At 38.4% G+C, this 108,515-nt stretch overlaps 6 protein-coding genes and 1 long non-coding RNA gene across 29 annotated transcripts; 4 read left to right on the top strand and 3 right to left on the bottom strand.

The window, feature by feature from the left end:
• Positions 1 to 5,050: 5,050 nt before the first annotated feature.
• Positions 5,051 to 33,643, bottom strand: LOC147871928 (brefeldin A-inhibited guanine nucleotide-exchange protein 1-like). 8 transcript variants are annotated; one of them, XM_087359855.1, is made up of 7 exons: positions 33,301 to 33,639; positions 32,945 to 33,092; positions 31,478 to 32,851; positions 28,630 to 28,789; positions 28,035 to 28,311; positions 6,398 to 6,531; positions 5,051 to 5,547 (listed from the first exon to the last, which is right to left on the bottom strand). In XM_087359855.1, the coding sequence occupies exons 3-4, from the start codon at positions 31,731 to 31,733 to the stop codon at positions 28,749 to 28,751; spliced, it is 297 nt and encodes a 98-aa protein (XP_087215981.1). In that variant the 5' UTR covers positions 31,734 to 32,851; positions 32,945 to 33,092; positions 33,301 to 33,639; the 3' UTR covers positions 5,051 to 5,547; positions 6,398 to 6,531; positions 28,035 to 28,311; positions 28,630 to 28,748. The 8 variants fall into 8 exon arrangements, with proteins under 8 accessions (XP_087215981.1, XP_087215983.1, XP_087215984.1 ...); XM_087359857.1 differs by lacking the exons at positions 5,051 to 5,547; positions 6,398 to 6,531 and adding an exon at positions 14,624 to 14,734; XM_087359858.1 differs by lacking the exons at positions 5,051 to 5,547; positions 6,398 to 6,531 and having other exon boundaries at positions 25,174 to 28,311; positions 31,478 to 31,668; positions 32,729 to 32,851; positions 33,301 to 33,643.
• A 3,308-nt stretch (positions 33,644 to 36,951) lies between these two features.
• Positions 36,952 to 38,837, bottom strand: LOC147871927 (uncharacterized). Its single transcript, XR_015538149.1, has 2 exons — positions 38,529 to 38,837; positions 36,952 to 38,014 (listed from the first exon to the last, which is right to left on the bottom strand). It is a non-coding gene; the product is annotated as an uncharacterized LOC147871927 (long non-coding RNA).
• Positions 37,937 to 45,922, top strand: LOC147871926 (uncharacterized). Of its 2 annotated transcripts, none has more exons than XM_087359835.1 (5): positions 37,937 to 38,072; positions 38,836 to 39,113; positions 41,803 to 41,921; positions 43,434 to 43,627; positions 44,236 to 45,922. In XM_087359835.1, exons 1-4 carry the CDS (start codon positions 37,967 to 37,969, stop codon positions 43,462 to 43,464), a joined length of 534 nt encoding a protein of 177 aa, XP_087215961.1. In that variant the 5' UTR covers positions 37,937 to 37,966; the 3' UTR covers positions 43,465 to 43,627; positions 44,236 to 45,922. The 2 variants fall into 2 exon arrangements, with proteins under 2 accessions (XP_087215961.1, XP_087215960.1); XM_087359834.1 differs by having other exon boundaries at positions 37,938 to 38,072; positions 38,833 to 39,113.
• A 2,593-nt stretch (positions 45,923 to 48,515) lies between these two features.
• Positions 48,516 to 67,939, top strand: LOC147871925 (transformation/transcription domain-associated protein-like). Of its 7 annotated transcripts, XM_087359850.1 has the most exons (8): positions 48,516 to 48,533; positions 48,672 to 48,796; positions 49,226 to 49,370; positions 52,236 to 52,360; positions 52,978 to 53,129; positions 53,621 to 53,696; positions 55,432 to 55,653; positions 55,996 to 56,134. In XM_087359850.1, exons 6-8 carry the CDS (start codon positions 53,634 to 53,636, stop codon positions 55,999 to 56,001), a joined length of 291 nt encoding a protein of 96 aa, XP_087215976.1. In that variant the 5' UTR covers positions 48,516 to 48,533; positions 48,672 to 48,796; positions 49,226 to 49,370; positions 52,236 to 52,360; positions 52,978 to 53,129; positions 53,621 to 53,633; the 3' UTR covers positions 56,002 to 56,134. The 7 variants fall into 7 exon arrangements, with proteins under 7 accessions (XP_087215976.1, XP_087215977.1, XP_087215978.1 ...); XM_087359851.1 differs by lacking the exons at positions 48,516 to 48,533; positions 48,672 to 48,796; positions 49,226 to 49,370 and adding an exon at positions 50,414 to 50,430; XM_087359852.1 differs by lacking the exons at positions 48,516 to 48,533; positions 48,672 to 48,796; positions 49,226 to 49,370; positions 52,236 to 52,360; positions 52,978 to 53,129 and having other exon boundaries at positions 53,136 to 53,696; positions 55,432 to 55,581.
• A 552-nt stretch (positions 67,940 to 68,491) lies between these two features.
• Positions 68,492 to 79,665, top strand: LOC147871924 (peroxisomal multifunctional enzyme type 2-like). Its single transcript, XM_087359832.1, has 15 exons — positions 68,492 to 68,642; positions 68,821 to 68,904; positions 69,427 to 69,564; positions 70,415 to 70,559; positions 71,011 to 71,138; positions 71,367 to 71,483; positions 71,878 to 72,077; positions 72,511 to 72,571; positions 72,645 to 72,808; positions 74,122 to 74,245; positions 74,424 to 74,596; positions 74,999 to 75,175; positions 75,923 to 76,084; positions 78,535 to 78,676; positions 79,030 to 79,665. The coding sequence occupies exons 2-15, from the start codon at positions 68,850 to 68,852 to the stop codon at positions 79,089 to 79,091; spliced, it is 1,848 nt and encodes a 615-aa protein (XP_087215958.1). The 5' UTR covers positions 68,492 to 68,642; positions 68,821 to 68,849; the 3' UTR covers positions 79,092 to 79,665.
• On the bottom strand, positions 77,934 to 85,495 carry LOC147871923 (translocon-associated protein subunit beta-like). 2 transcript variants are annotated; one of them, XM_087359833.1, is made up of 2 exons: positions 80,697 to 82,214; positions 77,934 to 78,908 (listed from the first exon to the last, which is right to left on the bottom strand). In XM_087359833.1, exons 1-2 carry the CDS (start codon positions 81,267 to 81,269, stop codon positions 78,822 to 78,824), a joined length of 660 nt encoding a protein of 219 aa, XP_087215959.1. In that variant the 5' UTR covers positions 81,270 to 82,214; the 3' UTR covers positions 77,934 to 78,821. The 2 variants fall into 2 exon arrangements, 1 of the variants encoding a protein (XP_087215959.1); XR_015538148.1 differs by lacking the exon at positions 80,697 to 82,214 and adding an exon at positions 84,013 to 85,495 and having other exon boundaries at positions 78,832 to 78,908.
• Positions 85,496 to 86,864: 1,369 nt separating this feature from the next.
• LOC147871922 (transcription-associated protein 1-like) lies at positions 86,865 to 106,577 on the top strand. 8 transcript variants are annotated; one of them, XM_087359844.1, is made up of 10 exons: positions 86,865 to 86,920; positions 87,758 to 88,187; positions 88,784 to 88,935; positions 89,420 to 89,517; positions 90,017 to 90,104; positions 90,349 to 90,569; positions 90,931 to 91,139; positions 91,674 to 91,887; positions 92,608 to 92,744; positions 106,459 to 106,577. In XM_087359844.1, the coding sequence occupies exons 4-6, from the start codon at positions 89,505 to 89,507 to the stop codon at positions 90,515 to 90,517; spliced, it is 270 nt and encodes an 89-aa protein (XP_087215970.1). In that variant the 5' UTR covers positions 86,865 to 86,920; positions 87,758 to 88,187; positions 88,784 to 88,935; positions 89,420 to 89,504; the 3' UTR covers positions 90,518 to 90,569; positions 90,931 to 91,139; positions 91,674 to 91,887; positions 92,608 to 92,744; positions 106,459 to 106,577. The 8 variants fall into 8 exon arrangements, with proteins under 8 accessions (XP_087215970.1, XP_087215964.1, XP_087215969.1 ...); XM_087359843.1 differs by having other exon boundaries at positions 86,873 to 86,920; positions 90,928 to 91,139; XM_087359838.1 differs by lacking the exon at positions 90,017 to 90,104 and having other exon boundaries at positions 86,867 to 86,920; positions 90,928 to 91,139.
• Positions 106,578 to 108,515: the final 1,938 nt, after the last annotated feature.

Below are 108,515 nucleotides of genomic sequence, written 5' to 3'. Positions count from 1 at the left end.
GTAACGAAGAACATATACAGTTTAAACCATCATTTGTCCTTGCTCAATTGCGAAAACTGTGAGCGTCTCTTTTCTTGTTGTGTAGAATTACATGGAAGTGTTAACAGTTTCTTTCCTTGAACACAGAATTTAACATGGCTTAATTTTGCAGTCTCGACCAAAATCATACGTCGAGGTATAAAGTAACTGCGCAAAGAACGCCGTGTACAGAGTAGGCCACGGTTAAAATGATCACCACGCAACGATTGAATGTCGTGTAGATCGGTGCCATGCCTTCTTGATCGTGGAGATCTTTCAGTAAGGATAGCCGATGTGGCGACCGAGGTCGCAGGGTCCGTCCAAATACGCAAACACAAAGTAAGGTTTAGATCTGGCCCACACGTTTTTCATTTCCCAAACCACATAACTGATATAGACTAAATTTGGTATTGGAGCCTACATTAAGAGTGGTCAGGTGAAATACATTTTGGCTTGTAGTTTCGGCTTCAAAGTTTTTACGTTGACATAAAATTGGTCTTCACGAACTTCGCGCTGTCTGGACTTTCATCGCTTGGCGTGGCGACGCGTCTGAGTGACTCCAGGCATCGTACTTGAGTCTTGAAACGAGCCCTTGGGAAACCTAACTGGAGCTTCTAAAGTCGGCCTTTCTGGAAGTAAAACAGGTTTGCTGCAGTCAGATTGGCGATTAACAATGTTTTACGGAATGCGACAAAAATCCTGTTGTCTCCCCCCTCGCCCCTTCCGGCATCGCCACTAGTGCGGTGATGATGTTCGCTAACAGAAAGTGCTTTGGATGCAAACGGGAATCCAGATAAATTCTTTGGATTATGACAAAGTGCGTTTCGCGGTGTCTGTACGAGTTTCAAACGGACTTGGGAAAAGTCACGTTTCTCTTCAAATTAGGCGGACGTACACGTAGCCCTCGATTTGCACCGATTCAAAATAACGCCGATTTTAAAACCAGAAAGTTAAAAAGTGAAAAGAATATATTTTACTATTATTTATAACGTTTTACAATATATCTCGTAATTCTTATATCGCTGATTTTGAATAAAAAAATGCATTTACGTAAGTTTCGTTAACGCGAATTTGCTCCAATGAGATCGATGAATCGGTAAAAGTTGTTTGTGAAATGCAAACTTTTTCTCTTGTGCTAGGGCGAAGAGGAGTGTTGTGGCATCCATGAAATTTTGAAAGAAAGAAAGAAAGAAAGAAAGAAAGAATGAAAGAAGAAATCACGACAGTCCACACTACACGCCTTTTTTAAAAAAACATGACGATCCTGAACCAGGGACTTCGTCAGAGAACTCACGCCCCTTCATCACGCCATATTTTTTAAATTACCTTTATTTTATTTACGTTATTTCAGAGCTTTAAATGCAATGCCATTATTTTACTCGTCAATGTTTTGGTGCTGGGAACGCGTGTCATTGACTTCCCATTGATTTACATTATAAAATCGTTCCAATTTACACCGATTCGTCCAGGAACGCATCCCCGACGTAAACCTGTACTTGTGTTTTATGCACGTGGGATAAATAATTTCAATTAACGGACGGAAGAGGAAAGCCAAATGCGGACAAATGAAGATCAGATTACGAATTCATTGTAGCGAATTATTTAGCGCTCAGTTTGCCCCCCCCCCCCCCGCATGTCCGCTTTGGCCATGAGCGCTGGGCAGTTACGAGATCGTTGCGTAACTTCGTCATTCCTTTCTTGTGACACAATCCTCGGGGTCACGTCGTTGACCTAACAAGTGTCTCGAGCTCTTGTTTTCCGACGCTAGTCGCTTTCTGCATTCAATTCCATGATCCAGCAAATGTGAAAAGACGGACACAATCTTATGCATTGTAATTAATTATTTCCAATTAATCAATGATAATAACTGTATTTTCCTCGTAACTTAATACATTCTCTTCATACGAATATAAACCCATAATTTCAAATGTTACTTACGAATTCTGAAGGCCCTCAGTGCTTGTTTGCTGTTTTAAAACGCGCTGATGCGACCATCGGCCTTTCTCTCACGCATATCGATGCGAAATTTTCTTTTGGTTTTTGTTAAATCTGCCGGCTCACCACAGAACAAATCTTTTTGTGTGGAATTTGCAGACTTTGATATGAAACTTTTTTAAGGGTTTATAAGTTACCAATCGACGACCGGTTTAGGAGAAAATTGATTAAGTTCGATTTAAGCTTCATGCAGAGTTGTCGTATTTGACCAATACGAAAGTAGGAAAGCCAAAATAAAACTCGCTTAGCCCCCCCTCCCCCCTCACACACACTCACACATTTTTATGAAAATCTTTTGCGTATTTTTTTAGTAGGACGAACAAGCTGCGAGCGTAGCATCCCGCAGATACAATGCGCTAACTCAGGCGAACCCTTCGCCATTAGTACTAAAATAATTAGAAAAAGGCTAGCAGGGATGGGAAAAAGCAAATCAATAGGGCCTGACAGCATTTCTGGGGAAATTCTAAAACTGGGTGGGGCAGCCATGATTCCATACCTGGCGCGATTATTGGACGTAACAATTAATAATGCCACTATACCAAGGGACTGGAAAAAAGCCATAGTGGTTCCTATTTACAAAGGAGGTGATCGATCATTGGTCACAAATTACAGACCGGTCAGTTTAACATCGTTGGTCTGCAAACAAATGGAACACGTTATAGCATCTTGTAAATACTTGGGAATTATCTTAAGCAGCGATTTAAGCTGGGCTGATCAAGTAAATTATACGGTGAAAAAAGCCTGGAAGGCACTTCATTTTACAATGCGTGTTCTCAAAAAGGGGAACAGTAACACTAAAAGTCTAGCCTACACATCACTAGTGCGTCCGATTCTGGAATATGGGGCGGCGTGCTGGGATCCTTACAGGGAGGGGCAGATAAATGCGTTAGAACGGGTGCAAAGGAAAGCATGTAAATTTGCATATCACAGGAGCGATTCGAACTGGGAAACCCTGGCACAGCGTAGAAAGATAGCACGAATATGTGCTCTCTTTAAGGCGTACACGGGAGATCGGGCATGGAAAGCTATAGGTGACAGATTGCAAAGGCCATACTACCTGAGCAGAGTCGATCATATTCGGAAAGTTAGGAGCAGAAAACAAAGAACAGATATCGGAAAATATTCCTTTGTAAATAGGACCATCCAACTCTGGAACCAGCTACCTGCTGAGGTTTTAGGGACTCTCTCCTGTAAACCAAGTACGTTTAGGAAGAAGGTTAGGAAAGTGATAAATGAGGTGAAGTAAAGGGAATAGATGGGTGGGTGCAGTGAAGAGGGGTAAATTGGGGTGAGGATGGGAAGGCTTCATAAGTGTAGTGAAGTGAAGAGAAGGTCCTGATGAAACGTGTGATTCATTACTGTTACTGACTTATGTCTAGTTGGTATTAATTTTTAAGTTATGTACTTTAGGTTATACGGTTTTGTAATATTATGAGTTGTTTTATTTTGAGTGTGGTGTGTTGTTTTGTTGTGTCTTATGTTTTTTGTGCCTCATTGTTTTGTTGTCTTATTGTTTTTGTTGTGTCTTATGTCTTTTTGTCTTACTGTTTTGTTGTGTCTCATTGTTCTGTTGTTTCTTATTGTTATTGTTTGTGTTGTCTTATGTTTTTTGTGTTATTGTTTTGTTCTGTCTCATTGTTCTGTTGTTTCTTATTGTTTTTGTTGTCTTATGTTTTGTTGTGTCTTATTGTAGGACCACTGCCACCGGGTAAAAACCCATTTGCAGTCAAATAAATAATAATAAAAATAATAATAATAATAAAAAAATAAAAATGTACGCTAGCATAATGTATGAAAATTGTATTTGAATTATTTATCGTTTTGAAGCTTTATATAATTATATACACCTGAGGATGGTTCTTTTAGGAACTTAAACATGTCGTGAAACATGAAAAATGATGGTCTAATGTAAATCGAATATTTCGATAAAGAACATCATTTAATATTTTAAATATTTTAAATGTTAATTATCGTAATATTTTAATATTTAATAAGAATTTATTGTGATTAGACGGACAAGATTTAATATATACAATATAATATAGTTCACAGCTAATTTTTATGATAATTTTAGTTCTGTCCTCCCATCCATATCTAGGTTTTACTGCAGATAAATTTCCTTCAGTTTTGGTTTGGTCTCCTTCGACTTCAGTTCTACGTGCTACGTTCTCCGCTCATTTTTAATGAATTGTGGACAGTGCAAATTATTTTGAAACTCTTCGCTTATGTTTCTTCTAGCCTGTTGCATTATTCCATTCACGCTCAAAAAAACCATCAGAAGTCATGGGAGCCACATTATATCTTCGAAAGACTCTTATCGAGTCTGTGCTATGATGACAAACCAAGTTTCACATCCTTACAAAAGTACACGAATTAACTCTAATTTATTACATCATCCCGGAATTCAATTCGTTTTAATTCTCCTTTGAAAACTGTTGTTATTTATTTTACTGATACTGCAATTAATAATAGTTGTCTTTAAACGAAAATTTAGTCAAGCGTCCTGGTTACAAAAGAACAGAACACATTCCAATAATTTATTTTTTATAAAGACCAGAAAAACATCTTGTTGCTGGAAAGTTCCTCCTCCTTCTGATGAGACTAAAGTAAGAGTGAAGATTTTAAGGTGGTAAGTGGTAAACCTTTAGACACACCGGTCGCAGTCTATTAGCCAGCAGTCTAACAAGCAATGAAGTATGGTTGAGGATTTGCAGTTTTCACTGCGGTAAGTCCGAAGAATGCTGTGTCCTGGGTTGTTACGCCTTGTAGACTGACCTGATGACGAAGGCAGCAGGGACCTCTAGAACGTCTGTAAACCTCTACCACACTACACGACGCTACAACCCAGAAGATTCAATTCAATTCAATTCATTTATTAAAGTCACCATCAAAGTAATATAACAGCGCCTGAAGTCCCTAGCATCAACTTTGTTTGCCCGTCCGTGTGGAACATATCCAAAAAAGGTTTAACAGAGCTTCTTGTTATTATATATTTGATAATTTTACTAAAGCTTGCTGAAACATTTAGGTTTATTTTAAAATAAAAAAACATTAACTGACACGTTACGCAGAATCCTACATACAATTATGTTGCGTGTGAGTGACTGGGCGGGGAATCCTCAGCCAGTCACACAACCATGACAGGGAATCCTCCACATTGTCTACATCGTCCAGCCAGATTGACGCAAGACAGCCAACACACGCAGGTCACTGAGTCTGATAAATCCTGACATAACTCGCGCCATTTGCAATAATAAAATTCAAACGTAGGCGACAGAATTACCGTATACGCGTACATTTCGCAACTTGCTTCTCTTATTTGCACTTAAGTTAAATTTGGCGAATTTACATTTACATTTATCCGTGTTCCAGCGACTCACCTCTACAGAACCCATTATTTCAGCTGTGATGAATTTTCTCCTTCCGTCTCTAAGTCACCAATCATTAAAACTTTCTCTGACACCATCTTCCTGCTGCCTTTATAAATTCTTCAATGTCGATCTCGTCTTGAGACACTCTGCTCGTTCCGAAACACTGAAAATATGGAAGTGAATGTTAATTAGTGACTCAGGTTTCCTAATGTAACCGGAAGTACATAATTTAAACCTCAGTAGGGTTACAGAGGATCTTAGTTTAAAGTTTATTGGTTTTTATCATTATCTTGAGGCGAATTCCAGAAGAGGACCCCAACATATGTCAGAAAATCTCTGTTAAAATCTGTAACTAACCTTCTTTTCATTCACAATCTTCATACCTCATTCGACTTTTACATTTTATATTCGGTTGAAAGGTCGTCATTATGCCAGCAAAGATCAGTAGATGCCCTGGACCTCACAGTAGAATTTACGTTCATACCTCCTACCGATAAATTTCTATTTTTTTAATTTTATTTAGTGTTCTGTCTGACGACAGGTCCATATGAACAGGACACTTCCATCCTTTTCTCGGACTGGGACCTGTTCATATACGTTCTTGGCAGATGATCCAGAAGTGGTTTGCCATTGCCTTCTTCTGTGTGTGAATGGAGTAATTGTTGGGATGCCACGGAGGAAAACTCCGTGATGCCTAGACCACGGCCTTGCCCAACACAAGTTATAAATTCAGGCACCGCCGGGAATCGAACCCGAGACCCCAGGATTACAAGGCCAGCGTTCTAAGTTCTATTAGTGAGAATTAATTCGATTTTCCCCAACATATGACAATAAAACAGTAGTTTCAATTCGGGAAAAGGTTTCCAAGTGATTTTATTAATGCTTGAGAAATAACTAAAAGAATTACTGATAATTATGATAATAAAATAATAATAACAATCCGCATAACGTAATATTTCTGGTGCTTTTGGCAGAGTATTAGCTTTGACCTTTGCGAACAGCGTCGGGGTTACCTTCGGGTCAGCGACGTTTGCTTGAGTGAGTTGTCTGGTGCCCGTCGGGGTGGATGGAATAATCAGTGAATAATCCTCCGGGGTGTCCCTCAAGTAATTTCTAAGCTGACTGGGGATCCTCGATGCAGTAATTCCTTGTTCAAAAACAAATGAAATTGTTTTTATAAATACGTTATCTATTTTCATTTAAACTACAAATGGATATGTCGACAAATTTTTATGAAAACCGCAATGTAGAATTTCATGAAAATCTGTTCAGATGTTCTCACGTTTATACCTGCGAACAAACAGAAATACAGACAGACAGACACGGCGAAGGTAACAGGCGCATTTAAAATTAATTCTAAATAATCATGGCGTAAACATTTTATCTCCCTTCTATGAATTGATTATTTCTTTAAGAGTTTTGCAAACTAATAAAAATTATAGGTCTCTGGACTAGGTACTTTTAAATTAATACGTAAAAAAAATTATCGACAAGAACATTTGTTAGTATATCTTCACTGAATTATTCATAGAAGAATCGCCCTAACTTCGCAAAATACACCCTTCTACGTAAATATATAAACTAACATGTAGAAAATTAAAGTTATTTTCTTTAAACATGTATTAAATCATTTCGTGTTCTGTCTGTTTTTATTAGCGTGCTTCTTACGACTGTTTTGGACGAATCAAATGTGGGCGGTTGGCCGCTGTATTTAGAACAGCACGCAAGACCAAATAAAGTGATTTTATCTACCTAGGGGAATAAAGAATATGCACGGGGAATTGAGGGGGATTATAAGAACAGCGTACAACTCATAATCTGTCTGTAAAGAATACGTTGACAATGATATTTGATCGAGTGGTTACATTAATAAAAACATTACCCATATATAGGAAACGAGATCATGAAATGACAAAAGGAATTAGTAAAGAATGAATTAAATTAAAATACGCTTTACAGAAGAGTAATACAGAGTGTCTGAAAAAGATGTATACGTATGAATGAAAGAAAAACATTTTAATAAACTAAATTATTACATGCGTTAGCATTGGCAATTAGTTTATCCACGAATATAATATAGGTGTTACAAATAACCACCGTCAGCTTCGTGGCACATTTTACAAAAGTAAACAACTGACTGACAAGAGGTCACTAAAGTTTCTGCTTTGAATAATTTGTTTTGGGACAGCCTGTATTTAAAATACTTTAAATGTACGTAAACAAAATGATCCTATTCGGTGAGAAACGAAAGATATTTTAAAGTTGAGACAGCCAAAGGAATACAAACTGAGGAATTAAGAAGACAAGGAAACATAGCAAACGACTAATACAAAGAGAAAATTATTGAGTGCACGTTAAAGTGACAGTAGAGAGAAGAACAGAGAACGGAAGAAATGTAAATCGTTAATGAAAATAACCAGAGAAAGCACCGAGGATTGAAGTTTAAAATAGATTACAGGAAGAGTAAGGAATGCAATGCATATAGAACACGCGAAGGAAAATCTCACTTCGAGCTTTCCTGTGGGTTGGGTAATGTTCGGCAACTGGTCTTCTGCGGAACACTGGTGTGCCGCCACAATTTGTCAGGTATTCTGCGATTTTTTATACAAAAATACAATAAATAACTTATTTCACAATGAGAAGTCATAATACACAAACACATTGGTTCATCATGGATGCCTCTGTTCAACAGGTTTCATGATTTGTTGTCATTTGTCTGCATTCTTTCAGGGCAAGAATTTGTATCTACATAAATATTTATCGCATAATCCTCTTCGTGGTGCGTCATTCTGTGGTGTGCCGTGATGTGTCCATGACACATTATGGTGTGCCGCGGGTGAAAAATTATTGAGGAACATTGTGGCACTTCCATGGTTACATCACGTCTGTGGAAACTGTCGTGATAGTACAGCGTTCTATTGTCTAATCATTCATTCTGGACATAAATCACGTTAGATTAATAAGAAATAGAGCAGACTTGTCAAATTCAGTCTCTACTAAGGGCAGTTTAATAATAAATTGTGTTCTGGGGCTATCATATGGGTGAGAAAATCATAATAGCCTACTTTAAATAATTCCAAACTTAAGCTACTTTCTCGTTCTTTTTAAATTCCCACAGGCACACACAAATGTGAATTTAGCTGAAACTCAATTCCACTTGATTTAATTTAAATATAGTACATATAGCCTATTTAATGACTATGAAAAAGGCTATGTTAGTGAACTTTTGTTGACTGAATAATAGTCCAAATATGTTGCTCAAAAATAACACTGAAGCAAAGTATTGAATAAACAACTTTCCTCGATATGTTGTCTAAAAGTAACTTTATTAAAATTATAATTTTTCGATGAACACAGACTAAGATTCTACAGTACACGTTTACATTTAATGTGAGGAAAACATCGCAACATATCTTAAACTGAATCAATCATTTGCAAGATTAATGACTTCACTTTTAAATTGTGCTGTGTTTCTTTTCAATAAATATGGGAACTTTTAGAAACAATGCAAGTCAATAAATATCTTCAGCTTATAAATAGATGCAAAGGATGTTGCCGTAATAAAACTTTATAAAAATTAGATATTTTTTCTTTATTCTTGGGGTAAATAAGTCAAGTCAAAATAAAGTGTTTTTGCAGTAATTCTTTTTGTTTTCTCGAAATTGTTTTTGTTGTCACATGTGTTTTAAAATGACGAATTCAGTTAAATTTACATGGTCGTTAGATTCGTACATAGAATGAGCTCTGTATTTTACGAAATGTCTTTATCTGAAGTTTTTTTTTGTATTCGTCCAAAATGCAGTGGCTGGACATGCGTTTGTGAACGTAGGGTTATTGTATTAATATCATTTTCACTGAGACTTCAACCCCAAGATACATAAAAATTGTTATTAGTGTGCCTACAGGTTATATGAGCACGAAACTATTGGCTCATGATGCGTGTATATGATATTGTGTTTTACTTTTCTTTGTGAGAGATTTCTGTGGACTCATGATAATTTGTAAATGACTGATTACATTTAATTTAATTATTTTGTGAATTTGGAAGGAAAGAGATACCTGCTGTCCGATTTAATTTCTTTAACTTAATCTGATATTTCTGTGGAGGCTCTGGATAAATTTAAGAAAAGCTCGTAAAAATATTTATTCGATCTGAAGACTTTCTTAATACGTGTCAGACTTTTACTGAGAAGAGAAATTAGATTGCCCTGCAATAAATTTAAACTCATAAAAGAACCTAAAATATTTCCAAACTTTTATAGAAAAGCTGAGCCAATTCGTTACTAATAAAATCGCGTAGGGAAACCAGTGAAACTTTGCGCTTAGATCAAAGTCTCGTTTGGATCACGGAAGATTCCGTGGGATTGATAGCTAAAGTTAAGATCCGCGCGTTACCGGACGGTTCGTGACGTAGATGAGAGCGCACCTGAGGTTTTCGCTCTAATCCCGCTTCAGCGTTAGAGTTCACCCACATTCCTAAAACTTTGACCTTATCATAAAATTAGAGCTCAGACTGTCTGGAGTAAGAAATGGGCCTCAGTGATTTCAAGAAGTTGGTCACGTCACCCGAGACGAGGCCCTATATATCAAGTAGGCGTTTGCAGGATTCGCTGCACTGCCCGGAGAGTTCGGATCCTAGAACCGGTACTCCGTGCCGATCCGACCGAAACGTGCGACAAAGTTTGAAGTATATTTACGTTTTCACATCAAATACGACTTTACTCTTTAATTATTGTGTTTTGGTGTAGTTAGTAGACGAAAATATTGCGGAATAGATAAAGGTCTATGAAGCGTTGAAATATACTGATATCACAAAGGCAGTGACCGACTCATTGAGGCGGGAGACAGTAAAAGTTATGATTTTACAAACTATTTTAGTCCACAGGATATAATAACGTGTCGAAAGCAACACTAGACGCGACTTTCGGGATGTAGAGGATCAGGAATATCCCGCAGAGACAGGAGTGGCGCTGTTTAATAAGTGAAGGAACTACGGCGGTGGAAAATCGTACAGTTTTCGGGGCGAATCCGTGCGTTCCATGTTTATTACAAGTAAAAGTCATAGAAATTAGAGTGAAGGAAGGGTTAGCAGATGAGAAGGATTGTGCCGTCCATTCTAAACGATGTTTCACAGTGGTGGTACTATTTCGCTCGCTGTATCTCGGCAATGTCTTTGGAATACGTAGTTATTTCCCTCTTGTCTGCAAGAGTGTGACGTGATCTCGTGTATTTACACGTCCAGAGCGCGCTGGGAAGAATCTTAAGTTACAACATTTAGTAACGTAAAATACATTTTTATCGTTATTATTACTGCTATTGGCTTTTAAGAACTATGCTCATACACGTATTTGACAGATCAGGAGTCTATTAACCAAATGTTTTGTTTCTTAATGCTTCCAGTGGAATTTTCGTTGGTTACTCCTGGGTAATGCCTGGAGTGTATTTTTAAATCGGGCGTAATGGGCTCCTTCCAAATCCTTACCTCCTCAGCATTAATAATCAGCTCGTATCCTAACTTATTCGGAGCCACGTATTACATTTGGAATTAGACCCCTGAAACCAAAACTGGTGAATTAAAAATTGCGCTATGGATTAGATTTAGAGCCATTTACATGTGATTCACACATGTACTTATCTTTCTTGAAGATTCTTGTGTTTAAAAGTTTTTTCGGAAGAAAATTATGCTTTTATTATTACCAACACTTTTTTTCAAATTATATTATTCCTTTCCTTTCGGATCAAAGCACCATGCATCACAACTTAAGACGCAGCGCAATACGAAAACTGTCTGTAATATGTATGCATTTTCCATTAGATGTGAGTAAAACAGAGTTTTCTGTTAACACTATTATTTTCATTAATTCATTTTTAAACTCTCATTACTTTTATGTTTTCTGCTTGTATAATTGTTATTTACTGTTATTTTAAGGGAGTTTATTGCTTTCGATTAATGTTTAAACTACAGAGGCAAGACCTACCATGACTGTATGTGAGTATTAACATTAGGGTAAGCTAGAATAATAAAAAATAATTATGACGAAAGGACTAGCTAAAGTAGTATATATTGTAACGACTAATTTTGGAAACCACAACAGGAACGAGTATTTTAAACACTTGCTTTCTGAAATAACAAAGACACGAAGCTCGAAGTCTCATTCTCTCTTTTGTCTGCCGCTCATGGAGCAAACGGCAGGTTCATGCTAAGTGCATTTAAAATTAATATTTACGTAGAAGTTAACTGAAGTTAAATTGCTCGTAAAATTGTTGATTTGTTTATACTGCATAATTAATTTTAGACTGAAGACCTGTTTTGAGAAGGAATCATAGCTCGAATACGTTGAAATCAAGTTAACTAAATCCGATTACGTTAGCAAAAACATTTTGGGTTAGAATAAAAGTTTTCTCTTCTGTTCAAATTCTATTTGAATCTAAATGTGTATGTGTGTGTGTATGTGAAAGAGGCTTATTCTAACCGGAAAAACTTATATCCACTATTTTATCCCAACGTTCTACCTGCCTTTTTAAAAAGTTTTGTGACCTTTCCTTACTTATTTCCTTTCGCTTTCTTTCATCTGTCTCCACGTACAGCCTCCCTTGTTGCACACTGCAACTCAGTAACTCAAAACTTCCCCATAATATTTTTTACCGTACACTGAAATGATTCTCATTCCTTCCCCTCCATGGCCTGCATCTATTAGACGGTGGGAGCCAATTGCTTATTCCTCTCTGCCACACTCCTTCTGCTATTCTTTACCAAACCACCTAAGCCCCTGCAGGAATGCCCTCTGAAGCTACTACGTTGACCTATCAGTATAAGAGATGATAATGTTGCGTCATATTGTGATGATTATAATTGTTTAATTTTAACCGTCTAATCACAATAAAATATTTTATTAAATATTAAAATATTATTACTACAATTAACATTTAATATTTAAAATATATTAAAATGATGCTCTTTCTATCGAAATATTCGATTTACAATTAGAGCATTATATCGATTATACACCTGAAGATGGTTCATTGAAAACCGAAACATGTCGTGAAAAAGATGATTCTCTAATTGTAAATCGAATATTTCGATAGAAAGAGCATCATTTTAATATATTTTAAATATTAAATGTTAATTGTAATAATAATATTTTAATATTTAATAAAATATTTTATTGTGATTAGACGGTTAAAATTAAACAACTATAAGTTTAAATAAATCAGGTACATATCACTCTTCATACTAGGATCCTTTAAAATTACAGAAAAACGTTGATCAGCTTCTCAATTTAAACACGAAACTATCTTTGTGGCTATGGAGATTGCTGTTTTCTGGGTTCTTGAGTCGTGCAGTATCTTTGAAGTTTAACGACGTCTCAGAGAAACTTGTTACCTCTGGAATGTCGATAAAGTTGTACCAGACTTCAAGCCGTAAATCTCAGAAAATAGACGTCTTCATAATCGCCACCATGAGAACCTGAAATCCCACATTTTTGAGACGAATTTAACATAATGAAAGAAGAGATGGGTGAGTCATGTACCATATGGGGAGACGATAACAGAATACAAAAATTTTGTTGGGAAACCTGACGAGAGATGTCATAGATATCTAGCCGTTGAGATAATACAGAATTGGACCCAATAAATAAGACGGCGTGTTCTGTATTCATCTGGCTTAAGGTAGGTACCAGTGTCGTCTCTTGTGAACACGGTATTGACATTTATGGTTCCACAAAGGCATGGAATTTCTTCACTTAATTATCAACTATTCCTAGGAATGATTGCTCTCAATGTATTTAACTACACAGACATTTTTACTTGTTTACTCAAAATATCGTTTCTAAGACAAAAACTTCATGGTCAGTACATCGCAAGTGGACACAGGGATGAGAAAATATCTCTTTAAGTTTGATTTTTACTTAGTTTATATATTTCTCTGAACCCTATATGTAATGTTGAGCTACGAATGGGTCATAACTTTAAAGGACAAATTAAATAGTTACGGAAAGAAGCGGGAAAATGTTGCTATAATCTGTGTTTAAAGTATTGAGCCAAAGTTTCAATTTGCCACGAATATTTCAATCAAGTTAGAAATTCACAAAAATGGCACCCGATACGTCCCGAATTCAAGTCTAGAACGTTTCTACTAAATCATATTCTCCCTTGTCGAGGATCACAAGAAGCTTATTTCACGGCGTCTACAAAAATTCTCCGCTGTAAATAAATTCGCCAAATTTGCTATCAGTTCTTTGTCGACACATTTCAATTCATTTTAAATCGGACAACAATAATATTCGCTTTCACGTGAACACAGGCTTTAATTTCTGAGCGCGAAATGACTTGTCGGAGCTCCTCCAACTGCAGAATGTGTTGGTTAGGTAGTTTTTCTCCTGCAATAAAATGGACTATGCTGGCTCTGGTGTTAATAAATCATTTGCTACCTACCCAGAAGTTGATTAAAGTTTTTTAATTTCATCAAATTATGATTATTAAATGGATCCAAAGTGTGAACTAAGAATAGACTTACAGATAACAAAATTATCGCATACCTGTACAGAATTATGATAATTTATTTAGAATGTTACGTGGACGTCTGGGAAAACATTGTCCGTGGTTTCGCTTTGTTGTGAATCTGTTTGCTAACCACAGAATCAACAGTGTGGTTAATTTATAGGTGGGCGTGATTCCTATTACAAAGGGAATAATATTCAATATTTGTTTTGTGTTGAAAAATAATATAGCCAAGTTCATTAATATACCTGCACTATGTATCCAAGTAAGAATGCAAACCATATGTTAATTGGCTTTCGGGTTTGTTGGTATTTTCATGGTCGTCTCTTTGGCTGTTTAACAGAACCGCAGACAGATGTACCGGTAACATTACTACTGAATACTGAGGCTGAAAGTCAAATTACGATATGTTAACTGCTAGGCTAGGTCAGAGCGAGTGTACAGATATCCTCGTCTGTCCTCTTCATGATCAACATCATTGGTTAGTTGGTCGGTTGGTTATATTATAAAGCTGTATCAACTGATGAAGTTATCAGACGAACAGGAACACAAGAATTATAAATACATTAAAACAAATAATGAATTAGCTAATTAAAATACGAGGCATGGAACAAATAATTAAGGATAAGAGAATCAGAAGGAAAGAAACTTATTTAAGGCAGACAGATGAAAGATTCAGCAACAGGTGGACAGCTAGTGGTTATTTTGAACATAGGTTTTAAATTACCAAATTTGCATTTATTTTCTTAATTCCTTATCATTAAAATTTTATTTCTGTATTTTTCGTTGTTGTCAATACATTGTTCTTAAGACGTGAAAGTCTCCTATTACAAACAGGAGGTAGTGATCTGAAACACGATTAAATAACGGAGTATTAATATTGTAGTAGTAATTATTTGCATTAAAAAGAGTATTTCAAATGACAGCAAACTTTACACTCACCGCTGTGAAAACCTCAAATCTTACAAGAGTAATTTCACTTAACAGTAAAATTATTATACAGCAACGTTTACTTAGGGATCATTTTCTTCTCATAGTTGAGTAACCTCTTATAAATTGCTATGATACAAATACTTACCCTCGACAACATTTGAAAGGAAGACATTTACATCAACTATGAACAATTCTACGTGTACGCGGGGTGTGCTTGTCAAAAACTTTAAAACAAATAAATTTTAAATAGCTGTAAGTCAAATTACATGACTTTCCGGACAATATACAATATATTAGCATCTTCTACTTGTTTGTTCTCATAAAACATATCGTAAAGTTAATATGGCTGCCAGCTGGGTTTGTTCACCGTGTAGTCTGATTACCGACGTCTGAGAGGTTTGTCTGTCCGGGTCGAATGTCGGCTACCTTTACCGACTATCCTGACTGAGATTGTCCTCAGAATTTTGAAGATATTTCCTCTGCAGTCCATAAAACATGAAACTTCCTCGTCATTTGAAATATTTATCTTAGCCCATATAGCAATCACGATTTAGTAGTACGTATCCACGATATGCTAAATTTGAAACAGCAAAACTGAATAACCTAACAACTAATCATATGAACAGGAAGTATATTCTCACATACCCTGTTCAACAAGTCCCGAGTCGCTGGACGACACATCTGTTTGAATTCCAGTTGGAAGTGTACAAATAACTGGCTGTACAGTGTTTGAAACTGGTTTGGTAAACGTTATTACAGAAATTGGTAATTGAGCGATAAATGATATAACATTTGCATTCGTATATGGAAACAAAACATTGGTTTTGTGCAATTATCTATGATTTCCTCTCTTGTCTCCTAGTTCATTTGTTACAACCTCTTCAGAAACAAGGTGTAAAAATATGGAATTTTATGTAAATCTTAAATTTTCTAATTCTCCCTTCGACGGGTAATTAGCATTCCTTCGACTTCGAGATATCTAGGGTTGCAATTTCTGCTCGCAGACCGACTGTATTCCGTCCCTTCATGAAATGCTGGAGCATCGCTTGAAAATCAAAAAAAAAAAAAAAAAATTCTTTTAAATTATTTTCAATCTTTTATTTTAAGACATACTACCAACAGACAGTTTTTAAATCTGGATCGTTTGGTCTTCGGACAGAGTATATGCCCTCTTCTTTACACCTGAAGACGAGGACAGATCCAGCCCAGTCCTCAAAACGTAGTGCTTTATAGCATCAGACGATGAACATGCCCCACAAACTAAACATAGAGACTATTGCGTTATCCCTAGAATCGATCATAATCGACTACAGATTAACTTTCGATTAAAACCGTCGTTAAATAATTAAATAATAATGTTAGTATAAATAAACGATTATAAATTTAAAACAATAATAAGTATACAGAATATGTGATGCGAAACTGTAGTTTAAATTTCGACATATATACATTGGATGTTCGCAAATAAACCATTGTCAAAATAAACGTATGGACAGTTTGGCAACGTTTCGACGGTAAATTTACATGTCAACTGACGGGAGAGACGGAGTTGTTATTTTGGACGCCCAGTACACAGAACCTGTAAGTTGTGACAACAAAAAGGATTCACAAGGGAACGAACTGGCGAGGTCCACGCCGGTGGTAATGTCGCTGCAGGGTAAAAGACCGCGATGTATCTCAAGGCGACAATCTTCGAGTTCAGCGGACTGGGAAATTAGAGTAGCCCGTCCAACACAGCAGCGTAGCAGAGAAGTATATCCTACAGGCGCATTGCTCTGGGCATTTCCTGCCTCGAGCGTTCGCTACGAAAAGCTGGAACATGTGCCCATTAGGTCGCCATGTTTGTCCGTCCATCTGTCTGCTTGTAACAATTAGAGAACTTGTCAGTGAAATGTAACGTATTTTGATAGATATTTGGGAGTTGAATTACAGTTTGACTCATCCAGATTTTAGTTAAAGATGAATTACATTAACAGGTACTTTATATGAAGACATATATGCATGATGTTCACAAATGAGAATGTTGATTCCTGTCGTGTTATTGGATAGTTCCGTGTGCTTTTGTAAAACATTCTTCACATTTCCTACATACACCTCTACATTCCCAGGGTGGAGTTCGACCGGACATCCTGAGTTGTCACAGACATTTTTTACGCAAATTTAATAATATTAACGCATAATATAAATATCGTGCCTGTATATCCGCGTATATTATCTCCTAAACTACTGAAAAGACTTTGTTAAAGTAGAGTATTAGAAGTTTAGTCTGGAAAGTGTCAGCCTAATTTAATTTTGGTTCGTGTTGTTCAATATTATTCCTAAATTTCATGGACTTGATTTATAGAACTTTTTCTCTTGTCTTAAGAAACGATTAATTGTACAAAACATTTATGCTTTTTAGCAACTTAAGACACAGATCTTGTAAAGATCTATCGCTTTAATCTGTAATACGTTTTCATAGAAGGTAGCTAACATTTAAGGAAAACGTAGAATATGTTTATATCTTAATTGCATCATGCTTGTGTTCCTCAATATAATAATTTTATTTTCCGTCCTTACACAAGCTTATAGATTGTTAAAATTACATAAAATTATAACATTTCAACATTTTTGATATTGTTACATTTTAAAATGTAACAATATCAAAAATGTTGAAATGTTATAATTTTATGTAATTTTAACAATCTATAAGCTTGTGTAAGGACGGAAAATAAAATTATTATATTGTAGAATATGTTATTGAGCCATACAGAGTGATGATTGAAGTGTGGTTATTTTTGTTGCAGAATGAAAAACTCGCAAAAAAATACAACAGTCCTTTAAACAGATCAAGGCCGATGCTTCACAGCCGTTGCGAACTCAAAAAACCAACCCGTTCTGGCATTTATCATTCAACAGCTTATTTTGCGTGTTCGGTAAGAAAGGCTGAAGTCAGCATGAATTCATTTTGCCTTAAGCCCTTCTTATCGAGCACCGAAGAAATAATTTCCGCAGTTGAGGAAACGTACTTAAATAAATGAAGATTAAATCTGTGCCCACCAGAATCACAAACTGCACAAAATTGAAGGCCCTTTAAAACAGGATGGTGAGAATTCTTATTTATTCATGCTTATTTAACAACGATGTTAGTAGCTCAGACTAACGTCGAACAGAACGATACATAAAGAAGATAGTAAAACGTATATGAAAGGAAATGGTCGTGGCCTGACTCGAGAAACTAGTCTGGAATTTGACTGGAGGGACAAAGGAAAATTACAAGAAACCACAATCAAGATCACTGGTGTCCGGGTTGAGGTTTGAATCCAGTACCTCCGAAATACGAAGGGGTACTAACCTCTCGATGTTCGGTACGATGCTGAGAAGAATATCTGGAACAAGGTCACTGCATAATGAGAAACTCTGTAATTTGTACTTTTCGCCAAACATTATGTTGATCAATTAAAGTGACAGAGTGGCTGTACATGTAGTATGCGCGATAAGCTAAATATGAGCGGGAGGATAATATTAAAATTATTTTTTAAAAAAAATATGTTTTGTGTAAAATGTACTGGGTTCAGTGGCGTGCTCTTGTGAACAGGGCAATACACGTTCGCATTATATAAAACAAAAACAAGTATTGAAGACGTTCGCAGCTATCAGTTTATCAAGATGAACTCATTTCCATGGAGTTGCCCGGTTAACCTCTGTGCTAGAAACCTCTACTACAGTAATAAGAGCCTTGTCTGTGGAAGTAGAATGTTTCACGAAATAAACAGTCATTTGTTATGAATAGTTTTAGTGATTATTAATTATGTAGCTAATGCCTTGACATTTTCCTATTGGGACTGAGAGAACTTTATGAAAATAATTATTCTAGAACTTTAGGTCACGTTTTTCTTAACAACATTGAATTGTAGTATAATGAGTCTTCATCTATTACATTGGTTCTCTACAAGTGCGTCGACAGCTTGGCGAAATAAGGTTTTGAATAGAATGATAATTATTTAAAATAAAATTATTATATTTAATTGAGTTCATTCATTAAGTAGTTAAAGTTTAAATATATTTATTTTGTACAGTCTATACACAAAAGTTTGAAGTTTATTGGTGTTGTAAAAATTATATAATATTAAAACATTTTGTTGTGTAAAATATTATATTAGCGCTCTTAATCGTAAATACGATTTTACATTATATTTTTTAGCGCTTTTATTAAAACGACATGTTTCGACGGGTAATACCGTCGTCTTCAGGTTTTATCAATTTAAAATATTTTAAAAACTATTAGATATTTGATGCAATATATTATAATGATCCGTAGTTCTGTTTGTACCTTTCCATTTTCATGGTAAGTTGCTTATTGTAGTCAGATGTTATATTTATCTGTGGAATTAATGTTTAATTATTTTCTTGGAATGAGTATGAATTGACATAGGAAATAAATAAATAATCGTATAAATATATATTAAAAATAGTAAACGAGGAACATACCAAGAGATGTTGTGTAGAGTAACGTGCGTCTGACGGCTGGTGATACGATTAAGAGCGCTAATATAATATTTTACACAACAAAATGTTTTAATATTATATAATTTTTACAACACCAATAAACTTCAAACGTTTTGTGTATAGACTGTACAAAATAAATATATTTAATCAAACACAAACATGACGCATATAAGATACAAATAGTTAAAGTTTGTAATACTTTTGTTTTACAATAATTATGCTTACAATTTACATCACTTACAAGTAAGTGTTTCTACTCAGATACAAATATCAATTTCTTATTTTACTTACAGTGTACCTCAAGACACTGATCTAATATATGCAGAAGAACTTATCTTATGCGTATGTAGATCATATTACTGTCGACTTTTAATTCAACGTGTGGGTGAAATGTAACACGCTAATCTTCCCCGACAATTAAATTTTCCCTTGTGATGGAGATAGACTTATACCATCGTCATGTCCGTGTGTATGTGTGTTTGTCCACAAATATGTCAGGCCCACCGTCATGTATTGTAGCCAACTGACATTGCTACATACACTGTAACAATTAGGACACCCCACGTTCGTAAAATGTTAATTCCTCGTTATCAAACATGTCGGTCGTGGGAATGTTCATGCGAGCAAAGTTACGGTCAGATAATATGGGTAATTAAATTTGTGCATTGCACGTAAACTAATACCACGTAGAAGAAGTGACATGTACTCCACTCGAAAGCCACAACGGTTAAAAAATAATGGCAGTAAAATACGTGAAATTCGAGTATGGTCACAATTATGTGGTAACATGTATCTACCTTCATATTTCGTCTGAAACTAAAAGTATTTTCCATTTGCCATTTTGTAGAGTTTCGCTCTCAGAGTAATTTCACCAATAAAAGATTTTGATGAATTATATTAGTAATCCGTTAGGTGGGTCACTCGTCACCACCGCGCGACACATACAGAGATTATGATTAGAGGAGAAGGCTTCCAGATATGGAATAGGGAACTCTCCTGTTGTTTCCCGCGTCTTTATTATATTTGGCCACGTGACACCCTATTTCTCCCTAGTTCATATTTTATTTCTGTATTGTAACCGCTCATCTGGAAGTAGTTAGGTTTTGTTAGTTTTTCTTTTGTGTGTGTTTCCAGTATTTCAAAACCTTTCTGTAAGATTCTAGCACCACCTGCAGAGAACAAGGGTGGACTTCAGCCCTAAGAGCTAGAAGTCATGTTTAGGCCATCTGTTTAACATCCAATCTCGACTCCGTCTACGACAGACAAAGAAGTGCCTTTAGGAGCAAGTGTGGAGGATCATGTTGGGCGGTCCGTGAGAGGTCTCTCTCTGACAGCGGGGGGTGCTTCGCACCAAGCCAGGGACCCAGGCGCCGAAGAAAATTAGGGTAGAGACTCACTCTTGTTTTAAGTCGCGATAGCGAAGGTTCTAGGACATACTGGAAACTGTATATTGTATAGAAATAAATAGTAGTGCCTTCCAACTTCAATCCGAATCATTATTGGCTGGTGTGATCAGGCCGTTAACACGACCTGAGACAAGAGCTACATCCCGACTAGCTAGCTAGCCCCTAAAAATCCTACACCCTGATAAGGCAGCTGTTACGAGGCCACGAGCAGTGGACGGTTACAATGTAGAATTCAGAACTGGGTTAATACTCTTAAAATTCGCGTCTCCAAAAAAGACCGTACCTGGTATCCTACAGTGGAAGAATGAATTACGTACTTTGACACTCGATAGAAATCCCTTTACGTATATCGACATGATGCTTCAGAAATCTGTTATTGGTTTTTGTTAATCTGTCTGTTGCAATGAAACAACCGTTCTCAATCGATAATTATCTGTTTGTATTTCCGGAAGTACGTCACTCGCATACATTTTTCTCCCCCTTCAAATTCCATGACACGCCTGTTATAGGTTATTGTTCTAATATTATCTGTGCTGAAACAGTAAATTGCAAATAACTTGAAAGAAACTGGCATTTATCTTTACGGATGAATACACGGGCATTAGTGATTATTTGCCAGCTTATCTTCCCGTTCCACTGCCTTATTGTGCCAGAAACTACTCTTCGTTTGCATTAATGGTACAGAGACTACAGATCTTCCGGCTTTTTGTGCAGCAAAACTCGGCTGAAAGTTTCGCACAGGCCCACATAATGACAATCGTCAACTTCAGAAACCTCCAGAACAGAGGAATTAAAATACGACTCCGAATTTGTATGTAACAAACAGAATCACGGCTTGTCCTTGTGTTAAAACAATAAAATGTATGTACAAAATTCCACTCGGAATCGATAGCACAAAAATTGTGCCTTCCATATATCGATTACCTTAGTTAAGTACAACTGACAGCGGAAGTTTAGTTAAAATACAACTTCCGTTCCCTCATGTTAAGTTTGGCGAGTACCTGCTAATATTTTGGACTGGAGAGCTAGCAATTCTGAGGATTCTGCTAAGAATCTACTCGTAAACTGAGCAATTACAACAAAATATTGTGAAACAGATAAAATCGCGGTGAGGAATATAAGTAAAATGATGCTAGCAGTCAGTTCTCCCGTTCCGAGTCAAACGATCCCAGGTCCTTGGTCTTCGGAACCACTGATAGGTGCCCCCCCCCCCACCAAATCATCCTACCGACACGGTTCCTCTGCCCCGTGTCGAAATTCGATTATTCGTCTCACGTAACCTCCCGGCAAATAACAAACTCTTTCCTCCACTATTCCCTCCTCGTCGTTTCCGCCTATTTCTTGTCATTTTACAGCCCCTAAAGCCATGTGAGAATTGTTCGGCGTAGGCTCACGCAGACCACGCTCCATCGAAATGAATCTGGAAGGATTTAATCCCACTCGAAATGTACCCCCCCCCCCCCCCCCCGCCTGCCCAGTGTTCACTTCACCCCTGTCCCTTCTATAAGGGACGGGGTATAAAAATCGTCCATAATGCAACCTGCTACAAACCAGCAGAGATTTAATTAATTTAACTAATTGAACTCGTGTCCATTTTCCCTGTCAGATACCACGTTCCACATATCTGGTACGAATATGGAAGGTAATTAAGAGAAAAGGCGAATTCATCAGCCGCATGTTGAAGATGTTTTGGGTACAGCAAGAAGTGTATCGGAGAAGCCGTGAAAATTACAACTATTAACGTTTCTACGCTTGGCAATGTTAATTTCGACATGCAAGTCTGTTTCTCAACATGTACGGCCTCCTGACGCAGCTCTGAATACATTTTCTTCATGTGTTTTAAAATATAAATTCCTTAGTAAAGAGCCCAAAAATTTTCACGTCAGTCAAGACTGACATACACTTAATATAATTTAACATGAATCTTGAATAAATTGTTAGAGGCACAATATGAATTAAGTTTCTAATGTAAGATTCTTTTCATAACAAATACCATGTTTAACTTCGGCTTTCATGGATAAGTCGAATCAAATTTAGTAGGTTTTTCAGCGTATCGACAAGCACTGTAGTTACCGTCTTCATGATAAATGTATTTTTTCGGGCTTATGAAGCCTTTATATAGGTCTGTATAAGGGAATCCTAACCTATCCCGAAGGCATACACCATAAAGACAGCACTTGAAATGTCTCTCGAAACGTTAGAAAACGTTCAACACTCGATGCAGTTTATCACCTGAAGTCGAAGATGTCGCTACACCAAGTTCGATCAGAGGTAATCTAAGGACAACAAGTAGCGCCGTGTGTGATGGCTGAGTGAAGCTCCACGCGTCCGTCATTGACGCCCCCAGTCCAGACGCCCGCGGCCGCTGAACGCAAATTCTCCACCGTATTCTTGGGGCCTGGACACTGTCAGCTCCCGAATTCTCTTAACGCGTCTGGGAATGACAATCTAATTTCATACTTGAGCGGTCTGCTGTGTGGACTTACGTGTTTAGTGGGAAGTCTAAAAACGCAGAAAACTAAGGATAGACAGCGTTGAACATAAGTAATTCCACTGTAACAAATCTCACAGCCAGGTAACTCCACGTCCAGACGCCATTCTCCATAATAACAAGTCTTACTTGAATTACAACAACACAGACTTATATTTTCATGATCTTCCGGATGTCTGTCTGTCTGTCCGCTAGTAACAGGATCCAGCCACCTGACCGATTTCGTTCAAACTCGGTAAACTAACGCTTCATGACATCTTGCTAAGACATAGGATTGTGGTTCAGTTCAAGCGCCATTTTCGTTCTTGGATATGAACTTTTCGCAGATTCTGTTAAAACTAGGCTTTTGATATTCATTGTACGAATGCTAAGATTTAAAACCCTTTTTAGTAATAATTTCGTTAAGTTAATAAATTTATGTCGGAGGCTAACCAATCAGTAAGCTGTTTGTTCAGCATATCCACAGTTATCCTCCTTGACTACTGATCGTCTTATGAGACCACAGCCTCAGGGCGAGTTAAGACGTGATGACAAGGGAACAATTAACCCGAACGCCTTAAACCTATTCTGGCTAGCAACTATCTTCTTGCACTTGACATTTATACTTAGACAATGAAGATATTCACCTATGTTTCATTTTCAGTGCTAGCCTGTGAATGGATATCTTGCTGTTTTCATACACATTAATGAATAATTTAAATTATTATTGTTCTTGATGGGGAAAACTGAGACAGGTGTAGGTTGATTGCAATCGACACGAATCGTATTATTTTTAAATGTCAGACTTAATAATTATTTTCTAAACGCACTGGAAATTCGAACAAATTTAGAAATGGCTTACATTTCATTCAAGTCGACTGGATTAGACAATTAAACAAAAAATGGAAGTATTAAAAAATATATTAAAATTAGCCGTCAATCACAAATATAAAATTAATAAAAGATTAAAATATCATATCATATTAATTTTATATTTGTGATTGACGGCTAATTTTAATATATTTTTTAATACTATATAAATCACAATATGACACATCTACAATACCTTAAAAAATGGAAGGTTTCCTCAAACGCAAATACGAACTTTGCGCATACAACTCTGTACTAGGTATTTAACTAAGAACCTGTCAACATTTTGAATAATGGGTGTCATTAGCTTTCGTTGTCTTCAGCCTCTGTCTGCCAGGTGATATATCATCACACAAATTGTTTGAAGAGACAGTGTTATGTTGTTGACAGCCCACAAATAATGAAAGCGGCATTTTCTCGCAAAAAGTTTCATATGATTAATTATGCGACGGGTGTTTTTAAATGCTACAGATGGCGGTGGGTTGCTTAACAAGTCGATGTTAAACGTTGAAGCCTCAAGGCCAATAGCCCAGGCGCAAATTTTTGTAATTACGGTGAAAACGAACCGAAATTTAAATGTAACCGCTCATACCTAATGTATTTCACAAACCAGAGAAGCAATCTATTCCTCTCGGAATATTCTTCAAGCAACACTTTAAGCGACATTGGTAACTATATGTACCAACTCTCTTGATTTTAAGCTACGTCGTATTTTGTCCACATACAGTATTTACGGCTTTCGTATGAATCTCAGTACAAACGTCGATTATCATCGTAAACAGCGTCAACCAGCTGAACTATGTAATGGTGAAGTGTGGTGTTTACTTTGCGGTACGGACTGAATTATTAAATATTATTAGTCGAGCTTTGTATCATTTACTCTTTCTCCGCTATCTTTATATTTGTCCTCTTATTGATAATGTTACAGTTTAAAAGACTGGTGATTACGAATTATTTTGGATGTGGATAATCAACCGTGGCTTATTTAAGGAAAGGTCCTGGCTGTTACACAAGAAACGCAGGAAGCGAGTGCGTGCTACATGGTCGGTCCAGTGGCCGAGACTAAAAACCGGGAATTAAAGCAGACACAGTCGGCTAGCAAGCAGATCTTAAACAAGTGCTCGGTAAATATGTATTTATTTAAACACAGATGCAAATGTAAATACATGTATACCTACATAATTCTACACAGGCAACATCCACACGCATATAAAAAAGTAAAGCTGTCCCGCTGCTCCTCATTCTTAACCTCGGCTCACATGCAAAGCATATCGTTGACTTACACTACATCAAAGCTGACCTGCTTGTTCATCTCCGCTCAGACTCTGAGGTCCTCTTTATTTCCTCGATCAAACTGCTGTACACCTCCGAGGACGCCCGGGACCGACCGCGCAATTTGTCCTGCGAGTGGGGTTACGTCCCTCTGCCGGGATCATCAGCTCCCTAATCAGCACAGGACATCCCACGCCCCCTTCACAATTACCACCGTTACGCGGCCACTTTGAGCCGATGTACTAGCAACAGTGCGTGACAGCGGAAAAATAAATGTGTAAACGTGTCCCCAGACGCAAATGTTGAACGTTGTAGTTGGAAACCAACGGCTGGAGAATGTGGAGCATTTCAAGTACTTGGGAAGCATAGTCACGACGGACGCCCTATGCACCAAGGAAGTAAAAGCAAGGATAGCCATGGCCAAGGCAGGTTTCGTCAAGAAGAGGATACTTCTCACTAGCAAGTTGGGCTTGGAGATGAAGAAGAAACTAGTGAAGTGTTACGTATGGAGCAGAGACTTGGACACTCAGGAAGAAGGAACAGAAATACCTGGAGAGTTTCGAAATGTGGTGTTGGAGAAGAATAGAGAAGATCAGGTGGACGGATCGAGTGACCAACGAAGAAGTATTGAGGAGAGTCAACGAGCAAAGAAACATTCTGCAGGCGATTACACGAAGGAAAGCTAACTGGCTGGGACATATTATGAGAAGGAATGGGTTACTGAGTGACATCATCGAAGGCCAGGTTGAAGGAAAGCGAGGGCTGGGAAGAAGACTGATACAGCCAACCGACGACCTTAAACAAGGAAAGAAGATGACGTTCCAGGAATTAAAGCGAGAAGCCGAGAATAGGGACAACTGGAGAGCTCTGTTTGGGCAGAGCAATGGACCTGTCGTAAGACAGAACACTGAATAATAATAATAATAATCACTTGAAATTGGTATTGTGACTTAAAACTTGATACTTCTTAAAAGCAACAAGTGTATATACACCTAACCTAACCTAACGTGTGGTATAACATGCCCCATGCTCGTCGCTTCCACAAAGATGTTTCAGGTTCCATCTATCAAAACAACATAGGAGAAGAGAAGTTTACACAGTACGTTCACATTTCCCACTAAACACATCAATAAATTCACAATATTTTTTTCAGAATATGAATCTAATAATAGCATAATATACGTGTAACATTCCTTCCAATTATAAGAATTCTTGTGAACAATATCTTGAGAAATGTTCTAAGTTACAAAGTACAATTTCCCGATCAATGCGTATTTTACTTCAGCGTCCTGTATGGGTTTTTAAGAGACGTACGCTGTTTTATCAAAACACATGCACAGCATAGCATAACACTGTTGGTTTTAAATTGGTCCAGTTGGAGATACACAGATTTAAACTAGCACTTAAAAGGTTAAGGGAGTTATAGTTACAAAATTTATTAAATATTTCAATTTCCCTTAAAAAAACGTAATTAATTTCTGCTGCAATCTTGGCAACCTCACCGGGACACCATTTTGTTTCTGGATGTCTCACCCCAAACCACATAATAAGGGAGAAAAATACTGTAAATGGACCAACATTTTATACTTTTTATACTACGCTAGAAAACACTACACGTCGGAACATTAAAGAAGTATCATACGCCAAACAATTTCATTACTAAGAGAAATAAAATCCTTCTTTCTCTACATAAAGCTAGATTTTGATAATTTCAGATTAGATTATGAGAATGAGCAATTTCCAATCATAATTTTAAACATACTTATACTTTGCCCAAATTTTCTTAAAATAAACTCTACTGAAATAATAAATGTCCTTATTTGTTATGGAAATGAAGGGAAATCGTAAGTGTGAAACTGTAATACATCAAACATCTACTTTTTTGTTATTAATTGTTAAAACAAACTTTCTGTTAATACTGTCACTGTACCAAAGCACATGATATTGCCACGGACTGCACGTAACAGTAATGTATCAAGCCATAATTCCTCTCTTACACATGATCCAGCTGGCTGCATGTTGCCCTAGCAACCTAACCAAGCCACTAACCCCAGAATGAAGTCAGGCCGGCAGCCTATAATATGGTAATTTAAATTCCCTGTCCCTGCTGTGTGAACAAAGCAACCAACAAACATTCCCTGTGATGCCCCTTTGCCTGATGAATCATGAGTTACTTCATTGTAGAGTTCGTCAGCTCGGACCACGTAGCAACTCTGACGATCGATGCTATCGTAACAAAACTTAATAGTTTGCTTTCAAATTTCATAATTTCAAAGATAAAAAGTATTAATACCAGTGAACAATGAGGAGGAGTCTTGTGAACGAGGAAATGAATCCCACCTCATATGTTTGTAATGCAGCCAAGATGGCATTACTGGTTGTGGGAAATTAGAGGGTATAAAGGTGGTACGGCTTTTAATTGCACGACAGACATACCAAATTTAGTGATATCACAAAATGAATCTAAAATAATTAGTGGGATGTACACATGTGAACTAAAACGGTGTAATAATAACATAAAAAAAGAAAATCAGGCTAAAAAAGGCATTCCAATGTTTATAAATTCAAAAGACCATAAACTTAATTACGTATACGTAAGAGCTCAGTTTTAATTGGAATAAACTTAAATAGTTACTTGTAACGTTACGTAAGCCATCGCTATTGCAGAACGAGGCAAGAAAATTAGAACACAGAGGATTATGTTGTCACCTTTCAATAATTCTGTCATGGTGATCCACAATCATAACAGAAGCCTTGCGGACACTACTCTGATTGAAATCCTTGCTGAAGAAGTGATACTGCGTTGTTACCCAGCCCACGTACACATGAGTTGGGTCCTGTCCAGGGAAGATCCTTACACCATAGAAGTACTCGTTGATGAGTCGAATATCTCGTTGCCAATAGATTCCACTCCTGAGACAGCTGGGACAGACATTACCTTTGGACTTCTGTCTCGGATGGTAGGTGGAATAATTTTCAAGTCCGTCTGAAAGCAATTTGTTTACTCGTTAATTAATTTATATTTATTACTGAAATAAAATTAGCAGAATATGAAGTAAGGCACAACTGAATAAGAGGGCAGCTTAGCCCCCAACTGCAGAATGCCAAAAGAATTAGAGACAGTACATGAGAAATTTCTGCACAGAGGAACAAAAGTCTTAAAGTCTGTCATATCAAAATTAAACACTGAATGTAACAAGCCCTGAAGATGGATAAGGAAGCCAAAACATAACCTTTTATTAAATAGAAGTCGAATGGATATTTCATGTACCTCTTATTACAACCTTATTGTATAGAAGCTCACCTGCGAGACCCTCGCTCGTGGTGTCCGCACATGTAGTCTACTAGTGCGGCCCATGCCAACTGGTTTTCTCTCGGGACTGACGTCTCCATCCACAGCTGGTTCGGGAGTTCCTCCCTTCTTCAGACGACCATTGCTTGAATCACGTTCACGAGAGAAGAATCTATGATAAAATTTATATTTTAAAATAATTCGACAGTTCCAATTACATGTCAATTCTACTTTCAGCTCTTATTTCCTTGACTTTGTCCTTCCTATCGAAAAGCAATGACAAGATTCAGAAATATTGGTGGACAAGAAATAGACATCCTGAACCAAATAAACTTGTCAATGTTGCTCTCGAAGTACCTGCTACATAGGTCACAGTCAAGACAGGTTATTCTACGAGATGTTCTAACTGTGAGATGTTGCAAAATGTGCGACAGAAAGCAGTAGACACGGATCGAGGACGAGTCCGGCAGAGACATAGTGAGGCATTCGCCGAGGTTGGCATGCATCCCTTGGTGAGAGTTTTGAAAAAAATTTCAAAATTTTCGAAAAATCAAGAAACGATGGTAATTGTCTGAAAAGCGCAAAAAACCCAAAATTTTTGAAAAAAATTTGAAAGTGGAATTTTTCAAAAAATTTTGGTTTTGTGCGTTTTTTGATTTTTTTAAAAAATTTAAAATTTTTAAAAATTTTCGAAAAATCAAAAAACGATGGAAATTGTCTGAAAAGCGCACAAAACCCAAAAATTTTGAAATTTTTGAAAAAAATTTGAAAGTGGAATTTTTCAAAAATTTTCGGTTTTGTGCGCTCTTTGGACAATTTCCAGCGTTTTTTGATTTTTCGAAAATTTTGAAGAAATTTCAATTTTTTTTTCAAATTTCACCCCACCTGATGCCATGCAGGACAGATCGCCGTCGGACTGTGTCTGATGTACTGTGACTCTAACAAACGCGGTCTGTGCCTCACACGGTCTCTATAAGCCGAGATGCTGGATGCAACACGTAAGGCAGATACCGAGACGGGCATGGCAGGGCACAGGTGATAATTCACTGACTTCTCACCAGTAAAGCTCACGTTCATGCCCAGGGCAGCCTATATGGGATTTGTGGGGGACAAATTTGCATTCGGACTTGTTTTTCCCTGAGTTTTCCAGTTTTTACCTGCAAATATCATTTCACTGACGCTCCATTTTCATTCATGTATCATCTGGGGTTGGCCAATGGTCCAGTTAATAGCCACAGTCCCACAGAGAGACAGTCATGTCATTGTACAATATTCCCAGCTATCATATAAACATTGTTTCATGTGAACCAAATTATTTCTCTGAGAATATTTTAAGCATTCTCTTAATGTTTAATAGCACGTTTTAGTAACAATATAACATTTAATTATTGTGGGCTTCTAACACACTTTCATGCAAATTATGACAATGACTGCCATCTTCATTGCCATGAAAAACTCAAATCTCAGGCACAAATTATTATTATTCTCTATAAAATAAGCCATGTATTGTGTTGTAGGTATAGCATACTTGAAAACATGCATAATCTATGGCAGCAAAATTCACGTGTTCCATTGACGAATTACATTGCTTTTGTGCACCCATTAGACCATACGTGTCAATGACATTCAGTACTAAAACATGTTTCAAATAAACAAAATATAATTATATAATTATTTTCTAACAATTTAGGTCCCCTTTCTGGACAATGTAACTGCATGGATGCAGGGAGCATTGATAGTATTTTGGAGATTCTTAACATCTCCAACTCCAAACTAAAGCTACTTCCTCAAGACGCTCGTTGATACAGCACAGCCTAGATTTCAGATTCTCATGGTATTAAAGATGTGGAATGCAGTCATCTGGTTATAAAATCATATAGCCTTACAGGGGTTCAGAGGAACATAGCACCTCCACCTTCTGAGCAGAAATGTGTATGAATTCCATCTTTAACAAGTGATATGCTCCCCTGGGACATTATTAATTACTTATAAGACTACACGGTGTCACAACCCAGAAGACTTACATTACAAGTACATCCAACAGTGGAAACCGGTCTGTTCAATTCAAACCGTAAGCAGTTACTTTGTCTTAAAGATGTTACATCACCACAAAAGAAGATCAGATTAAGAACGAACTGCCACGAGAGCTTGAACCGACTTCCCTACTTTCAAAACAGTCAAACCTCGTACACCGTTGTAAAACCCAGATGAAAAAGGACAAAACACATTTGTTTAACAAAGAACAGAAACCTATTATGGTAAATAAGTAACAATTTCGCATATGAAATATCACCAAAATACATTTTTTGAACAGTTCTTATTAAGAGCCAAATAACAATAAAAGATGTGAAAAACAGGAATCAACAAAAGCAATAATATCAATGGTTAAATATTTTTTAAAATGCATCAGTCAAATATTATTAATATATGTTGTGTGCAGTAACTATGTAAATAAAAACAAATTTTTAAAATAAATTCAATTAGTTACAAATAATATTTTTTATATAAAATGACCACATGAGTTCTCTTAACATCATAAAGCATATAAATTTAAATTTTCAATCTTTCGGCCTATGACCGTGCCATACTGGAAATATGTTTGATATTAAACATGCTACAAAAGGCAGTTCCACATTCTTCAAATTAAAACATGTCTTTATGTGCTCGTACTGTTCTGAGACATCACATCATCAAAGTAATATAATATAATTTCATTTTGTGTTACAACAAATACTTTTCAATCAGATAATATATGCAGTAAGTGCGAAATTCAGTCAACTGCCTTTGCAAATGCAAAAGTAATTTAACCACGTTTAATAACAAATTCTTAATTATTTTCAGAACAACCACGAATACCTACCTCGTTCTAACGTACCATTCATTTGTGCATTTTCCAGTTTGTCGTATGTGACGTTCCGTGAGAGCGAGCCTCTCCTCGGACGTCCGGACGGTTTATGCTTCAGTTTGCTTGCAGAAGGTTCTGGTGATGGTCCATTCATTATAAGTTCATCTGCTTCAACACAGCATCTTCTGAATAACCACGCTGGAGGCCTAATAGAAACAGACTTGAAGTAAGCCAAGACTCTCTTAACTACAGGGTTATTACACAAGACCATATGGATAGTTCTGAAGCCACGAGTGCGTCATTAAACTCGTTACAAAGAAACGAAGGTCTTATTAATGGACAAGGCGAGTGCTGCAACCTATATCCTGCTCTGGTAACTACTGACAAGTGTGAAGACAGTTTCTTGTTCCCAGCAAATCACTCCTTGATTTGTATTTATAAAATGATTTCATTTATGACTTCTCAGCTCTATAAAGAAACAAGTGTTGATGAAATTTCACTCCTTGGTTTTCCTTCTTTCTCACTTTTCACACACTCAGTTCAATGTAATTTCTCTAGAACAGCATTTTCAGCCCAATGTGGCCATCGTCAGGTTCAATTCCCCGCATTGGGGATCATATCCATCGATTAATGTGATTCGTAGCATATAAATCACATCCTGTGTCAGTTGTTTCAAAAGGCAGTTTGATTATTAGTCATCAAAATACAACAGAAATGGTCACAGAAGATCTACTGTAAAATGACTTACGAGACATCGCTCTGTAGCTACAGAAACCAAAATTAGGTCATCGCCAACTCTCACTTTCTCACCCAAACTTGAAATTAGCTTATTATCAGTATTCATATGCTGACATAACACAATTTGATTCATCAAATGATGTACTAAATCATTACAGCATTTCCCTAGTCTTCATCTGAAACAATTAAGAATAACTCCAGCAGCTACTGTGACATGATATATAACCAAGTTCTATTATACAATAAAATCCTATCGAACTATCCACAAGCGTGGAGATGACTTAAGGAAGAACAAGAAGATGTAACTGACTCCTAGGTTGCGTTTATGGTACAGGTATAACATCGTATAAATGTTAAAATATTGAAAAAGAACACAACTGGCAACACTGTACAATGTATATTTCTACTATGGTAAATACAACTATATTTCTCAATATTTTCCTTATGCTTCCATAATCAGGGCAATGAGTGATCATCAGTTATGGATCACAACACTTAAACATTTATTTAATTTATAAATTCTATTACCTTTATCATTTGTAACTGAACCCCTTCATCTGTTTGTGGGCCACTGAAACATACACTTAAGATATTTACTGGAGTAGCTGAGACAGGAATATTTCCAGCTAAATGTCCATAAGCTATGAGTTTCTGAAATGAATAAGTTTGATTTACAAATGTATGTAGCATGAGAATAAAATCTGTACTTTGCAAAACACACAAGTTCAGTAACAAGTTATGTACCTGAAGACAATCTGCTCTGACATGCCAACTCAAATGGAAGAAAGTATTTCTCTGCTGTAATGATATTGGCTTCATCATTCTTTGGTAATGGCAAGGCAGATGATGGATTAGGGGCATCCTGACCTGCACCTTTCAGTTCGTTTCGTATCTACAATGTAAGGTTATGACAATTAATCAGGAAAATTAACCAAGATTAAGAGCTACTACAATTAATGAAAACTTGACATAAAGATATCAACTATTCAATCACATGCAATGCAAAACTACTTACAGTATAACCGCCACTTACTGTGTTCAATCAAAGTGTTTTTAAATAAATTTTGTTAATATAATTCGAAACAGTACCAGCAACTTACCAAGCACGTTTCAACTGGTAGTGGTGCGGCAACTTTATATCTTGGTCGCTGAGAGCCCTCACAATAAACATTTCTTTGGTTTAAAAGTCCTTTGCATCGTTACCTAAAAGAATAACAATAACATTCTTCAAATGTAACGTACTAAATAATATCAATCAGTTTACGACGACATTATTCTCATCAATAAACACAGGCAGCCATTTTGAACGGAACTAAAACCGTAGTGAAATTTGAAACTATTGTTCCTTAATTCGGCAAATATTCTCAATATCACACTGATAGAATTTAAGTACTGTAACATGTATGTTTTTTATAATGTGAAAACATATGTCTTAATAACACGCTTTATTATACGGTCAGATTGTCGATTTACTTTCATTACCAACATTCAAGCATGGAAGTTCCTTTCATTTTAACTAATGTTTCAATGCAACTCTTTCACAAACTAAACATTTTCTAGCAGTTATAGGCACAGTGGAATATCTGAAATTCATATAACTCAATATCTTGACTTGCAATATTTCACTTAGTGAGACATTATCCCTAAAGTATACATGCCTTCGTTTACCACGTTGGTCACAGTGGGTGGTGGCCTTACGTACGAAATAAACATTCATATTTTGAGTGTTAATTCTAAAATGATTATACATATCATTGTATAATATATAGTTACGTATGTACAGGATGAATTAAATCTTGTGTGAGGTACACGAAATCTGTCCTGGAACTGGAATTTTTTGTAACAGAATTGGCAGTACTACATAAAGTTTGTATGTGTTGACAAAATATGTCTAGAATATTACAGTGAAATTTATTGTGTTATAGTTTGAATTTAAAACACAGAACGTATTGGTTATTGTAGGTTGTACTGGAGACATGAACATTGCATAGGTCAGGAACAGAGGTGAAGGAAAAGCTTTCACCTTTTCAACTTAAGTTATGCTAGTTGTGGTTTGTTACCTTCCCCTTAAAGTTATTATGACAATTTCCAGTGTTATGAAACCTTACTTCGAAGCTTTTATGACCAAATTCTGCCTTAAGTGAACTGTCTTTCTGTTGGGTTTTATTCTAAATAAATCAAGTTATTTATTTGCTACCTTGTGACTGAATTCCCTACTGACTCATTTAGAATTGTAAACTGTGAATACTACAAATAAATTTGTCGTCCTTAATTTTACAAGAAGCCCAGAGGAGAAAGCTGTTCCAGTTGTGAAAGTTATTGCAACTCCAGAGATAAAATCAACCGAAGAGTCTGGGATTGTCCCAGAAAATGTATCCAAATCAAAGAAGACGAATGAAGTCAAGGGGGAAGGTAAGTTCTCTTCCTTTAAATTATTTAAATTTGTTCTGTAGCATCAGAATTTAATATTTCGTTACTGCCTCAGGGTATTTATATGCTAAGTCTGTAGCAGAAGCTGTGTGACTTCAATATAGAGATAGAATTTTCATTGTGGGTTTATTTGAGTCGCTATTACAAGTACATTGTTTGGTCATGCAAGGTGGCCACTCATTTAAAGTTACAGTGCCATAATTTTATGTTGAAAGTAGAAGATTTCAAGGCTTTAATGACAATTCAGTACTAATGAATAATGAATTGGACAGATGGATGAGGTATGCAAGTCTCAGTTAGGATAACCAGTCTCAGACCAAGATCTGGACCTTGGACCTCCCAAATTTGAAGCACGATTGCTAATCACTTGGCTGCAATTTTTGTATCCATTATATATGGAATTTAAATAAGAGAGATTTGAAGGAAGTGGTTTTCAAAAGATCAGATATTGTAGTAAACAAAATGTCTTTATTTTAGAACTCTGAAACTATTTGGGGAGACAGAATAAACTGCGTTAATTGTGCCCTCATCTTCTGTTAAAAGTTATTGTAATTTAAAAGTGCGCAAGGACTTATGAAGTATTACCTGGCCTACATTTCATGTTACGAGTTGACACATTTTAGTCTAGAATTTTGTTTGACAGTAATCTTTCTTCTGGTGTCAGTTTACTTTTTTTTCAGTCTTCATAAACTCTTCATTGGCACATTTCAGAATTTAAAAAAAAATATACAGACTTTTAATTCATTAATTATAATTTCTAATGTCACTTTATAATACATAACCCTAAAATATGAGGAGAGATGGAGACTTCCAGTTTCTCCAGAACTCTGTCAACTCATCCTAGCACGCCGCAGTCCTTTCCCCAGAAATGATAAACACAAGCCTTAACAAGGTGAAAGCCTTCAAACTTCAGTTTAGTTCAGTGTTTTGTACAGGAGTTTACTGTTTTTCAGATAACAGTGCCTTTAATGAAAATATTAATCGCAGTGTGGTTTTATTTGTTTGTGACAGTACTCTCACAGGAATGCTTTTACTGTCCTTGTGATAAGGACTAGATTAACACAAAGCACTGGATACCCATAGAAATCACAATTATATTTGACTTTTGGTAATTGTGATGAGTGATTTACCGTTGGATTGTTAGTACCTAGGACTGATAAAATATATTGTTGTTGATAACCTTTGGTTTTCAAACTAAAAGATGCCATTGGCTGATGAGCTGAGTCACTTATTCTCTCTGGAAATGAAAAAAAGACAAATGGCTGTCTGGATCAAATCAGGAGCCTCAGTTTCAGTTTCCAGGCTGCCCCCCTGCGGTTAGAACATAGAAATCATTTAACTACTACAAAACTTAGCAAATTAAATTCATAATTGTGTGCAACAACCAAGACTTAGTATATTTTGAATGTAAATTTAAGTCATGTGAAGATATATATTTACAGATACATATATTTCTGTTTCTTGTGATGTATGCTTGTATTGTTCTGATGACAGTGTGTTCCTGTTATAAATGTTTTTGATTCATCATATTTTAAACTCTTATTGCCAAGCTGCATATTTTTAAAAAAAAACAACTGAGCTGCTTCTTTAAAATTTCATAACGATCACAAGAGACCTTTATGATTTATGAAACAGAACATAGCACACCGAAAAATATATTGTGTGATAGTGTAATTTATTAAACGAAACACACACACATTTTATTAAAATTAAATAATAAATAACAGAAAAGTAATTTTTAAGCATTAGTCATATAGGAGGCTTACAGAATCTGTCACACTGGTAGGAAAATGGGAGAATACATTTTATAAACTTAATTGTACGTGGTCCATCATCTTATTATTTACAAAGATTATTGATGGTATTAAACTTGTGTGTTACAAATGTGGTACCTTTGAAAGAAATTCTCGTTATTCTTACATGAAAGAATTTTATTTTCCAGTTACTCATCCATAAATCCATTGAGACGCTGTGATTACCAGGTTATAGAAATATGCATAAGAAGACTTTGGTATATGTTACGTAGTCATCGCAGATGTTTAATCGTGTCTCACCGTAACACCAAGGCAACTATCCCATTGTGAAAGAAATCACTGACCAGTCATTTGCGCTCCTTTAGTTATCCGATGAGACGGAAATAACTTTGGTGGTTCAGAAGTTTCGACTCTCGAGACACCCTCACACATTATCACTGGAAGCCTTTTGTTATATATAGTTCTTATTTCTGTCGAGTAGAATGCTGTTTTCTTACGCATATTAATGGTTATAAGAGTTAATGTAGTGTATTATGTTGTAGACGTCTAGTCGTATTACAAAAAGGATAACGTTCACAAATGGTTTATTTTTATGTTGGATACAAGATTTTTTTTTTAAAAAATATGTACCTTCAGTTACGCCATGATCGCTTCCATGGACGTCTCGTCAAATTCTTTGTTCATTAATAATTTTATCATTTGGTGTCATAGTCTGAGATTCTGACAGTATTTTAAGTAATTGACAAAATATGGAAATGCCTTCAGTTTTCTCTGTTCTCAGTGGCTTCCTTCACTAAGTTATTTAATATTTTTTTCTTCATTTTTAATGATTCTTTATCAGTTGTGAAGATTATATTGACAATGTTTAGTGAGAATTGGCAGAATGATTAAGAGGAATGAAATAAGTTTACATAATTGTATTTGTTATGTGTATTGAAACACCATTTTGCAAGGAACTTGCAGTTTTTCTGAAGAACTTACTGCCTTCCTCTCCAGACTGGAATACATTTTCACTAGTGTGCTTTAGGTGTACTCCCAATACACCAGATGAGTTTTCTAATAATACTTTAATTTTGGTGTTAACAAATTATTTCCTTAAAGTAAATTTAATCATAGTATTGAAGTGAGATATATATACTTCTTGTAGATATATTGAAGAGGAGATTTTACTTCCCAAGAATTACAGAACGTCTGCTGGAAGGCTAATAGTATGAGACGTATGAACTATGGACCAAATGTGGGTGAAGATTTGCTTTATCTGGCTTTCTCACTAATTTTTTTTCATTCTTAAGAGTTATTTTATTGTGCGAACAGATGACGGAAGTTTCACCACATATCGGAATACAAAAATAGAACAGTTTGCTAACAGAACTATTCCATTGTGTGTTACAGAATTGAAAGAAAGCAAACTTTAGCATTCTGACAGAGAGTTTTACCATGGAAAGGCACCTTAGGGCTACTGATATTGATTTTCAACTGCCATTGTTTGCCGAGTAGCTGTTGATGGTCAGGAGGTGATGTATCATGGCAGACGAGGCATTTCGGCGTATGACGTGGCGAGAGTTACCGATACGAGAAGAACATGGTGAGGCATATTCTCAGTTCCAGTGTCCGCATCGCCCACATCAAACTAAACACAAAAGCAGCATCCAAATGTCTCCGATTAAAGCCCATTAGGAGAGATACTGGTAAGTTGGTGCATACAAACACATACTCATGCATGGATGCATGAGTATGTTCTGTTACTTATTGAAGAATTGAGTTAGCTTCCTCTTGAGTATATGTCATAAGGAGACAGATAATATGAAAGGTATATAGAGAGTTACTATTGGGAACAATAATTTATGTGGGATCAGTTCATGGTACGCCTGCATCATATTTTGTCAGTCAGTTTTGGCATCGGGTTTCATTTCAGGTTCTTATGGTGATGTGTGTGAAGATGGCTGTCTTCTGGGATATTGCGCGGTAGATATTGATTTTGTAATTGTGGTTTTGTTCCGTTTCTTGTCCTACCCAAGTTTTCTATTAAAGCGTGATTTTAATTAATTTGAATAATTTGTAAATATTATAAATGTATTGTGTGTGATGTTTTATTGTAGCTGGTGGGTTGCATTGAGACTGTCATATGTCGTAAGTCTACTTACTAAATTACCAGTTGCTGATGTAAGGAGTTTGTTAGCAAGGGAAAGGTTAATTTTCTACATCAGTAAAATAACTGATGACTTTTTGAGAAGACTTCTTCTCCACAGTTACTGAGTAGAGTTTTAGTTCCATCCAGATGTGTCCAGTACGTAAAAGTGCACATAACTAAAAAAAAAACACCGTGAAACTGAACACTCATTTTGGCTTAGTGTTATATAAATACCGCATCTAATTCCAAACAATTAAATGGTAAATCCTGTAAGAACTATAATTGTCTTTTAATGTTATTTATTTGATTATTTTCAGCAGAGTCTAGAGGAGAAACCGTCACGAATAAAATATTCAGCAATCCCGTTGCTGCTGACGGCTTTACAATTTGTGGAGTGGTATTTCAGGCAGCATTTCAAACAGCAGTGCAATGGAGTGTGCTTCGACGTAGATCTACTTCAGATCCGAGATCGGTAGATGGCAGCAGAGTCTGTTACAGTACGCAAAGAATGATCATCGAATATCCCTCATTCTCCCGCGATCCCGGGATTTGTTCGCTGCTTCTCAGATGTTGCCATCCCTGCGTACGAGATAATGGCGTAAGTATTGTGTATCTCTTCTGTCCACTGCATTTCTTCTGTAATATATTGCGAGAGCGTGCAAGTTAATGTTATGTTATTTGAGTTTGTGTTGAATTTATGTGTGTCATCTTTCCCTTGTGTGGAGGACGTAAAGTAAGAACTAATTCGATTGCGTTGAAGGTCGGCTTAGTTGGCCAATTGATTATGATGTAGAGTGCCTCTATAGGAAAAATTACGTCTGTGACTGCTTGTGGAAATGCAGTAGCTGATGATTTATAGTTGTGTAAGAACTTGCTGCAATGAACAAAGTAAAAGTAAGTAGGTAGAGTGACAGGATGGAATAATGTTGATGTGGCACACTTTAAGTTCTTAGTGACGAGGTATCGGGTGTTGATAAGATGCCTCATAAGGCCATTAGGAAGACCTCAGTCCCTCGTGCGTCTAGTTGCTCTCCGAGGATGTGTACAGTTATAATTTTGGTGTGAATGCCTTGTCTGTATCAAAGAGGAGTTTGAGATCAGAGGATTAATACTGAAGAGGATGTGCTGAATGGCAACTGCCTCGTGAACTGTATCTCCCCTCTTTTATGCATATATCGTGGAGTAATATTACCAAGAGATGGCAGACCAAGTTATCTGAATATTAGTGTTTCAGAAGATCAGTTGTGTGTGTGATGGGGAACCAGCTTAGGTGGAGTTGGAGATGTGAAGAACCAGACAGAATGAAGCACCTGGAATGTTTGTGACTTGGATAAGGAAATGCAGTATTCAGGTATGTTAGGGAGTAGAGTTTATTTACATTCCATAGATCCTTATTAGGACTAAACTAAAGGATGTTGTTCATTGATGAACTTGCAGGCACTGTAAAGCAACAGACTGGAGATGCTGATGTTGCAGCTATAACTAAAGGAATTCGGACATTAAAGATCCCAAATAGGACAGGTTGTGGGACTAAAGGAATAAAAACTGTAGCAGAAACCAACTATTTATCAATTTTTCCTGTAGTGATGTTGCTTGGAACACAATTGAAGGTGTGATAGCGCACGTAATATAAACAAAAGTTTTGTTCTCACTGTAGGCAGTTTTCCACTCTAAAATGAAAAAGTTGTTTCTATCAGAAAGATTCTGATGTGTTTTTATGTTCAGTAAGACAAATATAATAGGAAGCATACTGGCAGTTTTAGTTATGTAATGTGATATCATCGAAGGCCAAGTTGAAGGAAAGCGAGGACTGGGAAGAAGACTGATACAGCTAACCGACGATCTGAAACAAGGAAAGAAGATGAAGTTCCAGGAATTACAGCGAGAAGCCGAGAATAGGGAAAACTGGAGAGCTCTTTTTGGGCAGAGCAATGGACCTGTCGTAAGACAGAACACTGAATAATAATAATAATAATAATATAGTAAAAATTTGTGTCATGGTATTAAGCTTTAGTAAGAATCCTTTACATAAGATTGAATGAAAATACACTTGTTCTAGTCACGCACAACAGACAAGTATTGCGTGCCCAGTAAGCAGTGTTATAAATTTGTGTGTAACTAATTTAAAATTGAAATTCATTAGTAAACCACTGTCAGCATAAGGAATAGCTTTCTGTTTCTGTCCACGATAATGTCACGGAGGATATTTACTGACAGACTACCGACGTCCATCTTCTGGCATTCGAAAGAACAGAGAATTTAGTAATCCAGCTTCAGAATCCTTTAAAATTTACTCGCACCATTCTGTTTTTGCTGCAAGCCTACAGAGGCGTCCCGTCATACCTGTTGTGTTACTATAATTACAATTTATATTATGTACATCCCATGTACGCTTCACAGCATAAGCCAAGCAAGGAACATATAGTGTGAATTTGAAGCCCTTTTTAAAAAATAACGCATAGTAAGCTTATTTCTGTTATATACTCAGCTGACGGGGACCATGGTTACGCATTGTATGCATGCTACGTATTACAGAAAGGTGGAAGAAAGGTAGATGATAGAGAAGACATGGAACTCGGGAAACGTCAAGAGGGAGGCTGTCGTGACTGAAGAGGAGGCAAGAAGTGATGCTCCATACCAGTGGTTCTCAAACTTTTTTAGTGCTGAAGAACCCTTTTGGTGTTTAAATAATATCACAGAGCCTTTGAAACGAAAACTTAATGTTCTTATGCGATTGATGTATCTGCTTGCTGGCCACGATGGAGTTGAAGACAGGTCCAGTGTTGGAAACCTGCATCAGTAATTCGTTATTGTTGCCGAATATCTTGAAAACAGCATTTTGCAGTTATATGGATTTTATGTTTAGTTGAAAGTAAATGTTGGTATGCAAGCTTCATTATTTCTTTTCAGGTGATGTCATAGTTATCTTTAGTAATCTTGCACCTTGTCCATAAATTTGTTGGCTCTCCGGTCTGTATTCGGTCCGTGGCCTCCTCGATTCTCCTCTTCCATTCGGTCCTCTGTTAGGTCCATCTGTCCGAGGCTTTGATTGAGGTGTAGTATCTCAATTTGTAAGTATTCCATTGAGATGGCCTCCAACATGTGTCTAGCAAATCTCGTGTGAGCTGCTTTTAGTCATAGTTCTTAATATCCACTTCAGTATTATATCTCATTCTTGTTCTAACCAGGAAGTCTAAGTAATTACCTAGTTGGTGGGCGTGTGCTAGCATTAACAGAGTGACTGTGACTGGTTGTGCTTCAACTGGATATTTCTTGTTATGTTCCAGACAGGCGTTGTTACGTCAATGGACAACATTGTTCCTTTTAAGTACCTGCAGTTGCCACAGACAGAGCATGACAATACAATGGCCTTCCAACTAAGTATTCAACTATTTTCAATTTCCAGGTAATACACAGAATCTGTTACATGCAATATTGTATTCATATTGAATCAGTATATATTCATACGAAACAATCTCTACCAAAACGTACACGGAAGAAACTACTGCTGAGCGGACGGACCGAGCTTTAACATGACTTGTGTTCATGGTTCATCAATTTGATGCGTGCTCAAGGTTCTACTAGAAGGACGGTAGATTTATCACCTCCCTAAGCACTGCAGCTTACCTTATGTGATAGAGGAGTCTCAATGAGCTGACCTCTTGCTTCTAAGCAAGCCTCGCTCTTCTTCTATGGCTCTCCGGTCCATATTCCGTCCATGGCCTCCTCAATCCTCCTCTTCCATTTGGTCCTATCCTCTGTTAGGTCCGTCTGTCCGAGGCTTTGATTGAGGTTTTAGATCATCTTCCTTTTTAAAGTGCAACCCCCAACCTGGAGGACCTGAGTACCTGTCTTAGTCTGACCTCTCCCCCCTCGACCAATCTGGCTAGGGAGGCCCTACCAGCAGCTATGCTACCGCCGACGTACCAAGCAAGCCTTGCGCCTTCTAAAATTATTTCTTCACACGTGATGGGGTTGCTATCTTGAAATATTAGCAGTCTCCCTTGGAATATTGCTAGTTTTCGCAAAGAACGCAAAGTACCATCTGCACAACAGACAGAACATCGCAGTCTCAAGATTTGGATGTAAGAATTTAATAATTTGTGTAACATAATTTTGTGAGACAACAAAAACAGTCTTATGTCTTGGTAAATAGCGATACATAAAATACCAAAGGTGTTTCACACGACGTTAAGAAGAATAATGTAGTTGAATGCGTGTGTCGAGATAAGGGACGACACTGCATTCAGCGTTAAAAATTGTATAAATATTTATAATTCAGGCTCTGAATATCCAGGTGTGCATTCTAAGCAATAAATTTGAGACAAATAATTGCAAATATAATATAAATAGATTATGGACGGATACCAGTTAATATGACACTGTTGTGAGACAGTGGTGATGATGGAAGCCTGTTTGTCCTGTATGCAAGGTGTGTACTGTCCTGAAAAATGTAATAGAAGCTAGTTGGTTAAATTTGTGGCTCAATACACAATCCTCACAGCTATGCAATTCTTAGAGCATTGTTACATAAAATAAGACAAGCCTTTGCAATTTCCAATTGCCTCTGGAATGTGAGTAAAATTAATTGTTTACCCACACTCCGAGACACTTCATATTACAAAGTCAGAAAATGTCAGTGGCCTGAAGTATATTTTACTTTGTGTCCATATGCAAATATTTATTTTCATTACAAAAATTCTGATATCGTGCTCAGGAAGGTCGTTGATCGATAACTTTGAAATTAAATTTTTGTGTTGGAAATTTAATTTTAAAATAATTTTTTAACTTAACTGTACTTTTCCAGCTCAAATGATAAGTTACGAAATGGTTTGAAATGATCTCAGTTCTTATTTTCTTGAATAAAGAATATTTATAAATTTAAAATGTATTTTGTTGTTCATTGATGAAATCGCAGGCACCGTAAGGCAACAGACTGGAGACGCTGATGTTGCAGCTGTAACTAAAGGAATTGAGACATTAAAGATCCCAAATAGGACAGGTTGTGGGACTAAAGGAAGAAAAACTGGACTTGTCAACGCTTCGGAACAAAATTGCCATTCATTATGATGTAGAATTTAAACCTTCACCATTTCCAAAGAGACTTTTGAGGTGTGTATAGCCCCATTATATTTTGCATATGATATGTACAGGTAAACTTTGTATGATTTTTTTATGGGATAAATAATAATAATTATGTTAACATTAGTTTCAAAATGGTTTTATTTGGTTTTACAATAATTCACTCTGATTTGCATTATTTTGGTAACTGGTAAGATTTTAATTGTAAATATTTCAGTGTACTGTTGTCTTTTTCAATTATTTTACCCACAAATCTAAGAACTAAATCAGTTTTGAAGATACGTTGCGTGTGAAAATGTGTGCGCTATAATACTAATACGTTTGAATCCAGCAAATACTGAACTTTTCTGCCTTCGTAGACTTTGGACGTCCATGGATATTTGTGTAGGTAGCAGCAAAAATGAATTTCTTCTTGGCTTTTACCTGTTGTCTATCTTGTTTAGGTCAGTTTGAATAATATTAAAACTTTTAATGACTTTTGTGTAAAAAGACCTTTTGCTACTCTGATAACTCAGAATAATATGATGTTAATTTTCTCACATTAATTTGTATGTCATTGTTAATAAGTAGGAGGCTAAATGTTATGTTTTGTATTTATACAATTTGGTAAAATCAATGCATTGCTTATATACTTACAGGTAGATTTTGATTAATCGGGTGTTGAGGAGGATATTTGGGCCTAAGAGGGAAGACGATGGGGCGTGGAGAAAACTGCACAGTGACGAGCTTAAAAATCTGTACTGCTCCCCCAGTATTGCCAGGGTGATTAAGTCGAGAAGATTGAGATGGGCCGGGCATGTAGCACGCATGGATGGGGCAAGATGTGTGCACCGGGTATTGGTTGGGAAACCTGAAGGGAAGAGACCGCTGGGGAGACCTAGACGTAGATGGGAGGATAATGTCAGACAGGATCTATGGGAGGAGTTGAAGGAGACTGGATTTTGTTGGCCCAGGACAGGGCTTTGGTTAATTCGGTGATGAACCTTCGGGTTCCTTAAGCCATCTAGTTAGTTAGTTAGTCAGTTAGATTTTGATTACAGTTTGTTATTGTCAGTGTTGGTAAAATTCATTACAATTTTAGGAGCTAGCCAAGACTTTAGGGACCAAACGTAATGTTGCTGCATTTAACAGTACATTGCAATCAGGTCTTTTCTCATTGTGATTTTGAATTAATGACTGCTGCCTCCATTATAGCATTATTTGTAGATGAATGTTGACATCGAGGATGTATTAGTTGGTACAGCTCTTCTCTGGTTTAAGAGTATTACTGTATGTAATTGCACATTATGTATGAAGCTTCATTCTTTAGGTTTCAAAATCCTAAATTTTTGTTTCTGTAACAATACATGCTCTGGTCCAGTGGTTTTGAAATTGCGGGTCAGAATGAATTGTGAGGTTGCCTTTAAAGGGTCGCAAGCTTAACCTTTTCCTCACTGATTGTTGCATTTGTAACCACACTTGGAGGATACAATCAGGATCTTTGGTTAGCGTATGAACTGTAGTGATCTGATAAGAACAGTTCCATTATTTAATAAAACTATTAATAAGGTAGTATATTTGCGTCATATTGTGATTTAGGTTAATATTTTAATATTTTCCGTCAAATCACAATTTTAATAAGATAATAAAATATAAAATATTTAAAATATCATTTCACGTTCCGCATCGAATGATCGATTTAAAAATTGGAACGTCTCTTACGACATGTTTCGGTTATATTTAACCGTCCGCAGGTATAAATTAGATTGGTAAATCTAAAACTCGAATTACAATCATTTACAATGTTATGCAGTTTATTGAAAATGTTATCAGATTACTCTTATATATTAGAACGAAGGTATTGTTTTTTATGTGGCGTGGTTCATCTGATGTTCAATATTAGTCGGTGATGAGTTGATAGAGATATGACGTGTCTAGCGGAAGACATCTAGAGGTATTACTGTGTCGGGTCGAGGTTTAATACTGAAATTCGATGCGGAACGTGAAACGATATTTTAAATATTTTATATTTTATTATCTTATTAAAATTGTGATTTGACGGAAAATATTAAAATATTGAAACTATTAATGATAAACTGTTTGCACAGCTTTATTCAGTCAGACATTTATGAAATTTTACTATACCAGGTGATCTTAAGGCAGTAAATACTAAATGTATAGTAATTGTTACAACAAAGATATGATTGAGCATTAATTCATTTACATGTGTGGATCCATTGCATGGGCTTTGTATGAACTATGTTTGTCATAAGAGATATTTTGATAGAGATAATTTGAGCTTATGTACAAATTATATAAGTTGAAATATAAACTTATGGTATGTAACATCTAGCTTTCTTGAATTTAATGACATTTCCAGGTACTAGCATTGTTAAGACCCCAAGTAGTTTGGTCTGTAATTTCAAAAATCTTGCTGTTTTATTATGCGTCGTTAGGATCTTTGTAGATTAAAGGTGTTATGCAGATTGTGTATGCTATTTTGAATTTTTATGCTTATAAATATGTCCTGTTTCTCTACGTTTCTAGTTTATGTTAGAATTTATTGAACATGATGCAGTAGAACAGGTATGTATGGGCTATCTGAATCCTGTATTTGAAGATTTATTAGACGAAGATGAAGTTAGAAAAATTCAGTGTGAAGGAGCAAGTAGACCTCTTGTAGGGAACACACCAGAAAAACCTGAGGAACGAATGGAATCTGAACCACCAGCAGAAGTAAGGCAGTATCCGGAAATTGTCATTTATGACGATACTCAGCACAGATATTTTGTGAGTGCAGTACAAGATGAAATAAGAACAGTGGAATTACCTGAAACAGATGGAATAATTATAAATAAAGGAGAAGAAAAAGATAAAAGTAGCATAGCAACTGAAACTCAAGTTATTGCAGATCGAAACCAAGGGGATATTGTGAAAACATTAGAATCTCCTGCACATTCTTCTCAAGATGCAGATGAAATGGATACATTTTGCTTGGCAAAGGACAGTATACTCTTCTCTCAAGTGTCAACGAACACACTTGTGACCAGTAATGCCAAGGTGGAGCACGTAGGCTCCGAACAAGAGGCAGATCCTTGCCAAGTAGTGGAGGTAAAGGGAATTTTAAAGTCAGTAGTCTCTTCTTTGGAACCCATTAAGCATGTGGTCTACCCCAGCAGAAGCATAGAAACAATGGTAAGAGTTTGGCCCCCATTCCGTTGAAATGTTGGAAATCGCTGAGGACGCTGAAACGAAACCTGAGGAGTCTGCACCAGAGACTGATTCTGAGTCACCTGTTAAATCAACTAATGTCCAAGGAGACACAAGGAAGATGTTGCATGATGTTCATGGAGGTGCTACTTTGACAATTATCTGTAACAAAAAAATTGCTAGATTATCACTGGAAAATGTTGAGCAAATGTTGAAAATAGTGGGTAGATCTTCACAGTTTGCTGTTATAGAAGTTGGACAAAGATCTGAACATAACACATCTACCGATCTAAAAGAATTAATTCTTAAAAAGGAAATTGAAGTGTCTAAAACATACGAAATAATTGGCAACTTTAGTGACCCAAATCCTTCATGTAACACTGCTGCAGTAGAGTTAAGATATGACTGCAAGAGTTTCTATGGGAATGACAAAGAGACTGATGATGGTGAACCTCCTCTTGAACTGAATGACAGTTCAAGCTCAGATGATGAAAGTCCATCTCTTGGTCACAGTGTGTCTGAAAATATTTTATCTGCTTTTGGTTTTGATGAATGAGAATTTAAATAAACATTCAGTTTATTGATTATAGTATATAAAGTTTATTCTGTAGTTATTCTTTAATATTATATAGAGGTTTTAACATGATCCACTGTGGATGAGCAGATGTTTTTTTCAGATTACCCTGAAAACAGAATGATTTGTTACATCACAGGAATATAGCTTTTTACCACTGTGCGTACGCTGACGGGTCTTCAGGTTATGCTGATCGATGAATGACTTGTCACACAAATCGCAGGAATATGGCCGCTGGCCATCATGTAATGTGTTCTCTTATTTTGCAGGACTGTAGCGAACAAATCGAAAGTCTTCAAAGCCTAGAAAATTTTATTCCATTGTGTGCTGATCATGCATTCGCGTTCACTGGGCGTTGACTGTGACGTCACAACATGGCGGATATGTTTCGTCAACTTTAAAATTTAGAATTAATATAGGTATATGTGCTTGCGTTTCAGATTTTCATTTATTTATATTTATTTATTTATTGAAAATGTACTACATACCGAAATCCTGTATCATTTCAGAGGGTGAATCTGTTAATTTTTTAAAAGATAAGGACAGAACCAAAGCATCTGATACAGAGTTGGATGCTGAGATAGATGAAGAAATCTCAACAGTAGGTGAGTGGGTTTTTGTAACACATAGAACAGAGGCGCTGGATACATTAGCAGTTGAGGTGGGGGAGTATAGTTTGGATATTGAAGGAATACGGGAGGTTAGATGGCCTGATGATGGAAGACCAACAAAGGGAACTACGTATTACACGAGGCTTGCCAAACATTCTTCAGGGTGTGGGCAACTTTGGCAAAATTTGGTCTGTATGCAGGCAACGTGAAGCTCAATACGTGTGTGTGTGTGTGTGTGTATATATATATATATATATATATATATATATATATATATATATATATACACTTTTATCTGCATAATTTTCTATACATTATATACAATAAAAATATAATGATGATAACGTGAAAAGTTAGTAAAAAATGCAATTCCCAACCTAGGCTAGGGTGTGTTTATTTTTAGCACATTTTACGTGGTCACCACACCAACAGGTACACACTTTAGATTCCTGGTGACAAAGTATCGGGTGTTTGTAGCATGGCTCACGATGCCACAAGGAAGACCTCAGGCCCTCGTGTGATCTAATTGCTTTCCGAGGAGGTGTACGGTTATAGATTCAGTGTGAGTGCCTTGTCTGTCTGAAAGAGGAGTTTGAGATCAGGGGATGTGCTTAGTGGCAAATTTCATATGAACTGTATCTGTAGTGTGTGTGGACTGGTAACAACGAAGACATGGCAGACCAATTTGTCTGAATATTAGTGTTTCAGAAGATCAGTTGTGTGCGTGATGGGGAAGCAGCTTTTTTGGAGTTGGAGATGTGAAGAACCAGACAGAATGAAGCACCTGGAGTGTTTGTTACTTGGATAAGGAAGTGCAGTATTCAGGTATGTTAGGGAGTAGAGTTTATTTACATCCCATAGATCCTTATTACGACTAAACCAAATGATGTAGAACATGTCATTTCATACAACATACATGAACCTCAGTACTTTCGACACAATTACAAGGACGTGTTTCACATGTGAATGTACATAACCTGGAAAATAAGTTTACAAATTAGTTAGTCAATGCTTTTTGGAGGAAATAATCTCTTGTTTACTGTTAAAATAATGTGAAACCTATAAATACACTCTGTGAGCAAAATGCAATTTCTTAATATTAAAGCAGATAGTACATGTAGTTACCATTGGGCTTTAGTCAGTCGTTACAGAACAAGGACTGCATTAGTACAAAGCATTTGATAAAACATTAAATGTTTCTTGTAAAAACCCCTGTATGGAACATCATTAGCGTGTACTTTTCTGCTCTGCTAGCTGGTTGGGGTGGAGACTGTAGGAAAGGAAGGTGGACCCACCAAGTCGGAGGAATTTCCCACCGGTGAACCCCGGAAGGTCGGAATCCATGATAGCGGCATTCCATGGGCAACATTACGACCGTCTGCTCCTCAAACGAGTACAGGTACGCAAAAGTAATTGTGTAAACTGTCTTTAAAAGGTCGATTTTATGGGTGCCAGACTCAGTATCTCATTTCTATTGAAAGACATAGATTATGGGGTATGTGAGATGAAATAAATAATTCTGTGACATAAGAGTGGATATAAGTGTCCTGTTATTACCTTCAGGTTTTCCAGGCAAACTTTGTGTACATTTTTCATAACTTTTCTTGTCTTATCCTTGTTTAATTGTGTCTCTTTGCCCCCTCCCTCCACCCAATAGTAATAAAAAGAGAAATCATTTGTAAATGTATGAAAGGAATGTTAAAAGATTGATTTCTGGATCAGTATAATTTCAGCAGTGGCTTATTTGACATTTCATTATAGCTGTTGAAAAAAAAATGTTACGCACTCGTCTGAATCGGAGGAATCTGGTTGGTGCCGAAATCGGTTAAACCCTCTGACACCCAGCTCTAACACTGGTGGAGTGCTGTTCAATTGTACGTGGAAGTAAATCCGCTAACTGTGAATTTTGTCTTGCGCACAAAAGTACAGAATGAAAATTACCGATTTCTTCTGATCCACTCAATTCTTTTGAACTGAAGTGAGCCATATCTTGAAGTGTCAGTATTTATTACATCCAACAACCAATCAGATTTCTATTCAGTCACTGCAACAGTACCAGTACCAGTTGAAAATAAATAATTCTGAATCTTTATTACGCAGTTTTCTGTTCTCAGTCGTCACTTTATCTCTCTTAGGTCAAGTTATTCGGGTTCTGAACTTCATTTTGAAACATTCCTAATTTGTTTTCTTTTCCAGAGTTGTATGATAAATTTTCACCAAAGTGTTCTGTAGTGCAGATTTGTATGTGCATTATTTCAGGATTAAATTTGGGAATGTGGCAATGAAATGTCAAGACTGTAGAGCGTTGTCACCCGCAATGCAAAGAACAGGTGCCTCTGCCATGTGTGTCAGTGGATAATACCCCGACTCGTCGTGGAGGTGTGACGGGCACCATCGCTGATTACACTCCTCGTACAGCTCCCATGGTGCCATCCATCATTGTGCATTGTGTCAATGAGGTTGAGCTTTGTGGTCTTAACAAAATTAGCTATTTTTAAGATACTTGACTTTGCAGTATCGTGAGCTGTGATAGCTCAGTCAGTACAGTGACTAGCTGCAGGCTGGGCGATCGGGGTTCGATCCCCGACGGGGACCGAGGATTTTTCCTCTGGTCTCTGCGTCCAGACCGGCTCTGGGGCCCACCCAACCTCCTCTGCAATGGGTACCGGATCCTTTGGGTCCTGTACTAAGCTGCTGTTTGGCATTTTTAAGTTTGTTTTATATTTGAAAGATGTGGTCATGCTTGATCTGTTATGCCAGAATCAATATTAGTGAGCGAAAATTTGACTCACATTCAAAGTGGAAAATGCTAATCAGTCACATAAAACTGACAATGGGTCATCCTCTAAATCTGTTGTAAGGTTATGAGATCTTCGCCTAAAAGAACTTGTATATTTCAAAGACTGCTCTGCAGTGGAAACTGTACACGATTTTGAATGCTGAAATAAATTAGGATGTAATTTTAATGAGGCTGCATTGAAAAGGTGCATTACAGTTATGGTTGGAACTTACTAATATGATGTAAACTAAAAGGGTAATATTTTGATATAGTATGTAATACATTACAGCAATTTTACTAATCACGACACAAGGAGCATGTGAACTGCTTTCCTCTGAGAACTGTAACATAATTGGTCATTTTTGTTTAAGCAGAAGTTAAACAAATTCTGATGCTGATTTTGCATTTGCATTGTGAGGAAGAGAAGTTTTTAGTGTGAACTGCCTGTTTGGTGTTCCATACATTATTATAGGTTTTTTATTCCAATTTTTGTTAAACTAAGTTAAAAATCCAAGGCAAAGCATGTAGGTAAATGTGTAAGCCTGACGTAGTAACTTCTGAAGAGGTTATTGTATTTGTCTTGACGGACACAGTTTCATAACCAAATATCAAAGTGAAATGTGTAAAATTGCAGCGATCCATATGTATAACAACATTTATTATTAAGTAAGTAAAGTGTAAGTCAGTTCAAGAGTTAGAATCACGTGTATATCGCAATGTTGTGACAACCTGTAGACTTGTAGGTAGATTGCAATTTTTAAGAGAAACACTGTCTCTATCATCAGGGCTGACGTGGCCATGCTGGGATGTGGAGAGATTGATACGGGATCACAGGGCCCTTATACCTGTGACCGATTAACTAATATTTTCTCGAAGACAGTGGCACATCGAGTCGGTTAATTAGTTGTAACGTCAGAAGTTATGTAGTGTCAAAAGACGTGTTACAACGATTGGGAATGATGCGTCCGGAGAGATTCTGACTCTGGCAGGCAAATATTGAACAGTAATGACTGCATATTTAATTCTAAAGACAGTTTCAAGTTTCCAAACACAATTATGTGCTCATTACTACATGTTTGGTTTATGTACTGCAATATCTTTATATATAATTCATGAGTAAGCTTAGAACAATTGTAAAGTTTGCTTTGTGTCTTGTGGTTCTTAATTATCTCCATAGCAGTAGCTGAGATAATATAGTTGATTAGTAGTGTTTTAGTTGGGATATTAAAATATTTTATTAAGCAAAACAAATTCCACAACTAAATGTTTCGTATTAAACTAGTTGATTAGTGTTGAAGTAGTACATTCTCTTCATGAGTTATTGTTCTTTTTTCTCCTTCAACTTTTACATGTGAAACTGTTTCACTTTTAATTTCGTCAAGATTCATTTCAAGTTTCGGTGGATGTGCTGAGTGGCAACTTTCATGTGAACTGGTATCAAGGTGTCACACGAAGACACGGCAGACCAATTTGTCTGAATATCAGTGTTTCAGAAGATCAGTTGTGTTCGTGCTGGGGAACCAGCTTATTTGGAGTTGGAGATGTGAAGAACGAGACAGAACGAAGCACCTGGAGCGTTTTTGACTTGGATAAGGAATTGCATTATTCAGGTATGTTAGAGAGTAGAGTTTATTTACGTTCCATAGATCCTTCTTAGGACTAAACCAAAGGATGGAGAACAAGTCATTTCATAAAATATACATAAACCTCAGAATTTTAAATAGAAATACAAAACCACTTTAAATATAGATTATAGATATACATAAAACTAAAGAAATTTCAGCAGAGGTTAAATAATCTGCAGAATGGAAAGAGGTTACCTCTCAATGCAGGCTTGAACACCTTTAAATCATTTAGAGTTTTAATTGTTGGTGGAAGATTATTAAATGACTTGATACGCGTATAGTACGTTCCTTTTTGACGTTTATTAGGGTTAGCATAGATTATACAAAAATTATATGCTTGTAGTTAATTTTTATTTCAGTGTTGTTGAGATTTGTCAAACTCATTTTTTACGTACAAAATAAAAGTCTAGGTGTCCATGAAACCCAAAGGTTCTGGAAATAAATATGACATGCGCCCTGGTGTGGAGAAAAGGTGTTTAGAGTATTACAGTAAGTGCAGTACTTGAAAGTTACTGTAACTAAAACATTTGACTTCCCTTACCAGTGAATCTGGCCTGCGTTGTCACTCGTTATAACTTGAAACTGCTGCTTGTGTTTTCCAGGTCGTGGAGACAGCATCTGGTGCTCTGAAGTCGAGCACGACGGATCCGTTCTACCGTCGTCAGTGCTGGGAAATAATTTGCTGTTTCTTGGTGGCATCCCTGAATTTTAATGATGATGAGAATAGAGTGCAGCAGCTGTTCTCCTGTCCAAGGTATATAAGAGCAGTTGGAGGCAGAAGAATATTGTCAAACTAACCTCATTCTTGATATTAAAATAGTGTACAAAATAAAAGATGTTTTTCCAGCCTGATGGTACTAACATGACATAACGGATTGTTAATCACTGGCTTTTCAACGCAGAATTGTAAGCGAGTCCCAAGGCAGTCTATGAGGCACTGTTATAGATTTTTCTCTGAGCACCCAGAACTCATTATTTACTGGTACAGTGAGCCCGTTAGAGGCTGTATCACAATTAGTTTGTGTTTAGTATCCTGCCAGTACCAGGAGGCTTCTACAAGTAATGTATTTCTTTGTCATATCATAAACCCAGATTTCCCATTGGCTCTGTGCCTCTTACATCAGTTGCTGATTTAGGAAGCAGCAACTGCATTGGCCACTGTTGTGACCAACATTTTGTACACTGAACATTAGGATGTGAGTGTGATTATCTTTACTCATTGTCATTGATGATCCACATGTGGAGATCTCCGCAGTCCATGGGATTCCGTACAGATTGCAGGACAAGCAAGCCAGAGCCACTCACCAGACGGCAGTCACAGGCAAGTTCATCCATTTGAGTAAATTGTTTAATAAACTTCTTTTCTGAATTATAATACCATTATTGAAAGAAGAAGACCTTTTTTTCCTGAAAAGTAGTAAATGGTTTTAATGAAATAAAGAACTTGTCTATTTCTTCTATTGAGACTAAAAAGAAACAATGAAGAACGTGATTTTTCTTTGCCAGTGTAAGGAACCACATTTTGAGGCTGACCTCCACATAGTTCTATACGAGGTGCGATCAGAAAGTTTCAGGCTGTGTCAATAGAGGGTGAACCGAATGTAGTACGAGCTTCTGCCGCTAAGGGGTTGGGCCTACATTCATAGTGAATCAGTGTGCCAGCCGGCATCATCGAATTAGTATTTGTTTCTTAGTTACGGGCGTTTTGGTAGTGCATTACACTGACCCTCCTGCGATTTCGGAATGGCGGATTTTCATGAACAAATCAAATTTTGCCAAAGACTCGCCAAAACAGCTACGGAAACCTATGAAATGCTAAAGCAAGCATTTGGGGAGTCCGCAATGGGTCGTGCACAAACTTTTGTGTGGCATTCACGTTTTAAAAATGGCCGAACCTCTGTCGATGATGATGAGCGTTCTGGACGACCATCTTCGAGCACAACGCCCGAAAATGTTACGAAGATTCGGCAGGCCATTCACGAAGATCGACGTCGTACCATCAATGACTTGTGCGACATTGTTGGGATAGGCTACGGGACCTGTCAGCTGATTCTAAAGGAAGAACTCCACATGCGACGCATCCTGTCTGAAGACCAGAAGCAGAATCGACTTATCGTTTGTCAGGAGCTCAAAGATCTTGCAAGAACCGACCCCAACTTCCTTTCTAAGCTCTGTGTGACTTCTTCCTCTTGCCAAAGATGAAAATTCAGCTAAAGGGAAGGAGATTTGAGACGATAGAAGAGATTCAGGCAGACTCGCAGATGGTGCTTCACAGGCTGACGAAGAAAGATTTTCAGGGATGCTTCCAGGCTTGGCAGCGGCGCTGGGATCGTTGTGTTCACTCCCAGGGGAACTACTTCGAGGGCGATGGATAAATTTAATACCTGAGATAAGTGTACGGGTGTTTATAGGCGCAGTCTAGAAACTTTCTGATCGCACATCTTAATTGAGAATGCATGGAGTTTACCTCCATGCTCCCACTGCCTCATGGCATTGCGCTTAGTCACAAGGATAACTTCAGCTGATATAGCGAACCATTAAATGTTTAAAAATCATAATCGGTGTTGGTTTTCTGTAAGTCCAAGTGGTGTTAGAACCCAAAGACCACTGTGAGAACCTGAAATCTCTCTTAAAACCACATTTAGTATGTGAACTTGTTGAAAGCGTCTGCTTCATATCTGGAAAAACCAGTAAGGCCTGTCGTGTAAGTTGGTAGGAGTGTTTGTTGCTGCAGCCATGAAAGAGTTACGACGGTGTTCCTTGTTTGTCACTACACAATGGTGGCGATATCACAGGAAGCTGGTGAGTTCAGTTTTATAAATTTAGATTGTTCAACATTGAAACAATTTATATTACTGATGGTGAAGTTTCCACCTTTGCTTCCAGAAGGCATTATAAAGTGGCATTACTGATGGTGATATGGAAAATAAATCTAATTGCCCCTTGTCGGTTGAATTCACCTTAGTAGTAGAAGTGCTACAGATGTTGGCTGTGTGGTAGAGGCTTGCCATTTCTTAATCTTTCATTTAAGTCCTTTCTCCATGACATCAAAACAGGCGAACCTGAAGGGCATGGACCGACTGGTGCTTACAGACTCCCTTGCTGTCATAATGGGGCACGAGGAGAGGGAGCCGTGTAAGCCGGGACACCTGGCACTTGTTCTCATCTTGGAGGCAACGATCAACATCCTCGGCTCCAAACAGACGGCAAGCGAACTGTTCGTTAAATATCCACTGAATCAGTGGCAACGGAACTTGCGTGGGTCTGACGTGATGTGTGTGAGTTGTAGAGTTTGTAGTTGCAGTATTATGACGTGTGGAATAATGGCCCACTTGGCGAATGTTTTAAATTTGCTGGGGGGGAGGAAAGAAAGGTTGCAATATGAATCTGTAAGCGAGGGAGTTCAGAATTTGTCAGGTCGCTGGCTGTGACACTGTCGTGACCCGTATTTAAAGTTAACTTGTCAATGGGTTTGTAATGAACTTGACAGAATTTGTCTTCTGAAAATGGAAGGTGCTTGTTCATTGGCTAAGGTGACTGCTTGGTGAAGTAAAACTGTGTGTTCTTAGAAGAGTGTGATGTCTTGATTTCTTGAATGTGAATGTATTTTTTCTTTCTAGGAGTAGCAGATTACGAGAAACAGAATGATCCTTCAGATTCTACTGAGCACCATGTGACCCGCGTACTGCTAGCCAGAGAAGCGTTGAAGTACGTGCGGCAACAGTTGGCAGACCGACTTGATGTCAGAAGATTAAACCTGCTGGGAAAAGAAGGAACATCGTATCCGCAAGAGACTGATATCAGTCTGAACGAGGCATTCGTTGTGTGAGTACATGAGCATTAGAATGTATTTGATGTGGTTGTCGTGTGAGAGAGATGAGTCTGTCCAATTTTATTAGGTACTTTAGATGTCTTGACTTTAAGTATGTTAGTTGATATGTCGAAAGACCTATGTGCGGTGAGAGATTGGCATAATTGCAGTATCTGTGGTACGCTAGAGGCATTCATGATTCTCTAGTGAATATATTGTTTATAGGACATCAAAATTGGAGGTTAGGTATAGCTTGTAGACGAGGGTGGTGACTATTTGTGATAAGGTTTTGTTACATGTGAGATGTGCACAGTGAGCGGAGCTGCCGGGATATTTTCTGTTCTTGTGCTTAAGTTTAGAGTTTCCTGTGTTGAGCAAGGGGATCGGTTACAAAACTTGTAAGTTTGTGGTGTGGTGTCCGTTATGAATTTGGATTTGTTTGCAAAAATGGAGATGACTGTCAGAGGTTCCATTTATTTGAGACTTAACCATATGTTGAGAGTTGTCAGGTGTCAGTCTCATGGACATGTGATGAGGCTCAGTATTACTTCTGGTATATTCCGTGGTTGGTGGTGGGGTAAGGGGATTTGCATTAGGAATGAGGAGTGGTTTGGTTGGTTGGAACCAAGTATAGAAAGGCAGTGCCACTTATGTGGGTCACAATGTACCAGTGCTGGTGTTGTCAGGATTGTTATTTTATGTCTGTAAAATGGTTGTGAAGAGTTCTTGGCTTAGGAAAGACTAATTTGTTAGTGTTGTCAGTCAGATTGTTTATAGGAAGAATGTAGAGATTGTTTTTTTGTGTGTGTGAGAGAGAGACAGGCTGAAGTTATTGACCATTTAGTTTGGTTAAAGATTGTTGACCTGGAAATGAAATGATATATGATGTCTGTTTGGTGTTCGTTGACCACCTTGGCTGCTCCCTCATAAATATATTTTTACATAACCCCTCCTTCCTCTCATCTTGGGCTCCCATATCGCACCCACGAAAACCCTCAGTTATTTTTTAGAGGGCAGAAATCAGGAAGGAAATGCATACAATACGAAACCCGTGTCTCCCCTCCATTCATTTCTAGAACTTATTACTACTGTAAGAATCCGTTCTGAAATGGAAGGGAGGGGACTTTAAGTGGTACAGCTCTTTTGCAGGATGTTTGTTAAAATATTAGAGTGTTTGAGCTGTCTGCGAGTGAAGATTCCTTTGCGTATGATTCTTGGAGGTAGAACGTAGCTTTGTTTGTTGCACGTTTTATTGATCTTGTTATTGGGTAGTCAATCAACATACGATTATGATGTTGAAGGGGTCCCGGGATCTTAATAAACATTGTGACCACAATCAGAAATTCTCGTGTAGACATGCTGGCAATTCAGTAATCAGCGTGCACTAAAACTCATCTCGTAAAACTGTTTATTGACGTAATGTCAGATACAAAATATTGTTTTGTAGAATTGCTTTCTTTATTTTGTTGTGTTTCTACTTGTTAAAGTTGTTACATTGAGAGTGCTGCTGCTGGTGTCATGGAGAGATGTTTCCTCAAAGTAAGAAATTTTTGGTGGCTCTCCTTTACTTAGTGGGGAATCCCCACGTCCACAGTACAGAATGTCTAAGTATTTGCGACCGGGTTGGTGGCCCCAGCACCCTGCCAGTTTCTTTAGCACTTACAGTCATCCTTCCATCATGTTATGTGAATTGGGTGTGGAGCGAGAGAGAGAAGGCAGGCAGTTGTCTGCTGCTTCTGTAATTGCTGGAAATGTGACCATACGAGTAACCAAGACTTTGAATAAAAATCTGCCCCAAGATGTGGGCGTAGGTGTGCGGATTATTTTAAAAAGGGTAGCAGAAAAATTGAACGTAGTTTAGCGTAATGAATGGCGCGTTGCTTTGGTTAACAAGGAAATGATCATTTGTTTACCGTAGCCGAAACAAATTATTTACGAACACACAGTCACGAAGGTCATATTGAACGGCTTTTCACGTTTGCTTTACTTCATCGTTTTGTCGTCTGATTTGACTTCGTTTGTCCCCACCATTTTCCTACGTGATACGACCATAATTCGTTGCGTTGGATACGTTACTGGGCGGGGGAAAAGGGTCCCTTTGTAATTTATGAAAGTGACATTTGACAACTTGCCGAAGTGTAGCCTAGAACGTTTGTACATTGGCCGACAGAATTCGTGTATTTCTACATTGATTTGAGGTCTTGTTCGTCCTCGTAATCGTTAAAAAACAACTCGGCTCAATTTGAATACTAAGAAAAGTGTTAAAACTAGCTACTACATGTTTGTCCAGGAAGGCACTGATGTTTTGTAGTTGGTAGTATAGCCAGTTTGTTAGGATTCCAGTGAGGCAGTCAGAAAGGAAAAGAATGAGCACGGAAGTTGCATATGGCAGATCAGATGTTTGGAAGAAGATGGCAATAATGATGATGACAATAATTGCAGTAAACTTGTCTTCGCGATGTGTGTGTTACTTTTTTTTCAGAATTGTCACCTTTACTCAGAACACCTGATGTGATCTGGATATGCCATTCTGGTCGCTGTGGTGTGACAGCAGATAGGTTGCGGTGTTTAAATATCAGTGTTGTAATGCAGTTTGGAATAAGCAGGGTTCCTAATGACGTAGGATGTGGAAAGAGGCAACTCCATTCTGAATGAATCTGGTTACATGTGGAATGTCACGGCCATAGCACTTTGGAATTTCCTGGAAACTCGGCTATGCTGTCAGAGGAATTTTGCACTTATCTTCATCCAAGATTGTTTCCTTCCACACAAAAGACTGAGCTACGCCGCAGTTTAAAATATAAGGTGACATTTTCATTGATCTGTCTTTTACACGAACATTTGTCATTTCAGAGTTGGTGACCATGAAATAATGACTTTTTGTACAGACTGGATGCAGCGGCTTGTTATCGTTTAGGTTCAGCTGTAACAAGGTAAATGTTAGGTGGAAGGAATATGTTGTTTGTGGCAATTCTTACTAATATAGAATATCACAATTTCTTATCTTATATAAGAATTATTAAGAAATCTGTCAAACTGCCCTCCACTCTTTCCATTTTAGTTTTGATTAGATCGATCATTGCTGGTGGACGTCGTGGTCTCTTACAATTGAACAAAGTTTGAGGTAAGGGATTCCTATTTATTATTATTGTTCATCACATTTAATGTTTTCATCTGCATTTTTGTGAACTCGTGTAAGAGAATTAGACTTGTCTTCTTTTTAACACAATTTCAATTAACATTAGATTGACTTGTGTGTGTTCACGGCAACATTGATAATAAAAGAATATTCCAGTAGGCAATTAACTTTTTACAATTTTAAAGGAATTAAACGTGTTTCGTGGCCCAGAATCTTAATAAAAATATGTCGATGCTAAGATAATAATTCTAACACTTTACAATTCCTGATACATCGACATTATTAAAGTGTTTTAGGGAACTCTGAAGAATTTTTATTTCGGATTTAGAAGCCTAATTATCGACGAATCTCCCTCTCATTATCTCCCTACATCAGCAGATTAAATCCAGGGAATGTTTGCTATTATTGAGTGCAAAGTATTTATGGGTGCAAAATGTGGTCTTTCACTTTGAGGGAGGAACATAGACTGAGGGGCTCTGAGAACAGTGTGTTGAGGAAGATGTTTGGACCCAAAACGGGAGTGGGACAGATAAGAGAGAAAAATGCTTGACGAGCTCCACACCCGATGTTGTTAGGGCGAGTTGAGTGTTTACAAGGCCTGAAGGGAGGAGACCTCGGCGTAGGTGGCAGGATAACATTAAGATGGATCTTAGGGAGACTCGATGTAGCGAATTGGCTTTCCGAACACGATAATGAATCTTCTGGTTCAGTAAAGGAAGTGGGCTATTCTTTGACAAGCCGAGAACCATAGAATATCTTGCTCATTGCAGGTTGAGAGTAGCGTGACTGTTCCCAACTGTAATTCTCGCGTTCATTTGATAAATTTAAATGACGTATTGTGCTCTTGGTTTATATAAACGTGTAACTTAGGCAGGAAAGTCCTTAATCATGTAAGCTCTTACGCACTTTTACTTCTACAGAGAGAGAAGAACTCGAAAATTTTATGCTTATGAAAAGGCGTAACCTTCTTTTTCCAAAATTTGTTTGTTAACTGCCCGGTTCTGCAACAAAGGTCGCATAATTTCTGTGGCATGTTTTTGTAAACCTTGACAAAGATGGCTTACTACATCGGCGAGCGGGAGGTCATTGCCCCGATCAGCTGGTAATGCCGCATGGGTTAGTAAATGACGTCATAGCCTCGCGTCACACCCAGGACAGAACAGGACTCTGAAACCACGGATAGAGCGAGCGATACAATCCCATGTCAGCAGATGCGAGTCGAGAGACCGACGGAAACAAGGCCATGAGAATAAAGCCTCAGTGGGAGACCCGGAAGGGGCGAGGGAGCCATCTCAAGCGTGCGCCGTGGATCATAAAGCATCAAGGATTGGACTGCGAGACGCGGGATCAACATTTCTAGATCAACGATCACGCAGGTTATGAATTGGCCGTGACACCAACTGAGACTCGAGTCCATGCCTACCGATTCGCTAAGCTAATTAAGAATCCCTGAGACAACCCATCAAAACCCCGAAATATCCCACCAGCTACGTCACTCTCCGGGGTGGGACGCAGTGTGCGACCAGCCACGTCGTAGCGGACACCGCGATGTACGCGACAGACATTAAGGAGGCTAATAAGTCCTTTGAAAGTGTGACAAAGTTCAAATACTTGGGAAAAACAATAACGATTCAAAATGATGCTCACGAGGAAGTTAGGAGGAGATTAAATTATGGAAATGCTTGCTACTTCTCAGTTCAAAATATTTTGTCTTCCCGTCTGATTTCTAAGAACCTGAAAATTAAAGTATACAAAACAATAATCTTGCCTGTTGTTTTGTATGGGTGCGAAACATGGTCAATTTCATTGACATTACTCTGTTAAAAATTTCGGCCACAAACCTGGGTCCACATTTTCGCGTTCCGCTGTTATGTTATGGCAGTGCGCGTCGGAGTGGACCGGCTTTAGAAGGCCGAGACGTAAAAATGAAACTTAAAGATAAAAAGAAGAAGAAGAAGACAGAGCTAAGACTCGAGAACAAGTGTCCGTATCCAGAAAATCATTCCGTACCGAGCATATTTTATTAGCCACGTGATCTAATTAGAGGTTTGTGGCGACTATTACCGATTGGGTACAAAAATGCTTTGTGGGGTGGAGTTATTTTATCACGTGCTCGTGGCTGATTTTCAAAAGACATGCGTAATTTAGAATTTAAAAAGAGCCGGTTATGACGACAGGCTTCTGTACGCTGTCAGAACTTTCGTTCACTGTTTAACGTTCAAATGCGGCAGGCAACCTTTTTAAATTTTGGGACTTTACTGAGTTACGATGCAACTGACCATGAATGCAGAATGCAACGTGCGTGTTATTTCAACAATTTTAGCGTTCCTGAATTTCTTGTCACAGTGAACTTACTAAAACTGCAGCTGTGGTAGCTTGCTTGGTGACACACGCTATGCGACTCCACCCCCATTTAAAAGAAGGTTGAGCTGAAACAGGGTGTTTCATGTTAATTGTCGTTGAAATAAAATTTACTGTGCGTTAGATGTATAACACACCTCTTTCGATCTTTACTTTTTATGTATGAGGGGATGGTTATTCATGTAATAAATGTTTCGAACCCCCTCTGAGCTTAAGATTATGGCAGAGCAGATCTCTATCTATCTACCTGTCCGAAAGTCCATCCACCTGTCTTTATTATCCAGAGTTTCCGCATAAAACACAGTAACTAAGTACAACAGCAGAGCATACAGGCTTGGATTCAAACCAGTAACCTGCCGAGTACGAACCCCATTCCACAGCGCCCAGTTCCCAAGCCGCGCGTCGCTGCCTGATCGTACCCAGAGCACACTGTCCTAGTGTGTTCGTTGCTTGGTTCTCAGCGTCAATAACAAATATAATGCTCCATGCGCTGTGATGTAATAGGGCAAACCACGGAAGTCTAGAATACTTTTCCAGAAGTCAGATTTCTTGAATAGCCCAGCGAAGCATTCTGTTCTATAGTTTCTTTCGCAGTCAAATCTAGAGCTTATAACGTGACGAGAACAGTCCTAATGTATTTGAATACATTTATACAAAGACTGAATAATGGCTACAGAATTTCATGAAGTTAAACCTACGATGGCTCAATTTTGTGGGCCCTCAGATTTTAATTGGGAAACTTGGATGTTTTCAAGTTAATGTACGTTCAATAATTCTCTTGTGTTTGGATTATTTACGACGCGAAACTTGGTCAGTGGCATTTATGCAGTGTCACAAACGCCTACATTTTGCGTTTTGGACGAATGCTTTGTGTTGAAAAGCATGAAACATTGGGTACTTGGCATAAAATGAATTAATGGTTTCATCATCGCACTCAGCTGTGCTGATGCAGTGAAAGGTTTCGACGGACTGGACTCGTAGGTCGATTGAATCTGGTGTCAGAGTTGCAATATTAAGACGAAAATTCTCCGGGATGTCGCGCCGTATAATACAGTAGAAACTGACCGACGTTTCAGAGGTGCTTACTTCCTGCATCATTGGGCACTCATCGCCCTGATGATGGTAGGTAATAAGCACCTCTGAAACGTCGGCCAGTTTCTACTAGATTACTTGCCGCTGTGAGAAGCTGAAATCTCACTTACAGCAAGGATGTTTCTGGCAAAGTGACAACTTGCAAGATCAAGAAGGAGATGGGGGATACCATTGAGGTTGGTTTTATGGAAATAAGTTGCGAGTACGTGGACTGGATCCGTGTGGCTTGGCACTAGGACAGACGGAGGATTCTGTTGATCCTCGGGGTTCTGTTAAAGGCCTGCTTCGTGTTCGGCAGGTCCCGGGTTAAAATCTCGGCTCAGAGCCCGGCTATCTCAGCCCCTTCAGGCAAATTCCGGGATGGTACCGTAAATTAGGCCACGACCGCTTCCTTCCACATCCTTTCTAATTCATTATTCATTGTCTTCCTCTCATTCGACGCTGTGTAATCCGTTGAATTGTAAAAAGATAATCACGAGGAGGTTTTATCATTATCGCAGCTGCGTCGTCTCACGCACGGCTCTGCCTGATTTCCGCTGGCCTTGACCTAAGTAATTGGTTCACGCGGCGATTTCTTGCTTCAGGCAGGATCCGGTACGAGAGCTCGTGGCAGAATTTCCTGAAGAGGACGTCTGCATTTTATGGCTGTCGACACGATCACTGTGATGGAAAAGTTCTCTTATCACGGAATGTTAAACTGCAGGTCGTGTCTCAAATATTTTTAGATGCATTTAACTCTTTGAAGCACAGTGGTAACTATATGTACCACCTGCAGTTATATTTATGGGGTCTTCTTAAGGTACAATTTGGCTGCACGCGACAGAGACGGACTCATCGCAGCTTCCCGCCACTCACTTTTGAGGTGACGACCGAGACATGCGGCTAAGTGTTTGTTTTGTTGAGACGCGTGCACATATTCTGTGAAAAATGAGTATAAAAATGCTTCTAAAAAGGTTACTCGAAGAAGAAGAAGAAGAAGATGTGTTGCTGTGTTATTTGTTGCGAAAGAAAGAAAGAAAGAAAGAAAACCTACGAGTTCAATATTCAAAACCAGACGCGAAGAAGGGTCTTTCTGTCTGTTAATAAAGAATCATTTATCATTAGAAAAAGAAAGTTTCAGGAGTTATTTCAGATTGAATCAAAAGCAGTTTGGTTACGCACTGAGTTTAATAGGAAAAACATACAAACAACAAAAACTGTCGCTCACGTTACGGTTAAGTTTCTTATATTGTATTATTACTAATTATGTCACAAATGTAATGACAATTGTCTTCATTCTGTGATGTTGGTTGGTTCGGGGGTCGAGGCAGTTCTTATAGGAGAATACCTCAGATGAACTTGGGTTGGACATCCCATGTTGCTCCTCGCATATCCATCTGAATCACTTCATAGTGACTTAAAATGTTAGCTTGTATTTTCAAACGTGGAGCCTTTATGTGGTTCCCAAATGAAGCAATTTCGTCTTCAATTTCTGTATCAGTGTTGGCACTTAACTGTTGCACGAGATTATCAAGAATATCATCATGATTGTTGTTGCGTCTTTTTCGTCGTGGAGGCTGTGGTACAGAGGACTGCGATGCTTCATCTGGACAACCTTCGCTGTTTTCAGTCCGAGTCTCAAACTGTGCGTTTGCCGCTGAATCTGACTCAACATTAGATGCAGTAGGTCTTTCTGTTGAAACCGGTTCTAAGAATTGGAGTCTCTTGAAAAAATCCCACTTAGAATTTTTCGGTGGTGCAGCTGATCCGGTTGACATTTTTCTTTTGCGTTTAAATCGATTGTATGAATCCCGTATATACTTCCAGCGTTTTCTACAGTCTCCATCTGAAATGAGAAAATACGCCCATTTTCGTGTGCGTGTTCTTTGTGTACGATATCACTTATTGAGTGATTGACAATTTTTTCCCTTCAGATTTATGGCGACTGGCGAAAGTTACGCTTCACTATCGTTTGCTTACCGTATATCAGCGCGTCATATTTCACCAATCGTGAAAGAGGTTCTTAGGTGTCTAAGAAACAAGTTGGTACCTCAACTCATGCCTGAACCTACGCAACGAGAGTTTCAACGCATTTCAAACGAATTTTGGATAAAATGGAATTTTCCGAACGCCGTTGGAGCCAATCTCTTTCAACTACAAAGCTTTCTTTTCTATCGTTCTTTTAGCCATCGTGGACGCTAATTACAAGTTTATTGCGGTCGACGTCGGTGCATATGGCAAAGAAGGTGATTATTGGAAATAACTTTAATCTTCCGGGTCCTGAGTGCCTTCCGGGAACCATTTCTAACTTTCAGGCGAAGCATCGGGTCTCGACGCGTATCTGATGAAGTTGCAAAGAATGACGTAACTGAACAGACATTCAATTATCGCCTTTGTCGTGCCGGAAGGGTATCGGAAAATGCATTTGGGTTGATTTGCCAAGTATTTTGAGTGTTTTATACACACATAAACATTTTGCCGGAGACATGTGATGATTTGATATTAGTCGCCTTTTACGCGATGGATTCCTAGTAAAAATCTGGAAAAACTTTCTATCACTTCAGTAATGACGTGGAAACAACGCCACCAAACACGCACTCCTTATCTCGAGCAGGAGGCGAGATAAGAGAAGAGTTGAGAAAATATCTCATGTCAGACGCTGGTGCAGTTTCTAGGCAAGTAGATCGCAAAAACCTGGTAATAATCCATTCATTGCATGACGTGTTTAAGTCTAGAAGACGTTATATTGTATTATAAAAACGCAAACAACTAACCACTTTTGTCTAATTAGGCGAGCTTCGGGATTTAGAGGGTTAAGTCTGGCATTTATGAAAGCGACAGTGAACTTATGAGTCCTGCAAATTTCGTGACTGTCAGGCATCGAGCAGGACCCCGTTCCTTGGCGTATAAAAATGTATTCTGTGACAGTTAAGTTGCCACCACGCCCCGCAGTAAAGCTGACAACCGATTTCAGACTACGTTGCCGATAACTGGGTTACACCGAACGCCTATTGATTGCAGCATCCTTGGCGATGTAAAAGTCTGACCAGAACGAGCTGCATGGAGCAGAGTCCATCTTCAGCCCTCGGTCGGTCGGCTAGTCAAATTCTGAACGAAATTCTTATCTCCTTATAACGCAGTTTCCTCCTCGCTCTTGTCACTTCATCCGTCTCGGGTCCAGATATTACCCTCAGCGCTCTCTTCTCAGACACCCCGAGTCTGTGTTTTCGCTTGAAGTGAAAGACCGGGTTTCACACCCATACAAAACAGTAGGAAACATTCGTTGTTAGAGAGGAGACGGGAAACAGAAGATTGTGAACTGCGGGCGGGAGAATGTGAAGGTGCGTCGTGCAGTTGTAATACGCTTGGAAGTGCCTGAGGTAAAGTTGGTAATCGGCTTCCTCAGATGTTGGTAGTATTTCGTAGGATTGGCGGGCAGATTGAAATAGCTGAAGGTTGTCAGTTTGTAGATAATAATATGAAGAGTTTTATTCAGTCTCAAGACAAGATCAAGTTCACGCGCCCTGGGACCATGAAGTTTATGTATAATATCGAAGAAGGTGGCGTGATGTCATTCTCTTTATGAGTGCGACCTCACACGTGATCTCGTTACAGGCGATGGCATCATAAGGAAACTGTTATCACAGGAGGCGTTGCGAGCTGTGAGGGCGCTCTCATATTACATCTGCTTAATCTCAATACGTGGAACTTACACAGTGTCTGAATTTAATTCGGATGGAGTTCGGACCTCAGCTTCTGGGGAATGCGGTGATGATCCTTCGCGGAAGTGTAGGCAACTGTCAGTTGCTCGAGAGACGTGCTAATTCCTTTCTTGTAGCTCCTGAGAAATGCCGCCAGTCGTTTTTCTTGGTCTCTCCGACTGTCGGTTGTTTCCATGGAGACGGTTCCCTGACCTTGACCGCTATTTGTGATCTGGCCTTCGGCGTTGTGCGAGGGCTGGGCCTGCCAAAGAATTACGGAATGTTGGTCGTTCGCTTAATAACTCGCCCTGCTCGATTAATCCAGACCCGGGGACTAACAGGAATCTTTACTCGAATTTACCGCGGGCCGGCGAGGGAAGTAGGTTGTGTGGATAAAGCTGGCTCAGGAGGAGAATGCCCCGCGTAGCGAACTTTCGGGTTGCTGCCCTCAACAGCGCTGAACGGATTTTGATGAAACTGAACGCGAACTGGCGTCGGTAGGCATCGCTTCGGGAAATTCTCCGCTCCACATTTAGCTCATCTCTGGTTTTCAGAGTTCACTTGGCAAATGTTCACATTCGCTGGCTTCATATTTTAGGGTAACAAGTTTGAATCCACGAAGTCATTGTCATTATCGGAGATAGAATTGAAGTTGCTCAAAATCTGCCACCACGCGAGATCCGACATACAGACAATTGTCTCAGTTCCTTGCCCACGTAAAACCGACGTTTCGGGAACAAACCCTGAAGATGGGGACAGTTTGTTCCCGAAACGTCGGTTTACTACGGTAACCAGTTGATTATGTGTAATAAAATTGTTTGTATCTTGTGAATCACACAAAACATCATAGTTGAATGGTTAGTACTCCTGCTACATGTTTGGCAGGTCCTGGGTTCAGATCTTGGCCTGCAGACTGGCTATCGTGACGAAGGCTTGTTGTGGTTTTCCTCAGTCCCTCCAGAAAATGCTTGGATAGTTCCTTAAATTAGGCCATGATCACTTCTGTCCACATGTTTTCCAATTCTCTGTTTACTATCATCCTCTCACTCGACATTATAAAGTCTCAGCTAGTGACAGCATCGTTAAATAAAGTATAAATAAATTGTGAGTCACATGAAGATGGCTGCCTTCTGGGTTGTAGCATTACAACACAGAAAACGAGTCATATTCGTACTCGCCACTGTGAGAACCTCAATTCTTACTGTGACTCGCATGCTTTTGTTATGCTGTAACTTTGTGTGCCTGAAACTCGGGACTGTCAGTGTGATGGTATGAGATAAGAAATTCATGAACATGTGTCTGCACGACCTTGAATTTTAAGACATCCCATCTTACTAGTGACATCTTATAAATTGATCTGAAGTTGTCACTGACATGAAATCCCACAGTCTTGGACTGGGGACATTAAAATATCATAGTAATTTATAAAAAATACATTTAACACTGCTTTAGCTTTATTCAGCTTTCAGTATCACATTTAATTTTCATTGTTGCAATTTGCATGCTCTTTCCTAATGTTCTTCAGTAAGACACATCCTAGTTGCTGATTTAACTTCCTTGTGTAGAGCAGATGCTCATGGGAAAAGTGTGTGAAGATGACAGCGTTGTGGGATATTGCGCAGTGTAGTGTAATATAAATTGACACCATTATTAGGCGATCTCTCTGGTGATGAAGGCAGTAAGCATATTCCCCTTGTTACTTCATGCTTTTAAGTTAGTCATGTTTCTTTTCTGTATTAATAACATAGGCAGGAAAACTGTGACATGAGTTAAGAAAAATAAAAGCAGTAAGTACAGTTTCTATGGGATATTATGATACAATGTATAAAATGTGAAAGTAGGGCAAGGAAATATCTCAATTTGGGAACTCTACATTCAGACAGGTAAAATGCCATTTGTTGCTTTCGAACATTTTCGCTAGATCTACTGATACTATTGGTAGCACTGCATTAATCTAAATATATCGATATGGGAAAAAATGACTAGCGAAATTGCGTCGATCACTTTCGTAACCTGTTTTGAAGTACAGTACATATTTCTTGTACAGAGGTTTTGCAGTTATGTCAGACAGCAGACTGGCCGTATCTGATGCGAAGGTCTGAAAAAACAAGCACACAAACTGTGATGATCTCTTGGTAGTGGATTGTGTCTTGGAGTCTACGACTAGACAGCGGCGGATTTATCGTACGTAGTAAGATTTAGCAATTTGTGCGTTGTATTATAATTTTAACGGTTACATTATTTCTTGACGATGACTTCGCAGTTATACACACGAAAGTAAACAAGGTACGAAGTACTGGTTAATCTTGCACTTGTACTACCTTATCCGTGTGTTTGGTCACGTAACTTCGTCTTGTTTCAGGTTCGGACTTCTGTAGGGCCCTATTAAGCATGACAGATCTGCGATTCGATGGCCGAGTGGTTGTAGTTACAGGAGCTGGTGCAGGTGATTATCGTACACGAAAATAATGTTTGTGCCTGATCGCTTTTCTAGTATGCAAGACTTTCTTTCGGAAATATTTAATTCTTGTCGAAATTATTTTAGGTTATCGTTCTTGTCTTCGCGGTTTCAGCTTCATTAATGACTATATTGTACAAAAAAAATATAGTTCTTTCCCTCATTTGTTAAGACAAAAATATGAAATTGAAGGGTGTGGGCTGCTACAACAGTATGTTTCCAGTTTTAATTGTACCAGTTTGTGTGTGTCCATTTCCATGGATAAAAGTTGTCATGATAATATTAAAGTATGATGAGACTCCACATGCCATGTGATGTGTGCACTGCAGAGGTGAGTTAATACCCTTCTCTTTTATCATTTGTCTGTTTCCATTGTCTCATAATCGTATTAATCATGGCATTTGCTTACAACTTCTTGCAATGAACAGTTCTGTGTGTCGTTTCACCCACTTATCATTTCTTGTGTGCCAGTTCCTCATAATTCTGACCAGCCATGACTTTATGTTTCAGGCCTGGGTAAAGCATATGCCCTGCTGTTTGCGGAGCGTGGAGCATCAGTTGTGGTGAATGACCTTGGTGGTGGTCGCCATGGCGATGGGAAGAGTAGGAGTGCAGCAGACAGTGTTGTAGAAGAGATCCGGCACAAAGGTGGGTTTAGTGCATTATGATGCTTGTTGGCTGCTACTGCATTTGCATGTAAGTTTCTTGTTTGTCCTCTCACCTCTTCTCTTTCTCCTTCCTTCTTACAAACTGCTTCCTTGTGTCCCCCTCTACCACCTCCGTCTGATTCCCTTTCCTTTCCAACTTCTGTTTTACGGTGAAGTCGCAGCACCGCGGGATTGCATCTGTATCGTAGATTGTTTTGTTTCTGGTAGGTGGCAAGGCTGTAGCCAACTATGATTGTGTGGTGAATGGAGAGAAGATTATATAGACGGCTCTGGAAGAGTTTGGACGAGTAGATGTGGTAGTGAACAATGCTGGGATCCTGGACAAGTCATTCTCCAGGATTAGTGACGCAGACTGGAGTATGTTTGAGATTAAATCTTATTCTTGGCCATAATATCAGATTGTGGGGTACTTTCAGTGTATTTGGACTGCTACAGTCAGTCAGTCAGAAAACTAAGAGCGCCAGTGACTGGATATTATGTAGCTGTCCCAGGGGCCATTTTACGTTAAAGTCTGATAGTTCAGTGAAATTGGAATATCATTTTTCTGCAGAGACTAATTCTGAAAGAGTTAAAATTCACAAGCGTCTATTCTCATTGTGGTTCTGACCAGTTTCAAGAGACTGTCCATGGCATTTGCCTAGAGAGGCTGAGGAAAACCTTGACAAATACTGTCTGCTATGCCGAGCTGTTTTGTCTGTTGTTGATTTTGTATAGGAGGCCAAAAGAAAAGGGACTATGGTAGATTTCTTGAGTTCAGGGATGATTTTGCATGCTTTTTTGTCTAGTTACTAGTGCTGTTGAGGTTTAATGATCATTTGTTACTGTTGCAGGCTTAATTCAGGACGTACACCTAACAGGTGCTTTCAAGGCAACTCGAGCCGCGTGGCCTCACTTCCGTAAACAAAAGTATGGACGTGTCATTGTGACATCCTCCAATTCTGGTCTATATGGGAACTTTGGGCAGGCAAACTACAGGTCGGTGTTAGTGACACTTCAGTATATTTATCTTTCATAGGATTGATCATTTGTATAATGTGTGCGTGATATCTTGGACATTAATCTGTTCTGCTTTGAATATCTTTGGGATTTAAAAGTATTAATTACAATACACCCCTCCCCCCGCCTATGAAATATTGATTTAACATTCTGGTTATTTATAAAAATAAAAGTTTGTCTTTGGTTGCCAGAAATGGTAGAAACTGTTTTCCCCCACAGTTCCTCAAGACAGATGCTGGGTTAGTGTGTTATATAACCGAGGGTCACTTCTACATCCTCTCCAGTTCGTCATTCACCATCGCTCTTCCTTTCAGGACTGTGTAATTCGTGCGGCTGAAAAGTTGTTCTCAAATAAGAAAGTTGGTGTGAGTGATGGCCGCTTTATGCATTTCTTGGGAAGAGTCCATGTATGTTTTTTTTATGGTTGCAGTGCTGCCAAGATGGGGCTGGTTGGTCTGAACAATACGTTAGCGATAGAGGGCAGGAAGGACAACATCCACTGCAATGTGATTGTGCCAACTGCGGCATCCCGGCTTACTGAAGACATCCTGCCACCTGGTGGGTGCTGCTGATACTAAAGCCTGACAGTGTGTCACTTCTGTTTACAATAAATGAACATCAAGATGATGCAAACAGTGCATTTTGGAAGTATATTCACCCTTTTGTCATATTATCAGTTGTAATAAATAGTTCATGTTTTTGAGATCTGTTATCAGCAGTTTTTAATATTGTCTCATGATTATAAACACTAATGTGATACTGATAAGTCACTTGTTTGTTGCACAGATTTCTTTGCGCAGCTGCGCCCAGAGCTGATTGCGCCAGTCGTCGCGTGGCTGTGTCACGAATCCTGTGAGGAGACTGGCTCCATCATCGAGTCTGCTGCTGGCTGGGCAGGAAAATGTAAGTGTCAGTGGCACCCCTGTTCGGAATATGCTCGATGCCTGTAACGACACCACTGGTTCTGAGTCATGTGATGCCGTCCAAAACAGGACTGCATTTCATTAGGGTCATGAAGGTTGGGTCTGTTGTTGCTCTTTCAGTGAAATGCAGAAATGATTTTTTCACTGCAAATCACAATCGTAGATAAGTCGCAGAATCTGCATGTGGACTTCCGTAGATGTGTCAACAGCGGTAGAATGACCGGATTCATGTTTCAAGGGTCCTGATTTCAGTGAGACAGCTTGGAATAGCCATGAAACACAGTAATGATAGACAAGCAGAGAACCGTTTACCTCCCGTGCTGAGTGTCGGCAGAACTTTCCATCAGGATGCGTTCTTGTCTGACAACCTTCAGGTTATCTGGTGCGTTCACCGGGTGGCCTGCTGCGTGCACAGATGAATGAGCTGGTGACACCAGAGGCTGTTCGTGAGAACTGGGGCAAGGTGACAGATATGTCTGCTGCCGTTAAATTGGAGTCCATCCAGGAGGCATCTGGTACCCTGATGACCGTTCTGGAGCAGATGAAGTCGAACTCTGGGCTTTCTTCTGATGGCGTGAGTTATGACTCGATGTAGTTTTTTGCATATGCTTTCAGATAGTAATTATTCAAGTTACCCCTGTGTCTAAGCACCATCCAGTGGAGGTGTATAGAGGGAGTGTAGTATAAGACGTATGAATGAGCAGAATTAATTTTGTTTATTGCGTACAGGATTTTAGCCCGTCGCCATAATTGTAGTACGTGGTTTACGTTACTTCAGTTGTGTGTTTCTTGCGTATGGTGTTGGAAGAAGCTGACTGCTTCATTGTGGCTTACGCCACTGGAGGTCCAGTATTTTGTTAAATGAGGTGTACATTAGTTTTGGCAATGGCTGGTGCTGCCATCCAAGTATTGATGGTGGCTAATGTTTGTGCAGACTTGAACTTATTTTGTCTTTTTGATGACACTTATTCTGTGAACATGGTTTAAGGTCCTGATTTCCTTTCCAGAAGAGTGTTGTGACAAAGTTCCAATACACTCCTCGTGACCTGATCCTGTATGCACTGGGAGGTGAGTAATGTGCCCTTATGTGCGTGTGTTTGTGACAGTGTGACAGACAAGTAATGTGTTTGTTTTATTGCAGTTGGTAGCACTGTGACCAACCCAAGTGACCTGAGATTCCTGTATGAAGGCCACGCAGACTTCTCTGCATTGCCGATGTTCCTCGTGTTGCAAGGCGTGTCTGCCGTGATGGAGTCTAGTGTTACTGCTGAGGTGTTCAGTGGCAGGGATTTCAATCCTGCCAGGGTAAGTGAGGTTATGTCTTGATAAGCAGACTCTTTTGAGGATAACCGCAAGGTTCAGCATCGGTCATTTCGAAGCCTGCCTTCGGATGTAACCCTGAGCCACCTCACAATCTTCTTGCTGTGTTTTCATCTCTGTATGTGCATTTCTTGCCTTCGCAGCTGAACATGTCCATATATCTTAACGCAAGGCACATTTTACTGCCTGTGCTTTGTCTATTACGAATATAATAGCCAGTCTCCATCGCACTTGACTTGTTTAGTTCACTGTACATGCAGTGAGGAAGAAATTAAAAGTCTGCTGGTCCTCATGGAATGAAAGCAGATCCAGCTTCTGCAAAAATAATACTGCAGTGAGTTGTTTTTCTGTTCAGTGCAACGGAGGATCATTCAGGTCGTATTCTATGCTAGTGAAGTTGTAATTGAGCAGTGTGGTGTGGACTCGGGGAATGCTTGCTATCATTCAGTCCAAAATGTTTTGTCCTCTCATCTCACATCAAGAAAACTAAAGATACAAAAGTTGTGCTGTATGGGTGTTAAACTTGGTCTCCCACTTTGAGGGAGGAACATAGATTGAGGGTCTTTGAGAACAGAGTGTTTAGGATATTTCGACCTAAGAGGCAGGAAGAAAATTGCATTATGAGCTTCACGGACTGTACCCCTCACTTGATACTGTTAGGGCGATTAAATCGAGGAGGATAAGACGGGCGGGACATGCGGAACGCATTGTGGAGGGGTGGGGTGTTTACAAGATATTGGTTAGAAGGCCTGAAGGGAGGAGATTGTGGGTGAGACATTGGCGTAGGTGGGATGGCGTTAAGATGGACCTTTGGGAGATAGGAATCTATGGAGCAAACTGGATGCAGCTGGCTCAGGTTAGTCTTATGGCAGGCTTTTGTGAACTCAGTGATGAACCTTTGGCTTCTATAAAGAAAGTGTTCTATTTTTTGAGAAGCCAAGTATACAGTCAGTTTTTCAAAGAATATCCTGCACCATAGAGAGAGTGAGGATAGAATTCACACTGATTCAGTGAGCTGCACAGAGTGTAGATGCTTCCCACTGGCATGCCACTCGGTCGTGTAAACAAATGACAGTATTCAGTTGTTTTTGCAGATATATCATAAAGTATTTCTTTCTTTCTTTCCACTAAATGGATTCGAGAAGTTCTGCTAACTTAAAGATAGTTCAGTGGTTTCGACGTAGAGACTGATTGGATTATGAACCTTAGGGTTGCTGATGAGGCACAAAGGAATGAGAAACGATTGAGTACATAATTGGAGTTGACTGAGGAGGATCGTGTTGCTGCTATGTTGCCAGATGTTGCATGGTGAGCAGTACTTGGAGGTTCTGCATCCCATCAACAGTGAAGGGACTCTTGAGGTGCACTGCAAGGTGGTGGATGTGTTGGACAAGGGATCCAGGACTGTTGTGCTGGTGGAAGGTGAGATAAAATTGTGCAGTATGATCATTCCATTTGTAACTTCTGTCAACTTGGTTCGTGCAGTTGTAACGTGTCTCTTTTTCATTGATCTGTCTAGGCTAGGGGGAATATAAGTGGTTTAAAAGTCTAGTCTTCAAGGTGATACAAATTCAGTTGCTGTCTGTTGTCATTATTGCAGTGGAGACATTTGATGAAAGTGGTGAGAAGGTGGCACAGTCCCTGCTGACAACATTTGCTGTTGGAATGAAGGGTGTTACAGACAAGCGTACTTCACCCTATGATGTGCCAACAGCAGAACCACCAAAGCGGATTCCTGATTTGTCTGTTGAGCAACGCACGTCTCTTGATCAGGTCAGAATAGAGGGAAGCATGTGTTACGTGTGAGGCTCTTTGGTTATTTTTCTTTGAGGGGGGGTGGGGGGGGGGGTGAATGTAACTTTTCTTATTCTGTGTATGTATTTTTAGTTTCTTCTGTCAGTAGTACTAACGTGTGAAATATGGAGAAGAAGCACAATCTAATTAAGATCTTGACATATTTGTGGTGATAGAGCTTTGTAAAATGTGCATCCTTAAGATTATTTGATGTAGACTGAAAATGCTGACTGCTTTGAATCTGCACTTATTGCTGTGTGTGAAAATTATGACTAATGAAACACTGCAGCTAAGTCTGTAGAATTTAGTATGCAGAGAGATCATAAACACACCTACAAATTAATTGTCAATGTTTCTTCACTTCAACATTATTTCCTGCAGGCTGCACTCTACCGACTGTCTGGAGACCGCAACCCACTTCACATTGACCCGAATGTGGCTGCATTTGGTGGATTTGATCGGCCCATCCTGCACGGTCTGTGTTCGCTGGGCTTCTCAGCCCGCCATGTCCTACAGCAGTATGCGGATAATGATCCAACCAAATTCAAAGCCATAAAGGTGTGTAATAGAAACTTCTCTTTTTGGGGCTTTCCTATTTTCAAATTCTCATGATAACATTCCAGCACCCTCTTTCTGTTGTTCTATGGATTGTTTGTGTTCACAGCATTTTTCACTTGCCTCTTCCGTGTCTGATGTACAGTTCAGTTGATGTCAGTCATTGTACTTTCTTATTCTTTCCACATGCTTTCCTATTTTCTCGCATCCCTGTTGGAATACTTCATAACCGTGACTCCCATTCACAGTGGATACGTTAAGGGAGGCCTATGGTAAGTAAAAGAATATTCATGTGAAGCATGGTGCAATGGTGTGGCTTGATAGTAGATTTCTAAGTTGTAATTCCGGAGGACTGTTCATAACATTTTACCATTTCAGTCTCTTTTTTTTAATTTTATCATCTTGTTGCTTTGTAAGTTCTTTGTACTTTTTTTCCATCAGAGAGATTGTTAAATATGATGTTATTTCATGAATGTGTTTCATTTTCAGAGGTTATATAGCATCAGATAGAATGAGAGGATAATGAATGGGTATGAATTTGGAAAGGGGCAGTAATATTAATTTTCATGTTACTATGCTGGAAGTTCTTTGGAGGGACTGAGGAGAACTCTGATTAGCCTGAGAAGGATAGTCAGAAACTGGACTTAGATGCAACCTGATATCCCCATTAATATGGTTTAGATCGTTGCACTACACAGGCCATCAGAGTGTGAGGGTATGAAGAAAATGATGACTGTCACTGGTTTACAGGCTCGGTTCAGCAAGCCGGTTATCCCTGGGCAGACACTACAGACTGACATGTGGCAACAGGGGAACCGTATCCACTTTCAGACCAAGGTGAAAGAGACGGGGAGCGTGGTGATATCTGGCGCATATGTCGATCTCACCGAGGCATCCGTCCCGCAGCACAAGGTACGTTTTTGTGGCTGACTGATGGGCCAAGATCATCTTTGATGATGGTTGTTCTGCTGGTGAGAAATTTCGTTGCTGCTGGCCTTTCACCACGTTCACATAATTCTGCCCTTATGCTCTGTCATGAGCTGGTTGAGTCCTATCTATCTCTTCACATCATATTTCTCTAAGGTGCATTTTAGTAATGTCTGTGTGTGTGTGTAGATCTCCCAAGTACTGTTTTCCTTTCAGCTTTTCCAATGAAATTTTTGTGTCAAATTTCATGTCTACGCAGTGGAAATAAAAAGTCACACATATTGCAGGTTCCTCACAGAAAAATGCAATTTGATTATGCAGTACACTGCTACTAAACAAGACGAAGCATTTGAGCTGTGTTGTTTGCATGTAAAGCTTACTTAATATAAATGTACATTTTGATGTAAATTCTGTAATTGTGTGTTGGAGAATGTTTAATTTAGTGTGGGTTTAATGAGCCAAATATAAGATTTAATTCTGGATTTTTAGTAAAATGATAAGAAAGCTCTGATGGGCAGGGCATACAGCATGCATGAGCAAGACATGAAATGAGTACAGAATTTTGTGTGGAAAACCTGAGGGAAGAGATGGCTTCAGAGACCAACTCATAGATGGGAGTGTAATATTAAAATGGATCTTTAAAATACTGGGTGTTAGGTTGTGGATTGTGTTCAAGTGGTTCAAGATAAGTCCATGAGGCAGGCCTGAGCTGTGTGGTGTTTGTTCCTACAGATTGCAAGTTGTGTTTTAATCGATATAAAGTGTAACTGATATTCTGTTATCTTGTGATAACCTGCATTGTTCAGCCTAGCAATTTCTTACTCTCAGTGACAAGGTTATGTTTCCTTTTTGTTAAGATCCCAAACATTACAGCATTGCTAGTATCACATCTTCAGTAAGATCCATTTTAACCCTTTAAAGCTGAGTTGTAACTGTATGTACCACCTGCTGTAACAGTCATTATCTCTGCATTTTGCCCACAGAATATATAATGTGGGTTTTATATTGATCTCAGAATAAACAGTAATTTATTTCTCTAAGCAGCATTAACTAGTTTAGTGTTGTCGTGGAGACATGTTGTGTTTTCTTTGAGGTAACAATGGATTGATAGAATATTATGCACCTTCACTGTGGCTGAAGGGGTTAATTATTTTCTTTAATTTCCTAGTTGGTCTTCAGAGGTTACTCAAAAGCTCTATGGAATTTCTTTGTTTTCTCTTTCCTAGTTACATTTCCAGCTTATGGTAAATATCTGCAAATCAATTTCTCAAGATATTTGCATCTTCAGTGGGCAAAGTGAGGAAGAAACTTCACGATTTGTACAGTTCACTTAGTGCTTTGTGAATAGTGAACTGTGGGAGACAAAGAGAAGTTGTCACATGAATACATTGTTTCACTACACTTGTTTATGTAAAATGTCATTAGGTCAGAAATTGGCTTAGACTTGGAAAAAATTTTTGGCATGATGCTGGGGGTGGAGCCGAGTCATGATATGGCCATTTGTGTGTGTTTTGTCTAACAGAATAATGAACCTTTGTTTTGTAAAAGCAGTAAGTTTTTTGACTAGCTGAGTCACTGTCAAGGAGGCAGGAAAGACTTTGCACTTTAGCCTACATGTAAGGTTGTCTTGATAACATGTACAGTACAGTACAGTACAGTAGCTGTGTTCAAGGTCATGGAAGAAACACAAGTGAGTAGCTCTGATGTATGCTGGTTGCATCAGTCAGTCACTATGCCTGCTGTGATGAGGTCCACCAAGGTGAGGGAAGTGAAAACTGGAATTTGTAGTTCAGAGGCACATCTCATGTCCTGACATAGAATGAAAATATGAACATTGTTTTGCATTTGTTTTTAAGCTAAAAATATAGTATTCATAAATATTTAACACGTTCAGGAAGTACTCATTATTGATTACAGAGTGTGTAACCATCGAAACTACTCTCAGTAATGCTAAAGATCAAATTACATCATATCCATATTTTTCCACTTTTGTATGGTTGTAAAATATGGTTTCTTTCTTTGTGTGAAGAACCTAAATTGTGTTTGAAAACAACCAAATATTATTTGGGATCTTGAAGGATCAAATAAGTGGATTCTTAGGATAGTGAACTAAAGGACTAAATGTGTTGTTCATAAGATGAAAACACATAATGTATGCATAGTTTGGTGGGAATCCTGTTAAAAAAATTGGACATAAGTAAGACTGAGAATTTAAGGGGAGGATAATATTAAGCTGGATCTTAGACAAATACAGATGTGTTTGAACTGTGCCAAAGTGGCTTGGTCCTGCAGCTAGTGATACTGTTTGGTATTGGCAATGTTCGACCTTCGTTTTCTATCACCAGAGAGTTAACAGGTTCCTAGAGACATGCAGAAATGGTGTATGATGTTGGTGGCTTTGTAAACTGTAATGTGAGGTTGCATTGTTGGTGCAGGCATCCACATCAGCGCTGGATTCGGATGGTGTGTTTGACTTGCTGAAAAAGCGGGTTGCGGCAAACCCAGAGCGTGCCAAGAAGATCGGTGGTGTGTTCCAGTACAACATCACCAAAGATGGCAATACTGTTGCCACCTGGAGTATGTATCACACAGTTGTCATGGATTTACAGCACTGTTAGAGAGTAAATTTTATACAGACTAACTTAAAACTTTCATCTGTTAAACGTTTTGTCTGTGCGGTTAACTCTCCTACTTCATATCTGGCAGATCTTGGGTTTGTATCTCATTTGAGAGACAGGGTTTTCTTATCATAGTCACGGAAGGCAATGATGAGACCCTCGCCGGGTTCGCTTGTCACGGCCACTTGCAGCTGAAACGGAAAGACTTGTTATGCATTTCTGTTGCGTCCTACAGGAGCAGTGTGTGACGATGTTAACAGAAACCCAAAAAACAAAACAAGAGATAAACTTAGGAATTTTACATGATTACAGGCTTTGTGGCATATGTATTTGTCAAGAAGTTCTGGAAAAATGAAATGTATGCAGAAATTTGATGGTGAAACCTGAGGAACACCACTTGGAAGACTTGTAAGAAGTTTGGAGATTAATATTCAATTTTAGCTTTGATGTTAGCTATATTCAGTCCTCAGTTCATTTTAATTATGAGCTTTGAATATCAGAGAAGCAGACAGAAACAAGTATGGTGTCCATAGATGGATTTTCCAAGTAATATTTAAATGAAGATTTCTGTCTTCTGGGTTATTGCGCTGTGTAGTCTGGTCGATGTTAACCAACGTTTCAGAGGTCATACTGCCTCCGTCATCAGGGCGATGAATATGCCAATAGGGTGTGAGGAGTTGGATTTTATAGGCAGGGAAGTGAAAGGTGTAGCCTGCCCCGAGCCAATGGGAGCAGGTATGGGAGTGGACCAATGGTAGCACGTGGGCGAGGGTGGGAGAGGGAGAGAAAGTAGAGAGAGAAAGGTGAGTGTAGTTGTATGGATAAAGGCCCTGAAAGGGGCCGAGTTAGTGGTCTGGTTGGTTCTGGCGGCGCACTCTTGCTCGTTCTCGGAGTCCTCGGAGTGTGTGGATCAGAGGCTTCCAGGACCGGCTCAGGTGAAGTCCATCTTCCCTGTTAAAGTTATCAGGATGAAGTTCGATCTCGATGGCTTCCCTGATTAACCGGTCCATGTAGCCGGTTTTTGAGGAGAGGATAGAAGTGTCCTCTAGCTGTATCTTGTGCTCCAAGTTGAAGCGGTGTTCAGCAACCGCAGATTTCTCGGGCTGCCCGAGCCGGATGTGGCGTTCGTGCTCCTTGATCCTGGCCTCAACGGAACGGCCTGTCTGGCCGATGTAGACTTTTCCGCACTCGCAGGGAACTCTGTATACGCCAGGCGTCTTCAGTCCTAGGTCGTCCTTTACCGGCCGGAGAAAACTGGGAATTTTCTTTGGCGGAAGACCAACAGACTTGATGTCGTGCCTGGCCAGCAACCTGCTTATGCGGTTGAAGGTCGTCCCGACGTAGGGCAGGAAGGCAACCGAGGCTGGTTTTTCAGTAGGCGGTGGCAGCCTCGCAGGCGGATTGAGAGCTTTCTGAATCTGACGGTTGCTGTATCCGTTTTTCCTGAAGGTGGTGGTGAGTGCATCCAGTTCACTCTGTAGGCTGTCGTGGTCGCAAAGGGCTTTAGCCCTGTGTACCAGGGTCGAGAGCACGGCCTGTTTGTTGGACGGGTGGTGATGGGAATTGGAGTTGAGGTAAAGGTCGGTATGGGTTGGTTTCCGGTACACCTTGTGGCCTAATGAGCCGTCAGGTTTCCGGTGAATGTCTATGTCGAGGAATGGGAGATGGCCGTCCTTTTCAGTCTCCATGGTGAACTGGATGACCTCTGAAACGTTGGTTAACATCGACCAGACTACACAGCGCAATAACCCAGAAGACAGAAATCTTCATATTCACCGCTGTGAGAACCTCAAGTCTTACATAATATTTAAATGTTTCAAAATGAAAATCATTTTATCAATCTGAAGAATTTGTGTTTTATACTCATTATTTTACAATGGCTTCCTGTACATTCTAAATATATAATTTAGGACCAGCACAATGGAAATTACAAACATTTCTATAAATTTTGACCACGGTCCATGCAAGTGATAACTCACTTCAGAGGCATCCTCTGTTGGTCTGTAGTTGACTTCTGCAGCTGTGAAGTTGAAGTATCCATATTTCCTTGGTCTGACAGCTACTACATGAGATACATTTGTCCCTGCAGGGATCCTGTCAATCTTGATGTTGAGCTGACCACCCACCAAAGTGAAGGCCTCTTTGTGAAAGCTACTGTCACTCAGCTTAACACCAAGAGCAGTACTTGTGCCAACATTATATAGTGTGTACTGCAAAGAATGTTGTGTGTTATAATCAAACAAGTTTATGAGGTATGTTGGTATTATATGGGTACTAAATACAATATTATCATGAGATGCTCCATATTCTTTGGCTTGTAACATAAACGGCCTATGATATGTAAAAATTTCTATTCTGCAAAAACAACCGGACGATAATTTTTCTGAAACAATATGACATCTAAATATCCCAGCTACTATGTCCATGTCTTCAACCAGATATCTATTCAGTATCTGTTTCGAAATTAGCAATCTGGCACCCGTTTCTTCTTCCTCATTACCATCTACATAAGCAGCTAGGGCTGCGAGAACAAAAATACTTATAAATTTCATTCTTTCAAGACTTTTAACGAAATATTAATTTATACACTCCCCAACGTGTTGTACGCACGAGTACTTCGAATCTTTCCCAACGGAATGGCACTTCTTTATCAAAACTTCCAACTCGTTGCCAACTCACAAGCAACAAAGCATGTAATTCGACTCCTACTGGCAATGACCGCACTTAAAAATTAGTTCCGGTTCCCTTCATTGTCACCAATTTAAAAGTTAATGACGATAAAATATACCGTTCCAGCCGTTGCCAATGTTAAAATGAAACTGTTTTGGCTTCACTGTTAAACACGGAAGTTTAGAAGTTCCATAGTTTGTAACATGCTTTGTAACTCAGAACTGTAGTTTGTTAATCGGCTGTACTTCGTATGCGATTATTTGGAATAATTATTAGGCACATATGGATGTGCTTTGTTATCGGTAATATAACGTAACTGTGTTGAGAATCATGTCGATGTCTCTGTCATCAGACCCGGAATTGGAAATGAAAGTTAAAAAAGGTTTGAAAACGTGTCAAACATGGATTGAGTTGTTTATGTTGAACTTATATACGTAACATTGCAAAGCACTGCCCCCGATGGTGGAGAAGAGGGTAGAAGTTACCAGACTGCATCATGAGTTGCAGGGACGTTGCTACGATGTGGAGTATGCCATTGGGTAAGGTTTAAAGGAAATTCTGTTCGTTCACTAGTATTCAAGAGGAACCTTGTTCCCAAGTGAATACTTTTCCACAGGCTTGTAGCAGCATCTTGCTCATTTCTAGTTGACATTTTGAATTATGTGAAGTGTAATTTCTTTATGTTACAAGGAAAGCTTATTATTTAATCAATTAACTTAGTGATTTTAGACCTTCATTCATTTGACATTTCTGCCTGGCAAAGGAATAAGATCCTGAGTCCTGACACAAAGTCGCCAAATATGGTGTGTGTGCATGTGTCTATCTATCTATATATATATATATATATATATATGATTTGGAAGAAAAGTGAGAATCACAAGACCTTCCCAGAACTTTGTGTAGTTTTTTCAGCAGTTGTATTGTTCTCCAGGGCAGTGAAGTCTATGGAGGGGGCAGAGGATAACCTTGGTAACATACAGGAACTGCTGAAGAATGCGGTGTTCTTGCGACAGCAGATTAAGTATGAAGAAGCTCGCAGGTGAGTGTTATTGTGAATGTTGTGGACGTGATTTCTGTGGTCTGTCTGTGCCTTCTCTCAGGGTTCTTCCCATTTTATTCATATGTGAACTGAATGTAAGATGAGCAAATGTGTTTCAGTTGGAAAAGAATGTACTATAGCAAGTACAGAATGCTAAATTTGTGGGTTACCTGTGTTTTAGAATACATGAAGGAAATAGGGTTTGGGGAATTTGGGACACAAACTTGTTTTATAGCAACAGGAAGGAAGTCTGTCACTAGTGTAAATCCCCCATAAATAAATATCTCCTATGCGTAAGGAAAAAATGATCTGAATTGTTGTGTAGTACATGGACAAAACTATTCTGTGCAAATCCTCGTTTGGGAAGGAGTGATTCTACCAGTAAATTATAGCAGTGTTGTGTTAGCACTCCTGTTTCTCAAATGAATTACGTCCTATGCACAAGTCTCAGCAGGGGATTTGCTGTCCTGACTGAAGAGGGTTTTTTTTGTCAGTTTCCTCAGATCTTCCAGTTGAATCTGATCATAGTGTATCAGAATATGCCAGTTGATCCAGTGGTTTTTGAATGACTTATAAAGCAGTCTTATTAATTAAGTAAGCTGCATGTGTATGTCCATCTAGCCTGATTCAGTTACACAGCAGTTGACTGGTTTTTGTGAAATTTGGTGTGAATATCTACCATTTCAGTTCTCTTGATCTTCTGTTCATTTTAACTTTGTCATCTGCCATTACTGAATTGAGTTTTGAGGTTCTTATGATAGTGAATATGGAGGTGGCTGTCTTGCAGGTTGTTGCACCATTTAATGTAAAAATCAGTTTGTGCAACGTCGCAGGCAACCATCTTTGTAATGAGTTGTTTTGTAGGACACTAAATTAATTTTATTGCTCTGTGGATCACTGTTTCATTCACAGTAGTGTAGAATACCGGTCAGACAGTGTGTTAGTGATTTTTCACCTTGCTGTGATTCTTCATGTGTGTTAGAATTGTGTTTTGTTCTTGTGTGCTGATCCAAGAACATTTGGATTGGCATGCGCATATGCGCAACGCATGTGATTTATGTTGCATGTCTTGTCTGTGTAGGCTCCCCCACTAATGCTGTGACATGCCAGGTAATTGCTGCTTCCTGTTGTTTATTATGTTGGTAGTATATTATGGTAAGCAGTCACTACATGATCATGATGAAATTGGGGATATCACATGGCCTTAGAATTGTTACTGTGTAGGAGAAAGAGTGCATGGTCACATGGACATAATGTTTCATTGATACAGAGGACACTACAGAACAAGGGAACTGTGGTCCTATAAGTGGGAAATATTAACCTGTCAGTGTGGGCTGTGTCGAATGGACGTCTTTGCACGGTGTGATAGGTGCCATGTATGTTTCCAACATCAGAGTGAAAGAAATGACTATATTTATTCAATTGTGAGGTGATACTGAACTGTGCAATATCGTTATACTAAGAGACAGTATATTTAAGACATTTATTTCCTCTATTAGGTTGAAGGCCAGTTCATGCTTCATTGTTCAAAGTTCCTGCTTTTGGAAAAGTTCTTAATTACAGATAATAATGGCTACTTATTTCACCTGCTGTTTTGTGTGGGTGTTAAACTTGGTGTCTTGCACTGATGTCTGTGATGAGCAGAATACATGTAACTAAGAGAAACATACAGGCAGCGAGAGAAAATTACATAATGAGGAGCTTCATGAATTGTGCTGTTTTTTTGGGAAAGTGTTCAAATCAAGAAACCAGTGGGTGGTTGGTGTTGCCCAAGGAATGTAGTGGCACTTTAGTATTAGCAGTGGATAGTTATATAATCAATATTGTTTGTGCATGTTTTTTTTCCTTCAAATTAGCCATTTAATTACTATGTATTTGCATCGCTGTTTGTTTAATTTTGTTCAGATTACAATTTCATGTCTTGGATCCTCCATTCACAATAATCCTAATCCCATTTAGTATTAAGTAATTTGTACGGTTGAAATATAATTATTAAATAGCCTACGAATCAATTAGTCAGTTCATTCACCCTTTTAGCCACTTGATCTCTTAATCACAGTCAGGCGGCTAAGCAACCAGTGGATCAATCAACTGCTCATTCTGTTCAAAGATATTTGTTCGTACAGGAACAAGAAGGAGTCATACTAAATTAAGGGTTTGGTGCAGTCTTTACTGTATGATCTACTATTAGCTTCTCAAGGACTCTGCTTCATGAAAATTTTATTTACAATCACAAAATCATGTTTAGATCTTCAAGGACACCGGTTGACCACAGTTTGTTGGGAACAATACTGGTGATTCATGGTTAGGATCATTTTGGTTATATTTTGAGGATAAAATTCATATTTTGGGTATGAAATTCTTACTTGAAACTACATTTCTCGGGCATTTACAGTGAATCCTTCATTTAGTTCAGATGCCAAAAGTGGTGTTCTGAAAGTGCAAAGTTAAGAGCTTTCATTAAAGATTTCGGTGAGGAATATTTTAGTTCTGATGGAACAATTCTGTTCTGTAAACTTTGTGAAGTTAATGTTACAGCTGGTAAGGGATTTAATGTGCAACAACATTGTGATACAAGCAGTAGGCAGGTCAGGTTTCTGTTGCGATATGAAGTGAGCCTGCCAAGTGTACTGAACATACTGCACTGATTTCCTGGCAAGCAGTAGGCTGGTCAGGTGACAGACAGCTTTTCCCCGAGTAAAATCCCAAGGATCAATTAAGCTTCTTCTCTCAGCTATTCCCAGAAAGACAAAATGCATTCACTTTTAACTAACACAAATGCAAAAATAAACAGCATTCTGATGACGCAGTTGATTGAACATGTACTTTTGTTCTTGGGGAGGGGGGCACACCACACACACTTCTGAGTATATAAATGTCACTTATCAATGCCGTAAACGCCTCATGGCGTTTATTTATTTGATTCCTCGGGAATCATCGACACATAACCTCAACCGTTAAACGAGAACACCCTATCATTCCGTAACCTGATGACAGCCCACCTAGATCGCTGTTCGCACACATAAACTTACAGCACCTAAGACTAGATTCACGCAACAAATTTTACCAACTCTCTCTCTCTATCTCTGCGCGAACTTGACTACAGCGAATTCTAGTAGCGAACCCAGTAAACTACGTATTGGGCGGGAAATGCAGGGCATCGATATATCAGGAAGATCCAGAATCGTAATCTTGTAGGAGCCTGGTAGCCGAATGGATAGCGTGCTGGCCTGCGGAATACGACATCGGCAGTTCGAGACCCAGCGGATTCTTACAGTAGTATTAATTCTTAATTCTTACAGTAGTATTAAGTTCTAAATATAAAACGAGGGCAGGACTCAGGACTCAAACGATTTCTGATTTCTGATTTCTGCCCTCTAAAAATAATTGTGGGTTACCGGGAGGGTGGGGCGCCTAATATGATAGAATGAGGGGGGTTATGCACAAATATATAAAAGGGGGCTCAGTTGGGGGTATACCAACAACATACAGACATCAAAGCATATGAGTCGAAAAAGAAACAATCCAGCGAAATAAATCAAACCATCAAACCTGCATGCTTGTCATGTAAGCTGTTGAGTGTGTTCGCAGACTGACTTGATATCTGAACAGGAAACCTGATGGGACAATGAATGAAGTGTGTAATTACCTGACCTATAGGATGCACTTTAAATGTTGTGATTGTAAGTGTGAGATGATATGTTGACAGAAGTAAATGCAGTTTGGGATTGACATTATTGCTGTTTCCAGTTGGTATAGGTATCGTTTGTAGGCGTGGGTGGAGACTATTTGTGAAGTGATTTTGGTTTTTGTTATGTAGTGCTGTGACCTGCCGGGGTATTTTCTGTGCTTGTGGTGTGTTAAGCAAGGATAAAGGTTTTAAAACTTGTAAGTTTGGCGTGTGGTGTTTGTTATGAATTTGGATTTGCTTGCAAAAATCTCATGCCCAGTAGATGACAGATTTGTTGATTTATTTGGCTGGATTTTTTCTTTCGACTCAAGTGCTTTGAACACATTTTGGTTAAAGATTGTTGATTGATATGATGTCTGTTTGGACCACCTTTGGCTGCTCCCTCATAAATATATTTTTGCATAACCCCCTCATTCTCTCATCTTCGGCTCCCCACCCACCCGTTAACCCTCAATTATTTTTTTAGAGGGCAGAAATCAGAAATCGGTTCAGTCCTGCCCTCGTTTTATATTTAGAACTTAATACTACACTTAATACTACTGTAAGAATCCGCTGGGTCTCGAACTGCCGATGCCATTCGGCTGCCCTTCTGTTCCCGCTCAATACGTAGTTTACTGGGTTCGCTACTATAATTCGCTGTGGTCAAGTTCGCACAGAGAGAGAGAGAGAGAGAGAGAGAGAGAGAGTGAGAGAGAGTGAGAGTGAGAGAGAGTGAGTGAGAGTGAGTGTGTGTTGGTAAGCGTGAGTCTAGTCTTCGGAGTCTTGGAGGTGCTGTAAGTTTATGTGTGCGAACAGCGATCTAGGTGGGCTGTCATCAGGTTACGGAATGATGGGGTGTTCTCGTTTAACGGTTGAGGTTATGTGTCGATGATTCCCGAGGAATCAAATAAATAAACGCCATGAGGCGTTTACGGCATTGATAAGTGACATTTATATACTCAGAAGTGTGTGTGGTGTGCCCCCCTCCCCAAGAACAAAAGTACATGTTCAATCAACTGCGTCATCAGAATGCTGTTTATTTTTGCATTTGTGTTAGTTAAAAGTGAATGCATTTTGTCTTTCTGGGAATAGCTGAGAGAAGAAGCTTAATTGATCCTTGGGATTTTACTCGGGGAAAAGCTGTCTGTCACCTGACCAGCCTACTGCTTGCCAGGAAATCAGTGGAGTATGTTCAGTACACTTGGCAGGCTCACTTCTTATCGCAACAGGAATTTGGCACGTGGAAGATTGTTTTTTGTCCAACAGTTCTCAGACTTTTCCTGCGTAAGACGTAGTTTACTACTACTCTGCTATGACAAGGAGGTCGGATGAGTTCGCTGTTTTTCAGACGTTGCCGTCCCTGCCTATGATAAAATGGCGTGGGCGTTCTGCCCCTCTGTATTTCTTTGGTTGCTAGGATGCATTCTGAGTCCAGTGCAGATTTACTCTCATATATATTGCCAGGGCGTGGAAGTTAATTTGAATTGATGTGTGTCATCTTTCCCTTGTGTGAAGGACATAAGTGTGAAATATTTTGGTTGCATGGAGGGTTGGTTTAGTTGGCCAGTTGATTATTGATGAGGTGTAGAGTGCATTCGTAGTAGCAGTTACGACTGGTGTCACAATGCGGATATTTATTTTGGTATTTGGTATTGTTTCAGGTAGGAGTGCCTGCAAGCATGTGGGATACTATAGCCGTTGCCCACTTTTGATTCCTAGTGACCAAGTATGGGGTGTTCGTAGCATGCCTCACAATGCCACAAGGAAGACCTCAGGCCCTCGTGCGATTACCTTGCTTTCCGAGGAGGTGTACGGTTATAGATTTAGTGGGAGTGCCTAGTCTGTCTCAAAGAGTAGTTTGAGATCAGGGGATGTACTGAGTAGCAACTTTCATGTGAACTGTAGCTGTAGTGTGTGTTTACTGGTATCAACGAAGACATGGAGGACTAATTTGTCTGAATATCAGCGTTTCAGAAGATCAGTTGTGTGTGTGATGGGGAAGCAGCTTTTTTGGAGTTGGAGATGTGAAGAACCAGACAGAACGAAGCACCTGTAGTGTTTGTGACTTGGATAAGGAATTGCATTGTTCAGGTATGTTAGAGAGTACAGTTTATTTACATTCCATAGATCCTTCTTAGGACTAAACCAAAGGATGGAGAACAAATCATTTCATACAATACATATAAACTTCAGTACTTTTGACACAATTACAAGGATGTGTTTCACATGTGAATGTACATAACCTTCAGATTCTGCAATTCAATTATGAAAAATAATTTAAATGCAGGCTTGAACACCTTTAAATCATTTAGAGTTTTAATTGTTGGTGGAAGATCATTAAATGACTTGATACGCGTATAATACGTTCCTTTTTGACGTTTATTACGGTTAGCATAGACTATAGAAAAATTATATACTTGTAATTAATTTTTATTTTATTGTTGAGATTTGTCAAAGTCCACTTACAAAATAAAAGTCTAGTCAATGATATGTTGGTGTCCATGAATCCCAAAGGTTCTGGAAATAAATATGACATGCGCCCTGATGTGGAGAAAAGGTGTTTAGAGTATTACAGTAAGTGCAGTACTTGAAAGTTACTGTAACTAAAACATTTGACTTCCCTTACCAGTGAATCTGGCCTGCGTTGTCACTCGTTATAACTTGAAACTGCTGCTTGTGTTTTCCAGGTCGTGGAGACAGCATCTGGTGCTCTGAAGTCGAGCACGACGGATCCGTTCTACCGTCGTCAGTGCTGGGAAATAATTTGCTGTTTCTTGGTGGCATCCCTGAATTTTAATGATGATGAGAATAGAGTGCAGCAGCTGTTCTCCTGTCCAAGGTATATAAGAGCAGTTGGAGGCAGAAGAATATTGTAAAACTAACCTCATTCTTGATATTAAAAAAGTGTACAAAATAAAAGATGTTTTTCCAGCCTGATGGTACTAACATGACATAACAGATTGTTAATCACTGGCTTTTCAACGCAGAATTGTAAGCGAGTCCCATGGCAGTCTATGAGGCACTGGTATAGATCTTTCTCTGAGCACCCAGAACTCATTATTTACTGGTACAGTGAGCCTGTTAGAGGCTGTATCACAATTAGTTTGTGTTTAGTATCCTGCCAGTACCAGGAGGCATCTGCACGTAATGTATTTCTTTCTCATATCATAAACCCAGATTTCCCATTTTCTCTGTCCCTTTTACATCAGTTGCTGATTTAGGAAGCAGCTACTGCATTGGCCACTGTTGTGACCAACATTTTGTACACTGAACATTAGGATGTGAGTGTAATTATCTGTACTCATTGTGATTCGCCGTTGCAGTTCTGATGATCCACATGTGGAGATCTCCGCAGTCCATGGGATTGCGTGCAGATTGCAGGACAAGCAAGCCAGAGCCACTCACCAGATGGCAGTCACAGGCAAGTTCATCCATTTGAGTAAATTGTTTAATGAACTTATTTTCTGAATTGCAATGCCATTATTGAAAGAAGAAGACCTTTTTTCCTGAAAAGTAGTAAATGGTTTTAATGAAATAAAGAACTTGTCTATTTCTTCTATTGAGACTACAAAGAAACAATGAAGAACGTGATTTTTCTTTGCCAGTTTAAGGAACCACATTTTGAGGCTGACCTCCACATTGTTCTATAATTGAGAATGCATGGAGTGTACCTCCATGCTCCCACTGCCTCATGGCATTGCGCTTAGTCACAAGGATAACTGCAGCTGATATAGCGAACCATTAAATGTTTAAAAATCATAATCTGTGTTGGTTTTCTGTAAGTCCAAGTGGTGTTAGAACCCAAAGACCACTGTGAGAACCTGAAATCTCTCTTAAAACCACATTTAGTATGTGAACTTGTTGAAAGCGTCTGCTTCATATCTGGAAAAGCCAGTAAGGCCTGTTGTGTATGTTGGTAGGAGTGTTTGTTGCTGCAGCCATGAAAGAGTTACGACGGTGTGTTCCTTGTTTGTCACTACACAATGGTGGCGATATCTCAGGTAGCTGGTGAGTTCAGTTTTATAAATTTAGATTGTTCAACATTGAAACAATTTATATTACTGATGGTGAAGTTTCCACCTTTGCTTCCAGAAGGTATGATAAAGTGGCATTACTGATGGTGATATGGAAAAAAAATCTAATTGCTACGGCTACCTCTTGCCCCTTGTCGGTTGAATTCACCTTAGTAGTAGAAGTGCTACAGATGTTGGGTGTGTTGTAGTGGCTTGCCATTTCTTAATCTTTCATTTAGGTCCTTTCTCCATGACATCAAAACAGGCGAACCTGAGGGGCATGGACCGACTGGTGTTTGTAGACTCCCTTGCTGTCATAATGGGGCACGAGGAGAGGGAGCCGTGTATCTTGGAGACAGCGATCAACATCCTCGGTTCCAAACAGACGGCAAGCGAACTGTTCGTTAAATATCCACTGAATCAGTGGCAACAGAAGTTGCGTGGGACTGACGTGATGTGTGTGAGTTGTAGAGTTTGTAGTTGCAGTATTATGACGTGTGGAATAATGGCCCACTTGGCGAATGCTTTAAATTTGCTGGGGGGGGAGGAAAGAAAGGCTCCAGTATGAATCTGTGAGTGAGGGAGTTCAGAATTTGTCAGGTCGCTGGTTGTGACACTGTCGTGACCCGTATTTAAAGTTAACTTGTGAATGGGTTTGTAATGAACTTGACAGAATTTGTCTTCTGAAAATGGAAGGTGCTTGTTCATTGGCTAAGGTAGGAGTGTTAACTGCTTGGTGAAGTAAAACTGTGTGCTCTTAGAAGAGTGTGATGTCTTGATTTCTTGAATGTGACTGTATTTTCTCTTTCTGGGAGTAGCAGATTACGAGAAACAGAATGATCCTTCAGATTCTACTGAGCACCATGCTGTTTGTCACGTGACCTGCGTACTGCCAGCCAGACAAGCATTGAAGTACGTGCGGTAACAGTTGGCGGACCGACTTGATGTCAGAAGATTAAACCTGCTGGGACAAAGAAGGAACATCGTATCCGCAAGAAACTGATATCAGTCTGAACGAGGCATTCGTTGTGTGAGTACATGAGCATTAGAATGTATTTGATGTGGTTGTCGTGTGAGAGAGATGAGTCTGTCCAATTTTATTAGGTACTTCAGATGTTGTGAACTTAAATGTGAGATTTGATATGTTGAAAGACCTATGTGCGGTGAGAGATTGGCATAATTGCTGTATCTGTGGTATGCTAGAGGCATTCATGATTCTCTAGTGAATATATTGTTCATAGGACATCAAAATTGGAGGTTAGGTATAGCTTGTAGACGAGGGTGGTGACTATTTGTGATAAGGTTTTGTTAATGAGTGGTTTTGTTACATGTGTGATGTGTGTAGTGCTGTGGAGCCTTTAATGTGATGTGTTTACTAATTAATAAGTGATTAATTGCGAAGGTAAGGAATTTAGTTTTGTTGACGTGTGAGTATTGTGCACAGTGACCGGAGCTGCTGGGATATTTTCTGTGCTTTTGGTTAATTTTGAGCAAGGGGATCGGTTATGAAACCTTTAAATTAGGTGATGTGTTGAATGTGATTGCATTTTTTTTCTGGTAATAGCTGCAGAGAAGAAGCTTGATTGATCCATGGGACTTTACTGAGGTTGAAGGATGCGTCACCTGACATGACTACTGCTTGCCAGGAAAAGAGTGGAGTATGTGCAGAAACACTTTGCTGGCTCACTGATATGACGACAGGAAATCAATCGGCTGTTATCACGAAGGACCTCATGTCTGCGAGAGATTTATCTCTGTGTCTACTTGACATGCATTGTGTAAGTATACGAGAAATATGATTATGAAATGTGCTAATTCATGATTCACACAATCAAATTCTTTGGCAAGATAGCGAAATATTCCACCATGCACATGCACTTGTTTATGTTTACAAGATGTTTTGATATCTGCATTGTAACAAGTTTCACAGTTTGAAGGACTTGTCGTAAGACAGAACACTGAATAATAATAATAATAGTATTCTACCATGTTTTCCATTGGAGGTAGCTCTGCCTTCATTTTATGTGTTTGGCATTGGTATTTTAATTTGGCCAAGAAAGAGGATTTCCAGGATAGGTAAGGTAGCTTCCCTATCTCTCGGTGAGAGACTGAGGGCGAGTTTCTTTTTTTTTGAGAGAGTGTTTTATTTATTTCTTGTGAGAGGTTGAGATATCACTTGAGTCAGATTGGTTCAGTCTTCGTTGTCGTGGTTTTGAACTTTGTAAATGTATGCTCATGTTTGATTCTTTTGAAATTGGTATTGTATTTATATCTCCTTATCATTGATCATTTACATCCAGTTTACGTAAAATGGGATTGCCGGTGGATGTAATGACACTAAGAGCCTCCCCCTTTTAACTTAAAAAAGGGTGATACAGTTAAATTATGGTGCGAGTGTGTTGTTTTCTTTCCATTTTATGGATCCAAGTTCTGAGCATTGGCGATTGCTGGTTGGTATGTTTGACTTATAATCTGTGTTTGTGTTTCATGTACGCCAGTGCATCGGACACGTACGAGTGGATGCGGCCTGTTCTGGAGGGGACTCGAGGCGAATGGCTCTTTGTGTGTGTTGCGGTATCGTTCATCACCTTACTTTGAATGGCGTATGGTGTAGTACTTGGTGCAACGTGCAAAGGTAACTTATATCTTAATTGCGTCATGCTTGTGTTCTTCAATACAATAATTTTATTCACCGTCTTTACACAAGCTTATAGATTGTTAAAATCACATAAAATTATAACATTTCAACATATGATATTGTTACATTTTAAAATGACGACATGTTTCCATGTTCATTCCATCATCGTCAGGTCTATCAATTAAAATTAAAAACTGTTGCACTTGCTGCCCTGCGTATACTGATTTGTTCTACCCGATAGATTTTATTTGTTTAACCTCCAGGCTTCTTCCGTTTAATTTTTGAAGACTGCGCCTGGATGTCTTAAATCTGCAAAATCAATTTTAATTTTCATATCCTGATCCTGGCTACTGACATAGGAAATGGAATAATTTTAAAGAATTACTCAATATATCGTAATACAAGCAAAAGAAAAGTAATCACAAAATATTTAAAGTATTATAACATACCGGGTTGTGTGTGAGGTGCGTGTCCGATATTAATCTACCAAATACGTTTAACATAACAAATTCTATAAAATTAATAAACGAAATCCAACAATTGAATTTTCATAATAATAAAATTATACAAATTTGTTCTTTTGACATCAATAATATGTATACAAATATTCCAACAATCATGCTACGAGATATTGTAAGAGATATTCTAAATAGACAGAATATAAATACAGATCTAATAAATGAAATTACAAATATAACTAACATTATTATTAACCAAAATTATTTCCAATTCAACAATGAATATTGGAAACAAGAAACAGGGTTACCCATGGGAGCTCCAACCTCGAGCATATTATCTGAAATATTCTTACAATATCTCGAGCATGATTATATAGTAAATATATTAAACAAATATCAAATCAAATACTATAGTAGATATGTTGATGATATACTCATGATTTTTGATGCAAAAAATACAAATATAAAAAATGTTTTAAATGAATTTAACAACATAAATCAAAATATACAATTCACTTTAGAAACAGAACAAAATAACAAATTAAATTATTTAGATCTAACTATAATACGAAACGAAAACAACTCTGAATTCAAAATATACAGAAAACCTACAAATACAAGCACCATAATTCATGCCTCTTCATGCCATCCAAATGAACATTAACAAATGGCTATTAATTACTTAATAAACCGAAAAAATACATATCCCATGACCACAATAAACAAACAAATTGAATGTAACATAATAAAACAAATTCTAATAGAAAACGGATATAATAATTATGAATTAAAACCCAAAAATAAAATAAACAATGTAAACAACATAAATGAAGACAAAAACGAAAATAAACAAAACAAATGGGCCACATTCACATATATAGGAAAAGAAACCAAATATATAACAAAAACATTTAAAACAAATAACAAAAATAGCATTTAGAACAAAAAACACAATAAAAAACATCTTGAAACAAAAGCCACAAATAGACACAACAAATCAATACGAAAAACCAGGCATATATAGGTTAAAATGCAATGATTGCCCGTTAACCTATATAGGCCAAACCGGACGCACCTTTAGTCAAAGATACAAAGAGCATATTACAGCAATTAAACACAATAAAGATCATTCAGCATATGCAAAGCATATATTAAACACAGGACATACATACAACAAAATAGAACAAACAATGGACATTATAAAAATAATACAAAACAAGCGACATAGAGACACCATAGAAAAATATCATATACAAAGAACACATAAACAAAATCTTGCATTAAACGACAGTAACATCTACACGAACATTCCGATATTTAACATTCTACAGTCCATCGACCCAACCCCCTAAACAACTTTCACCCAATATATATAGCCATACACGATACTCACAGCTTAGTTGCAGTCTACAGCTCCGTAATATCGGACACGCACCTCACACACAACCCGGTATGTTATAATACTTTAAATATTTTGTGATTACTTTTCTTTTGCTTGTATTACGATATATTGAGTAATTCTTTAAAATTATTCCATTTCCTATGTCAGTAGCCAGGATCAGGATATGAAAATTAAAATTGATTTTGCAGATTTAAGACATCCAGGCGCAGTCTTCAAAAATTAAACGGAAGAAGCCTGGAGGTTAAACAAATAAAATCTATCGGGTAGAACAAATCAGTATACGCAGGGCAGCAAGTGCAACAGTTTTTAATTTTAATTGATAGACCTGACGATGATGGAATGAACATGGAAACATGTCGTCATTTTAAAATGTAACAATATCATATGTTGAAATGTTATAATTTTATGTGATTTTAACAATCTATAAGCTTGTGTAAAGACGGTGAATAAAATTATTGTAGTGCAAAGGTAGTTGATTTTTCCGATCATGTAGAGTTATTATTGTCTCTCACGGAGTCCGACGAACGCAAAGGAGTTTTGAAATTTTAATCTGATTTGAAATCAGTCATTGACACTTCCACTTCCAAGACAAGGCAGGGGTTTATTTTAGCAATGACGTACGTGATTCACACACGAGACTACCTTCTAAATTTCCTTCTAAATTTGACCTGTCCCATCCCTATCACGACTAGACTCCCAAGTCTTGAGAAGTCACTTGTCCCAAGTCTTGAGAAGTCCTTGTCCCAAGTCTTGAGAAATCACTTGTCCCAAGTCTTGAGAAGTCACTCGTCCCAAGTCTTGAGAAGTCACTCGTCCCAAGTCTTGAGAAGTCACTTGTCCCAAGTCTTGAGAAGTCACTCGTTTTAAGTCTTGAGAAGTTCTTGTCCGAAGTCTTGAGAAGTCACTTGTCCCAAGTCTTGAGAAGTCCTTGTCCCAAGTCTTGAGAAGTCACTCGTCCCAAGTCTTGAGAAGTCACTCGTCCCAAGTCTTGAGAAGTTCTTGTCCCAAGTCTTGAGAAGTCACTTGTCCCAAGTCTTGAGAAGTTCTTGTCCCAAGTCTTGAGAAGTTCTTGTCCCAAGTCTTGAGAAGTTCTTGTCCCAAGTCTTGAGAAGTTCTTGTCCCAAGTCTTGAGAAGTCACTCATCACAAGTCTTGAGAAGTTCTTGTCCCAAGTCTTGAGAAGTTCTTGTCCCAAGTCTTGACAAGTCACTCGTCCCAAGTCTTGAGAAGTTATTGTCCCAAGTCTTGTCTGCTTGTTTAGGGCTGTGCCTCACCTGTCAGCTGAATTCAAATTTTTTCGAAAATTCTTAGTTTTCTTCGCGTTTCGCGCCATTTGCAGTCGTTTTTAATTTTTTTAAAATTTCGAAAATTTTTGAAAATTCTCAAAGGGGGTACCCCTTTGAGAAATTTCAATTTTTTCGAAAAATTTCGAAAAATCGAAAAACGTGGCAAATCGTCCAAAAAGCGCACAAAACTAAGAATTTTTGAAAATTTTCAACTTTTAATTTTTTTCCGAATTTTCCGAAAATTTTTGGTTTTGTGCGCATTTCAGAAGGTTTGCAGCGTTTTTTGATTTTTCGAAAAATTTCAAAAAATTTTCCTTCTAAATTTGACCTGTCCCATCCCTATCAGGACTAGACTCCCAAGTCTTGAGAAGTCACTTGTCCCAAGTCTTCAGAAGTCCTTGTCCCAAGTGTTGAGAAGTTCTTGTCCCAACTTATATCTTAATTGCATCCTGCTTGTGTTCCTCAATACAATACTTTTATTTTCCGTCGTTTCACAACCCAAAAGTGTAATAACATTTTTAACCATCCCAAAACACAATACTATAATCATACACCGCACCAATCATCACAGGAAAAATTAAACTACGTAAGAACCCATATTCTATCAGACCATTAATAAATTGGACATCAGCCCCTGCATATAAAATAGCAATAAAAATACAAAACATTTTAAAAGAATATTGTAATTTACCAAATACCTTTAATATAACAAATTCTATAAAATTAATAAATGAAATCCAACAATTAAATTTTCATAATAATAAAAATATACAAATTTGTTCTTTTGACATCAATAATATGTATACAAATATTCCAACAAGCATGCTACGAGATATTATAAGAGATATTCTAAATAGACAGAATATAAATACAGATCTAATAAATGAAATTACAAATATAACTAACATTATTATTAACCAAAATTATTTCCAATTCAACAATGAATATTGGAAACAAGAAACAGGATTACCTATGGGAGCTCCCACCTCGAGCATATTATCTGAAATATTCTTACAATATCTCGAACATGATTACATAGTAAATATATTAAATAAATATCAAATTAAATACTATAGTAGATATGTTGACGATATACTCATGATTTTTGATGGAAAAAATACAGATATAAAAAATGTTTTAAATGAATTTAACAACATAAATCAAAATATACAATTTACTTTAGAAAAAGAACAAAATAACAAATTAAATTATTTAGATCTAACTATAATACGAAACGAAAATAACTTCGAATTCAAAATATACAGAAAGCCCACAAATACAAGCACCATAATTCATGCCTCTTCATGCCATCCGAATGAACATAAACAGATGGCTATTAACTACTTAATAAACAGAAAAAATACATATCCCATAACCACAGAAAACAAACAAATTGAATGTAACACAATAAAACAAATTCTAATAGAAAACGGATATAATAATTATGAATTAAAACCCAAAAATAAAATAAACAATGTAAACAACATAAATGAAGACGGAAACGAAAATAAACAAAACAAATGGGCCACATTCACATATATAGGAAAAGAAACCAAATATATAACAAAAACATTTAAAACAAATAACATAAAAATAGCATTTAGAACAAAAAACACTATAAAAAACATCTTGAAACAAAAACCACAAATAGACACAACAAATCAATACGAAAAACCAGGCATATATAGGTTAAAATGCAATGATTGCCCGTTAACCTATATAGGCCAAACTGGACGCACCTTTAATCAAAGATATAAAGAGCATATTACAGCAATAAAACATAATAAAGACCATTCAGCATATGCAAAGCATATATTAAACACAGGACATTCATACAACAAAATAGAACATACAATGGACATTATAAAAATAATACAAAACAAACGACATAGAGACACCATAGAGAAATATCATATACAAAGAACACATAAACAAAACCTTGCATTAAACGACAGCAACATTTACACGAACAATCCGATATTTAACATTCTACAGTCCATTGACCCAACCCCCTAAACAACTTTCACCTATATATAGCCACACACGATACTCACAACTCAGTTGCTGTCTGCCATTCAATAACAACGGACACGCACATCACACACAACCCGGTATGTTATAATACTTTATATTTTGTGATTGCATTTCTTTTGCTTGTAATACGATATATTTGAGTAATTCCTTAAATATAAAATTAGAGTAAAATTATTCCATTTCCTATGTCGGTAGCCAGAATCACGATATGAAAATTAAAATTGATTTTACAGATATAGGCACCCAGGCGCAGTCTCGAAAATTAAATGGAAGAAGCCTGGAGATGTAATAAAATCAAAAACGGGTAAAAACAAAATCAATATAAGCAGAGAAACAGATACACCAGATTTTAATTTTAATTTTGATAGACCTGACGATGATAGAATTGTATATCGAAACATGTCGTCAATTTTAAAAATGTAACAATTTTATGTGAAATTTTATGTAATTTTAACAATAAGCTTGTGAAACGACGGAAAATAAAAGTATTGTATTCTTGTCCCAAGTCTTGAGAAGTCACTCGTCCCAAGTCTTGAGAAGTTATTGTCCCAAGACTTGTCTGCTTGTTTAGGGCTGTGCCTCACCTGTCTTAGCTGAATTGAATTTTTTCGAAAATTCTTAGTTTTCTTCGCGTTTCACGCCATTTGCAGTCTTTTTTATTTTTTTAAAATTTCGAAAATTTTTGAAAATTCTCAAAGAGGTACCCCTTTGAGAAATTTCAATTTTTTCGAAAAATTTCGAAAAATCGAAAAACGTGGCAAATCGTCCAAAAAGCGCACAAAACTAAGAATTTTTGAAAATTTTCAACTTTTAATTTTTTTCCAAATTTTCCGAAAATTGTTGGTTTTGTGCGCATTTCAGAAGGTTTGCAGCGTTTTTTGATTTTTCGAAAAATTTGAAAATTTTTCCTTCTAAATTTGACCTGTCCCATCCCTATCAGGTCTAGACTCCCAAGTCTTGAGAAGTCACTTGTCCCAAGTCTTGAGAAGTCACTCGTCCCAAGTCTAGAGAAGTCACTCGTCCCAAGTCTTGAGAAGTTCTTGTCCCAAGTCTTGAGAAGTCACTTGTCCCAAGTCTTGAGAAGTTCTTGTCCCAAGTCTTGAGAAGTCACTTGTCCCAAGTCTTGAGAAGTTCTTGTCCCAAGTCTTGAGAAGTTCTTGTCCCAAGTCTTGAGAAGTCACTTGTCCCAAGTCTTGAGAAGTCACTTGTCCCAAGTCTTGAGAAGTTCTTGTCCCAAGTCTTTAGAAGTCACTCGTCCCAAGTCTTGAGAAGTCCTTGTCCTAAGTCTTGAGAAGTTCTTGTCCCAAGTCTTGAGAAGTCACTCGTCCCAAGTCTTGAGAAGTTCTTGTCCCAAGTCTTGAGAAGTTCTTGTCCCAAGTCTTGAGAAGTCACTTGTCCCAAGTCTTGAGAAGTCACTCGTCCCAAGTCTTGAGAAGTTCTTGTCCCAAGTCTTGAGAAGTTCTTGTCCCAAGTTTTGAGAAGTCACTTGTCCCAAGTTTTGAGAAGTTCTTGTCCCAAGTCTTGAGAAGTCCTTGTCCCAAGTCTTGAGAAGTTATTGTCCCAAGTCTTGTCTGCTTGTTTAAGGCTTTGCCTCACCTGTCTTAGCTGAATTCAATTTTTTTCGAATATTCTTAGTTTTCTTCGCGTTTCACGCCATTTGCAGTCGTTTTTAATTTTTTTAAAATTTCGAAAAATTTTGAAAATTCTCAAAGGGGTACCCCTTTGAGAAATTTCAATTTTTTCGAAAAATTTCGAAAAATCGAAAAACGTGGCAAATCGTCCAAAAAGCGCACAAAACTAAGAATTTTTGAAAATTTTCAACTTTTAATTTTTTTCCGAATTTTCCGAAAATTTTTGGTTTTGTGCGCATTTCAGAAGGTTTGCAGCGTTTTTTGATTTTTCGAAAAATTTGAAAATTTTTCCTTCTAAATTTGACCTGTCCCATCCTTATCAGGACTAGACTCCCAAGTCTTGAGAAGTCACTTGTCCCAAGTCTTGAGAAGTCCTTGTCCCAAGTCTTGAGAAGTCATTCGTCCCAAGTCTTGAGAAGTCACTCGTCCCAAGTCTTGAGAAGTTCTTGTCCCAAGTCTTGAGAAGTCACTTGTCCCAAGTCTTGAGAAGTCCTTGTCCCAAGTCTTGAGAAGTCACTTGTCCCAAGTCTTGAAAAGTCACTCGTCCCAAGTCTTGAGAAGTCACTCGTCCCAAGTCTTGAGAAGTCACTCGTCCCAAGTCTTGAGAAGTCACTCGTCCCAAGTCTTGAGAAGTTATTGTCCCAAGACTTGTCTGCTTGTTTAGGGCTGTGCCTCACCTGTCTTAGCTGAATTCAATTTCTTCGGAAATTCTTAGTTTTCTTCGCGTTTCACGCCATTTGCAGTCGTTTTTAATTTTTTTTAAATTTCGAAAAATTTTGAAAATTCTCAAAAGGGTACCCCTTTGAGAAATTTCAATTTTTTCGAAAAATTTCGAAAAATCGAAAAACGTGGCAAATCGTCCAAAAAGCGCACAAAACTAAGAATTTTTGAAAATTTTCAACTTTTAATTTTTTTCCGAATTTTCCGAAAATTTTTGGTTTTGTGCGCATTTCACAAGGTTTGCAGCGTTTTTTGATTTTTCGAAAAATTTGAAAATCTTTCCTTCTAAATTTGACCTGTCCCATCCCTATCAGGACTAGACACCCAAGTCTTGAGAAGTTCTTGTCCCAAGTCTTGAGAAGTCACTCGTCCCAAGTCTTGAGAAGTTCTTGTCCCAAGTCTTGAGAAGTTCTTGTCCCAAGTCTTGAGAAGTTCTTGTCCCAAGTCTTGAGAAGTGCTTGTCCCAAGTCTTGACAAGTCACTCGTCCCAAGTCTTGAGAAGTTATTGTCCCAAGTCTTGTCTGCTTGTTTAGGGCTGTGCCTCACCTGTCTTAGCTGAATTCATATTTTTTCGAAAATTCTTAGTTTTCTTCGCGTTTCGCGCCATTTGCAGTCGTTTTTAATTTTTTAAAATTTCGAAAATTTTTGAAAATTCTCAAAGGGGTACCCCTTTGAGAAATTTCAATTTTTTCGAAAAATTTCGAAAAATCGAAAAACGTGGCAAATCGTCCAAAAAGCGCACAAAACTAAGAATTTTTGAAAAATTTCAACTTTTAATTTTTTTCCGAATATTCCGAAAATTTTTGGTTTTGTGCGCATTTCAGGTTTGCAGCGTTTTTTGATTTTTCGAAAAATTTGAAAATTTTTCCTTCTAAATTTGACCTGTCCCATCCTTATCAGGACTAGACTCCCAAGTCTTGAGAAGTCACTTGTCCCAAGTCTTGAGAAGTCCTTGTCCCAAGTCTTGAGAAGTTCTTGTCCCAAGTCTTGAGAAGTCACTTGTCCCAAGTCTTGAGAAGTCACTTGTCCCAAGTCTTGAGAAGTTCTTGTCCCAAGTCTTGAGAAGTTCTTGTCCCAAGTCTTGAGAAGTTCTTGTCCCAAGTCTTGAGAAGTCACTTGTCCCAAGTCTTGAGAAGTTCTTGTCCCAAGTCTTGAGAAGTCACTTGTCCCAAGTCTTGAGAAGTCACTCGTCCCAAGTCTTGAGAAGTTCTTGTCCCAAGTCTTGAGAAGTTCTTGTCCCAAGTCTTGAGAAGTTCTTGTCCCAAGTCTTGAGAAGTGCTTGTCCCAAGTCTTGAGAAGTTCTTGTCCCAAGTCTTGAGAAGTTCTTGTCCCAAGTCTTGAGAAGTTCTTGTCCCAAGTCTTGAGAAGTTCTTGTCCCAAGTCTTGAGAAGTTCTTGTCCCAAGTCTTGAGAAGTCACTCGTCCCAAGTCTTGAGAAGTCACTCGTCCCAAGTCTTGAGAAGTTCTTGTCCCAAGTCTTGAGAAGTTCTTGTCACAAGTCTTGAGAAGTTCTTGTCCCAAGTCTTGAGAAGTCACTTGTCCCAAGTCTTGAGAAGTTCTTGTCCCAAGTCTTGAGAAGTTACTCGTCCCAAGTTTTGAGAAGTTCTTGTCACAAGTCTTGAGAAGTTCTTGTCCCAAGTCTTGAGAAGTTCTTGTCCCAAGTCTTGACAAGTCACTCGTCCCAAGTCTTGAGAAGTTATTGTCCCAAGTCTTGTCTGCTTGTTTAGGGCTGTGCCTCACCTGTCTTAGCTGAATTCAAATTTTTTCGAAAATTCTTAGTTTTCTTCGCGTTTCGCGCCATTTGCAGTCGTTTTTAATTTTTTTAAAATTTCGAAAATTTTTGAAAATTCTCAAAGGGGTACCCCTTTGAGAAATTTCAATTTTTTCGAAAAATTTCGAAAAATCGAAAAACGTGGCAAAACGTCCAAAAAGCGCACAAAACTAAGAATTTTTTAAAAATTTCAACTTTTAATTTTTTTCCGAATATTCCGAAAATTTTTGGTTTTGTGCGCATTTCAGAAGGTTTGCAGCGTTTTTTGATTTTTCGAAAAATTTGAAAATTTTTTCTTCTAAATTTGACCTGTCCCATCCTTATCAGGACTAGACTCCCAAGTCTTGAGAAGTCACTTGTCCCAAGTCTTGAGAAGTCCTTGTCCCAAGTCTTGAGAAGTTCTTGTCCCAAGTCTTGAGAAGTCACTTGTCCCAGGTCTTGAGAAGTCACTCGTTCCAAGTTTTGAGAAGTCACTCGTCCCAAGTCTTGAGAAGTTCTTGTCCCAATTCTTGAGAAGTCACTTGTCCCAAGTCTTGAGAAGTTCTTGTCCCAAGTCTTGAGAAGTCACTTGTCCTAAGTCTTGAGAAGTCACTCGTCCCAAGTCTTGAGAAGTTCTTGTCCCAAGTCTTGAGAAGTTCTTGTCCCAAGTCTTGAGAAGTTATTGTCCCAAGTCTTGTCTGCTTGTTTAGGGCTGTGCCTCACCTGTCTTAGCTGAATTCAAATTTTTTCGAAAATTCTTAGTTTTCTTCGCGTTTCACGCCATTTGCAGTCGTTTTTAATTTTTTTTTAAATTTCGAAATTTTTTGAAAATTCTCAAAGGGGTACCCCTTTGAGAAATTTAAATTTTTTCGAAAAATTTCGAAGAATCGAAAAACGTGGCAAATCGTCCAAAAAGCGCACAAAACTAAGAATTTTTGAAAATTTTCAACTTTTAATTTTTTTCCGAATTTTCCGAAAATTTTTGGTTTTGTGCGCATTTCACAAGGTTTGCAGCGTTTTTTGATTTTTCGAAAAATTTGAAAATCTTTCCTTCTAAATTTGACCTGTCCCATCCCTATCAGGACTAGACACCCAAGTCTTGAGAAGTCACTTGTCCCAAGTCTTGAAAAGTTCTTGTCCCAAGTCTTGAGAAGTCACTTGTCCCAAGTCTTGAGAAGTCACTTGTCCCAAGTCTTGAGAAGTCACTCGTCCCAAGTCTTGAGAAGTTCTTGTCCCAAGTCTTGAGAAGTTCTTGTCCCAAGTCTTGAGAAGTTCTTGTCCCAAGTCTTGAGAAGTTCTTGTCCCAAGTCTTGAGAAGTTCTTGTCCCAAGTCTTGAGAAGTTCTTGTCCCAAGTCTTGAGAAGTTCTTGTCCCAAGTCTTGACAAGTCACTCGTCCCAAGTCTTGAGAAGTTATTGTCCCAAGTCTTGTCTGCTTGTTTAGGGCTCTGCCTCACCTGTCTTAGCTGAATTCAAATTTTTTCGAAAATTCTTAGTTTTCTTCGCGTTTCGCGCCATTTGCAGTCGTTTTTAATTTTTTTAAAATTTCGAAAAATTTTGAAAAATCGAAAAACGTGGCAAATCGTCCAAAAAGCGCACAAAACTAAGAATTTTTGAAAAATTTCAACTTTTAATTTTTTTCCGAATATTCCGAAAATTTTTGGTTTTGTGCGCATTTCAGAAGGTTTGCAGCGTTTTTTGATTTTTCGAAAAATTTGAAAATTTTTCCTTCTAAATTTGACCTGTCCCATCCTTATCAGGACTAGACTCCCAAGTCTTGAGAAGTCACTTGTCCCAAGTCTTGAGAAGTCCTTGTCCCAAGTCTTGAGAAGTTCTTGTCCCAAGTCTTGAGAAGTCACTTGTCCCAAGTCTTGAGAAGTCACTTGTCCCAAGTCTTGAGAAGTTCTTGTCCCAAGTCTTGAGAAGTTCTTGTCCCAAGTCTTGAGAAGTCACTTGTCCCAAGTCTTGAGAAGTTCTTGTCCCAAGTCTTGAGAAGTCACTTGTCCCAAGTCTTGAGAAGTCACTCGTCCCAAGTCTTGAGAAGTTCTTGTCCCAAGTCTTGAGAAGTTCTTGTCCCAGGTCTTGAGAAGTTCTTGTCCCAAGTCTTGAGAAGTTCTTGTCCCAAGTCTTGAGAAGTTCTTGTCCCAAGTCTTGACAAGTCACTCGTCCCAAGTCTTGAGAAGTTATTGTCCCAAGTCTTGTCTGCTTGTTTAGGGCTGTGCCTCACCTGTCTTAGCTGAATTCAAATTTTTTCGAAAATTCTTAGTTTTCTTCGCGTTTCGCGCCATTTGCAGTCGTTTTTAATTTTTTTAAAATTTTGAAAAAATTTGAAAATTCTCAAAGGGGTACCCCTTTGAGAAATTTCAATTTTTTCGAAAAATTTCGAAAAATCGAAAAACGTGGCAAATCGTCCAAGAAGCGCACAAAACTAAGAATTTTTGAAAAATTTCAACTTTTAATTTTTTTCCGAATATTCCGAAAATTTTTGGTTTTGTGCGCATTTCAGAAGGTTTGCAGCGTTTTTTGATTTTTCGAAAAATTTGAAAATTTTTCCTTCTAAATTTGACCTGTCCCATCCTTATCAGGACTAGACTCCCAAGTCTTGAGAAGTCACTTGTCCCAAGTCTTGAGAAGTCCTTGTCCCAAGTCTTGAGAAGTTCTTGTCCCAAGTCTTGAGAAGTCACTTGTCCCAAGTCTTGAGAAGTCACTCGTTCCAAGTTTTGAGAAGTCACTCGTCCCAAGTCTTGAGAAGTTCTTGTCCCAAGTCTTGAAAAGTCACTTGTCCCAAGTCTTGAGAAGTTCTTGTCCCAAGTCTTGAGAAGTCACTTGTCCCCAGTCTTGAGAAGTCACTCGTTCCAAGTTTTGAGAAGTCACTCGTCCCAAGTCTTGAGAAGTTCTTGTCCCAAGTCTTGAGAAGTCACTTGTCCTAAGTCTTGACAAGTCACTCGTCCCAAGTCTTGAGAAGTTATTGTCCCAAGTCTTGAGAAGTCCTTGTCCCAAGTCTTGAGAAGTTCTTGTCCCAAGTCTTGAGAAGTCACTTGTCCCAAGTCTTGAGAAGTCACTTGTCCCAAGTCTTGAGAAGTTCTTGTCCCAAGTCTTGAGAAGTCACTTGTCCCAAGTCTTGAGAAGTTCTTGTCCCAAGTCTTGAGAAGTCACTTGTCCCAAGTCTTGAGAAGTCACTCGTCCCAAGTCTTGAGAAGTTCTTGTCCCAAGTCTTGAGAAGTTCTTGTCCCAAGTCTTGAGAAGTTCTTGTCCCAAGTCTTGAGAAGTTCTTGTCCCAAGTCTTCAGAAGTTCTTGTCCCAAGTCTTGAGAAGTTCTTGTCCCAAGTCTTGAGAAGTCACTTGTCCCAAGTCTTGAGAAGTTCTTGTCCCAAGTCTTGAGAAGTCACTCGTCCCAAGTCTTGAGAAGTTCTTGTCCCAAGTCTTGAGAAGTCACTTGTCCCAAGTCTTGAGAAGTCACTCGTCCCAAGTCTTGAGAAGTTCTTTTCCCAAGTCTTGAGAAGTTCTTGTCCCAAGTCTTGAGAAGTCACTCGTCCCAAGTCTTGAGAAGTTCTTGTCCCAAGTCTTGAGAAGTTCTTGTCCCAAGTCTTGAGAAGTTATTGTCCCAAGTCTTGTCTGCTTGTTTAGGGCTGTGCCTCACCTGTCTTAGCTGAATTCAAATTTTTTCGAAAATTCTTAGTTTTCTTCGCGTTTCACGCCATTTGCAGTCGTTTTTAATTTTTTTTTAAATTTCGAAATTTTTTGAAAATTCTCAAAGGGGTACCCCTTTGAGAAATTTCAATTTTTTCGAAAAATTTCGAAAAATCGAAAAACGTGGCAAATCGTCCAAAAAGCGCACAAAACTAAGAATTTTTGAAAAATTTCAACATTTAATTTTTTTCCGAATTTTCCGAAAATTTTTGGTTTTGTGCGCATTTGAGAAGGTTTGCAGCGTTTTTTGATTTTTCGAAAAATTTCAAAAAATTTTCATTCTAAATTTGACCTGTCCCATCCCTGTCAGGACTAGACTCCCAAGTCTTCAGAAGTCACTCGTCCCAAGTCTTGAGAAGTTCTTGTCCCAAGTGTTGAGAAGTCACTTGTCCCAAGTCTTGAGAAGTCACTCGTTCCAAGTCTTGAGAAGTCACTCGTCCCAAGTCTTGAGAAGTTCTTGTCCCAAGTCTTGAGAAGTCCCAAGTCTTGAGAATTTCTTGTCCCAAGTCTTGAGAAGTCACTTGTCCCAAGTCTTGAGAACTCACTCCTCCCAAGTCTTGAGAAGTTCTTGTTCCAAGTCTTGAGAAGTCACTTGTCCCAAGTCTTGAGAAGTTCTTGTCCCAAGTCTTGAGAAGTCACTTGTCCCAAGTCTTGAGAAGTCCTACTCAGAATATATTTATTTTGTTTTCAGTTAATTTTCTTTGCTTTGATTGAAATTAATGTTTGTTTTTTGATTTTGTTCAGGTGATGATACTTTTTTCCAGTCGAGATTAAGAAGATGAAATAAGTGAATGAATTATATTTTGTAAACTGATGTACAAACAGAATTTTTTTGCATAATAAAGACTTTTTTTATTGAATAATGTTATCATTTAGGATTCCTGAATTCCTTCCATACACTCTAGGTAGAACTTAGAATTTCTTCGAACTTTGCCAAAAACTTAGTTTTTGGTACAATTTCGGAAAATTCTAGGAAAAACTTGAGAAGATCTTGTCGCAAGTCTTGAGAAGTTCTTGTCCCAAGTCTTCTTTAGGGCTGTGCCTCACCCGTCTTAGCTGAATTCAATTTTTTTCGAAAATTTCGAATATTCTTAGTTTTCTTCGCGTTTCACGCCACTTGGGACGAGTGACTTCTCAAGACTTGGGACAAGAACTTCTCAAGACTTGGGACAAGTGCCTTCTCAAGACTTGGCACGAGTGACTTCTCAAGACTTGGGACAAGAACGTCTCAAGACTTGGGACAAGTGCCTTCTCAAGACTTGGGACGAGTGACTTCTGAAGAGTTGTGACAAGTGACTTCTCAATACTTGGGACAAGTGACATCTCAAGACTTGGGACAAGAACTTCTCAAGACTTGGGACGAGTGACTTCTCAAGACTTGGGACGAGTGACTTCTCAAGACTTGGGACAAGGGACTTCTGAAGACTTGGGACAAGAACTTCTCAAGACTTGGGACGAGTGACTTCTCAAGACTTGGTACGAGTGACTTCTCAAGACTTGGGACCAGTGACTTCTCAAGACTTGGGACGAGTGACTTCTCAAGACTTGGGACAACTTCTCAAGACTTGGGACAAGAACTTTTCAAGATTTGGAACGAGTGACTTCTCAAGACTTGGGACAACTTCTCTAGACTTGGGACAAGAACTTCTCAAGACTTGGGACGAGTGACTTCTCAAGATTTGGGACGAGTGACTTCTCAAGACTTGGGACAAGATCTTCTCAAGACTTTGGACAAGGGACTTCTCAAGACTTGGGACAAGAACTTCTGAAGACTTGGGACGAGTGACTTCTCAAGACTTGGGACAAGAACTTCTCAAGACTTGGGACAAGTGACTTCTCAAGGACGAGTGACTTCTCAAGACTTGGGACGAATGACTTCTCAAGACTTGGGACGAATGACTTTTCAAAACTTGGGACAAGTGACTTCTCATGACTTGGGACAAGAACTTCTCAAGACTTGGGACAAGAACTTCTCAAGACTTGGGACGAGTGACTTGTGAAGACTTGGGACGAGTGCCTTCTCAAGACTTGGGACAAGGGACTTCTCAAGACTTGGGACAAGAACTTCTCAAGACTTGGGACGAGTGACTTGTGAAGACTTGGGACGAGTGACTTCTCAAGACTTGGGACGAGTGACTTCTCAAGACTTGGGACAAGAACTTCTCAAGACTTGGGACGAGTGACTTTTCAAGACTTGGGACGAGTGACTTCTCAAGACTTGGGACAAGAACTTCTCAAGACTTGGGACAAGTGACTTCTCAAGACTTGTGACGAGTAACTTCTCAAGACTTGGGACAAGAACTTCTCAAGACTTGGGACGAGTGACTTCTCAAGACTTGGGACAAGAACTTCTCAAGACTTGGGACGAGTGACTTCTAAAGTCTTGGGACGAATGTCTTCTCAAGACTTGGGACAAGTGACTTCTGAAGACTTGGGACAAGAACTTCTCAAGACTTGGGACAAGTGACTTCTCAAGACTTGGGACAAGATCTTCTCAAGACTTGGGACAAGATCTTCTCAAGACTTGGGACAAGGGACTTCTGAAGACTTGCGACGAGTGACTTCTCAAGACTTGGGACGAGTGACTTCTGAAGACTTGGGAGTCTAGTCCTAATAGGGATGGGACAGGTCAAATTTAGAAAGATAAATTTTCAAAATTTTCGTAGAATCAAGGTTAGGTTAGGTTAGGTTAGGTTAGTGTTAGGTTAGGTTAGGTTAGGTTAGGTTAGGTTAGGTTAGGTTAGGTTAGGTTAGGTTAGGTTAGGTTAGGTTAGGTTAGGTTAGGTTAGGTTAGGTTAGGT

Source organism: Zootermopsis nevadensis, unplaced genomic scaffold (genome assembly GCF_977971745.1).
Source record: "Zootermopsis nevadensis isolate Lab colony 2312 unplaced genomic scaffold, Znev_1.0 Znev_ptg000036l, whole genome shotgun sequence".
Lineage (NCBI taxonomy): Eukaryota > Metazoa > Arthropoda > Insecta > Blattodea > Termopsidae > Zootermopsis > Zootermopsis nevadensis.
The sequence above is the reverse complement of the archived record's forward strand: the minus strand, read 5'-3'. Positions and strand labels throughout refer to the sequence as shown.

Bases quoted from the DNA above. Each gene is read 5' to 3' on its own strand.
- LOC147871928 (XM_087359855.1), bottom strand. From the start codon at position 31,733: ATGGTCTTGTGTAATAACCCTGTAGTTAAGAGAGTCTTGGCTTACTTC. The intron at 28,790-31,477 runs GTAGGTATTCGT...ATTTTATCATAG, and splicing joins GAATGGTACGTTAGAACGAG to ATTCTTCTCTCGTGAACGTG.
- LOC147871926 (XM_087359834.1), top strand. From the start codon at position 37,967: ATGGTGAGGCATATTCTCAGTTCCAGTGTCCGCATCGCCCACATCAAA. The intron at 39,114-41,802 runs GTAAGTATTGTG...GTTATGTTCCAG, and splicing joins CCTGCGTACGAGATAATGGC to ACAGGCGTTGTTACGTCAAT. The intron at 41,922-43,433 runs GTAATACACAGA...ATGAAATCGCAG, and splicing joins CAACTATTTTCAATTTCCAG to GCACCGTAAGGCAACAGACT.
- LOC147871925 (XM_087359846.1), top strand. From the start codon at position 53,604: ATGATCCACATGTGGAGATCTCCGCAGTCCATGGGATTCCGTACAGAT. The intron at 53,697-55,431 runs GCAAGTTCATCC...ACATCAAAACAG, and splicing joins TCACCAGACGGCAGTCACAG to GCGAACCTGAAGGGCATGGA.
- LOC147871924 (XM_087359832.1), top strand. From the start codon at position 68,850: ATGACAGATCTGCGATTCGATGGCCGAGTGGTTGTAGTTACAGGAGCT. The intron at 71,139-71,366 runs GTGGGTGCTGCT...TTTGTTGCACAG, and splicing joins TGAAGACATCCTGCCACCTG to ATTTCTTTGCGCAGCTGCGC. The intron at 72,809-74,121 runs GTAAGTGAGGTT...CTATGTTGCCAG, and splicing joins GGGATTTCAATCCTGCCAGG to ATGTTGCATGGTGAGCAGTA.
- LOC147871923 (XM_087359833.1), bottom strand. From the start codon at position 81,269: ATGAAATTTATAAGTATTTTTGTTCTCGCAGCCCTAGCTGCTTATGTA. The intron at 78,909-80,696 runs GTGAGTTATCAC...TTTCCGTTTCAG, and splicing joins CAACAGAGGATGCCTCTGAA to CTGCAAGTGGCCGTGACAAG.
- LOC147871922 (XM_087359836.1), top strand. From the start codon at position 89,425: ATGATCCACATGTGGAGATCTCCGCAGTCCATGGGATTGCGTGCAGAT. The intron at 89,518-90,374 runs GCAAGTTCATCC...ACATCAAAACAG, and splicing joins TCACCAGATGGCAGTCACAG to GCGAACCTGAGGGGCATGGA. The intron at 90,570-90,927 runs GTGAGTTGTAGA...TTCTGGGAGTAG, and splicing joins GTGGGACTGACGTGATGTGT to CAGATTACGAGAAACAGAAT.